This window comes from Oncorhynchus nerka, linkage group LG25, assembly GCF_034236695.1.
Source record: "Oncorhynchus nerka isolate Pitt River linkage group LG25, Oner_Uvic_2.0, whole genome shotgun sequence".
NCBI classification, from domain to species: domain Eukaryota; kingdom Metazoa; phylum Chordata; class Actinopteri; order Salmoniformes; family Salmonidae; genus Oncorhynchus; species Oncorhynchus nerka.
Window position 1 is genome coordinate 658,270 of NC_088420.1, and position 144,179 is coordinate 802,448.

The 144,179-nt window shown below is 47.1% G+C and overlaps 1 protein-coding gene across 1 annotated transcript; it reads right to left on the reverse strand.

Annotated features, from left to right (window-relative positions):
- Positions 1 to 2,744: 2,744 nt before the first annotated feature.
- LOC115124083 (actin remodeling regulator NHS-like) lies at positions 2,745 to 105,209 on the reverse strand. Its single transcript, XM_065009457.1, is given in 11 exon segments — positions 2,745 to 7,179; positions 7,398 to 7,512; positions 8,121 to 9,263; positions 9,266 to 11,215; positions 36,016 to 36,147; positions 42,119 to 42,296; positions 53,939 to 54,007; positions 54,352 to 54,396; positions 62,159 to 62,295; positions 68,923 to 69,075; positions 104,741 to 105,209. Coding segments are annotated over 11 exon segments (4,743 nt in total). The 5' UTR covers positions 105,021 to 105,209; the 3' UTR covers positions 2,745 to 6,638.
- Between the last annotated feature and the right edge of the window lie 38,970 nt (positions 105,210 to 144,179).

Genomic DNA, 144,179 nt, shown 5'->3' on the forward strand with positions numbered 1-144,179 from the left:
CTTCAAAAGTGCTTTCCTCACCATCTTAAATAAGCCCCATTCAAAAAATGTAGAACTAAGAACAGATATAGACCTTGGTTCACCCCAGACCTGACTGCCCTTGACCAGCACAAAAACATCCTGTGGCGTAGCATTGAATAGTCCCGGCAATATGCAACTTTTCAGGGAAGTCAGGAACCAATATACTCAGTCAGTTAGGAAAGCAAAGGCTAGCCTTTTCAAACATAAACTTGCATCTTGTAGCACTAATTCCAAAACGTTTTGGGACACTGTAAAGTCCATGGAGAACAAGAGCCCCTCCTCCCATCTGCCCACTGCACCGAGGCTAGGAAACACTGTCACTACCGATAAATCTATGATCGTTTCAGTAAGCATTTTTCTACAGCTGGCCATGCTTTCCACCTGGCTTCCTCTACCCCGGCCAACAGCTCAGCACCCCCTGCAGCAACTTGCCCAAATCCCCCCTCACTTCTCCTTCACCCAAATCCAGACAGCTGATGTTCTGAAAGAGAGGCAAAATCTGGATCCCTACAAATCAGCTGGACTAGACAATATGGACCCTCTCTTTCTAAAATGATCCAACGAAATTGTTGCAACCCCTATTACTAGCCTATTCTCAACCTCTCTTTCGTATCGTCTGAGATCCCCAAAGATTGGAAAGCTGCCGCGGTCATCCCCCTCTTAAAAGGGGGAGACACTCTAGACCCAAACTGTTATAGACCTATATCCATCCTGTGCTGCCTTTCTAAAATCTTCGAAAGTCAAGTTAAACAGATCACTGAACATTTCGAATCCCACAGTACCTTTTCCACTATGCAATCTGGTTTCCGAGCTGGTCATGGGTGCACCTCAGCCACGCTCAAGGTCCTAAACGATATCATAACCGCCATCGATAAGAGACATTACTGTGCAGCAGTCTTAATCGACCTGGCCAAGGCTTTCGACTCTGTCAATCACCGCATAGTTATCGGCAGACTCAATAGCCTTGGTTTCTCAAATGATTGCCTCGCCTGGTTCACCAACTACTTCTCAGATATTCAGTGTGTCAAATCGGAGGGCCTGTTGTCCGGACCTCTGGCAGTCTCTATGGGGATGCCACAGGGTTCAATTCTTGGGCTGACTCTCTTCTCTGTATACATCAATGATGTCGTTCTTGCTGCTGGTGATTCTCTGATCCACCTCTACACAGACGACACTATTCTGTATACTTCTGGCCCTTCTTTGTACACTGTGTTAACAAACCTCCAAACGAGCTTCAATGCCGTACAACTCTCCTTCTGTGGCCTCCAACTGCTCTTAAATGCTAGTAAAACTAAATGCATGCACTTCAAACGATCGTTGCCCGCACCTGTCCGACCGACTAGTATCACTACTCTGACTTAGAATATGTGGTTCTGACTTAGAATATGTGGACAACTACAAATACCTAGCTGTCTGGTTAGACTGTAAACTCTCCTTCCAGATTCACATTAAGCAATTCCAATCCAAAATTAAATCTAGAATTGGCTTCCTATTTTGCAACAAAGCCTCCTTCACTCATGCTGCCAAACATACCATTGTAAAACTGACCATCCTACAGATCCTTGACTTCGGCGATGTCATTTACTAAATAGCCCCCAACACTCTACTCAGATGCAGTCTATCACAGTGCCATCCGTTTTGTCACTAAAGCCCCGTATACTACTCACCACTGTGACCTGTATGCTCTAGTTGGCTGCCCCTCACTACATATTCATCGCCAAACCCACTGGCTCCAGGTCATCTATAAGTCTTTGCTAGGTAAAGCCCCGCCTTATCTCAGCTCACTGGTCACCATAGCCACATTCACCCGTAGCACGTGCTCCAGCAGGTATATTCCACTGGACATCCCCAAAGCCTTTGGCCGCCTTTTTCTTCCAGTTCTCTGCTCCCAATGACTGGAATGAACTGCAAAAATCGTTGAAGTTGGAGACTTGTATCTCCCTCTCTAACTTTAAGCCTCAGCTGTCAGAGCAGCTTACTGATCACTGTACAGCAGCTGATTGATTGATGGACCAGATGGATGGGTGCTGGCTGCATCAGTAATGGGCACAGGGCATCACTTCGAGTCAGGCGCCAGCATGGTGGAGGAGGGGTACTGGTATGGGGTGCCATCATTAAGGATGAGGTAGTTGGACCTTTTGGGGTTGAAGACAGACTGAAACTCAACTCCCAAACCTACTGCCAGTTTCTGGAAGACCCCTTCAAGCAGTGGTACAGGAAGAAGTCCTCAGCATTCAAGAAGGCCATGATCTTTATGCAGGACAATGCTCCATCACATGCATCCAAGTACTCCACTGCTTGGCTAGCCAGCAAGGGCCTCAAAGATGCCCGAAAAATGACATGGCCCCCTTCCTCACCTGACTTAAATCCTATTGAGAACTTGTGGGTCCTTCTCAAACGTGAGCTTTACAGTGAGGGAAGACACCTATTTGAACAGCATTTGGGAGGCTGTGGTTGCTGCTAAAGCGAAAGTTGATCGTGAACAGATCAATCAACTGACAGACTCCATGGATGAAACACTCATGGCAGTTATTGAAAAGAAGGGTGGCTATATTGGTCACTGAATAATTCTGAAAGGCCAAAAATGTTATTTGTCATTTTGTGTTACATATTTGTTACACTTACTCAAAACATTGACAAACCAAGTAATTTGGGAGACAATATTTTTGTAATTTAGTTGCCTAATAATTCGGCACACATATATTCCAGAGACAGACAAAACATTCAGGTTTGAGGTTTAATAACATTTTGTATTGACTGAGAGCATTGTGTTTGCTCAACAATAAAACTTTTCCCGAGGAATACAATTTGCCTAATAATTGTGCACTCAGTGTATATAAATTAGCAAATATTTCTTTGTCATTATGGAGTACTGTGTGTAGATTGAGAAAAAAAAACGATTTAATTTTAGAATAAGGCTGTAACCTAACAATTATGTGGAAAAAGTCAAGGAGTCTGAATACTTAAGGCACTGTAATGTAACTAAAATATAAACTGAGTGTACAAAACATTAGAAACACCTGCTCTTCCCATGACACTGACTAGCTGAATCCAGGTTAAAAAAAAACTTATTGATGTCACATTCACCTCAATGTAGATGAAGGGGAATCCTTCTTTAGCCTGAGACAATTGAGACGTGGATTGTGTGCCATTCAGATGGTGAATGGGCAAGACTAAATATTTAAGTGCCTTTGAACGAGGTTTGGCAGTTGGTACCAGGTTCACCAGTTTGAGTGTGTCAAGAACTGCAACGCTGCTGGGTTTTTCACACTCAACAGTCTCATGTGTGTATCAAGAATGGTCCAATGGACATCCAGTCAACTCAACTACGCGAAGGATTGTAGTCAACATGGACATGCATCCCTGTGGAACGCTTTCAACACCTTGTAGAGTCCATGCCCCGACAAATTGAGACTGTTCTGATGTGAATATATATATATATATATATATATACACACATACATACATACACACACACACATATATACATATACACATATATATATATATACACATATATATATACATATATATATATATATATACACACAAACACACACACATATATATATATACACACACACACACACACATATATATATACACACATATGTGTGTGATATATATAAATACACATATATATATATATATATATATATATATTGTACTACAGTAGTACTGTATTCTGCTGAACCAGAGGAAATGTGGACTAGGCTACTATTTATTAGATTTATAGTAGAGGAATAATATTTATTAAAAAGCAAGACATATGCCATAGACTTAGAGTCCCACAGTGGCAGTGTCATAATACCCATAAATCCTAGTGGTCAAACAGGAAAATGGTTCCAATCGTTTTTCTACCATACATTTTCCCCATAGGGGATTTTAGAAACCCTTAAAACAAGGGCTGTGTTTCGTGTAGACTTACCATGGCGTGACGTTTTGATTACCGTGTAAATCTCTCTAGGACAGGGTGACTTATCAATACTCATCAATACTTATCAATACTCATCAATATTCACATTTATTCACTCTCAGATTAGAAAATGCTAATCAGCATCAAAGTAGACGTCATGCAAAACTACAAATCCCTGCACATCACCGCTAGCTGACACCTTCGCTAACAGGTATTGTGTCAATGTAAAACTTGCACAAGACCGTTCAAATTTAGCCAATGTATTCATTACTACATTTAGCTAACATTAAATGGTTAATCCAGAGATTCTCTGCCTCGATTCGGTTGTCTCGTCCATATCATCAAGGCATTTGTTGTTCTTTATGATAGCCACATTAGCAGCTATTGTAATTAGCATTTCATTTTGGGGGAGTAAATACAAGCAAATATATTGACAAAAGTCACCTTGTCCTAAAGAGATTTAAACGGTTATCAAAACGTCACGACAGTACAGCCTTCAACCAGTGGAGGCTCCTCGGAGGAGGAAGGGGAGGACCATCCTCCTCAGTGAATTATATAAAAAATTGTAAAACATTGAAAAAGTTATCCTTTTTAGATAAAACTATTCTAAATATATTCCCATCAAGAAAAATTGATTAAAACACAGTTTTGCAATGAAGGTCTACAGTAGCCTCAATAGCACTCTGTAGGGTAGCACCATGGTGTAGCCGGAGGACAGCTAGCTTCCGTCCTCCTCTTGGTACATTGACTACAATAAAAAACCTAGGAGGCTCTTAGTTCTCACCCCCTTCCATAGACTTACAGTTATGACAACTTCCGGAGAACGTCCTTCAACCTATCAGAGCTCATGCAGCATGAACTGACAAGTTGTCCACCCAATCAAAGGATCAGAGAATGAATCTAGTACTGAAAGCATAAGCTACAGCTAGTTAGCGCTGCAGTGCATAAAATGTGGTGAGTAGTTGTCTCCGAGAGAGAGACAACAGTTTAACAAATACATTTGTTCTTAGTTTCACTTAGCTAGTAAATGTAGCTGGCTAGTTTAGTTACTCAAACAGAGGGATGCTATGTTGGCTAGCTGGCTATGAATATCCAACACAACACTGGAACTCAAGTCAAGGTAAGCTTTTGGTATTGGTAATGTATTGCCACCGGGGCCCCGACGGTCTAACTGCTTACTGACTAAACACTAACGTTACTGCATGATTGTAGCTGGTTTGCTAACACATTAGTTATATGAGCTAATATATGAGCTAAGTTGACTAGGATGTTACTTTAGTTAATATGGGGACAACGATGTAGGCTGTGTGTAGCGGTTATGACATGGTATGGCTTGGAAAGTTTTTTTTTGCTTTTGTCAAATACAACTGATGTGTTGTTCATTTGAAGTCCACAAGCGAAGGAAAAAGGTGAGAGGAGGAGAGTGCATAGAGGCTAGAATGAATACAACGTGGCTGCTATGAAAGTGAACTGTGTTTATGTGTGATCAGGGATGTATTCATTCTGACGATTCTGTTGAAAAATGTTTCTTTAAAACGGATGTAAACAAAACCGGGATAAAATACATTAATTTGTCCAATAGAAACTCTTGTTTGCAAATGTTGGACCAATGATTACACCCTAGAACAGCTAGATGTTGGACCAATGATTACACCCTAGAACAGCTAGATGTTGGACCAATGATTACACCCTAGAACAGCTAGATGCAGGCAGGAGTGTGCAAGGTGGTATTGAATGGGTCACTGTCTGTCCATGGGTCACTGTCTGCCCATGGGTCACTGTCTGCCCATGGGTCACTGTCTGCCCATGGGTCACTGTCTGTCCATGGGTCACTGTCTGCCCATGGATCACTGTCTGCCCATGGGTCACTGTCTGCCCATGGGTCACTGTCTGCCCATGGGTCACCATCATCTCAAAGTTCTCTCTCGGCCTGTGTACACCTACGTTGAAAACTTTAATTGATAGGCTAGGGTGTAGCAACCTCATAATGGGTATAGGGAAAATCAGAGTATCATGTAGTATCCTAAACCTATTGAAGTAACATTGAACTGGGTGAATGGAATATGAATGACAGTCATCCAACATGCTGCAATAGAAATAAGGCCACGAAACACAGCCCTTATTTCCCATGTTTCTATGGGAAAAATGAATGATGGAAAAACGAACCATTTTACCTGTTTGACTGCCATCCTTTATGGGTATTATGACTCATACTGTGTTATTCTAAGGTATTTCACAACTTTTACACCATTAGTGAAAAGTGAATATATTATACTGTAAATCTCATTATACCGATATATTCTATACATGTGGAATTTTCCAGCAATATCACAAAAAGGGTTACGGTTACAATGGAAGATACCCATGTATTTTCTGTAGAGCGACAACACAAGGTTTTGCCTTGATAGAAAAACAGCCTTCATATAGCACAGTACATATTCCGGTTTACTTTCCAAACAGTTTAAAAAGCATTTCTTTTTTTCAATAGAACATAGCTACAGAAGTTTCTCTCTCTCAATTCTGTTCTTAAGTCTCAGTTTTCCTTCAATACCAAAATCTAAAAGCAGAAATACATACCGTATTATAAATAGTTAGTTAAAATATTCTAAGTCATTCTGGTCCAGTTGTTCTCTACTATGTGTTCTAAAACCTTAAGATGTTCCTCTGTTTTACATTTCTGAAAGGTGGAAGGTGCTGTATGTTAGGAAGGGCTCCTGTCTGAGTTCTCCGTCTCGCCCTCTGAGATGGCCTGCATGGGGGCTGGGTGCTGCCTGCTGCGGATGCTGTAGCGGCTGCTGATGGGTGGAGGAGGGATGCGGGATCGGCTCTGTCTGGAACAGGCTGCAGTGGACAGGCCTTTAGGAGAGAAGCCCTCTGTGAAGGGGCTGGGGAGCTTCTCTGTGCCTGGCGGAGGGGAGAGGGGCTTCTCAGTAAGGGGGTCTCCAGGGGCATTGGGGCTGATGGGGCTCTTCAGGATTTCTGTGGCTGACATGCGATAGCTGGAATCTGATCGGCTGCCTTTCTTCAGGAGTAAAAGTTTAAACTCCTCGTGGGAGGTGCTGGACTTCTTCATGCTGCGGTAGATGGGCCCCGGGGCCTTCTGGGGGCCAGTGGGGGTGGTTGGGGTGCTGGAGTTCACCAGAGAAGTCATAGTGTTGCCAGGTGGGGTGACTGGGGCACACAGACTGCTCCGAGCACTTAACTCTCCAGAGTCCTTCCTACCTAGAACTTTTCTCCTGGATCTATGAAGGAGAGTGGAATAGTGGTTAGGACTGGGTGTAACGGAACAGTAGTTAGGACTGGGTGTAAACAGAACTTTGGGTTAGGGTTATGGTTAACAGAACAGAACAGGGGTTCTGGATAACAGAGTTACATTTGTAACAGTTAGAGCACCTGTGTTTCTTTCTGGCAAAACAAGGTTTTAGCTTAGTGACAAATCAAACTGTCACCAGAAACCCACCTGTGTATCATGGCAAACAGCTCCTCTGTAGTGCAAGCCTTGGTGGGCGACAGGAAGACGTCACCCTCAGCCTCCTCACTCAGAGAAAAGATAGAGTTGTCACTGGGTCTGGAATCTGGAAAACAGGGGTGGGCTGGATGAATGTACAAGACAAAGCTTGATTGGTTTAAAGGCATCTCACAATCCTTAATATAAGAGAGCGTCTGGACTATTTTTTAAAGATTTCCTTCTAGTCAATGACAGCAACAGTTGAACGGCTGTCTGATGTTTCAACTTTACTGCAGTCGCCCTGCATTGGGCAGGGGGTGTCTGGGGCAGGGGGTGTCTGGGGCAGGGGGTGTCTGGGGCAGTAGCCCTGCATTGTGTTTGGGGTGTCTGGGGCAGGGGCGTCTGGGGCAGGGGCGTCTGGGGCAGGGGGCGTCTGGGGCAGTAGCCCTGCATTGTGTTTGGGGTGTCTGGGGCAGGGGGCGTCTGGGGCAGGGGGCGTCTGGGGCAGTGGGTGCGTCGGGGGCAGTCTCTGCGTCGGGGGCAGTCTCTGCGTCGGGGGCAGTCTCTGCGTCGGGGGCAGTCTCTGCGTCGGGGGCAGTGGGTGTCTGGGGCAGTCTCTGCGTCTGGGGCAGTCTCGGTGTCTGGGGTGACCCTGGTGTGGAGGTAGATCCTTCCTCTACTCCTTCCTGCTGCTATCCTGAGAGGCACTAATGGTTGGAACTCCTGAAGACTTACACTCCTCTTGTCTGCCAGCCACATCGCTGATTGGATAAGCTTGCAATGTTTCCGACTGATAACTTTTAACAGGCACTTCGTCTCGACTCTCTGATGTTGTGGCTAAGCTGTGCTGACCAGGAAACACTGAAAGGTCTTCAGGTCTCTGTAGTTCAGATGGCTCAGGTGGTAGTGGTCGGTACTGTTCTGCCTCCAGACTGCTGCTACTCCCAGGGAATAGAGCTTTCTGTTCCTCTACCTCCTGACCTGGGGTCACCCCTGTGGACTGAGCCCCCCTCTGGCAGACCTCCTGGTCTAGCAGGGACTGTTGGTCTAGGAGGGGCTGGTCTAGGAGGGGCTGGTGTTGGTTTCTGATGGTATGGTCCTCTTCTGCCAGTCTCTCCTGGTCTGGCAGTCTCTCCTGGCCTGGCAGTCTCTCCTGGCCTGGCAGTCTCTCCTGGCCTGGCAGTCTCTCCTGGCCTGGCAGTCTCTCCTGGTCTGGTAGTCTCTCCTGGTCTGGTAGTCTCTCCTGGTCTGCCAATGTTTGGTCTACAGGCTGTCTGAAGGCGGTGGTACGCCACTGGGCTTCAGCAGGGTGTCTGTCCTGCCTGTACCTCACACTACTGCGACCTGCTGGGTCCCTAGGGACGGGGCCTTCACTGGGGGCCAACAGTGACTCACAGTACTGTTGAGAGGGGGGAACCTGGGAGTTGTAGGCTGGAGGCTTCCTGGTTGTAGACTCAGGGGACCTGCTGCTGGAAGGGGGGCTGATGTTCACAGTGGGACACTTGGGTCTGGTGGCAACATCTGGGCGGGGCCGGGCCGGGCTCCCCTCTCCTTGCTTCCCCACAGACCTCAGCTGGACTGAGTGCAGCACGGTGGGGGTAATGGTCATGGGAAGACTGCTGGAGGTCTCGGTTGCCACTCTGGCCTCAGCCCTGGCCGATGCCGCTGCCGTCTGCTTGCTTTGCTGCAGGAGGTAGAGCTGGTTCCTGTGGCCTGGGGGCTTGGTAGAGACTGGAGGAGGGCTGGTAGGGTTAGGACTGTAAAGGGCACTGAGGTTCTGGTGGCTGGGGGGGATGACTGGCAGCTCCAGATCTCTGGTGGAGGTGATGGACAGAGAGGACTTCCTCTCTGGAATCTTGGGCTTCCTCTTTGATTGGTGGGTGACAGGGGACTGGGGAAGAAGGCACAGGGAAAGGAAGAGGTGGGGGTCTCGGATTGGCTGGAGTAGCCACTAGATGGTGACACTAAGCCAGCCAGCCTCTCTGGAGAGGACATCTTGAAGTCCCCTTCTACTGAGGGCAGGGAGGACATCTTGAAGTCTTCTACTGATGGCAGTGAGGGGGTGGATCCTGACTGGGAGGTCTGGGACTCTGAACTCTCCTGAGACTTTATGCATTCTATAACAGTAGTACCGGTAGCAGTGGAGGAGTTAGACAGAGAGCGATAGGGATCAGTGTTTGACTTCAAGTCATTCACAAGCCAGAGATCTGCATAGTCTGACTGGACAGCTCCCTCATCTTTATAGGAGCCTCTGTCAGAGGAACCAAACAGGCCGGAGTCCGGCATCTCCTCGGTGTCCTCCCTCCGCCAGGTCTCGAGGGCCAATAGGGGCTCCAGAGGGTCTTGCTCCAAGCCCACCTCCCCTCCCAGAACAGGGTCCTCCAGGTGGCCCAGAGCAGGGTGGAGGTTAGGGTGGCCCAGGGAGCCCTCTAGGTCCAACTGTAACCTCCCCAAGCCCACCTCCCCTCCCAGAGCAGGGTGGAGGTTAGGGTGGCCCAGGGAGCCCTCTAGGTCCAGCTGTAACCTCCTCTCTCGGGAACATGACTTTCTTTGCTGTTCGCTGCGGTTCTTTGGTTCGGTGTCATCGGGAGAATTCCCCACCCCGCTGATCTTCCTTAGTGAGGAGCTGCGTCTGGGGGCAGAGGGCTTGGCCTTAGGTTTCCTCAATGTCAGACAGCGTCTCCCCAGAGTCATGTGCTCCTGTCCACAGTCAGAGTAGTTATACATGAAGCTCTTGCTCCCTTTCAGACCACAGTCAAAGTGCATGGAGGTGTAGTATCCTTCATTGTCTATGGAGTAGTATGATACAGTGTCAGCCTTCTCAGAAGGAGGCTTGTCTGTAATGAAGCTGTCACAGGTAGCCATGCTGGTAAAGCTGGGGTACCCCAGACTCCCCTCCCCCTCTCTGGAGCGCTCAGGGCTGAAGTCATGGAGCCTGGAGTCAGGGTGGGGGTAACTCCACTCCCCATCACTAGCCATGCTGACCCCTGCATCGTCCAGCTGCCGGTCTGTATGGTATGGGTCCAGGATGAGGGCGGGGGCGGGGTCATCTGTAGCGTGGGGGTCGGTGTTCAGCGACAGCTCCGAGTCACAGTGGGAGGAGCCAGTGAGCCGGGGGGAGGCAGCCGGGGGGAGGGTCTCAGAGGTGTGGGAAGGGCATGTTGAGCTGCTGCCGCTCCAGTTCCCACTAGAAGATTGGTGGTCGTCTTTATGGTCCATCTGACACCCAACAACCCGCCTGGTGGATGTAGAGTGGAGCGGACTGGAGAAGGTATCTGAGCTGGAGGACATCTCACAGCTCCCCATGTCAACCTTCCGGGGGAGGCGGGATTGGCCCCTCTCAAGCCAGGGGCTGCCAGTGCGCTGCTGGTGCTTCAGACTGGCCAGAGGGTGGTCCGGCTGGGACTGGTCATCTGCACCCTCCCCCCACTTCTCCTTCAGCTCCCCCAACCCAGACAGGAAGTCATCAGTCTCGGAAGGAGACAGCTCCTCTTCCTCACTGTGGTGGTGAACCTCAATCAGTCTCCTCCCCTCCCTTGGCTGGCTGCGTGACCGCAGGCGTACCCCCAGCGAAGAGGAGAACATGGCGTTGTTGTGCTCCGAAGTGTCAGGTAGTGAGGAGATGTTCCCAGTGGAGAGGGACAGCGGGACGAGGGTGGAGCTGACCCCCTGCTGACCACGCTGGTACTGGACCCTCCAGTGGGACGGCGCGCAGACCAGGAAATCTTCAGTCTGGCAGCCAGAGTCCTTCTTGGTGTTCAGACGACAGCACAGGTCCTCGCTACAGACAACCACTGTCCGCTCTCTGGCGCCCGGAGACTCATCAGAATCTGGAGGAGGAGAGGGTCAGAGTTAGACACAGGAGGAGGGGTCAGAGTTAGACACAGGAGGAGGGGTCAGGGTCCGACGCAGGAAACAACAAAACTGGGTCAGGGTCAGGCGCAGGAGGAGACACCAGGTCAGAGACACCGGAGGAGTGGGTCAGAGTTAGACACAGGAGGAGGGGTCAGAGTTAGACACAGGAGGAGGGGTCAGGACACAGGAGGAGGGGTCAGGGTCCGACACAGGAGGAGGGGTCAGGGTCCGACACAGGAGGAGGGGTCAGGGTCCGACACAGGAGGAGGGGTCAGGGTCCGACACAGGAGGAGGGGTCAGGGTCCGACACAGGAGGAGGGGTCAGGGTCCGACACAGGAGGAGGGGTCAGGGTCCGACACAGGAGGAGGGGTCAGGGTCCGACACAGGAGGAGGGGTCAGGGTCCGACACAGGAGGAGGGGTCAGGGTCCGACACAGGAGGAGGGGTCAGGGTCCGACGCAGGAAACAACAAAACTGGGTCAGGGACACAGGAGGAGGGGTCAGAGTTAGACACAGGAGGAGTGGGTCAGAGTTAGACACAGGAGGAGGGGTCAGGGTCCGACGCAGGAAACAACAAAACTGGGTCAGGGTCAGGCGCAGGAGGAGACACCAGGTCAGAGACACCGGAGGAGTGGGTCAGAGTTAGACACAGGAGGAGTGGGTCAGAGTTAGACACAGGAGGAGGGGTCAGGACACAGGAGGAGGGGTCAGGGTCCGACACAGGAGGAGGGGTCAGGGTCCGACACAGGAGGAGGGGTCAGGGTCCGACACAGGAGGAGGGGTCAGGGTCCGACACAGGAGGAGGGGTCAGGGTCCGACGCAGGAAACAACGAAACTGGGTCAGGGTCAGAGACACAGGAGGAGGGGTCAGAGTTAGACACAGGAGGAGTGGGTCAGAGTTAGACACAGGAGGAGTGGGTTAGGGTCAGAATTAGACAGGAGGAGAGGGTCGGAGTGAGACAGGAGGCCAGACTGAATTTACAAAACACACCCAAAATGGTTAGCTGCATAGTAGAGTCTTTTGTTAAGACATGTAGCTAGCTAAAAAGATTAACCATAATCCCAACTCATGACGTAGCAGGTAGCTAACCAATATCTGAAAATGTAGCTAGCTTGACTATCTTAACCGTATACATCATTCATGGAAGGGTGCATCTCCTGTCGGATGCCATGGTTGCCCTTAAGTTTGAAGATGTAATCCGGAGACAGGTGTTTTCTCCATCTTTAACCCTGCATTATAAAGTCAACAGCAAAATGTCAGATAAAGCAATTGGACAAATCCGGCTGTTAAACTTTTCTATAGTAAAGGCTTTACAATTTTGTTACAAGATTAGAACAGACTGGTATTACTTCTCATTTGTGTAGTGTTGTTTACACTGTTCCAAACAGGCAGATAAATGTAATCTAACAGCACCTGTTTGTCATGCAAACTTTGCACTTTCGACAAGGATTTTACATGAGGCCTAACATGAGGGTCACATGACACATTGCATTCAGAAAGTATTCAGACTCTACTTTTTCCACATTTTGTTAAGTTACAGCCTAACCTGTAAAAACAGGTTTAGACATTTTTGCTAAAATATAATGAAATATCACATTTACATAAGTATTCAGACCTTTTACTCAGTATTTTGTTGAAGCATCTCTGGGAGCGATTACAGCCATCAGTCTTCTTGGGTATGACACTACAAGGTTGGCACACCTGTATTTGGGGAGTTTCTCCCATTCTTCTCTGCAGATCCTCTCAAGCTCTGTTAGGATGGATGGAGAGTTTCTCCCATTCTTCTCTGCAGATCCTCTCAAGCTCTGTCAGGATGGATGGAGAGTTTCTCCCATTCTTCTCTGCAGGTCCTCTCAAGCTCTGTCAGGTTGGATGGGGAGCATTGCTGCACAGTGATTTTCAGTTGTGTCCAGATATGTTCGATCTGGTTCAGGTCCGGGCTCCGGCTGGGCCACTCAGGACATTCAGAGACTTGTCCCGAGATCACTCCTGCGTTGTCTTGGCTGTGTGCTTAGTGTTGTTGTCCTGTTGGAAGGTTAACCTTTGCCACAGTCTGAGGTCCTGAGCACTCTGGAGCAGGTTTTCATCAAAGATCTCTGTACTTTTACTGAGGAGTGGCTTCCTTCTGGCCACTCTACCATAAAGGCCTGATTGGTGGAGTGCTGCAGAGATGGTTGTCCTACTGGAAGGTTTTCCCATCTTCACAGAGGAACTCTGGAGATCTGTCAGAGTGACCATCAGGTTCTTGTTCACCTACCTGACCAAGGCCCTTCTCCTCACGATTGCTCAATTTGGCCGGACGGCCAGCTCTAGGAAGAGTCTTGGTGGTTCCAAACTTCTTCCATTTAAGAATGATGGAGGCCGCTGTGTTCTTGGGGACCTTCAATGCTGCCGAAATGTTTTGGTACCCTTCCCCAGATCTGTGCCTCGACACAATCCTGTCTCGGAACTCTACGGACAACTCCTTCAACCTCATGGCTTGGTTTTTGTCTGACATGTATTGTCAACTGTGGGGCCTTTATATAAACAGGTGTGTGCCTTTCCAAATCATGTCCAATCAATTGAATTTACCACAGGTGGGCTCCAAATACAAGTCTCATAGCAAAGGGTCTGAATACTGTAAATCAGCAAAAAGATTCTAAACACCTGTTTTCACTTTGTCATTATGGGGTATTGTGATGTCATTGTGGGGTATTGTGATGTCATTGTGGGATCACAGATATTGTGATGTCATTGTGGGGTATTGTGTGTTTGCTGAGTAAAAAAAAAATGTACATAATCAATTTTAGAATAAGGCTGTGACGAAACAAAATGTGGAAAAAGCCAAGGGTCTGAATACTTTCTGAAGGCACGGCGTGTCTAAAATACTTCTATCCACTAGACTAATAAATAAATCAACATTTTCCTTTCAATTATTTAATGAACCTATAGTGTTTCTTTAGGCTATCCCTTTGGAGCACAGAGTTGTTGAACAGAGGTGACAAAATGTATTATAATTTAATGATGAGGATGAAGAAGGTGATTGAATTTAGAACAATAGTGTAAGAATTGCTGTCCCGTGTGCACACTTTTTCAGAAGAACTGGTCCGTAGCTTATTACTTACTAGAACTGATGTTACACTAAGGTTGAACAGTTTTAGTAAGGTTTTTATTCTAAGAGAAACTAAAATGGTCTGTTATATTCCATTGTATTCTTAAAATACATGTCTGCTAAAATAACAAGTTAATGGCGCAGCTATATAACCTTGGCTACTAAGCACAGATAAATAAAAATGGTTTCACATATTTCCCAGACCAGAGCTATTTAATGTATGTGTTTATGTATTACATTTCCTTGTGGAATGTTACCGAATAGATAACAACAATAGAAAGAAGTATCTGGTGGCAGAGAGTCTGACAGAATGGAGTGGCAGAGAGTCAGGCAGAATGGAGTAACAGAATGGAGTGGCAGAGAGTCAGGCAGAATGGAGTAACAGAATGGAGTGGCAGAGAGTCTGACAGAATGGAGTGGCAGAGAGTCAGGCAGAATGGAGTAACAGAATGGAGTGGCAGAGAGTCTGACAGAATGGAGTAACAGAATGGAGTGGCAGAGAGTCTGACAGAATGGAGTGGCAGAGAGTCAGGCAGAATGGAGTAACAGAATGGAGTGGCAGAGAGTCAGGCAGAATGGAGTGGCAGAGAGTCAGGCAGAATGGAGTGGCAGAGAGTCAGGCAGAATGGAGTGGCAGAGAGTCAGGCAGAATGGAGTGGCAGAGAGTCAGGCAGAATGGAGTAACAGAATGGAGTGGCAGAGAGTCAGGCAGAATGGAGTAACAGAATGGAGTGGCAGAGAGTCAGGCAGAATGGAGTGGCAGAGAGTCAGGCAGAATGGAGTAACAGAATGGAGTAGCAGAGAGTCAGGCAGAATGGAGTAACAGAATGGAGTGGCAGAGAGTCAGGCAGAATGGAGTGGCAGAGAGTCAGGCAGAATGGAGTAACAGATTGGAGTGGCAGAGAGTCAGGCAGAATGGAGTAACAGAATGGAGTGGCAGAGAGTCAGGCAGAATGGAGTGGCAGAGAGTCAGGCAGAATGGAGTAACAGAATGGAGTGGCAGAGAGTCAGGCAGAATGGAGTGGCAGAGAGTCAGGCAGAATGGAGTGGCAGAGAGTCAGGCAGAATGGAGTGGCAGAGAGTCAGGCAGAATGGAGTAACAGATTGGAGTGGCAGAGAGTCAGGCAGAATGGAGTAACAGAATGGAGTGGCAGAGAGTCAGGCAGAATGGAGTAACAGAATGGAGTGGCAGAGAGTCAGGCAGAATGGAGTAACAGAATGGAGTGGCAGAGAGTCTGACAGAATGGAGTGGCAGAGAGTCAGGCAGAATGGAGTAACAGAATGGAGTGGCAGAGAGTCTGACATAATGGAGTGGGAGAGTCTGACAGAATGGAGTAACAGAATGGAGTAGCAGAGAGTCAGGCAGAATGGAGTAACAGAATGGAGTGGCAGAGAGTCAGGCAGAATGGAGTGGCAGAGAGTCAGGCAGAATGGAGTAACAGAATGGAGAATGGGTAACAGAATGGAGTCAGGCAGAATGGAGTAACAGAATGGAGTGGCAGAGATTCAGGCAGAATGGAGTGGCAGAGAGTCAGGCAGAATGGAGTAACAGAATGGAGTGGCAGAGAGTCAGGCAGAATGGAGTAACAGAATGGAGTGGCAGAGAGTCAGGCAGAATGGAGTAACAGAATGGAGTGGCAGAGAGTCTGACAGAATGGAGTGGCAGAGAGTCAGGCAGAATGGAGTAACAGAATGGAGTGGCAGAGAGTCTGACATAATGGAGTGGGAGAGTCTGACAGAATGGAGTAACAGAATGGAGTAGCAGAGAGTCAGGCAGAATGGAGTAACAGAATGGAGTGGCAGAGAGTCAGGCAGAATGGAGTGGCAGAGAGTCAGGCAGAATGGAGTGGCAGAGAGTCAGGCAGAATGGAGTAACAGAATGGAGTGGCAGAGAGTCAGGCAGAATGGAGTAACAGAATGGAGTGGCAGAGATTCAGGCAGAATGGAGTGGCAGAGAGTCAGGCAGAATGGAGTAACAGAATGGAGTGGCAGAGAGTCAGGCAGAATGGAGTAACAGAATGGAGTGGCAGAGAGTCAGGCAGAATGGAGTAACAGAATGGAGTGGCAGAGAGTCTGACAGAATGGAGTGGCAGAGAGTCAGGCAGAATGGAGTAACAGAATGGAGTGGCAGAGAGTCTGACATAATGGAGTGGGAGAGTCTGACAGAATGGAGTAACAGAATGGAGTAGCAGAGAGTCAGGCAGAATGGAGTAACAGAATGGAGTGGCAGAGAGTCAGGCAGAATGGAGTGGCAGAGAGTCAGGCAGAATGGAGTGGCAGAGAGTCAGGCAGAATGGAGTAACAGAATGGAGTGGCAGAGAGTCAGGCAGAATGGAGTAACAGAATGGAGTGGCAGAGATTCAGGCAGAATGGAGTGGCAGAGAGTCAGGTAGAATGGAGTGGCAGAGAGTCTGACAGAATGGAGTGGCAGAGAGTCTGACAGAATGGAGTAACAGAATGGAGTGGCAGAGAGTCAGGCAGAATGGAGTAACAGAATGGAGTGGCAGAGAGTCTGACAGAATGGAGTAACAGAATGGAGTGGCAGAGAGTCAGGCAGAATGGAGTGGCAGAGAGTCAGGCAGAATGGAGTGGCAGAGAGTCAGGCAGAATGGAGTGGCAGAGAGTCAGGCAGAATGGAGTGGCAGAGAGTCAGGCAGAATGGAGTAACAGAATGGAGTGGCAGAGAGTCAGGCAGAATGGAGTAACAGAATGGAGTGGCAGAGAGTCAGGCAGAATGGAGTGGCAGAGAGTCAGGCAGAATGGAGTAACAGATTGGAGTGGCAGAGAGTCAGGCAGAATGGAGTAACAGAATGGAGTGGCAGAGAGTCAGGCAGAATGGAGTAACAGAATGGAGTGGCAGAGAGTCTGACAGAATGGAGTGGCAGAGAGTCAGGCAGAATGGAGTAACAGAATGGAGTGGCAGAGAGTCTGACATAATGGAGTGGGAGAGTCTGACAGAATGGAGTAACAGAATGGAGTAGCAGAGAGTCAGGCAGAATGGAGTAACAGAATGGAGTGGCAGAGAGTCAGGCAGAATGGAGTGGCAGAGAGTCAGGCAGAATGGAGTGGCAGAGAGTCAGGCAGAATGGAGTAACAGAATGGAGTGGCAGAGAGTCAGGCAGAATGGAGTAACAGAATGGAGTGGCAGAGATTCAGGCAGAATGGAGTGGCAGAGAGTCAGGTAGAATGGAGTGGCAGAGAGTCTGACAGAATGGAGTGGGAGAGTCTGACAGAATGGAGTGGCAGAGAGTCTGACAGAATGGAGTGGCAGAGAGTCTGACAGAATGGAGTGGCAGAGAGTCAGGCAGAATGGAGTGGCAGAGAGTCAGGCAGAATGGAGTAACATAATGGAGTGGCAGAGAGTCTGACAGAATGGAGTAACAGAATGGAGTGGCAGAGAGTCAGGCAGAATGGAGTAACAGAATGGAGTGGCAGAGAGTCTGACAGAATGGAGTAACAGAATGGAGTGGCAGAGAGTCAGGCAGAATGGAGTGGCAGAGAGTCAGGCAGAATGGAGTGGCAGAGAGTCAGGCAGAATGGAGTGGCAGAGAGTCAGGCAGAACGGAGTGGCAGAGAGTCAGGCAGAATGGAGTAACAGAATGGAGTGGCAGAGAGTCAGGCAGAATGGAGTAACAGAATGGAGTGGCAGAGAGTCAGGCAGAATGGAGTGGCAGAGAGTCAGGCAGAATGGAGTAACAGATTGGAGTGGCAGAGAGTCAGGCAGAATGGAGTAACAGAATGGAGTGGCAGAGAGTCAGGCAGAATGGAGTAACAGAATGGAGTGGCAGAGAGTCTGACAGAATGGAGTGGCAGAGAGTCAGGCAGAATGGAGTAACAGAATGGAGTAGCAGAGAGTCAGGCAGAATGGAGTAACAGAATGGAGTGGCAGAGAGTCAGGCAGAATGGAGTGGCAGAGAGTCAGGCAGAATGGAGTAACAGATTGGAGTGGCAGAGAGTCAGGCAGAATGGAGTAACAGAATGGAGTGGCAGAGAGTCAGGCAGAATGGAGTAACAGAATGGAGTGGCAGAGAGTCTGACAGAATGGAGTGGCAGAGAGTCAGGCAGAATGGAGTAACAGAATGGAGTGGCAGAGAGTCTGACATAATGGAGTAACAGAATGGAGTGGCAGAGAGTCAGGCAGAATGGAGTGGGAGAGAGTCAGGCAGAATGGAGTAACAGAATGGAGTAGCAGAGAGTCAGGCAGAATGGAGTAACAGAATGGAGTGGCAGAGAGTCAGGCAGAATGGAGTAACAGAATGGAGTGGCAGAGAGTCAGGCAGAATGGAGTAACAGAATGGAGTGGCAGAGAGTCAGGCAGAATGGAGTAACAGAATGGAGTGGCAGAGAGTCAGGCAGAATGGAGTGGCAGAGAGTCAGGCAGAATGGAGTGGCAGAGAGTCAGGCAGAATGGAGTGGCAGAGAGTCAGGCAGAATGGAGTAACAGAATGGAGTGGCAGAGAGTCAGGCAGAATGGAGTGGCAGAGAGTCAGGCAGAATGGAGTGGCAGAGAGTCAGGCAGAATGGAGTGGCAGAGAGTCAGGCAGAATGGAGTAACAGAATGGAGTGGCAGAGAGTCAGGCAGAATGGAGTGGCAGAGAGTCAGGCAGAATGGAGTGGCAGAGAGTCAGGCAGAATGGAGTAACAGAATGGAGTGGCAGAGAGTCAGGCAGAATGGAGTGGCAGAGAGTCAGGCAGAATGGAGTGGCAGAGAGTCAGGCAGAATGGAGTAACAGAATGGAGTGGCAGAGAGTCAGGCAGAATGGAGTGGCAGAGAGTCTGGCAGAATGGAGTGGCAGAGAGTCAGGCAGAATAGAGTGGCAGAGAGTCAGGCAGAATGGAGTAACAGAATGGAGTGGCAGAGAGTCAGGCAGAATGGAGTAACAGAATGGAGTGGCAGAGAGTCAGGCAGAATGGAGTAACAGAATGGAGTGGCAGAGAGTCAGGCAGAATGGAGTAACAGAATGGAGTGGCAGAGAGTCAGGCAGAATGGAGTAACAGAATGGAGTGGCAGAGAGTCTGACAGAATGGAGTGGGAGAGAGTCAGGCAGAATGGAGTGGCAGAGAGTCAGGCAGAATGGAGTGGGAGAGAGTCAGGCAGAATAACAGGAGTAACAGAATGGAGAATGGAGCAGAGAGTCAGGCAGAATGGAGTAACAGAATGGAGTGGCAGAGAGTCAGGCAGAATGGAGTAACAGAATGGAGTGGCAGAGAGTCAGGCAGAATGGAGTGGCAGAGAGTCTGGCAGAATGGAGTGGCAGAGAGTCAGGCAGAATGGAGTGGCAGAGAGTCAGGCAGAATGGAGTAACAGAATGGAGTGGCAGAGAGTCAGGCAGAATGGAGTAACAGAATGGAGTGGCAGAGAGTCTGACATAATGGAGTGGGAGAGAGTCAGGCAGAATGGAGTAACAGAATGGAGTAGCAGAGAGTCAGGCAGAATGGAGTAACAGAATGGAGTGGCAGAGAGTCAGGCAGAATGGAGTAACAGAATGGAGTGGCAGAGAGTCAGGCAGAATGGAGTAACAGAATGGAGTGGCAGAGAGTCTGACAGAATGGAGTGGGAGAGAGTCAGGCAGAATGGAGTAACAGAATGGAGTAGCAGAGAGTCAGGCAGAATGGAGTAACAGAATGGAGTGGCAGAGAGTCAGGCAGAATGGAGTGGCAGAGAGTCAGGCAGAATGGAGTGGCAGAGAGTCAGGCAGAATGGAGTGGCAGAGAGTCAGGCAGAATGGAGTAACAGAATGGAGTGGCAGAGAGTCAGGCAGAATGGAGTGGCAGAGAGTCTGGCAGAATGGAGTGGCAGAGAGTCAGGCAGAATGGAGTGGCAGAGAGTCAGGCAGAATGGAGTGGCAGAGAGTCAGGCAGAATGGAGTAACAGAATGGAGTGGCAGAGAGTCAGGCAGAATGGAGTAACAGAATGGAGTGGCAGAGAGTCAGGCAGAATGGAGTAACAGAATGGAGTGGCAGAGAGTCAGGCAGAATGGAGTAACAGAATGGAGTGGCAGAGAGTCAGGCAGAATGGAGTAACAGAATGGAGTGGCAGAGAGTCTGACAGAATGGAGTGGGAGAGAGTCAGGCAGAATGGAGTGGCAGAGAGTCAGGCAGAATGGAGTGGGAGAGAGTCAGGCAGAATGGAGTAACAGAATGGAGTAGCAGAGAGTCAGGCAGAATGGAGTAACAGAATGGAGTGGCAGAGAGTCAGGCAGAATGGAGTAACAGAATGGAGTGGCAGAGAGTCAGGCAGAATGGAGTGGCAGAGAGTCTGGCAGAATGGAGTGGCAGAGAGTCAGGCAGAATGGAGTGGCAGAGAGTCAGGCAGAATGGAGTAACAGAATGGAGTGGCAGAGAGTCAGGCAGAATGGAGTAACAGAATGGAGTGGCAGAGAGTCAGGCAGAATGGAGTAACAGAATGGAGTGGCAGAGAGTCAGGCAGAATGGAGTAACAGAATGGAGTGGCAGAGAGTCAGGCAGAATGGAGTAACAGAATGGAGTGGCAGAGAGTCAGGCAGAATGGAGTGGCAGAGAGTCAGGCAGAATGGAGTAACAGAATGGAGTGGCAGAGAGTCTGACAGAATGGAGTGGCAGAGAGTCAGGCAGAATGGAGTAACAGAATGGAGTGGCAGAGAGTCAGGCAGAATGGAGTAACAGAATGGAGTGGCAGAGAGTCAGGCAGAATGGCGTGGCAGAGAGTCAGGCAGAATGGAGTGGCAGAGAGTCAGGCAGAATGGAGTAACAGAATGGAGTGGCAGAGAGTCAGGCAGAATGGAGTAACAGAATGGAGTGGCAGAGATTCAGGCAGAATGGAGTGGCAGAGAGTCTGACAGAATGGAGTGGCAGAGAGTCAGGCAGAATGGAGTGGCAGAGAGTCTGACAGAATGGAGTGGGAGAGTCTGACAGAATGGAGTGGCAGAGAGTCAGGCAGAATGGAGTAACAGAATGGAGTAGCAGAGAGTCAGGCAGAATGGAGTAACAGAATGGAGTGGCAGAGAGTCAGGCAGAATGGAGTAACAGAATGGAGTGGCAGAGAGTCAGGCAGAATGGAGTGCCAGAGAGTCAGGCAGAATGGAGTAACAGAATGGAGTGGCAGAGAGTCTGGCAGAATGGAGTGGCAGAGAGTCAGGCAGAATGGAGTAACAGAATGGAGTGGCAGAGAGTCAGGCAGAATGGAGTGGCAGAGAGTCAGGCAGAATGGAGTAACAGAATGGAGTGGCAGAGAGTCAGGCAGAATGGAGTAACAGAATGGAGTGGCAGAGAGTCAGGCAGAATGGAGTGCCAGAGAGTCAGGCAGAATGGAGTAACAGAATGGAGTGGCAGAGAGTCTGACAGAATGGAGTGGCAGAGAGTCAGGCAGAATGGAGTAACAGAATGGAGTGGCAGAGAGTCTGACAGAATGGAGTGGCAGAGAGTCAGGCAGAATGGAGTAACAGAATGGAGTGGCAGAGAGTCTGACAGAATGGAGTGGCAGAGAGTCAGGCAGAATGGAGTGGCAGAGAGTCAGGCAGAATGGAGTAACAGAATGGAGTGGCAGAGAGTCAGGCAGAATGGAGTAACAGAATGGAGTGGCAGAGAGTCAGGCAGAATGGAGTGGCAGAGAGTCAGGCAGAATGGAGTGGCAGAGAGTCAGGCAGAATGGAGTAACAGAATGGAGTGGCAGAGAGTCAGGCAGAATGGAGTAACAGAATGGAGTGGCAGAGATTCAGGCAGAATGGAGTGGCAGAGAGTCTGACAGAATGGAGTGGCAGAGAGTCAGGCAGAATGGAGTGGCAGAGAGTCTGACAGAATGGAGTGGGAGAGTCTGACAGAATGGAGTGGCAGAGAGTCAGGCAGAATGGAGTAACAGAATGGAGTAGCAGAGAGTCAGGCAGAATGGAGTAACAGAATGGAGTGGCAGAGAGTCAGGCAGAATGGAGTAACAGAATGGAGTGCCAGAGAGTCAGGCAGAATGGAGTAACAGAATGGAGTGGCAGAGAGTCTGGCAGAATGGAGTGGCAGAGAGTCAGGCAGAATGGAGTAACAGAATGGAGTGGCAGAGAGTCAGGCAGAATGGAGTGGCAGAGAGTCAGGCAGAATGGAGTAACAGAATGGAGTGGCAGAGAGTCAGGCAGAATGGAGTAACAGAATGGAGTGGCAGAGAGTCAGGCAGAATGGAGTGCCAGAGAGTCAGGCAGAATGGAGTAACAGAATGGAGTGGCAGAGAGTCTGACAGAATGGAGTGGCAGAGAGTCAGGCAGAATGGAGTAACAGAATGGAGTGGCAGAGAGTCTGACAGAATGGAGTGGCAGAGAGTCAGGCAGAATGGAGTAACAGAATGGAGTGGCAGAGAGTCTGACAGAATGGAGTGGCAGAGAGTCAGGCAGAATGGAGTGGCAGAGAGTCAGGCAGAATGGAGTGGCAGAGAGTCAGGCAGAATGGAGTGGCAGAGAGTCAGGCAGAATGGAGTGGCAGAGAGTCAGGCAGAATGGAGTAACAGAATGGAGTGGCAGAGAGTCAGGCAGAATGGAGTGGCAGAGAGTCAGGCAGAATGGAGTAACAGAATGGAGTGGCAGAGAGTCAGGCAGAATGGAGTGGCAGAGAGTCAGGCAGAATGGAGTGAAAGTGCATTGTTCTTTAAGTCGGTGCTTCAGCACCTGCATTGCTTGCTGTTTGAGGTTTTAGGCTGGGTATCTGTACAGCACTTTGAGATATCACCTGATGTAAGAAGGACTATATAAATACATTTGATTTGAGTAGGTAACAAGGCTTTGGGCCAGGTGGATTGTTTTAGCAGCCTTTCCAATAAATTGGAATAGAAAAAAGAAGCCATCCACCCTTGGTGGGCTCTCAGCAGGACAATAGACTTAGTTTATGGACTTTAAATGTATTAATGGGTGTTTGTCACTTCACCCATTGCTCCACATAGCCCACCACATGCACTGGTTTCTGACCACATCTGGATGGATCCATAACAAATTACTATTGGAATAAAGTAGGCTATAATGCAATTGAAGGCATCACATTGTTGTTTAATTAAAACACCCACAAGTATTGGTGAGCCAACTAGGCTGTAGAAAAGTTAGAATGATTATTTTGCTCTTCACTTGCAGTCGCCTAGGCCTGCAGGCATGACCGGGACGGGATCGGTGTCCCTCCACCAGGATGGTTGAGCGAAGGAGTTGTAACGGTTTTGAGGTTATTGTTTGTTAGGGGTGCCAGATAGGTCACTTCACCCATCTCTCCACATAGCCCACCACATGCACTGTGTGATGCCTTCAATTGCATTACCAGAGAAAATATTGATTCAGGGCTGGGCCGGGACTTTGTGGCACTTCCGCCCCTCAGCTGAGGGGTAACAGGCCTTAAGGCGTTAGACTTCTGGGTCTGGGAATCCGAGAAAACTCTAATCACTCCAAAGATATCCAGGACGTTGCGGCGCTCAATCTCCTCCAATTCCTCAGCTGGGGGGTAACAGGCCCCTGCTAGGGGGCAGTATTTTGAGGTTTGTATGACAAGCGTGCCCAAAGTAAACTGCCTGTTACTCAGGCCCAGAAGCTAGGATTTGAATACACTCTGAAGTTTCTAAAACTGTTAAAATAATGTCTGAGTATAACAGAACTGATATGGCAGGCAAAAGCCTGAGGAAAATCCATCCAGGAAATGGGATTATTTTGATGAGAGTGGTTTTCTATTGAAAGCCTATTGGCTATGTAATGGGTTAGGGCCCAGATTACAGTTCCTATGGCTTCCACTAGATGTCAACAGTCTTTAGGCATGGTTTCAGGCTTGTTTTCTAAAACAACGAAGAAAAATCCCTTTTGGTCAGGGGTCTATGGAATCATGCAGTACTGGTTTGCGAGCATGACTTTCATGTGACTGTCTATTTCCTTTCTATTGAATACGCAATTGTCAGGTTGAAATATCGATTATTTAGATAATTGACACCCTGAGGATTTGTCATAAACATCGTTTGACATGTTTCAACGAACTTTACCGGTACTATTAGGATGTATGTTTTGACCGCCTTTGAGCCAGTGGATTACTGAACCTAATGTGCCAACAAAACAGAGTTTTTGGGATATAAAGAATGACTTTATCGTACAAAAGGACCATTTGTTATGTAGCTGGGACCCTTGTGATTGCAACGAGGTGAAGATCTTCAAAGTTAAGTGAATTATTTTATTGCCATTTCTGACTTTCGTGACTCCTCTGCATGGTTGGAAAATGTTTGTATGCTTGTGTGTGGGGCGCTGTTATGCTTTCACCCTAAAGTATTTTTTTTAATCTGACAAAGCGGCTGGATTGACAAGTTAATCTTTTAACCAATGTATAACACTTGTATTTTCTTGAATGTTTATTATTACTATTTATCTCATTTGAATTTGGCGCTCTGCAATTTCACCGGATGTTGTCGGGGTGGGTCGCTAGCGGAACGCCTTGCCCAAACAGGTTTTAAGGCGTGAGACATGGACAACGTGCAGATCTTCACCTGTGTCCTCTTTCACCACTCGGTAGTTCAGAGGGCCCATCTGCTCCACAATCCTATATGGTCCTTGCCATTTAGGAGCGAGCTTGGCCGAGAAGAATTGTTCAGCTTTCGAGTAAGGATGAGAGCGAAACCACACCCGATCACGAAGCTGGAACTGCATGTCTCGTCTGTTCTCATCATAATTTCTCTTCTGCTTGAGTCGAGCCTGGATCATGTTCTTTGAGACGAGAGCTCTAAAGTCGTGGAAATGGACTACCTGGTCATAGCATGCCAAGTCTGGAGTAACCTGACGGTTTTGTAGCACCATATCCAAGGGTCCTCGGAGGGGCCGACTCAGGGCAAATCGGAATTTCAGGGCAAATCGAAACTCATGAAGGTGCTGGGTCCCTACATAGGAAGCAACCATTGTTCGATTAACCCTCTCGGTGAAGTTGGTCTGTAGGTGATAGGTCGTGATCAACTTCTGTCTCAGGTTCCATCTTTGGCAGGTCTCCTCAAAGAGATCAGAGACAAATTGGGAACCTCAGTCAGACAGGATGTAATCAGGCACTCCCAAGCGAGTCAGGATATCTTTCATGAGGATGTAAGAGACAGTCCTCGCTGTGGCCTGATGAAGCGCAAACGGCTCCACCCACTTGGAATAGTATTCAACAAAAACAAGCATGTACACATTCTGATTAGAGCTTCTAGGAAATGGACCCACAAAATCCACTCCTAACATTTCCCAGGGTCAGGTAACCACAGTTTGCTGCATCTTGCCAGCAGGCTTTCTGCCTTCTGGTTTGTACCTTTTGACAAACCTGACAGATTCGGATGTGTGACTTCACATCCATGCTCAGATGTGGCCAGTAAAGTAATACTTGCAACCGCTTGTAAGTTTTGAACCTGCCCAAATAACCAGTTAACTTCTTATGGCTGCAGGGGCAGTATTGAGTAGCTTGGATGAAAGGTGCCCAGAGGTGCCCAGAGTAAGCAGCCTGCTCCTCAGTCCCAGTTGCTAATATATGCATATTATTATTAGTATTGGATAGAAAACACTGAAGTTTCTAAAACAGTTTGAATGATGTCTGTGAGTATAACAGAACTCGTATGGCAGGCAAAAACCTGAGAAGAAATCCAAACAGGAAGTGAGAAATCTGAGGCTGGTCGATTTTCAACCCAGCCCCTGTTGAATTCACAGTGGGATATGGATGAAATTGCACTTCCCAAGGCTTCCACTAGATGTCAACCGTCTTTAGAAACTTGAATGAGGCTTCTGCTGTGTTGTGGGGCTGAATGAGAGGGGAATGAGTCAGGTTACTGTCAGAGAGCCATTTCCTGTTCACGCGCATTTCACATGATATCGACCTGAGTTCCATGGCTCCTCTACACACAAAGGAATTCTCCGGTTGGATCTTTATTGAAGATTTATGATAAAAACATCCTAAAGATTGATTCTATACTTAGTTTGAAATGTTTCTAAGACCTGTAATATAACTTTTTGAAGTTTTTGTCCGACGTTATGCCTGACCTACACAAGCGTTTGGATACGTGTACCTAACGCCCTAACAAAAATAGCTACTTTGTGGAATTGCGATTCCTGGGAGTACATTCTGATGAAGATCATCAAAGGTAAGGGAATATTTATAATGTGATTTCTGATTTCTGTTGACTCCAACATGGCAGAAAATTTGTTTTCTGAGCGCAGTCTCAGATTATTGCATGGTTTGCTTTTCCCATCGCCATCCCCTTCCTTACAGTCAATACTACACCAACTGGTGTTACCCCTGTCCATAGGCCCTTGGAAAGGAAGAACCATCCTGGGCACCGGGTCATCCTACACACTGCTCAATGAGAAACTATGGAAGGAGGTTAACAAAAGGCTAAGCTTGAGAGCTAGCATATTGATTTCATTTCATTTGCGATTTTCATGAATAGTTAACGTTGTGTTATGCTAATAAGCTTGCGGATAGATTTACACAATCCTGGATACAGGTTTTTTTTCTTAGCTAAACGTGACACACAAAATGGAGCGATTTCTCCTAAACAAATAATCTTTCAGGAAAAACTGAACATTTGCTATCTAACAGAGTCTCCTCATTGAAAATATCAGAAGTTCTTCAAAGGTAAATGATTTTATTTGAATGGTTTTCTGGTTTTTGTGAAAATGTTGCCTGCTGAATGCTAATGCTAACGCTAACGCAATGCTGTTACACAAATGCTTGTTTTGCTATGGTTGAGAAGCATATTTTTGAAAATCTAAGATGACAGTGTTGTTAACAAAAGGCTAAGCTTGAGAGCTAGCATATTTAATTCATTTCATTTGCGATTTTCATGAATAGTTAACGTTGCGTTATGGTAATGGGCTTGAGGCTGTAGTCACGGGATGGCTCGACGCAAGAAGTTAAAAGTCCACAATACAACTTGAAGACGTGGACAGAAGGTCCACTCTATCTGGCTGATGGGGAGGCTAAACGACCACTTGGATGGAGTGAGGTAGAGTTCCGCCTGTGTAACCGCTCCTACAGTGGGGCAAAAAAGTATTTAGTCAGCCACCAATTGTGCAAGTTCTCCCACTTTAAAAAGATGAGAGGCCTGTAATTTTCATCATAGGTACACTACAACTATGACAGACAAAACGAGAAGAAAAAAAATCCAGAAATTCACATTGTAGGATTTTTAATTTATTTATTTGCAAATTATGGTGGAAAATAAGTATTTGGTCAATAACAAAAGTTTCTCAATACTTTGCTACTGGTTTCCACACAATCAGAGCAAGAAGCATTTCTTCCAATCAGAAGCTACAAAGTTACATGATTGGGGTTCAAATGGGGCAGTCTCCTCTGCCGTTGCTCGGTACCACTAACCCTTGATAATCCTTCTGACTGTGGTTCAAATGGGGCAGTCTCCTCTGCCGTTGCTCCGGTACCACTAACCCTTGATAATCCTTCTGACTGTGGTTCAAATGGGGCAGTCTCCTCTGCCGTTGCTCCGGTACCACTAACCCTTGATAATCCTTCTGACTGTGGTTCAAATGTGGCACTCTCCTCTGCCGTTGCTCCGGTACCACTAACCCTTGATAATCCTTCTGACTGTGGTTCAAATGGGGCACTCTTCTCTGCCGTTGCTCCGGTACCACTAACCCTTGATAATCCTTCTGACTGTGGTTCAAATGGGGCAGTCTTTCTGCCGTTGCTCGGTACCACTAACCCTTGATAATCCTTCTGAGTACCACTAACCCTTGATAATCCTTCTGACTGTGGTTCAAATGGGGCAGTCTCCTCTGCCGTTGCTGTACCACTAACCCTTGATAATCCTTCTGACTGTGGTTCAAATGGGGCAGTCTCCTCACTCGTACCACTAACCCTTGATAATCCTTCTGATTGGGGTTCAAATGGGGCAGTCTTCTCTGCCGTTGCTCCGGTACCACTAACCCTTGATAATCCTTCTGACTGTGGTTCAAATGGGGCAGTCTTCTCTGCCGTTGCTCCGGTACCACTAACCCTTGATAATCCTTCTGACTGTGGTTCAAATGTGGCAGTCTTCTCTGCCGTTGCTCCGGTACCACTAACCCTTGATAATCCTTCTGACTGTGGTTCAAATGTGGCAGTCTTCTGCCGTTGCTCGGTACCACTAACCCTTGATAATCCTTCTGACTGTGGTTCAAATGTGGCAGTCTTCTCTGCCGTTGCTCCGGTACCACTAACCCTCGATAATCCTTCTGACTGTGGTTCAAATGGGGCAGTCTTCTCTGCCGTTGCTCCGGTACCACTAACCCTTGATAATCCTTCTGACTGTGGTTCAAATGGGGCACTCTTCTCTGCCGTTGCTCCGGTACCACTAACCCTTGATAATCCTTCTGACTGTGGTTCAAATGTGGCAGTCTTCTCTGCCGTTGCTCCGGTACCACTAACCCTTGATAATCCTTCTGACTGTGGTTCAAATGTGGCAGTCTTCTCTGCCGTTTTCGGTACCACTAACCCTTGATAATCCTTCTGACTGTGGTTCAAATGTGGCAGTCTTCTCTGCCGTTGCTCGGTACCACTAACCCTTGATAATCCTTCTGACTGTGGTTCAAATGTGGCAGTCTCCTTGCCGTTGCTCGGTACCACTAACCCTTGATAATCCTTCTGACTGTGGTTCAAATGTGGCAGTCTCCTCTGCCGTTGCTCCGGTACCACTAACCCTTGATAATCCTTCTGACTGTGGTTCAAATGGGGCACTCTTCTCTGCGTTGCTCCGGTACCACTAACCCTTGATAATCCTTCTGACTGTGGTTCAAATGTGGCAGTCTTCTCTGCCGTTGCTCCGGTACCACTAACCCTTGATAATCCTTCTGACTGTGGTTCAAATGTGGCAGTCTTCTCTGCCGTTGCTCCGGTACCACTAACCCTTGATAATCCTTCTGACTGTGGTTCAAATGTGGCAGTCTCCTCTGCCGTTGCTCCGGTACCACTAACCCTTGATAATCCTTCTGACTGTGGTTCAAATGTGGCAGTCTCCTCTGCCGTTGCTCCGGTACCACTAACCCTTGATAATCCTTCTGACTGTGGTTCAAATGTGGCAGTCTTCTCTGCCGTTGCTCCGGTACCACTAACCCTTGATAATCCTTCTGACTGTGGTTCAAATGTGGCAGTCTTCTCTGCCGTTGGTACCACTAACCCTTGATAATCCTTCTGACTGTGGTTCAAATGTGGCAGTCTCTCTGCCGTTGCTCGGTACCACTAACCCTCGATAATCCTTCTGACTGTGGTTCAAATGGGGCAGTCTTCTCTGCCGTTGCTCCGGTACCACTAACCCTTGATAATCCTTCTGACTGTGGTTCAAATGGGGCACTCTTCTCTGCCGTTGCTCCGGTACCACTAACCCTTGATAATCCTTCTGACTGTGGTTCAAATGTGGCAGTCTTCTCTGCCGTTGCTCGGTACCACTAACCCTTGATAATCCTTCTGATCAAATGGCAGTCTTCTGACTGTCGGTACCACTAACCCTTGGACTGTGGTTCAAATGTGGCAGTCTTCTCTGCCGTTGTCGGTACCACTAACCCTTGATAATCTTCTCTGCCGTTGCTCGGTACCACTAACCCTTGATAATCCTTCTGACTGTGGTTCAAATGTGGCAGTCTCTCTGCCGTTGCTCCGGTACCACTAACCCTTGATAATCCTTCTGACTGTGGTTCAAATGTGGAGTCTTCTCTGCCGTTGCTCGGTACCACTAACCCTTGATAATCCTTCTGACTGTGGTTCAAATGTGGCAGTCTTCTCTGCCGTTGCTCCGGTACCACTAACCCTTGATAATCCTTCTGACTGTGGTTCAAATGTGGCAGTCTTCTCTGCCGTTGCTCGGTACCACTAACCCTTGATAATCCTTCTGACTGTGGTTCAAATGTGGCAGTCTCCTCTGCCGTTGCTCCGGTACCACTAACCCTTGATAATCCTTCTGACTGTGGTTCAAATGTGGCAGTCTCCTCTGCCGTTGCTCCGGTACCACTAACCCTTGATAATCCTTCTGACTGTGGTTCAAATGTGGCAGTCTTCTCTGCCGTTGCTCCGGTACCACTAACCCTTGATAATCCTTCTGACTGTGGTTCAAATGGGGCAGTCTTCTCTGCCGTTGCTCCGGTACCACTAACCCTTGATAATCCTTCTGACTGTGGTTCAAATGTGGCAGTCTTCTCTGCCGTTGCTCGGTACCACTAACCCTTGATAATCCTTCTGACTGTGGTTCAAATGTGGCAGTCTTCTCTGCCGTTGCTCGGTACCACTAACCCTTGATAATCCTTCTGACTGTGGTTCAAATGTGGCAGTCTCCTCTGCCGTTGCTCGGTACCACTAACCCTTGATAATCCTTCTGACTGTGGTTCAAATGTGGCAGTCTCTCTGCCGTTGCTCCGGTACCACTAACCCTTGATAATCCTTCTGACTGTGGTTCAAATGTGGCAGTCTTCTCTGCCGTTGCTCGGTACCACTAACCCTTGATAATCCTTCTGACTGTGGTTCAAATGTGGCAGTCTCTCTGCCGTTGCTCCGGTACCACTAACCCTTGATAATCCTTCTGACTGTGGTTCAAATGTGGCAGTCTCCTCTGCCGTTGCTCGGTACCACTAACCCTTGATAATCCTTCTGACTGTGGTTCAAATGTGGCAGTCTCCTCTGCCGTTGCTCGGTACCACTAACCCTTGATAATCCTTCTGATTGGGGTTCAAATGGGGCAGTCTCTCTGCCGTTGCTGTACCACTAACCCTTGATAATCCTTCTGACTGTGGTTCAAATGGGGCAGTCTCCTCTGCCGTTGCTCCGTACCACTAACCCTTGATAATCCTTCTGACTGTGGTTCAAATGGGGCACGGTACCACTAACCCTTGATAATCCTTCTGATTGTGGTTCAAATGTGCAGTCTCCTCTGCCGTTGTTACCACTAACCCTTGATAATCCTTCTGAGTCTTCTCTGGGGTTCAAATGGGGCAGTCTTCTCTGCCGTTGCTCCGTACCACTAACCCTTGATAATCCTTCTGACTGTGGTTCAAATGTGGCAGTCTCCTCTGCGTTGTCTACCCTCTGATAATCCTTCTGATTGTGGTTTGCTCGGTACCACTAACCCTTGATAATCCTTCTGACTGTGGTTCAAATGTGGCAGTCTCCTCTGCCGTTGCTCGGTACCACTAACCCTTGATAATCCTTCTGATTGGGGTTCAAATGGGCAGTCTCTCTGCCGTTGCTCGGTACCACTAACCCTTGATAATCCTTCTGACTGTGGTTCAAATGGGGCAGTCTCTCTGCCGTTTCGGTACCACTAACCCTTGATAATCCTTCTGACTGTGGTTCAAAAGTCTCCTCTGCCGTTGCTCCGGTACCACTAACCCTTGATAATCCTTCTGATTGGGGTTCAAATGGGGCAGTCTCCTCTGCCGTTGCTCCGGTACCACTAACCCTTGATAATCCTTCTGACTGTGGTTCAAATGGGGCAGTCTCCTCTGCCGTTGCTCCGGTACCACTAACCCTTGATAATCCTTCTGACTGTGGTTCAAATGTGGCAGTCTCCTCTGCCGTTGCTCCGGTACCACTAACCCTTGATAATCCTTCTGACTGTGGTTCAAATGGGGCAGTCTCCTCTGCCGTTGCTCCGGTACCACTAACCCTTGATAATCCTTCTGATTGGGGTTCAAATGGGGCAGTCTCCTCTGCCGTTGCTCCGGTACCACTAACCCTTGATAATCCTTCTGACTGTGGTTCAAATGGGGCAGTCTCCTCTGCCGTTGCTCGGTACCACTAACCCTTGATAATCCTTCTGACTGTGGTTCAAATGTGGCAGTCTCCTCTGCCGTTGCTCCGGTACCACTAACCCTTGATAATCCTTCTGATTGGGGTTCAAATGTGGCAGTCTCCTCTGCCGTTGCTCCGGTACCACTAACCCTTGATAATCCTTCTGACTGTGGTTCAAATGGGGCAGTCTCCTCTGCCGTTGCTCCGGTACCACTAACCCTTGATAATCCTTCTGACTGTGGTTCAAATGTGGCAGTCTCCTCTGCCGTTGCTCCGGTACCACTAACCCTTGATAATCCTTCTGACTGTGGTTCAAATGTGGCAGTCTCCTCTGCCGTTGCTCCGGTACCACTAACCCTTGATAATCCTTCTGATTGGGGTTCTGTCTCCTCTGCCGTTGCTCCGGTACCACTAACCCTTGATAATCCTTCTGACTGTGGTTCAAATGGGGCATAATAACCTTGATAATCCTTCTGACTGTGGTTCAAATGGGGCAGTCTCCTCTGCGTTGCTCGGTACCACTAACCCTTGATAATCCTTCTGATTGGGGTTCAAATGTGGCAGTCTCCTCTGCCGTTCTCGGTACCACTAACCCTTGATAATCCTTCTGACTGTGGTTCAAATGGGTGGCAGTCTCCTCTGCCGTTGCTCCGGTACCACTAACCCTTGATAATCCTTCTGACTGGGGTTCAAATGTGGCAGTCTCCTCTGCCGTTGCTCGGTACCACTAACCCTTGATAATCCTTCTGACTGTGGTTCAAATGGGCAGTCTCCTCTGCCGTTGCTCCGGTACCACTAACCCTTGATAATCCTTCTGATTGGGGTTCAAATGGGCAGTCTCCTCTGCCGTTGCTCCGGTACCACTAACCCTTGATAATCCTTCTGACTGTGGTTCAAAATGCTCCGGTACCACTAACCCTTGATAATCCTTCTGATTGGGGTTCAAATGTGGCAGTCTCCTCTGCCGTTGCTCCGGTACCACTAACCCTTGATAATCCTTCTGACTGTGGTTCAAATGGGGCAGTCTCCTCTGCCGTTGCTCCGGTACCACTAACCCTTGATAATCCTTCTGATTGGGGTTCAAATGTGGCAGTCTCCTCTGCCGTTGCTCCGGTACCACTAACCCTTGATAATCCTTCTGACTGTGGTTCAAATGTGGCAGTCTCCTCTGCCGTTGCTCCGGTACCACTAACCCTTGATAATCCTTCTGACTGTGGTTCAAATGTGGCAGTCTCCTCTGCCGTTGCTCGGTACCACTAACCCTTGATAATCCTTCTGACTGTGGTTCAAATGGGGCAGTCTCCTCTGCCGTTGCTCCGGTACCACTAACCCTTGATAATCCTTCTGACTGTGGTTCAAATGGGGCAGTCTTCTCTGCCGTTGCTCCGGTACCACTAACCCTTGATAATCCTTCTGACTGTGGTTCAAATGGGGCAGTACCACTAACCCTTGATAATCCTTCTGACTGTGGTTCAAATGTGGCAGTCTTCTCTGCCGTTGCTCGGTACCACTAACCCTTGATAATCCTTCTGATCTGCAAAGGCTGTGAGCAGAGCTCAGCTGGAACAGCCAGGGGAGTTAAGAGCTGCTGGAACAGCCAGAGGAGTTAATGGAACAGCCAGAGGAGTTAAGGCTGCTGGAACAGCCAGAGGAGTTAAGGCTGTTGGAACAGCCAGAGGGAGTTAAGGCTGTTGGAACAGCCAGAGGAGTTAAGGCTGTTGGAACAGCCAGAGGAGTTAAGGCTGTTGGAACAGCCAGAGGAGTTAAGGCTGTTGGAACAGCCAGAGGAGTTAAGGCTGTTGGAACAGCCAGAGGAGTTAAGGCTGTTGGAACAGCCAGAGGAGTTAAGGCTGTTGGAACAGCCAGGGGAGTTAAGGCTGTTGGAACAGCCAGAGGACTTAAGGCTGTTGGAACAGCCAGAGGACTTAAGGCTGTTGGAACAGCCAGGGGAGTTAAGGCTGTTGGAACAGCCAGGGGAGTTAAGGCTGTTGGAACAGCCAGAGGACTTAAGGCTGTTGGAACAGCCAGAGGACTTAAGGCTGTTGGAACAGCCAGGGGAGTTAAGGCTGTTGGAACAGCCAGAGGACTTAAGGCTGTTGGAACAGCCAGAGGACTTAAGGCTGTTGGAACAGCCAGAGGACTTAAGGCTGTTGGAACAGCTGCAGAATAATGCTGATGTATGTACTTCACTTTCCTCCTCTCCCTGGGCTGCTCCTGTTGTCCTCGTCCCAAAAACGACTGGTAGTCTTAGATTGTGTGTGGACTATAGGAAGACCAACAATGTTTCTCAGACTGTTGTCTATCCTCTTCACACACTCAAGAGATCCTAGAGACATTGTCTGGCGCTGTTGTGTTCACTGCCCTTGACCTCAATAGTGGCTATTGGCAGGTTGAGATGGACCAGGAAAGCAAGGACACTGCTTTTGTCTGTGCTGAGGGCTTGTTTTCCTTTAAGGTGATGCCTTTTGGATTAAAGAATGCCCCTGCCACTTTCCAAAGACTCATGGAGATTGCGTTAGGTGAGCTCAAAGGGAAGCTCTGTTTCGTCTACCTGGACGATATAATTATCTACTCCCAGACCAGAGAACAACACTAAAGATCTTCAAGCAGTGTTGGACAAGCTAAGAGAAGCTTGTCTGACCTTGAATATGAAGAAGAGCAAATTCTACCAAACCTCCCTGAAGTTCCTCGGCCATATTGTCTTTTGACAGCATTCATGTGGATCCTGAAAAGACCAAGGATGTACAAGACTTCCCTGTGCCAATCATCCTCAAGGCCCTGTGTGTAAGCTAAGGAACTTCAACTTTCCACCTTCTCCACTGCTGTCCCTTCAATGTGGATAGAGGGGTGCTCCCTGAAGTCCACGATTATCTCCTTTGTTTTGTTGACATTGAGTGAGAGGTTGTTTTCCTGATGCCACACTCCGAGTGCCCTCACCTCCTCCTTGTAGGCGGTTTTGTCGTTGTTGGTGATCAAGCCCACTACTGTGTCGTCTGCAAACTTGATGATTGAGTTGGAGGTGTGCATGGCCACGCAATCATGGGTGAACAGGGAATGCAGGAGGGGGCTGAGCACACACCCTTGGGGGGGGGACCCCAGTGTTGTGGGTCAGCGAAGTGGAGAAGTTGTTTCCTACCTTCACCACCTGGGGGCAGCCAGTTAACAAGTTTAAATGTTTTACTCACGCGAGCCACGCAGTCCTTGTTAGCGGGCCGCAAAGGTGGCACTGTATTATCCTCAAAGCGGGCAAAGAAGGTGTTTAGTTTGTCTGGAAGTGTGGCGGTGTCCGTAACGTGGCTGAATTTCTTTTTGTACTACTACTTTTCTCCTTCTGACATCCAGGTGACGGCACGGATCTCTGTGTGCCTGGCAGGTATCTCCGCTCTGATGTCGGCCCACCACCTCAAGCTCAACAAGACGGAACTGCTCTTCCTCCCGGGGAAGGCCTGCCCTTCCCTACCTTCAGGCTATGCTCAAACCCAACACCCCAACCCGAGCACTTCGTTCTGCCACCTCTGGCCTCTTGGCAGCTCCCGCTCAGTCCAGTCCAAGCTCTTCTCTGTCCTGGAACCCCAATGATGGAACCAGTTTCCCCCTGAAGCTAGGACAGCAGAGTCCCTGCCCATCTTCTTAAAGAACCTGAAACCCTAGCTCTTCAAACAGTATCTGAAATAATTCCCCCTCACCTCGACCCCCCCAAATAAAAATAATAATAATCCTGAACCAACACTCGCACCTGACACCCCCCCGCCCTTCTAGCTCTGACTTTGCTGATAACTACTTTGAGGAAAAATTTACTTACTATGACTGTGATATGTAGCTTACTTAAGACGAATGTACTAAGTCATTCTGGAAAACAGCATCTGCTAAATGACTGAAATGTCAAATGTTTGGGTTTAAGGTTAGGACTACAATTAGTCATATCTAGGTCTATAAATAGTACAGGTCATTGGGTTCAAGGTTAGGTCTAAGGTTAAACATACCTAGGTCCTGCTGAACACTTCTAGGAATCCCGATGACAGTCTTCCGTCTCCTCAGCTTCCTCCTCCTCTGAAGTACGGACTGAGAGTGGATCAGCGAGCAGTGCACACTAGAGTCTCTGTGGAACTGAACCCCTGCAGAACAGTGCAGACACAAAACGTGTGAGAAACCTTTGGTTGTTAGTGACAGCAGCAAAACCCTCTCCTCTCTTTCTCACACTGAAGCAAGCAGAGATCAACAGCTGTAGTTCTAGCTAGAAGCTATAGTAGTTATAGCTTAACTAATGTTTCCACAGTGAACAAGAGGGAAGGTCAGACAAGCAGAGGATACAAGCTGTATCTATCAACAGAAAAATATAGATTCACGCTACTGCCACCTACAGATTCACGCTACTGCCACCTACAGATTCACGCTACTGCCACCTACAGATTCACGCTACTGCCACCTACAGATTCACGCTACTGCCACCTACAGATTCACGCTACTGCCACCTACAGATTCACGCTACTGCCACCTACAGATTCACGCTACTGCCACCTACAGATTCACGCTACTGCCACCTACAGATTCACGCTACTGCCACCTACAGATTCACGCTACTGCCACCTACAGATTCACGCTACTGCCACCTACAGATTCACGCTACTGCCACCTACAGATTCACGCTACTGCCACCTACAGATTCACACTACTGCCACCTACAGATTCACACTACTGCCACCTACAGATTCACACTACTGCCACCTACAGATTCACACTACTGCCATCTATAGATTAAGGATACTGCCATCTACAGTGCCTTGCAAAAGTATTCATCCCCCTTACAATATAGCAAGTAAAACACTGGAATGGTAGATTTGCAGTGGAAGAATGTGCAAAGTAGAAATACAAATAATGGGGTGCAAAGGAGCAAAATAAATAAATTAATAAATAAATAAAATAAAATAAATACAGTAGGGAAAGAGGTAGTTGTTTGGGCTAAATTACATGTGGGCTATGTACAGGTGCAGTAATCTGTGAGCTGCTCTGACAGTTGGTGCTTAAAGCTAGTGAGGGAGATAAGTGTTTCCAGTTTCAGAGATTTTTGTAGTTCGTTCCAGTCATTGGCAGCAGAGAACTGGAAGGAGAGGCGGCCAAAGAAAGAATTGGTTTTGGGGGTGACCAGAGAGATATACCTGCTGGAGCGCGTGCTACAGGTGAGTGATGCTATGGTGACCAGAGAGATATACCTGCTGGTGCTATATTTTGTTGAATTACAACTTGTAATTTAAATTGATTTTTATTTGGATCTCATGTAAAGGACAAACACAAAATAGTCCAAATTGGTGAAGTGAAATTTAAAAAAATGTAAAACGGTGCGTACACACCCTTCACTATGAACCCCCTAAATAAGATCTGGTGCAACCAATTACCTTCAGAAGTCACATAATTAGTTAAATAAAGTCCACCTGTGTGCATGATCTGTCACATGATTTCACTATATATACACATACCTGTTCTGAAAGGCCACAGAGTCTGCAACACCACTAAGCAAGGGGAACCACCAAGCAAGTGGCACCATGAAGACCAAGGAGCTCTCCAAACAGGTCAGGGACAAAGTTGTGGAGAAGTACAGATCAGGGTTGGGTTATAAAAAAATATCTGAAACTTTCAACATCCCACAGAGCAGCATTAAATCCATTATTAAAAAATGGAAAGAATATGGGGCCACAACAAACCTGCCAAGAGAGTGTCACCCACCAAAACTCACAGACCAGGCAAGGAGGGCATTAATCAGAGAGGCAACAAAGAGACCAAAGATAACCCTGAAGGAGCTGCAAAGCTCCACAGCAGAGATTGGAGTATGTCGTGGAAATTTCCTCTTTTTACCAAATCATGAGCGCAAACACAAGTCAGAGTTAGTTATCAAAGTCCATCTTTAATTATATGAGCTCTATCACAATCCTGTGACTCTCAGGTAATTCAGTGTCTATCAATGAATTCTCTGAGAGCCCCCTCTGCATTGCAACTGAGATCCTTTAATAGCAAAGAACACACATAGTCAGACAGCATAGACATGATAAATTGTTCAGCTTTGTCTCCTTACTCAAACCCCAGAACCATAAACCAATCCTCCATATCAACAGGCATATATCAAATTGTCATTTAGATACAACCAATTCTAAATACAACCAATTCTAAATACAACCAATTCTAAATACAACCAATTCTAAATACAACCAATTCTAAATACAACCAATTCTAAATACAACCAATCCTAAATACAACCAATTCTAAATACAACCAATTCTAAATACAACCAATTCTAAATACAACCAATTCTAAATACAACCAATTCTAAATACAACCAATTCTAAATACAACCAATTCTAAATACAACCAATTCTAAATACAACCAATTCTAAATACAACCAATTCTAAATACAACCAATCCTAAATACAACCAATTCTAAATACAACCAATTCTAAATACAACCAATTCTAAATACAACCAATCCTGGACAAGCTCACGGAGAGGAGAATGATTGCTATATGTTAAGATAGGGACAACATGAGAGGGAGCATAGAATGATTCCAGACACTGCCATCCTCCTCTCCCCGCTGGGAAAAGTAGGGTGTGACTCCACACAGACACAGTGGAGCAAAAGATATGTTTACACATGATGACACTTTGACCTCTCCCCTCTCTGCGGCCCAAGCAACTTAGTCTTGACATAGAACAGATAACTGCAACCCTGCCACAGTATTATACAAACATACCATTCTGATGAGAAGTAACTTACAAACATATGATGAATATAAAACATCTTACCTATGTTACCAACTAATTCTGATTATTTCCACAACAAGTATCTGTCCATAGGACCACTTTAAGCCGTACACTCCACAGAGCTGGGCTTTATGGAAGAGTGGCCAGAAAAAAAGCCATTGCTTAAAGAAAAAATAAGCAAACACATTTGGTGTTCGCCAAAAGGCATGTGGGTGACTCCCCAAATATATGGAAGAAGGTACTCTGGTCAGATTAGACAAAAATTTAGCTTTTTGGCCATTAAGGAAAACGCTATGTCTGGTGCAAACTCAACACCTCTCATCACCCGAGAGCACCATCCACAAAGTTTCACGCTCCTGCCATCTCCAGATTCACGCTCCTGCCATCTCCAGATTCACGCTCCTGCCACCTACAGATTGGCGCAAACCCAACAACTCTCATCACCCCGAGAACATCATCCCCAAAGTTTCACACTCCTGCCATCTACAGATTCACCCCCCCTGCCATCTATAGTTTCACACTCCTGCCATCTATATTTTCAGGACCTCAGACTGGGGCGAAGGTTCACCTTCCAACAGGACAACGACCCTAAGCACACAGCTAAGACACGCAGGAGTGGCTTCGGGACAAGTCTCTGAATGTCCTTGAGTGGACCAGCCAGAGCCCAGACTTAAACCCGATCGAACACCTCTGGAGAAAATAGCTGTGCAGCAACCATCCAACCTGACAGAGCTTGAGAAGATCTGCTGAGAAGAACGGAAGAAACTCCCCTAATACAGGTGGGCCAAGCTTGTAGCGTCATACCCAAGAAGACTCGAGGCTGTAATCACTGCCAAAGGTGCTTCAACAGAGTAAAGGGTCTGAACTACTTAGGTCATTTCTTACATTTGCAAAAATGTACAATACCTGTTTTCGCTTTGTCATTATGGGGAATTGTGTGTAGATTGATGAAAAAAAACTTTAAAACAATTCAATCAATTTTAGAATAAGCCTGTAACGTAACAACATTGGGAAAAAAGTCAAGTGGTCTGAATACTGTAGATCTTCAACACAAGAATCACTACAAAACGTATTGTATGACCTCTTATACACTATATTAGTTCCAGCCTTTGGAACTTAGGTTTTCCTGGTTATGGCTACTATATTGTGATCACTACATCTGATGGATCTGGATACTGCTTTAGAGCAGAGTTCTGCAGCTTTAGTAAAGATGTGATCAATACATGTTGATGATTTAATTCCTGTGCTGTTTTTTAACTACCCTTGTAGGTTAACCTGAACCAGGTTGCAGGTAGTGGTCACAGTTTGAATATTTAGGTCACCCTGAAAAAAGATTCACGTTACTGCCATCTATAGCAAAGCTGCCATCCACATTTTACAGTATCATGCAGGTTTACAAACTGAGGACACAAACTGATGTAGAGAATTCCAGAACAGAATGCAGTAGTTCTGGAATAGAATGCAGTAGTTCTGGAATAGAATGCAGTACCTAGTGATCCTATCTGTGATCCTAACTGATGGCAGCCTGACTGACTATGCTGCCGCTCTCTGCGCATCTTGGTCTCTCTCAGTGTCTTCCCGTCTCCCCCCGTGTCTCCCAGTCTACCTCCGTGTCTCTCTCCGTGTCTCCCAGTCTACCTCCGTGTCTCTCTCCGTGTCTCTCTCCGTGTCTCCCAGTCTACCTCCGTGTCTCCCAGTCTACCTCCGTGTCTCCCAGTCTACCTCCGTGTCTCTCTCCGTGTCTCCCAGTCTACCTCCGGGTCTCTCTCCGTGTCTCCCAGTCTACCTCCGTGTCTCCCAGTCTACCTCCGTGTCTCTCTCCGTGTCTCTCTCCGTGTCTCCCAGTCTACCTCCGTGTCTCCCAGTCTACCTCCGTGTCTCCCAGTCTACCTCCGTGTCTCTCTCCGTGTCTCTCTCCGTGTCTCCCAGTCTACCTCCGTGTCTCTCTCCGTGTCTCTCTCCGTGTCTCCCAGTCTACCTCCGTGTCTCTCTCCGTGTCTCCCAGTCTACCTCCGTGTCTCCCAGTCTACCTCAGTGTCTCCCAGTCTACCTCAGTGTCTCTCTCCGTGTCTCCCAGTCTACCTCAGTGTCTCTCTCCGTGTCTCCCAGTCTACCTCCGTGTCTCTCTCCGTGTCTCCCAGTCTACCTCAGTGTCTCTCTCCGTGTCTCCCAGTCTACCTCCGTGTCTCTCTCCGTGTCTCTCTCCGTGTCTCCCAGTCTACCTCCGTGTCTCTCTCCGTGTCTCCCAGTCTACCTCCGGGTGTCTCTGTGTCTCCCTCCGTGTCTCTAGTTGTGGTGCTTCTCTCTCTACTTCATGACTATCATGTGACTAGAGACTTCTTTCAGCTCCACATTAGTACAGCTCTTTTCTCACAATGTTCAGTTTCTGACTCAGCCACTGTTGGCTCCAGATCTTTGAGACTCTATGCAACTCACAGTAAATACATCTCAACAGGCCTTTTAACTATTCTAATGGGACTAATTGGCATTCATGAAGCAGTATCTTCCCCTCACTGGCACAAACAGACCAGCTTTTAACCATAACTTAAACAGACAGCCAGGAGGCCCTGCCATGTGCTAAATTTTCAGGACTCTGACATGCGGTATAAATAAAAGCGGGGTACATAGCCTACAGATTTCTTTACATTTTTGTTTTAATTATCGTGATAGGCTCATGTTTTACTGGTACGGCATACCCCCACTATTTATTTTAAATAAGCACGCCCCATTCAAAAAATGTGGGAACTATAAACAGATAGACCTTGGTTCACTCCAGACCCGACTGCTCTTGACCAGCACAAAAACATCCTGTGGCGTTCTGCATTAGCATCGAATAGCCCTCACGACATGCAACTTTTCAGGGAAGTCAGGAACCAATACACTCAGTCAGTCAGGAAAGCAAAGGCCAGCTTTTTCAAATAAATTTGCATCCTGTAGCTCTAACTCCAAAAAGTTTTGGGACAGTAAAGTCCATGGAGAATAAGAGCACCTCCTCCCAGCCGTCCACTGCACTGAGGCTAGGAAACACCATCACCACCGATAAGAATTTCAATAAGCATTTCTCTACGGCCATGCCTTCCTCCTGGCTACCCCAACCCCGGCCAACAGCTCAGCACCCCACCCAACAAAGGTGGAATAAATAAATAAATAAAATCTTTCACCCGAGTATAAGGGACAGGTGGGGACGGACAGTTAGAATAATGAGGGCTGCTGTGGTACAGCGACAGAGCAGACCTCTGAAAACGCACTGGTGAAGTGGGCCATGGTCAAAAGTAGTGTATAAGCAATAGAGTGTTGGATGCATTCAAAGGGTTAAGAAGCTGCATGGTATTTACCAGTGACGTTAATTGGGATGACGCAGGATGTGATGACTTGTGAGTCGCTCTTCATCCTCTCCTGAGGTGTGGGCAGTGGGAGAACTCTGGACCAGTTAGTCTGCTTGTCCAGCGTGGAGGGAACGTTAGGGACAGGGTGCCGAGGTCGTTGGCCGAGACCGTCAGAGGGAGGAGCAGTCTGGAACAGTAAGTGGTGGTAAAGGTTAGGGGTCGGGTTAAGGTTAAGGTTATGGTTAAGGTTAAGGTCAGGTTAATGGAGCTGGGTTACAGCAGAGTTACATGCAGATGGTTAGGGTTATTGATCCATAAGTGATGTAATAAAAAACCTCACAACAAAGATAATATTTAAACTATCTATAAAAAAAATAAAAAGTGAACAAAACCTGAGACAGAACTATCACACACAAACACATTGATCACAACACATTGGAAGACAGTTCTTCCACAGTCAGAACACTACAGACCAAGAATCAATAGGATAGAAGATATAGAGAGACAGATGTACTGTATGTAACTGATATACCAGTCAAAGGTTTGGACACCTACTCGTTCAAGGGTTTTTATTTTTTACTATTTTCTACATTGTAAAATAATAGTTTAGACATCAAAACTATGAAATTACACATATGGAATCATGTAGTAACCAAAAAAAGTGTTAAATCAAAATATATTTTAGATATTTCAAAGTAGCCACCTTTTGCCTTGATGACAGCTTTGCTTACTCTTGGCATTCTCTCAACTAGCTTCATGAGGTAGTCACCTGGAATGCATTTCAATAAACAGGTGTGCTTTGTTAAGTGTATATTTGTGGAATTTCTCTCCTTTTAATGCATTCAGTTGTGTTGTGACAAAGGTAGGGGTGGTATGGCAAGTTAGGGGTGGTATACAGAGATAGACCTATTTGGGAAAAGACCAAGTTCATATTATGGCAAGAACAGCTCAAATAAGCAAAAGAGAAACAACAGTCCATCATCACTTTAAGACATGAAGGTCAGTCAATCTGGAAAATGTAAAAGAACTTTGAACATTTCTTCAAGTGCAGTCACAAAAACCATCAAGCTCAAGGATGAAACTCGCTCTCATGAGGACCACCACAGGAAATGAAGACCCAGAGTTACCTCTGCTGCAGAGGATTATTTCATTAGAGTTACCAGCCTCAGGAACTGCAGCCCAAATAAATGCTTCACAGAGTTCAAGTAACAGACCCATCTCAACAACTGTTCAGAGAATGAAATCAGGCCTTCATGGTCGAATTGCTGCAAAGAAACCACTACTAAAGGACACCAATAAGAAGAAGAGACTTGCTTGGGCCAAGAAACACGAGCAATGGACATTAGACCGGTGGAAATCTGTCCTTTGGTCTGATGAGTCCAAATGTGAGATGTTTGGTTCCAACCGCCATGTCTTTGTGAGAAGCAGAGTAGCTGAATGGATGATCTCCGCATGTGTAGTTCCCACCGTGAAGCATGGAGGAGGTGGCGTGATGGTGCTTTGCTGTGATTTATTTAGAATTCAAGGCACACTTAACCAGCATTGCTTCCACATCATTCTGCAGCGATACTCCATCCCATCTGGTTTGCGCTTAGAGGAACTTTCTATTTTTTTCAACAGGACAATGACCCCAACATACCTCCAGGCTGTGTAAGGGCTATTTGACCAAGAAGGAGAGTGATGGAGTGCTGCATCAGATGACCTGGTCTCCCCAATCACCTGACCTCAACCCAAATGAGATGGTTTGTATGAGTTGGACCGCAGAGTGAAGGAAAAGCAGCCAACAAGTGCTTAGCATATGTGGGAACTACTTCAAGATTGTTGGAAAAGCATTCCAGGTGAAGCTGGTTGAGAGAATGCCAAGCCTATGCAAAACTGTCATCAAGGCAAAGGGCAAACTTTGTAGATTCTTCAATCTGAAATATATTTTGATTTCTTTAACCATTTTTTGGTTACTATGTGTTATTTCAGTTTTGTATTCTACAATATATATACACTTAAATAAACAGGTGTCCAAACGAGGAAGTACAATCACCACCTTCCGGAGACACCTGAAACCCCACCTCTTTAAGGAATACCTAGGATAGGATAAAGTAATCCTTCTCCCCCCTTAAAAGACCTAGATGCACTATTGTAAAGTGGCTGTTCCACTGGATGTCATAAGGTGAAAGCACCAATTTGTAAGTCGCTCTGGATAAGAGCGTCTGCTAAATGACTTAAATGTAAAATGTAATATATATACACTTAAATAAACAGGTGTCCAAATGTTTGATTGGTACTGTATATACAGTGCACTCGGAAAGTATTCAGACCTAGACTTTTTCCACATTTTGTTACGTTACAGCATTATTCAAATTCTTTATTTTTATTTTTAATTCTCAACAATCCACACACAATACCCCATAATGAGAAAGAAAAAAAGTTTTAAAATGACTGGCGCATTTTGCCTCACCCGCGATAACATCTGCTAAATGTGTATGCGACAAATACAATTTTATTTTGATTTGAAGTACAAGTACAGTACCATGGTCGAAGAGAGAGAGGAGACATGAATGAGTAGTGCTGAGGGTAGGTGGGTCACCAGAGGAATCCCAGACATACATGTTTATATGTGATCATGTAATAGTGGAACAGAGTTAAGAACGTGTTGTAAGGTCACGCCACAGCTAGCTTCAAATGTTGCGGATGGAGACATCCAATTGGTACCACTACTCCCTACTCCGTCCCGCTCTGCTCCACTCCCCGTAACGTGCCGCTCCCTACTCCATACTATACCACTCTCCTCCCCCCTCTCCATACTATACCACTCTCCTCCCCCCTCTCCATACTATACCACTCTCCTCCCCCTCTCCATACTATACCACTCTCCTCCCCCTCTCCATACTATACCACTCTCCTCCCCCTCTCCATACTATACCACTCTCCTCCCCCCTCTCCATACTATACCACTCTCCTCCCCCTCTCCATACTATACCACTCTCCTCCCCCTCTCCGTACTATACCACTCTCCTCCCCTCTCCGTACTATACCACTCTCCTCCCCTCTCCGTACTATACCACTCTCCTCCTCCCTCTCCATACTATACCACTCTCCTCCCCCTCTCCATACTATACCACTCTCCTCCCCCTCCATACTATACCACTCTCCTCCCCTCTCCATACTATACCACTCTCCTCCCCTCCATACTATACCACTCTCCTCCCCCCTCCATACTATACCACTCTCCTCCCCCTCTCCATACTATACCACTCTCCTCCCCCTCTCCATACTATACCACTCTCCTCCCCCTCTCCGTACTATACCACTCTCCTCCCCTCTCCATACTATACCGCTCTCCTCCCCTCTCTCCATACTATACCACTCTCCTCCCCCTCTCCATACTATACCACTCTCCATATTATACCCTCTCTCTCCATACTATACCACTCTCCTCCCTCTCTCCATACTATACCACTCTCCTCCCCCTCTCCATACTATACCACTCTCCTCCCTCTCTCCATACTATACCACTCTCCCTCCCCTCTCCATACTATACCACTCTCCTCCCCCTCTCCATACTATACCACTCTCCTCCCCCCTCTCCATACTATACCACTCTCCTCCCCTCTCCATACTATACCGCTCCCTCCTCCCCTCTCTCCATACTATACCACTCTCCTCCCCCTCTCCATACTATACCACTCTCCTCCCCCTCCGTACTATACCACTCTCCTCCCCCTCCATACTATACCACTCTCCTCCCCCCTCCATACTATACCACTCTCCTCCCCCTCTCCATACTATACCACTCTCCTCCCCCTCTCCATACTATACCACTCTCCTCCCCCTCCATACTATACCACTCTCCTCCCCCCTCTCCATACTATACCACTCTCCCTCCCCCTCTCCATACTATACCACTCTCCTCCCCCTCCATACTATACCACTCTCCATATTATACCACTCCCTCCATACTATACCACTCTCCTCCCCCCTCTCCATACTATACCACTCTCCTCCCCCTCTCCATACTATACCACTCTCCTCCCCTCCATACTATACCACTCTCCTCCCCCTCTCCATACTATACCACTCTCCTCCCCTCCATACTATACCACTCTCCTCCCCTCCATACTATACCACTCTCCTCCCCCTCTCCATACTATACCACTCTCCTCCTCCATACTATACCCCTCTCCATACTATACCACTCTCCTCCCCCTCTCCGTACTATACCACTCTCCTCCCCCTCTCCGTACTATACCACTCTCCTCCCTCTCCATACTATACCACTCTCCTCCCTCTCCGTACTATACCACTCTCCTCCCCCCCTCTCCATACTAACACTCCTCCCCCCTCCGTACTATCACTCTCCCCCCTCTCCATACTATACCACTCTCCTCCCCCTCTCCGTACTATACCACTCTCCTCCCCCCTCTCCGTACTATACCACTCTCCTCCCCTCTCCGTACTATACCACTCTCCTCCCCCTCTCCGTACTATACCACTCTCCTCCCCCCTCTCCGTACTATACCACTCTCCTCCCCTCTCCATACTATACCACTCCTCTCCATACTATACCACTCTCCTCCCCCTCTCCATACTATACCACTCTCCTCCCCCTCTCCATACTATACCACTCTCCTCCCCCTCTCCGTACTATACCACTCTCCTCCCCTCTCCGTACTATACCACTCTCCTCCCCCTCTCCGTACTATACCACTCTCCTCCCCCTCTCCGTACTATACCACTCTCCTCCCCCCTCTCCATACTATACCACTCTCCTCCCTCTCTCCATACTATACCACTCTCCTCCCCTCTCCGTACTATACCACTCTCCTCCCCCTCTCCGTACTATACCACTCTCCTCCCCTCTCCGTACTATACCACTCTCCTCCCCTCTCCGTACTATACCACTCTCCTCCCCCTCTCCGTACTATACCACTCTCCTCCCCCTCTCTATACTATACCACTCTCCTCCCCTCTCCATACTATACCACTCTCCTCCCCCTCCCATGCTATACCACTCTCCTCCTCCTCTCCATACTATACCACTCTCCATACTATACCACTCTCCTCCCCCCTCCACTCTCCTCCCTTCCTACTATACCACTCTCCTCCCCCTCTCCGTACTATACCACTCTCCTCCCCCTCTCCGTACTATACCACTCTCCTCCCCCTCTCCGTACTATACCACTCTCCTCTCCCTCTCCGTACTATACCACTCTCCTCCCCCTCTCCGTACTATACCACTCTCCTCCCTCTCCGTACTATACCACTCTCCCTCTCCATACCACTCTCCTCCCCCTCTCCATACTATACCACTCTCCTCCCCCTCCATACTATACCACTCTCCTCCCCCTCTCCAAACTATACCACTCTCCTCCCCCTCTCCATACTATACCACTCTCCTCCCCTCTCCATACTATACCACTCTCCTCCCTCTCCATACTATACCACTCTCCTCCCCCTCTCCATACTATACCACTCTCCTCCCCCTCTCCATACTATACCACTCTCCTCCCCCTCTCCATACTATACCACTCTCCTCTCCCCTACTCCATACTATACCACTCTCCTCCCCCCTCTCCATACTATACCACTCTCCTCCCCCTCTCCATACTATACCACTCTCCTCCCCCTCTCCATACTATACCACTCTCCTCCCCCTCCATACTATACCACTCTCCTCCCCCCTCTCCATACTATACCACTCCTATCTCTCCCCCCTCTCCATACTATACCACTCTCCTCCCCCTCTCCATACTATACCACTCTCCTCCCCCTCTCCATACTATACCACTCTCCTCCCCCTCTCCATACTATACCACTCTCCTCCCCCTCTCCATACTATACCACTCTCCTCCCCTCTCCATACTATACCACTCTCCTCCCCTCTCTCCATACTATACCACTCTCCTCCCCCTCTCCATACTATACCACTCTCCTCCCCCTCTCCATACTATACCACTCTCCTCCCCCTCTCCATACTATACCACTCTCCTCCCCCTCTCCATACTATACCACTCTCCTCCCCTCTCCATACTATACCACTCTCCTCCCCTCTCCATACTATACCACTCTCCTCCCCTCCATACTATACCACTCTCCATACTATACCACTCTCCTCCCCCTCTCCATACTATACCACTCTCCTCCCCCTCTCCATACTATACCACTCTCCTCCCCCTCTCCATACTATACCACTCTCCTCCCCTCCCTCTCCATACTATACCCCTCTCCATACTATCCTCCCCTCTCCATACTATACCACTCTCCTCCCTCTCCATACTATACCACTCTCCTCCCCCCTCTCCATACTATACCACTCTCCTCCCCCTCTCCATACTATACCACTCTCCTCCCCCTCTCCATACTATACCACTCTCCCTCCCCCCTCTCCGTACTATACCACTCTCCTCCCCTCTCCGTACTATACCACTCTCTCCTCCCCCCTCCCTCCATACTATACCACTCTCTCCCCCTCCATACTATACCACTCTCCTCCCCCTCTCCGTACTATACCACTCTCCACTCCTCTCCATACTATACCACCCCCTCTCCATACTATACCACTCTCCTCCCCTCTCCATACTATACCACTCTCCATCCCCCTCTCCATACTATACCACTCTCCTCCCTCTCCGTACTATACCACTCTCCTCCCCCCTCTCCGTACTATACCACTCTCTCCCCCCTCTCCATACTATACCACCTCCCCTCTCCATACTATACCACTCCTCCCCCTCTCCATACTATACCACTCTCCTCTCCCCTCTCCATACTATACCACTCCCTCCCCCCTCTCCATACTATACCACTCTCCTCCCCCCTCTCCATACTATACCACTCTCCCCTCTCCATACTATACCCCTCCTCTCCATACTATACCACTCTCCTCCCCTCTCCATACTATACCACTCTCCTCCTCCCCTCTCCATACTATACCACTCTCCCTCCCCTCTCCATACTATACCACTCTCCTCCCCCTCTCCATACTATACCACTTCTCCTCCCCCTCTCCATACTATACCACTCTCCTCCCCTCTCCATACTATACCACTCTCCTCCCCCTCTCCATACTATACCACTCTCCATACTATACCCCTCCTTCTCCATACTATACCACTCTCCCCTCTCCATACTATACCACTCTCCTCCCCCCTCCATACTATACCACTCTCCTCCCCTCTCCATACTATACCACTCTCTCCCCCCTCCATACTATACCACTTCTCCCCTCTCCATACTATACCACTCTCCTCCCCCTCTCCATACTATACCACTCTCCTCCCCCCTCTCCATACTATACCACTCTCCTCCCCCTCTCCATACTATACCACTCTCCTCCCTCCATACTATCCATACTATACCACTCTCCTCCCCCTCTCCATACTATACCACTCTCCTCCCCTCTCCATACTATACCACTCTCCTCCCCCTCTCCATACTATACCACTCCTCCCCTCTCCATACTATACCACTCTCCTCCCCCTCTCCATACTATACCACTCTCCTCCCCCTCTCCATACTATACCACTCTCCTCCCCCTCTCCATACTATACCACTCTCCTCCCCTCTCCATACTATACCACTCTCCTCCCCTCTCCATACTATACCACTCTCCTCCCCCTCTCCATACTATACCACATACTATCCTCCCCCTCTCCATACTATACCACTCTCCTCCCCCTCTCCATACTATACCACTCTCTCCTCCCCCTCTCCATACTATACCACTCCTCCCCCTCTCCATACTATACCACTCTCCTCCTCCCCTCTCCATACTATACCACTCTCCTCCCCCTCTCCATACTATACCACTCTCCTCCCCTCTCCATACTATACCACTCTCCTCCCCTCTCCATACTATACCACTCTCCCCCCTCTCCGTACTATACCACTCTCCTCCCCTCTCCATACTATACCACTCTCCTCCCCCTCTCCATACTATACCACTCTCCTCCCCTCTCCATACTATACCACTCTCCTCCCCCCTCTCCATACTATACCACTCTCCTCCCCCTCTCCATACTATACCACTCCTCCTCCCCTCTCCGTACTATACCACTCTCCTCCCCCTCTCCGTACTATACCACTCTCCTCCCCCTCTCCGTACTATACCACTCTCCTCCCCCTCCGTACTATACCACTCTATACCACCCCTCCCCTCTCCGTACTATACCACTCTCCTCCCCCCTCTCCATACTATACCACTCTCCTCCCCTCTCCATACTATACCACTCTCCTCCCCCTCTCCATACTATACCACTCTCCTCCCCTCTCCATACTATACCACTCTCCTCCCCCTCTCCATACTATACCACTCTCCATCTATCCTCCCCCTCTCCCCTACTATACCACTCTCTCCCCCTCTCCATACTATACCACTCTCTCCCCCTCTCCATACTATACCACTCTCCTCCATACCCCTCTCCATACTATACCACTCTCCTCCCCCTCCATACTATACCACTCTCCTCCCCTCTCCATACTATACCACTCTCCTCCCTCTCCATACTATACCACTCTCCTCCCCCTCTCCATACTATACCACTCTCCTCCCCTCTCCTCCTACTATACCACTCTCTCCCCCTCTCCATACTATACCACTCTCCTCCCCCTCTCCATACTATACCACTCTCCATACTATACCCCTCTCCATACTATACCACTCTCCTCCCCCTCTCCATACTATACCACTCTCCTCCCCCTCTCCATACCACTATACCACTACTATACCTCTCCCCCTCTCCATACTATACCACTCTCCTCCCCCCTCTCCATACTATACCACTCTCCTCCTCCCTCCATACTATACCACTCTCTCCCCCCTCTCCGTACTATACCACTCTCCTCCCCCTCTCCATACTATACCACTCTCCTCCCCCTCTCCATACTATACCACTCTCCTCCCCCTCTCCATACTATACCACTCTCCTCCCCTCTCCATACTATACCACTCTCCTCCCCCTCTCCATACTATACCACTCTCCTCCCCCTCTCCATACTATACCACTCTCCTCCCCCTCTCCATACTATACCACTCTCTCCCCTCTCCATACTATACCACTCTCCTCCCCCCTCTCCATACTATACCACTCTCCTCCCCTCTCCATACTATACCACTCTCCTCCCCTCTCCATACTATACCACTCTCCTCCCCTCTCCATACTATACCACTCTCCTCCCCTCTCCATACTATACCACTCTCCTCCCCTCTCCATACTATTCTTTTCCCCTCTTTCTGGCTGCCCTCACCTTCCCTTCTAAGTTCTAGTTTGTTAATTTGTCATGTACACAGTGCAATGAAATGCTGACTGGCAGATTAACATCTTGACAATGCAACAACAATAGAACTCCCTACTCCCTACTTTTTTTTTAATGACAAATAGTTGCATAGCCTATGAAAATAACAGCCAAGCATATTTACCTGTAGAACGGGTTATAAGACCTCTATGACTCAATTCATTTAGTCAGTTCTACCACCTCAACACTGCCCATTTTAAACGGGTTAAATATCAAGTTGTTGAAAAGTTCAGCTTCCGTCCATAGGAAGCTTTGTAGTTCAGCTTCCGTCCATAGGAAGCTTTGTAGTTCAGCTTCCGTCCATAGGAAGCTTTGTAGTCCATAGGAAGCTTTGTAGTTCAGCTTCCGTCCATAGGAAGCTTTGTAGTCCATAGGAAGCTTTGTAGTCCAGCTTCCGTCCATAGGAAGCTTTGTAGTCCAGCTTCCGTCCATAGGAAGCTTTGTAGTCCAGCTTCCGTCCATAGGAAGCTTTGTAGTCCAGCTTCCGTCCATAGGAAGCTTTGTAGTCCAGCTTCCGTCCATAGGAAGCTTTGTAGTCCAGCTTCCGTCCATAGGAAGCTTTGTAGTCCAGCTTCCGTCCATAGGAAGCTTTGTAGTCCAGCTTCCGTCCATAGGAAGCTTTGTAGTCCAGCTTCCGTCCATAGGAAGCTTTGTAGTCCAGCTTCCGTCCATAGGAAGCTTTGTAGTCCAGCTTCCGTCCATAGGAAGCTTTGTAGTCCAGCTTCCGTCCATAGGAAGCTTTGTAGTCCAGCTTCCGTCCATAGGAAGCTTTGTAGTCCAGCTTCCGTCCATAGGAAGCTTTGTAGTCCAGCTTCCGTCCATAGGAAGCTTTGTAGTCCATAGGAAGCTTTGTAGTCCATAGGAAGCTTTGTAGTTCAGAGGAAGCTTTGTAGTTCAGCTTCCGTCCATAGGAAGCTTTGTAGTCCAGCTTCCATCCATAGGAAGCTTTGTAGTCCATAGGAAGCTTTGTAGTCCATAGGAAGCTTTGTAGTTCAGAGGAAGCTTTGTAGTTCAGCTTCCGTCCATAGGAAGCTTTGTAGTTCAGCTTCCGTCCATAGGAAGCTTTGTAGTCCAGCTTCCGTCCATAGGAAGCTTTGTAGTCCAGCTTCCGTCCATAGGGGGCACCGTGCTGATGTCAGAAGAGAGGCGCTTCAGTCAAAAGCTTTCTGGGACGTGAGAGGTCCACAACGTCTCCTCCAATCACATCAGGTACCATGTCACTCCAGGGGCATTTTGCAGTGTGCCTGCTACTGCCTAGCACGGTTTATTGGATTGTTTATTTTAGTCATACAAATGTGTCAGTAAAACATTTGTTTTAAAATAGTGCATAGTGTGGTTATGGAAACTCAAAATAGACTTTACATTTTTGTAAATGAATAAAAAATGTTTACCATCAAAAGGTTTGGGGCTGGACCAAAAACACTGGGTCAGACTACTCTCTGGGTCAGACTACTCTCTGGGTCAGACTACTCTCTGGGTCAGACTACTCTCTGGGTCAGACTACTCTCTGACTTTCTGCTTCCCCAAACTTCAATATGGTAACTAAACTAAACGTCAGAAATGTTTTCTTTGCTTCTCTCCGTGGAGCTTGGCAATGCTGAAAACAAACCCTTTTCTTCTGGCATCCAAGCTGAAAGAAACACATTCTGAATGAATTAATCTGGTTAAAGAGCGCTTACCTTCAGGTCCTAACAGAGAGGTCCACATGGGTTCAACTGGTTCCCATCCTCCTCTACCCTCCTCTCATTCTTACCCTCCACTACCCCCATGTCCAAGTTAAAGCAGCTCTCTCCTCTGGGTGTCAGTTCCCAGCAGATTTAAGAGGCAACAAAATGCCACAAAAGGAACTGTCTCCTTGGAAACATTCCCCAAATAGGAAAACAAATCTAAGAGAACATTTACAGTGGATTTGTTTTTTACAACAATAAGGACAGAGAGACACAGCGAGACAGAGAGAGAGCGAGTGAGACACAGCGAGACAGAGAGAGAGCGAGTGAGACACAGCGAGACAGAGAGAGCGGGAGACAGCGAGAGACAGGCAGACAAAAAGTTTTGTTTTCTTTGGTACCCTTTGGTGGGGGGGGGGTTTCTGGGTAACCGCAGTACTGAGGCATGATGGGTAATCACAGGGAGAACGCAGTCATTATGGAACCCAGTCATTATGTAACCCCAGGCTGCTGGGACTCTTAACAGGTTGGAACCCTCGTATGCGACACACACATTCCAAACATACTGCAGCTCAGATGTCAAATGACTATTATTCTACAACCTGTATCTGACTCTACAGGAACTAGGAAAACAATATGCTTTGTGAACATTAAATTGGTCCAACTGTGTAAAAGAGAAGGATTACTCAGCAGAGATTGATTTTTTACAGACGGCAGTTTATGATTCTGACCAGGTTAGAGTCGGAGGAAACAAACAGTATAGAAAAGGAATGTTGAAAGAATGTTTGAGAAGCATTCTAGAGTTAGAACATCACAACAGGCACAGAGAAGAGAGGAAGAGCCAGGAGAGGAGAGAGGAGACATGGACCAATACCTTTCTGCTCCAGGGAGAGAAGTGGCAACATTCGGTGAGGGAGGAGGAGCGGGGGGCGGGGCTGTCAAACTACAACATGAGGATGACAAAATGAATGAATGATGAAGAAATATAAATGGATTCAGACTCAGACACTTTAAGGGTTATTGAACCACTGGGGACAAAGGAAATCTCAGGAAGGAGAGGAGCGGATATGTAGACAGAGGGTGAGACAGTCACCAGGTGTTTATGTCCTGAAAGAGAGCTAAATAAACCAGTTACATTACAGAACCGCCCAGGTACCCAGAACCTCTGATCAACTGCAGGATGAAGGATTGTGACATTTCCCAGACCCATGAATGACTGAGGAGCAACTGAACAGGATGCAGAGTTCAAACCCTTGGAACAAATGAGTAACCGGTCTTTCCTGTTACCTTGGTCTGTTCTAGCTGCTGATCGTGGTATGGTTTCCCCTGCCGCTGGAGAGGAGAAACATGCATGGCACAGACATACATTCATATGTTGTCATTCACATGCATCCACTCAACAGAACTGAACAAAGAAAGGCTGCATTTCAGGATGAAATAGTATACATTGGGACTTCACACATGCTGCTGACCACTGCATCTGGAAAGGAAAAATGAAACTGATTCACAACCTTTTTTTGTGTTTTGTTAAACATATATTTTCTTGATGAAAGTGGAACGCATATGTACAGTGCAGTCGGAAGATTTTGACGTTTTGTTAAAATGGATTAAATCAAACATTTCCCTCAATCTAACTACAACACAGAAACTGGGGAACGTAACACTGGGCCACTCAAGGACATTCAATTACTTGTCCCGAAGCCACTCCTCCATTATGACAATGCAAAAATACATTTTTTTGAAATGTTGGCAAATTTATTTAAAATAAAAAACAGATCCCTTATTTATTATTTATTTATTTATTATTATTATTCAGACCCTTTGCTATGAGACTCGAAATGGAGCTCAGGTGCATCATGTCTGTAAGGGTTTTCTTTAGGTGAAGTAGAGGCGCACCAAAATGCAGCGTGGTGGTTATTCATTTTCTTTAATTTATAAAGAAACTACACATGAGATAACTAACAAAACAACAAACGTGAGAAAACCTAAAACAGTCCCATCTGGTGCAAACACAGAGACAGGAACAATCACCCACCAACACACAGTGAAACCTAAAACAGTCCTATCTGGTGCAAAACAGAGACAGGAACAATCACCCACAAAACAGGCTACCTAAATATGGTTCCCAATCAGAGACAATGACAAACACCTGCCTCTGATTGAGAACCATATCAGGCCAAACATAGAAATATACAAACCAGACACACAACATAGTATGCCCACCCAGCTCACGTCCTGACCAACACTAAAACAAGGAAAACACATACGAACGATGGTCAGAACGTGACAGAACCCCCCCCAAGGTGCGGACTCCGAACGCACCACCTAAACCTATAGGGGAGGGTCTGGGTGGGCATCTGTCCGCGGTGGCGGCTCTGGCGCTGGACGTGGACCCCACTCCATAATTGTCTTAGTCCACCTCCTTAGTGTCCCTTGAGTGGCGACCCTCGCCACTAACCTTAGCCCACCCATTTTTACCTACCTCATCCCCATACTGTTTTTAATTATTTACTTTTCTGCTCTTTTGCACACCAATACCTGTACATGACCATCTGATCATTTATCACTCCAGTGTTAATCTGCAAAATTGTAATTATTCGCCTACCTCCTCATGCCTTTTGCACACAATGTATATAGACCCCCCTTTTTTTCTACTGTGTTATTGACTTGTTAATTGTTTACTCCATGTGTAACTCTGTGTTGTCTGTTCACACTGCTATGCTTTATCTTGGCCAGGTCGCAGTTGTAAATGAGAACTTGTTCTCAACTAGCCTACCTGGTTAAATAAAGGTGTTCTCAACTAGCCGACCTGGTTAAATAAAGGTGTTCTCAACTAGCCTACCTGGTTAAATAAAGGTGAAATAAAATAAATAAAAAAAGGTCCCCAAGAGCACAGTGGCCTCCACCACCGAGACTCTTCCTAGAGCTGGCCGCCCGGCCAAATTGAGCAATCCGGGGAGAAGGGCCTTGGTCAAGGAGGTGAAGAACTTGATGGTAACTCTTGACTGAGCTCCAGAGTTCTCCTGTGGAGATGGGAGAACCTTCCCGAAGAAAAAACATCTCTGCAGCACTCCACCAATCAGGCCTTTATGGTAGAGCGGTCAGACGGAAGTCACTCCTCAGTAAAAGGCACATGACAGTCCGCTTGGAGTTTGACAAAAGGCACCTAAAGGACTCTCAGACCATGACAAACAAGATTCTCTGGTCTGATGAAACCAAGATTGAACTCTTTGGCCTGAAAGCCAAGCATCACGTCTGGAGGAAAGCTAGCACCATCCCTACAGTGAAGCATGGTGGTGGCAGCATCACGTCTGGAGGAAAGCTAGCACCATCCCTACGGTGAAGCATGGTGGTGGCAGCATCACGTCTGGAGGAAAGCTAGCACCATCCTTACAGTGAAGCATGGTGGTGGCAGCGTCACGTCTGGAGGAAAGCTAGCACCATCCCTACAGTGAAGCATGGTGGCAGCATCACGTCTGGAGGAAAGCTAGCACCATCCCTACAGTGAAGCATGGTGGTGGCAGCATCATGCTGTTTTTCAGCGGCAGGGACTGGGAGACTAGTCAGGATCGAGGCAAAGACGAATGGAGAAAAGTACAGAGATCCTTGATTTTTATTTTATTTTTATAACTTGGTTCCAGAGCACTCAGGACCTCAGACTGGGGTGAAGGTATACCTTCCAACAGGACAACAATCCTAAGTACACAGCCAAGACAACACAGGAGTGGCTTCGGGACAAGTAATTGAATGTCCTTGAGTGGCCCAGTGTTACGTTCCCCAGTTTGTGTATTTGAGTGTGTGTTTCAGGAGATGGCTTCCTGACATCCCCCAAGCAGCTGATTGGTCGACTCCACAGCTAATTGGAGCTGACCCTGCCCACTCGTCAAGTTCCAGCTGTATCCCATTAGACTCCTTCTCCAGTTATAAAAGCCAGTGTTCTGTTGTTCAGGAGAGGGATCACTGCTGGGAGGTCATTGCAGAAAGATGTATGGAGGATGGTTATAGCATATGGAGGATGGTTATAGCATATGGAGGCTGCTATGGAGGCTGGTTATAGCATATGGAGGCTGGTTATAGCATATGGAGGCTGGTTATGGCATATGGAGGATGGTTATAGCATATGGAGGATGGTTATAGCATATGGAGGCTGGTTATAGCATATGGAGGCTGGTTATAGCATATGGAGGCTGGTTATAGCATATGGAGGCTGGTTATGGCATATGGAGGATGGTTATGGCATATGGAGGATGGTTATAGCATATGTTGGTTGTTTCTCAGGCAGTTGGTATGTACTATGTTAGTTGTAGATGGGAGCAGCTTTGGTATGTTCTGTGTGAGTTTGTTGCTCAGTCAGAGCCTATTTGATGTCCTGTGTTTCTCTGTTTGTCAAATTGTTAATAATATTGTTTAATTTGTTCCCAGGGGGAGAGAAGGGGAAGGCACCTAGGGAGTGCTTAGGCAAGAGGCCCGCGGGCATATTGTTTAATTTGTTCCCAGGGGAGAGAAGGGGAAGGCACCTAGGGAGTGCTTAGGCAAGAGGCCCGCGGGCATATTGTTTAATTTGTTCCCAGGGGGAGAAGGGGAAGGCACCTAGGGAGTGCTTAGGCAAGAGGCCCGCGGGCATATTGTTTAATTTGTTCCCAGGGGGGAGAGAAGGGGAAGGCACCTAGGGAGTGCTTAGGCAAGAGGCCCGCGGGCATATTGTTTAATTTGTTCCCAGGGGAGAGAGAAGGGGAAGGCACCTAGGGAGTGCTTATACCCGTGTTTCATTTGTTCTAGGCAGACTAGGTAAGCACCTGGGTGATTGTTTAATTTGTCCCAGGGGGAGAGAAGGGGAAGGCACCTAGGAGTGCTTAGGCACCCTAGTATTTTGTTAGGGTACCAGAGAAGTGGTGTTAAATTAGGTAAGGGGGAAGTGGGTAGGCAGGCACCGCAAGAGGGGCATATTGTTTAATTTGTTCCCAGGGAGGAGACCTAGGGGGCTTAGGCAAGGTATAGGTATTCACTGTCTAGGCACACTAGGTAAGACCTGGGTGGACCACCCCCTGTATTTTGGTTAGGGTACCAGGTGGTGCTAAATTAGGTAAGTAGTGGGTAGGCAGGTAAGGTAGGAGAGGGTAGGTTAGGTAAGTAGTGGGTAGGCAGGTTAGGTAGGAGAGGGTAGGTGAGGTGAGTAGTGGTTAGGCAGGTTAGATAGGAGAGGGTAGGTTAGCTAAGTAGTGGGTAGGCAGGTAAGGTAGGAGAGGGTAGGTGAGGTGAGTAGTGGTTAGGCAGGTTAGATAGGAGAGGGTAGGTGAGGTAAGTAGTGGGTAGGCAGGTAAGGTAGGAGAGGGGGCTTTGAAATGTACTTTCTTTGCTTTGGTTCCGTCCAGCCCCTTTTCCCCATATTACCGTGTAACGGAATAAATTCCTAGTAAACGGTAAATTCTCTGCCTTTTGTCATCCTTACTCACACCTACAGTCCCATACCACTTTCACTCCACGGGGAGTTGAGTTGTAGCAGGGTGTTGCGTTCCCTCTTCCTAGAGGCGTGCGTAACACCCAGCCAAAGCCTGACTTGAACCTGATCGAACATCTCTGGAGAGACCTGAAAGTAGCTGTGCAACGATGCTCTCCATCCAACCTGACAGAGCTTGAGAGGATCTACAGGTGTGCCAAGCCTGTAGAGTCAGACCCAAAAAGACTTGAGGCTGTCATCGCTGCCAAAGGTGCTTCAACATAGTACTGAGTAAAGGGTGTGAATACTTAAGTAATACCCAGACACCAAGACTGGCAGGTTCTTACCACAGACACCAGGACTGGCAGGTTCTTACCACAGACACCAGGACTGGCAGGTTCTTACCACAGACACCAGGACTGACAGGTTCTTACCACAGACACCAGGACTGACAGGTTCTTACCACAGACACCAGGACTGGCAGGTTCTTACCACAGACACCAGGACTGGCAGGTTCTTACCACAGACACCAGGACTGGCAGGTTCTTACCACAGACACCAGGACTGGCAGGTTCTTACCACAGACACCAGGACTGGCAGGTTCTTACCACAGACACCAGGACTGACCGGTTCTTACCACAGACACCAGGACTGACAGGTTCTTACCACAGACACCAGGACTGACAGGTTCTTACCACAGACACCAGGACTGGCAGGTTCTTACCACAGACACCAGGACTGGCAGGTTCTTACCACAGACACCAGGACTGGCAGGTTCTTACCACAGACACCAGGACTGGCAGGTTCTTACCACAGACACCAGGACTGGCAGGTTCTTACCACAGACACCAGGACTGGCAGGTTCTTACCACAGACACCAGGACTGGCAGGTTCTTACCACAGACACCAGGACTGACAGGTTCTTACCACAGACACCAGGACTGTCAAGGTTCTTACCACAGACACCAGGACAGGTTCTTACCACAGACACCAGGACTGACAGGTTCTTACCACAGACACCAGGACTGACAGGTTCTTACCACAGACACCAGGACTGACAGGTTCTTACCACAGACACCAGGACTGACAGGTTCTTACCACAGACACCAGGACTGACAGGTTCTTACCACAGACACGTCGATGGAGAACCAAAGAAAGGAGAGAACTTCAAGTGACGTACATATTACCTTGACTGACCTGCACATTGACTCACCTGTACCCCTGCACATTGATTGACCTGTACTCCTGCACATTGACTGACCTGTACCCCTGCACATTGACTGACCTGTACCCCTGCACATTGACTGACCTGCACATTGACTGACCTGTACCCCTGCACATTGACTGACCTGTACATTGACTGACCTGCACATTGACTGACCTGTACCCCTGCACATTGACTGACCTGTACATTGACTGACCTGCACATTGACTGACCTGCACATTGACTGACCTGTACTCCTGCACATTGATTGACCTGTACTCCTGCACATTGACTGACCTGTACCCCTGCACATTGACTGACCTGTGACCTGTACCCCTGCACATTGACTGACCTGTACATTGACTGACCTGCACATTGACTGACCTGTACCCCTGCACATTGACTGACCTGTACATTGACTGACCTGCACATTGACTGACCTGTACTCCTGCACATTGACTGACCTGCACCCCTGCACATTGACTGACCTGCACATTGACTGACCTGTACCCCTGCACATTGACTGACCTGTACCCCTGCACATTGACTGACCTGTACCCCTGCACATTGACTGACCTGTACTCCTGCACATTGACTGACCTGCACATTGACTGACCTGCACATTGACTGACCTGCACATTGACTGACCTGCACATTGACTGACCTGCACATTGACTGGGTACCGACACCCCCTGTATATAGCGTTGTTATTACTTTTATTGTGTTACTACATAAAACGTATATATTTTAAAAAAGTACCTATTTTCTTAACTCTTATTTTTCCTAGAACTGCATCTCAGCGGCCTCCCAAGTGGCTCAGAGGTCTAAGGCACTGCGGCTCAGAGGTCTAAGGCACTGCGGCTCAGAGGTCTAAGGCACTGCGGCTCAGAGGTCTAAGGCACTGCATCTCAGCGGCCTCCCAAGTGGCTCAGAGGTCTAAGGCACTGCATCTCAGCGGCCTCCCAAGTGGCTCAGAGGTCTAAGGCACTGCGGCTCAGAGGTCTAAGGCACTGCATCTCAGCGGCCTCCCAAGTGGCTCAGAGGTCTAAGGCACTGCATCTCAGCACAATATAATGTTACTACAGACCCGGGTTCATTCCCAGGCTGTTCCCAGGGAGTCCCATAATTGGCCCAGGAGGAAGGAATGACTCCACCTTTGCCTCTCCTGAGCCCGTTGGGGAGTTGCAGCAATGAGACGTGATCAAACATTTTGGGAGAAAAAGGGGGTACAATGTGCACACACACAAACACCTTCATTGTTGGTTATGGGCTTATAAGTAGGTATTTCACTGTATGGTGAAATTTAGCATTTGGCACATTATGACAAATACAATTTGATTTGACAGCAGTCCCTGTGAGGATGGAACCTGATCATCAGAATAGGAAACAGATGACTCAAAATGATGTGGCACATAGAGGCGTTATCATAGATATGGTCTGTAAGTATATGTCCGTTATCATAGATATGGTCTGTAAGTATATGTCCGTTATCATAGATATGGTCTAAGTATGTCCGTTATCATAGATACGGTCTAAGCATGTCTGTTATCATAGATACGGTCTGTAAGTAGATGTCTGTTATCATAGATACGGTCTAAGTATGTCTGTTATCATAGATACGGTCTGTAAGTATATGTCTGTTATCATAGATATGGTCTAAGTATATGTCCGTTATCATAGATATGGTCTGTAAGTATATGTCTGTTATCATAGATACGGTCTAAGTATGTCCGTTATCATAGATACGGTCTAAGTATGTCTGTTATCATAGATATGGTCTGTAAGTATATGTCCGTTATCATAGATACGGTCTGTAAGTATAGGTCTGTTATCATAGATACGGTCTAAGTATGTCTGTTATCATAGATACGGTCTGTAAGTATATGTCCGTTATCATAGATACGGTCTGTAAGTATATGTCCGTTATCATAGATACGGTCTGTAAGTATATGTCCGTTATCATAGATATGGTCTAAGTATATGTCCGTTATCATAGATATGGTCTAAGTATATGTCTGTTATCATAGATATGGTCTGTAAGTATATGTCTGTTATCATAGATATGGTCTGTAAGTATATGTCTGTTATCATAGATATGGTCTGTAAGTAGATGTCTGTTATCATAGATACGGTCTGTAAGTAGATGTCCGTTATCATAGATACGGTCTGTAAGTATATGTCCGTTATCATAGATACGGTCTGTAAGTATATGTCTGTTATCATAGATATGGTCTAAGTATATGTCCGTTATCATAGATATGGTCTAAGTATATGTCTGTTATCATAGATATGGTCTGTAAGTATATGTCTGTTATCATAGATATGGTCTGTAAGTAGATGTCTGTTATCATAGATATGGTCTGTAAGTAGATGTCTGTTATCATAGATACGGTCTGTAAGTATATGTCTGTTATCCATAAGTTGGTAGTTGATATGAGTGGAAGTTGTGTTACCGCAGTCAGGCTCCAGCCCCTCTGCGGTCTCCTCCTGGCAGAGTGTGGTGAGGGGTACGTGGGCATAGGGGGTGCCACAGAGACAGCGATGGTCACTTTGCGTCTTCTGCTGCTCGCTTGCTGGCTCAGCTGGTAAACTGACACACACACACACACACACACACACACACACACACACACGCACACAAAATGAAAACAGGTAAACACGTGGAGAGAATTTCCAAAATGCTATATCCACCCATTTTTTCCCCATTTGTTTTTTTCCCATCAGAAATTATTATAGGTACCTTCATGTGTAAGTAAAATAGCACTATATCTACTGTAGTATATCTGTCACCATACCTACTGTACTATATATATTGTACTATATCTACTGTACTATAACTGTACTATATCTACTGTACTATTCTATATATACTATCTACTGTACTATATCTACTGTACTATAACTATAGTACATCTACTGTACTATAACTATAGTACATCTACTGTACTATATCTACTGTACTATTCTATATATACTATATCTACTGTACTATAACTATAGTACATCTACTGTAGCACATCTACTGTACTATATCTGTCACCATACCTACTGTACTATATCTACTATATCAACTGCACTATTCTATATATACTATCTACTATACTATATCTACTATACTATATCTACTGTACTATAACTACAGTATATCTACTGTACTATATCTACTATATCTCCTGTACTATAACTATAGTATATCTACTGTACTATATCTACTGTCACCATGCTACTGTACTATATCTACTGTCACCATACTACTATACTATATCTACTGTCACCATACTACTATATCTACTGTCACCATACTACTGTACTATATCTACTGCCACCATACTACTGTACTATATCTACTGTCACCATACTACTGTACTATATCTACTGTACTATATCTACTGTACTATACTGTCACCATACTACTGTACTATATCTACTGTCACCATACTACTGTACTATATATACTGTCACCACACTACTATACCTGTCACCATAATACTGTCGCCATACTACTGTACTACATCTGTCACCATACTACTGTACTATATCTACTGTCACCATACTACTATATATACTGTCACCATACTACTATACTATATCTACTGTCACCATACTACTGTACTATATCTACTGTCACCATACTACTATATATACTGTCACCATACTACTGTACTATATCTACTGTCACCATACTACTGTACTATATCTACTGTCACCATGCTACTGTACTATATCTACTGTCACCATGCTACTGTACTATATCTACTGTCACCATGCTACTGTACTATATCTACTGTCACCATACTACTATACTATATCTACTGTCACCATACTACTATACTATATCTGTCACCATACTACTGTACTATATCTACTGTCACCATGCTACTGTACTATATCTACTATCACCATGCTACTGTACTATATCTACTGTCACCATACTACTGCACTATATCTGCTATCACCATGCTACTGTACTATATCTACTGTCACCATACTACTATACTATATCTGTCACCACACTACTGTACTATATCTGTCACCATACTACTGTACTATATATACTGTCACCACACTACTATACCTGTCACCATAATACTGTCGCCATACTACTGTACTACAACTGTCACCATACTACTGTACTATATCTACTGTCACCATACTACTGTACTATATCTACTGTCACCATACTACTATACTATATCTACTGTCACCATACTACTGTACTATATCTACTGTCACCATACTACTATATATACTGTCACCATACTACTGTACTACAACTGTCACCATACTACTGTACTATATCTACTGTCACCATACTACTATATATACTGTCACCATACTACTATACCTGTCATCATACTACTATACCTGTCACCATACTACTGTACCTGTCACCATACTACTGTACTATATCTACTGTCACCATACTACTATACCTGTCACCATACTACTGTACTATATCTGTCACCATACTACTGTACTATATCTACTGTCACCATACTACTATATATACTGTCACCATACTACTGTACTATATCTACTGTCACCATACTACTGCACTATATCTACTGTCACCATACTACTGTACTATATCTACTGTCACCATACTACTGTACTATATCTACTGTCACCATACTACTGTACTATATCTACTGTCACCATACTACTGTACTATATCTACTGTCACCATACTACTATACTAAATCTACTGTCACCATACTACTGTACTATATCTACTGTCACCATACTACTGTACTATATCTACTGTCACCATACTACTATATCTACTGTCACCATACTACTGTACTATATCTACTATCACCATGCTACTGTACTATATCTACTGTCACCATACTACTGTACTATATCTACTGTCACCATACTACTGCACTATATCTGCTGTCACCATGCTACTATACTATATCTACTGTCACCATACTACTATACTATATCTGTCACCATACTACTATACTATATCTGTCACCATACTACTATACAATATCTGTCACCGTACTATTGTACTATATCTGTCACCGTACTACTGTACTATATCTGTCACCATACTACTGTACTATATATACTGTCACCACACTACTATACCTGTCACCATAATACTGTCACCATACTACTGTACTATATCTACTGTCACCACACTACTATACCTGTCACCATAATACTGTCACCATACTACTGTACTATATCTACTGTCACCATACTACTGTACTACATCTGTCACCATACTACTGTACTATATCTACTGTCACCATACTACTATATATACTGTCACCATACTACTATACTATATCTACTGTCACCATACTACTATACTATATCTACTGTCACCATACTACTGTACTATATCTACTGTCACCATACTACTATACTAAATCTACTGTCACCATACTACTATACTATATCTACGGTCACCATACTACTGTACTATATCTACTGTCACCATACTACTATACTATATCTACTGTCACCATACTACTATACTATATCTACTGTCACCATACTACTGTACTATATCTACTGTCACCATACCCTACTATATCTGTCACCTTACTACATCTACTGTACCTACTGTCACCATACTGCTGTACTATATCTACTGTACCTACTGTCACCACACTACTGTACTACATCTACTGTACCTACTGTCACCATACTACATCTACTGTACCTACTGTCACCATACTACTGTACTATATCTACTGTCACCATACTACTGTACTATATCTACTGTCACCATACTACTGTACTATATCTACTGTCACCATACTACTGTACTATATCTACTGTCACCATACTACTGTACTATATCTACTGTCACCATACTACTGTACTATATCTACTGTACTATATCTACTGTACTATATCTACTGTCACCATACTACTATACTATATCTGTCACCATACTACTATACTATATCTGTCACCATACTACTATACAATATCTGTCACCATACTACTATACAATATCTGTCACCGTACTATTGTACTATATCTGTCACCATACTACTGCACTATATCTACTGTCACCATACTACTGCACTATATCTACTGTCACCATACTACTGCACTATATCTACTGTCACCATACTACTGCACTATATCTACTGTCACCATACTACTGCACTATATCTACTGTCACCATACTACTGCACTATATCTGTCACCATACTACTGCACTATATCTACTGTCACCATACTACTGCACTATATCTGTCACCATACTACTGCACTATATCTGTCACCATACTACTGTACTATATCTACTGTCACCATACTACTGCACTATCTACTGTCACAATACTACTATATATACTGTCACCATACTACTATACTATATCTACTGTCACCATACTGTACTATATCTGTCACCATACTACATCTACTGTACCTACTGTCACCATACTGCTGTACTATATCTGTCACCATACTGTACTATATCTGTCACCATACTGCTGTACTATATCTGTCACCATACTGCTGTACTATATCTGTCACCATACTGTACTATATCTGTCACCATACTACTGTACTACATCTACTGTACCTACTGTACTATATCTGTCACCATACTACTGTACTATATCTACTGTACCTACTGTCACTGCTGTACTATATCTACTGTCACCATACTGCTGCACTATATCTGTCACCATACTACTGTACTATATCTGTCACCATACTGTACTATATCTGTCACCATACTGTACTATATCTGTCACCATACTACTGTACTATATCTACTGTACCTACTGTCACTACTGTACTATATCTGTCACCATACTACTATATCTACTGTCACCATACTACTATATCTACTGTCACCATACTGCTGTACTATATCTACTGTCACCATACTGCTGTACTATATCTGTCACCATACTACTGTACTATATCTACTGTACCTACTGTCACTGCTGTACTATATCTGAGTGAGGTGTTTCTATTGATCCACTAGATGGCACTTGTATGTTACTTCCTACAAACAGAAGGTTCAGACCTTTACTGCCTGACGCAAAACGACAGGCACGAAAACACTGAAAATAAAATACACTTCACAGACAAAAGTAGAGTGGAGGAGCGTAGAGAGATATGTAATATTAGATGATTGGTTAATTGCTACTGACTGAACGATGTTTGCTGCTTAAGACCTAACTTCTGTGCAATGTGTGCGTTTGTCCAGGTGCGTGCTAGTGCTGTTATCGTGTGTCCGGGTGCGTGCTAGTGCTGTTATCGTGTGTCCGGGTGCGTGCTAGTGCTGTTATCGTGTGTCCGGGTGCGTGCTAGTGCTGTTATCGTGTGTGCGTGCTAGTGCTGTTATCGTGTGTGCGGTTGCGTGCTAGTGCTGTTATCGTGTGTCCGGGTGCGTGCTAGTGCTGTTATCGTGTGTCCGGGTGCGTGCTAGTGCTGTTATCGTGTGTGCGTGCTAGTGCTGTTATCGTGTGTGCGGTTGCGTGCTAGTGCTGTTATCGTGTGTCCGGGTGCGTGCTAGTGCTGTTATCGTGTGTCCGGGTGCGTGCTAGTGCTGTTATCGTGTGTGCGTGCTAGTGCTGTTATCGTGTGTGCGTGCTAGTGCTGTTATCGTGGTGTGCGGTTGCGTGCTAGTGCTGTTATCGTGTGTCCGGTTGCGTGCTAGTGCTGTTATCGTGTGTCCGGGTGCGTGCTAGTGCTGTTATCGTGTGTGCGTGCTAGTGCTGTTATCGTGTGTGCGTGCTAGTGCTGTTATCGTGTGTCCGGGTGCGTGCTAGTGCTGTTATCGTGTGTGCGGTTGCGTGCTAGTGCTGTTATCGTGTGTGCGGGTGCCGGCTAGTGCTGTTATCGTGTGTCCGGGTGCGTGCTAGTGCTGTTATCGTGTGTCCGGGTGCGTGCTAGTGCGGTTATCGTGTGTCCGGGTGCGTGCTAGTGCTGTTATCGTGTGTCCGGGTGCGTGCTAGTGCTGTTATCGTGTGTCCGGGTGCGTGCTAGTGCGGTTATCGTGTGTCCGGGTGCGTGCTAGTGCGGTTATCGTGTGTGCGGGTGCGTGCTAGTGCTGTTATCGTGTGTCTGGGTGCGTGCTAGTGCTGTTATCGTGTGTGCGTGCTAGTGATGTTATCGTGTGTCCGGTTGCGTGCTAATGCTGTTATCGTGTGTGCGTGCTAGTGCTGTTATCGTGTGTGCGTGCTAGTGCTGTTATCGTGTGTCCGGTTGCGTGCTAGTGCTGTTATCGTGTGTCCGGTTGCGTGCTAGTGCTGTTATCGTGTAGTGCTGTTATCGGGTGCGTGCTAGTGCTGTTATCGTGTGTCGGGTGCGTGCTAGTGCTGTTATCGTGTGTGCTGTTATCGTGTGTCCGGGTGCGTGCTAGTGCTGTTATCGTGTGTCCGGGTGCGTGCTAGTGCTGTTATCGTGTGTCCGGGTGCGTGCTAGTGCTGTTATCGTGTGTCCGGGTGCGTGCTAGTGCTGTTATCGTGTGTCCGGGTGCGTGCTAGTGCTGTTATCGTGTGTCCGGGTGCGTGCTAGTGCTGTTATCGTGTGTGCGGGTGCGTGCAAGTGCTGTTATCGTGTGTGCGTGCTAGTGCTGTTATCGTGTGTGCGTGCTAGTGCTGTTATCGTGTGTGCGTGCTAGTGCTGTTATCGTGTGTCCGGGTGCGTGCTAGTGCTGTTATCGTGTGTCCGGGTGCGTGCTAGTGCTGTTATCGTGTGTCCGGGTGCGTGCTAGTGCTGTTATCGTGTGTCCGGGTGCGTGCTAGTGCTGTTATCGTGTGTCCGGGTGCGTGCTAGTGCTGTTATCGTGTGTCCGGGTGCGTGCTAGTGCTGTTATCGTGTGTCCGTGTGCGTGCTAGTGCTGTTATCGTGTGTGCGTGCTAGTGCTGTTATCGTGTGTGCGTGCTAGTGCTGTTATCGTGTGTGCGTGCTAGTGCTGTTATCGTGTGTGCGTGCTAGTGCTGTTATCGTGTGTGCGGGTGCGTGCTAGTGCTGTTATCGTGTGTGCGGGTGCGTGCTAGTGCGGTTATCGTGTGTGCGTGCTAGTGCTGTTATCGTGTGTGCGGTTATCGTGTGTGCGGGTGCGTGCTAGTGCTGTTATCGTGTGTGCGGGTGCGTGCTAGTGCTGTTATCGTGTGTGCGGGTGCGTGCTAGTGCTGTTATCGTGTGTCCGGGTGCGTGCTAGTGCTGTTATCGTGTGTCCGGGTGCGTGCTAGTGCTGTTATTGTGTGTGGGTGCGTGCATGTACCTCTATGGCTGGCCCTGAGGCCCTGCTGTGCGGTGCGGTGCAGCTCCTGGAGACATGGTGGTCTGGTGGAGGGCAGGAACACATTCCTCTGGAGGAGCCATGGAGACACGTAGTGGTCTGATAACTTACACTCTACATCCAGGTCTGATACCGCTGTGGAGTGGGGGGGGAGTGGAGGGGCAGAGTGGGGGGAGTGGAGGGGAGTGGAGAGGGGGGGCAGAGAGATGCATGAGAACAGGAGAATGGGTGGTGTTTAGGCAGAGCAGGGTTCCGAATGATCTGTGTGAAACCAATGAGGTGAAACGCTCCATGAGTTCTGTGAACATAAGGACTACCAGAGAAAAATAATAATTCTGTGTGGCACGACCTGGTCTACCAGCTAACCCGCACGACCTGGTCTACCAGCTAACCCGCACGACCTGGTCTACCAGCTAACCCGCACGACCTGGTCTACCAGCTAACCCGCACGACCTGGTCTACCAGCTAACCCGCACGACCTGGTCTACCAGCTAACCCGCACGACCTGGTCTACCAGCTAACCCTCACCCACACGACCTAGTCTACCAGCTAACCCGCACCCACACGACCTAGTCTACCAGCTAACCCGCACCCACACGACCTGGTCTACCAGCTAACCCGCACCCACACGACCTGGTCTACCAGCTAACCCGCACCCACACGACCTAGTCTACCAGCTAACCCGCACGACCTGGTCTACCAGCTAACCCGCACGACCTGGTCTACCAGCTAACCCGCACGACCTGGTCTACCAGCTAACCCGCACGACCTGGTCTACCAGCTAACCCGCACGACCTGGTCTACCAGCTAACCCGCACGACCTGGTCTACCAGCTAACCCGCACCCACACGACCTGGTCTACCAGCTAACCCACACGACCTGGTCTACCAGCTAACCCACACGACCTGGTCTACCAGCTAACCCGCACCCACACGACCTAGTCTACCAGCTAACCCGCACCCACACGACCTGGTCTACCAGCTAACCCGCACGACCTGGTCTACCAGCTAACCCGCACGACCTGGTCTACCAGCTAACCCGCACGACCTGGTCTACCAGCTATCCCGCACGACCTGGTCTACCAGCTAACCCGCACGACCTGGTCTACCAGCTAACCCGCACCCACACGACCTAGTCTACCAGCTAACCCGCACCCACACGACCTAGTCTACCAGCTAACCCGCACGACCTGGTCTACCAGCTAACCCGCACCCACACGACCTAGTCTACCAGCTAACCCGCACGACCTGGTCTACCAGCTAACCCGCACGACCTGGTCTACCAGCTAACCCGCACGACCTGGTCTACCAGCTAACCCGCACGACCTGGTCTACCAGCTAACCCGCACGACCTGGTCTACCAGCTAACCCGCACCCACACGACCTAGTCTACCAGCTAACCCGCACCCACACGACCTAGTCTACCAGCTAACCCGCACCCACACCCACACGACCTAGTCTACCAGCTAACCCGCACGACCTGGTCTACCAGCTAACCCACACGACCTGGTCTACCAGCTAACCCGCACCCACACGACCTAGTCTACCAGCTAACCCGCACCCACACGACCTGGTCTACCAGCTAACCCGCACGACCTGGTCTACCAGCTAACCCGCACGACCTGGTCTACCAGCTAACCCGCACGACCTGGTCTACCAGCTATCCCGCACGACCTGGTCTACCAGCTAACCCGCACGACCTGGTCTACCAGCTAACCCGCACCCACACGACCTAGTCTACCAGCTAACCCGCACGACCTGGTCTACCAGCTAACCCGCACCCACACGACCTAGTCTACCAGCTAACCCGCACCCAGCTAACCCGCACGACCTGGTCTACCAGCTAACCCGCACGACCTGGTCTACCAGCTAACCCGCACGACCTGGTCTACCAGCTAACCCGCACGACCTGGTCTACCAGCTAACCCACACGACCTGGTCTACCAGCTAACCCGCACCTGGTCTACCAGCACCCACACGACCTAGTCTACCAGCTAACCCGCAACCTGGTCTACCAGCTAACCCGCACGACCTGGTCTACCAGCTAACCCGCACGACCTGGTCTACCAGCTAACCCGCACGACCTGGTCTACCAGCTAACCCGCACGACCTGGTCTACCAGCTAACCCGCACGACCTGGTCTACCAGCTAACCCAGCACGACCTGGTCTACCAGCTAACCTCACCCACACGACCTAGTCTACCAGCTAACCCGCACCCACACGACCTAGTCTACCAGCTAACCCGCACGACCTGGTCTACCAGCTAACCCTCACCCACACGACCTGGTCTACCAGCTAACCCGCACCCACACGACCTAGTCTACCAGCTAACCCGCACGACCTGGTCTACCAGCTAACCCGCACGACCTGGTCTACCAGCTAACCCGCACGACCTGGTCTACCAGCTAACCCGCACGACCTGGTCTACCAGCTAACCCGCACGACCTGGTCTACCAGCTAACCCGCACGACCTGGTCTACCAGCTAACCCTGGTCTACCAGCTAACACGACCTGGTCTACCAGCTAACCCACACGACCTGGTCTACCAGCTAACCCACACGACCTGGTCTACCAGCTAACCCGCACCCACACGACCTGGTCTACCAGCTAACCTAACCTACCAGCTAACCGACCTGGTCTACCAGCTAACCCGCACGACCTGGTCTACCAGCTAACCCGCACGACCTGGTCTACCAGCTAACCCGCACGACCTGGTCTACCAGCTATCCCGCACGACCTGGTCTACCAGCTAACCCGCACGACCTGGTCTACCAGCTAACCCGCACCCACACGACAGTCTACCAGCCAACCCGCACCCACAGTCTACCAGCTAACCCGCACGACCTGGTCTACCAGCTAACCGACCTGGTCACCAGCTAACACCCACGACCTAGTCTACCAGCTAACCCGCACGACCTGGTCTACCAGCTAACCCGCACGACCTGGTCTACCAGCTAACCCGCACGACCTGGTCTACCAGCTAACCCGCACGACCTGGTCTACCAGCTAACCCGCACGACCTGGTCTACCAGCTAACCCGCACCCACACGACCAGACCTGCACCCACACGACCTAGTCTACCAGCTAACCCGCACCCACACCCACACGACCTAGTCTACCAGCTAACCCGCACGACCTGGTCTACCAGCTAACCCACACACCTGGACCAGCTAGTCTACCAGCTAACCCGCACCCACACGACCTGGTCTACCAGCTAACCCGCACGACCTGGTCTACCAGCTAACCCGCACGACCTGGTCTACCAGCTAACCCGCACGACCTGGTCTACCAGCTATCCCGCACGACCTGGTCTACCAGCTAACCCGCACGACCTGGTCTACCAGCTAACCCGCACCCCACGACCTAGTCTACCAGCTAACCCGCACGACCTACCAGGTCCCGCACCCACACGACCAGTCTACCAGCTAACCCGCACGACCTGGTCTACCAGCTAACCCACACGACCTGGTCTACCAGCTAACCCCACCACGACCTGGTCTACCAGCTAACCCGCACGACCTGGTCTACCAGCTAACCCGCACGACCTGGTCTACCAGCTAACCCGCAACTACCAGCTAACCCGCACGACCTGGTCTACCAGCTAACCCGCACGACCTGGTCTACCAGCTAACCCGCACGACCTGGTCTACCAGCTAACCCGCACGACCTGGTCTACCAGCTAACCCGCACGACCTGGTCTACCAGCTAACCCGCACCCACACCCACCAGCTAACCCGCACGACCTGGTCTACCAGCTAACCCGCACGACCTGGTCTACCAGCTAACCCACACGACCTGGTCTACCAGCTAACCCACGCCCACACGACCTGGTCTACCAGCTAACCCGCACGACCTGGTCTACCAGCTAACCCGCACCCACACCCACACGACCTAGTCTACCAGCTAACCCGCACGACCTGGTCTACCAGCTAACCCGCACGACCTGGTCTACCAGCTAACCCGCACGACCTGGTCTACCAGCTAACCCGCACGACCTGGTCTACCAGCTAACCCGCACGACCTGGTCTACCAGCTAACCCGCACGACCTGGTCTACCAGCTAACCCGCACGACCTGGTCTACCAGCTAACCCGCACGACCTGGTCTACCAGCTAACCCGCACGACCTGGTCTACCAGCTAACCCGCACGACCTGGTCTACCACTGGTTTCCAACAGTAACTCGAATCAATCTCAACCTACATACAATAGTGGAGTGGTCATTCTCTCTTTCTCCCCTTACCCATCTGTCTATCGCCTCCTTTGAATTCCATGCTGTCACAGTTACCAGCCCTTTCAAGCTTAACATCCTTATCATTTATCGCCCTCCAGGTTCCCTCGGAGAGTTCATCAATGAGCTTGATGCCTTGATAAGCTCCTTTCCTGAGGACGGCTCACCTCTCACAGTTCTGGGCGACTTTAACCTCCCCACGTCTACCTTTGACTCATTCCTCTCTGCCTCCTTCTTTCCACTCCTCTCCTCTTTTGACCTCACCCTCTCACCTTCCCCCTCTACTCACAAGGCAGGCAATACGCTCGACCTCATCTTTACTAGATGCTGTTCTTCCACTAACCTCACTGCAACTCCCTCCAAGTCTCCGACCACTACCTTGTATCCTTTTCCCTCTCGCTCTCATCCAACACTTCCCACACTGCCCCTACTCGGATGGTATCGCGCCGTCCCAATCTTCGCTCTCTCTCCCCCGCTACTCTCTCCTCTTCCATCCTATCATCTCTTCCCTCTGCTCAAACCTTCTCCAACCTATCTCCTGATTCTGCCTCCTCAACCCTCCTCTCCTCCCTTTCTGCATCCCTTAATTCTCTATGTCCCCTATCCTCCAGGCCGGCTCGGTCCTCCCCTCCTGCTCCGTGGCTCGACGAATCATTGCGAGCTCACAGAACAGGGCTCCGGGCAGCCGAGCGGAAATGGAGGAAAACTCGCCTCCCTGCGGACCTGGCATCCTTTCACTCCCTCCTCTCTACATTTTCCTCTTCTGTCTCTGCTGCTAAAGCCACTTTCTACCACTCTAAATTCCAAGCATCTGCCTCTAACCCTAGGAAGCTCTTTGCCACCTTCTCCTCCCTCCTGAATCCTCCTCCCCTCCCCCTCCTCCCTCTCTGCAGATGACTTCGTCAACCATTTTGAAAAGAAGGTCGACGACATCCGATCCTCGTTTGCTAAGTCAAACGACACCGCTGGTTCTGCTCACACTGCCCTACCCTGTGCTCTGACCTCTTTCTCCCTCTCTCTCCAGATGAAATCTCGCGTCTTGTGACGGCCGGCCGCCCAACAACCTGCCCGCTTGACCCTATTCCCTCCTCTCTTCTCCAGACCATTTCCGGAGACCTTCTCCCTTACCTCACCTCGCTCATCAACTCATCCCTGACCGCTGGCTACGTCCCTTCTGTCTTCAAGAGAGCGAGAGTTGCACCCTTCTGAAAAACCTACACTCGATCCCTCCGATGTCAACAACTACAGACCAGTATCCCTTCTTTCTTTTCTCTCCAAAACTCTCGAACGTGCCGTCCTTGGCCAGCTCTCCCGCTATCTCTCTCAGAATGACCTTCTTGATCCAAATCAGTCAGGTTTCAAGACTAGTCATTCAACTGAGACTGCTCTTCTCTGTATCACGGAGGCCCTCCGCACTGCTAAAGCTAACTCTCTCTCCTCTGCTCTCATCCTTCTAGACCTATCGGCTGCCTTCGATACTGTGAACCATCAGATCCTCCTCTCCACCCTCTCCGAGTTGGGCATCTCCGGCGCGGCCCACGCTTGGATTGCGTCCTACCTGACAGGTCGCTCCTACCAGGTGGCGTGGCGAGAATCTGTCTCCTCACCACGCGCTCTCACCACTGGCGTCCCCAGGGCTCTGTTCTAGGCCCTCTCCTATTCTCGCTATACACCAAGTCACTTGGCTCTGTCATAACCTCACATGGTCTCTCCTATCATTGCTATGCAGACGACACACAATTAATCTTCTCCTTTCCCCTTCTGATGACCAGGTGGCGACCGCATCTCTGCATGTCTGGCAGACATATCAGTGTGGATGACGGATCACCACCTCAAGCTGAACCTCGGCAAGACCGAGCTGCTCTTCCTCCCGGGAAGGACTGCCCATTCCATGATCTCGCCATCACGGTTGACAACTCCATTGTGTCCTCCTCCCAGAGCGCTAAGAACCTTGGCGTGATCCTGGACAACACCCTGTCGTTCTCAACTAACATCAAGGCGGTGGCCCGTTCTTGTAGGTTCATGCTCTACAACATCCGCAGAGTACGACCCTGCCTCACACAGGAAGCGGCGCAGGTCCTAATCCAGGCACTTGTCATCTCCCGTCTGGATTACTGCAACTCGCTGTTGGCTGGGCTCCCTGCCTTGCCATTAAACCCCTACAACTCATCCAGAACGCCGCAGCCCGTCTGGTGTTCAACCTTCCCAAGTTCTCTCACGTCACCCCGCTCCTCCGCTCTCTCCACTGGCTTCCAGTTGAAGCTCGCATCCGCTACAAGACCATGGTGCTTGCCTCACGGAGCTGTGAGGGGAACGGCACCTCAGTACCTCCAGGCTCTGATCAGGCCCTACACCCAAACAAGGGCACTGCGTTCATCCACCTCTGGCCTGCTCGCCTCCCTACCACTGAGGAAGTACAGTTCCCGCGCAGCCCAGTCAAAACTGTTCGCTGCTCTGGCCCCCCAATGGTGGAACAAACTCCCTCACGACGCCAGGACAGCGGAGTCAATCACCACCTTCCGGAGACACCTGAAACCCCACCTCTTTCAGGAATACCTAGGATAGGATAAAGTAATCCTTCTCACCCCCCTTAAAAGATTTAGATGCACTATTGTAAAGTGGCTGTTCCACTGGATGTCTTAAGGTGAACGCACCAATTTGTAAGTCGCTCTGGATAAGAGCGTCTGCTAAATGACTTAAATGTAATGTAATGAGTTATTAGGCTTTAGAACCATGCTACTGCTACAGAGCTGTATATAACCAGGCTAGCCTGACGCTACTGCTACAGAGCGGTATATAACCAGGCTAGCCTGACGCTACTGCTACAGAGCAGTATATAACCAGGCTAGCCTGACGCTACTGCTACAGAGCAGTATATAACCAGGCTAGCCTGACGCTACTGCTACAGAGCAGTATATAACCAGGCTAGCCTGACGCTACTGCTACAGAGCAGTATATAACCAGGCTAGCCTGACGCTACTGCTACAGAGCAGTATATAACCAGGCTAGCCTGACGCTACTGCTACAGAGCAGTATATAACCAGGCTAGCCTGACGCTACTGCTACAGAGCGGTATATAACCAGGCTAGCCTGACGCTACTGCTACAGAGCGGTATATAACCAGGCTAGCCTGACGCTACAGCTACAGAGCGGTATATAACCAGGCTAGCCTGACGCTACTGCTACAGAGCTGTATATAACCAGGCTAGCCTGACGCTACAGCTACAGAGCAGTATATAACCAGGCTAGCCTGACGCTACAGCTACAGAGCGGTATATAACCAGGCTAGCCTGACGCTACTGCTACAGAGCTGTATATAACCAGGCTAGCCTGACGCTACAGCTACAGAGCGGTATATAACCAGGCTAGCCTGACGCTACTGCTACAGAGATTTGGAAGTACAGCAATATAAAATGAAAAGTGTCATGCACGCACTTAAGCAAGCAAGAAAAGCCCAGAAGAATAATGTATGCTTACTCAGTGCTGTTACTGAGCTTCCTGTAATAATTCTGGTCATGCTATGGTATTGATGATACAGTAGGTTACATTATACACCTACAGGAGTATGAAGTTCAGGTACAAGACTTTCAAAACATAGGATCTGTAGAAAGTCATGGTATTAAGATGCCATGAAATCAACCACATATTGTAACTGGTCCAAGGTATTGTCTATGGTGTTATTGTTTTATTGTATACACAGCCAGATTAAAGCCAGGCAGGGATTTCAGTTTGAATTCAATCCCCTCTGATTCCAGGGATTTGACCCAGAATGGGACCATGTAGATTATGACTGGCCCTTATGTCTAGAACATGCCGTTTGCTTTGTTTCTCTGAATCATTGACGTTTCCCCACAGTCTGCATTTCACAGAATTAGAAAGAGGTTCTCCTTCAATTTAGATGACCTATATTTCTTATTAAGTGTAGCCGGGCGTGACAAGGCAGATATTTGAATAACAACAAATATGACAGGTGGCCAGGGTCAGTTTACTGTCCTGGAATACAAAAGATGTAGAAGCACTGGGGGTGGTGCTAACACTGAATAATACCATATACACCCCCCCTGCCTGGGAAGAGCCAAGGGGCACCATAGACAGAAGTATGTCACCAGCAGCAGATCCCTAAAGCAGTAGATTAGTAGTAGAGGGAACGGGGTGGGCTACGGGACAAACAGGGTGGGCTACGGGACAAACAGGGTGGGCTACGGGACAAACAGGGTGGGCTACGGGACAAACAGGGTGGGGGACAAACACACGGGACAGGTGGGCTACGGGACAAACAGGGTGGGCTACGGGACAAACAGGGTGGGCTACGGGACAAACAGGGTGGGCTACGGGACAAACAGGGTGGGCTACGGGACAAACAGGGTGGGCTACGGGACAAACAGGGTGGGCTACGGGACAAACAGGGTGGGCAGTGGAGCGGGCAGGTTGGGCTTTTAGCAGAGAAGCATATTTATTTTATTTAAAACAAATAACCAACCAGTCACAATGATACAGACAAGAGTCCTGCTTAGATATGCAGAACAATATTACAATGTAACCCTAACCATTGGTTTAAATGTAATCTGACACCTTATGATAATATCAGGAGATTTGTGATGACGCTATTATTTAGGTAACTGCCAAAATAAAGGAAACACTTGAGTAAATGAGGGATACAAATCATATTGAAAGCCGGTGATTCCACACAGGTTTGGTTCCTAAGTTAATTTAGCAATTAACATCCCATCATGCTCAGGTTCATGTACTGTATAAAAATGCCCAGTTGCCTATTATTTAGGCTTCCATGGCTAGAACAGATCTCAACCCAATTGAATAACTTATGAGAGATTCTGGACTGGTGCCTGAGACAGCGTTTTCCACCACCTTCATCAAAACACCAAATGATGGAATTTCGTGTTGAAGAATCGTGTCGCATCCCTCCAATAGAGTTCCAGACCCTTGTAGAATTTATGCCAAGGCGCATTGAAGGAGTCCTGGCTCGTGGTGGTCCTGGCTCGTGGTGGTCCTGGCTCGTGGTGGTCCTGGCTCGTGGTGGTCCTGGCTCGTGGTGGTCCTGGCTCGTGGTGGTCCTGGCTCGTGGTGGTCCTGGCTCGTGGTGGTCCTGGCTCGTGGTGGTCCTGGCTCGTGGTGATCCTGGCTCGTGGTGGTCCTGGCTCGTGGTGGTCCTGGCTCGTGGTGGTCCTGGCTCGTGGTGGTCCTGGCTCGTGGTGGTTCTGGCTCGTGGTGGTCCTGGCTCGTGGTGGTCCTGGCTCGTGGTGGTCCAACACTTTATTAAAGACACTTTATATTGGAATGTCCTTTATTTTGGCAGTTACCTGCAATGATGTACATCCTTGGATCATAACGCACGACTAGAAACCCAGGATTGCCGATACCATATTCTACCCATGGAGGCCACCGGTCAGCCATAATGGCACTCCTCAGAAAAGCAGTCCTACATTTCATTTGATCTAGTGTGTATATAAAACATTGGTTATGAGCCCATGTGCTGTGTTGTAATTTGGATGTATTGTCCTAAGCATGTTAGTGCAGTATAATATAATAATAGAATAATAGAATAATAATATAAGAAGTGTGATTTACAAGTCAGAATGACACCCTCATTAAAATGACAATAGAACAGGAAAGGTACAGTGTGCTTGGATAACCTAACCTTTTTTAAATGTACATCTGTATAATGATTATGGCTCTACATTGCAGGAAAAGCAGTTTGTTTTTCTGAACACTGAATTCGCCATCCACCCTCACATATTTTGTTCCACTAAAATAATGGGTGCATGACTCCCCTGGTTGAGAGGACAGAGTGGGCTACAGGGTGAGCTGGCCCAGCTGGAGAGAGATCCATCTGAGCTAGACTCCATTCCGGTGTTGTAGTAATCGAGTCCGGTCTCGAGCCTATAAATTGAGCGTCTCGGACTTGACTGTGTCGGACAGTGAGGACTTGGTCTTGCCTAGGTGTAATTTCATCCCTAGACCAGCGAAGTAAAAAAATAAAAAATGATCCGCATTCAGTCAGTGCATTAAACCCTAACATATATACACTCCTTTCATGAAACATGAATACAGTATCTTAACAGCTTTTAGATCTATTATAGACATGTTAGTACAGTGGAGAACCTACAGGCCTTCGGGGGTGAACCTACAGGCCTTCGGGGGTGAACCTACAGGCCTTCGGGGGTGAACCTACAGGCCTTCGGGGGTGAACCTACAGGCCTTCGGGGGTGAACCTACAGGCCTTCGGGGGTGAGCCTACAGGCCTTCAGTGGGAGGGAAGGGAAGGGGAAGACAGTAAGGAACTTGTCTGTCGGCATTAAAGACCGATTGGTTAAAGAAAATTGTGATCGGTTAAATCTTTTTATTTTATTTGAGCCAACTCTGCAAATAGCAATACTGTGTGATTTGAAGTCAAATTGATCAATAATAAAATGAACTTTTTGGCTAAAAGTATTACATTTACAAAACTGTAGAAACAAATGAGAATATAAAAAGTTCATAACTTCTGTGAAACATCACAGCACAGTTGAAAAATATATGGCAAATAGAAATCCAATATGGACGGTGTTATGCCCTCAGACGAACCATCAAACAAGCAAAGCGTCAATACAGGATTAAGATTTAATCCTACTACACCGGCTCTGACGCTCGTCGGATGTGGCAGGGCTTAAAAACAATCACGGACTAGAAAGGGAAACCCAGACTCTAGACGCGAGCCTACAGTGGTCCCTCCTTAAGTTGTGTCACACCTTGCGTGCTGCCTGATTAATATTATGGTGTTTCTATTCAGAGAAAAACGAAAAACCCTCACGATATGACGTCGGGAGGCTACAGGATCGGAGGATTCTGAATTGTTTGCCTTCAGACAACTTTGTTCCAATATTTCTGTAAATCAGTGATATTTATTCCCATATTAATTCGTTATGGATCCAAATCAACATCTATTTTTGATATTTTTAATCATTATTTTATTAATACATGTGTTTGTTTATTAGGCTACAATAAATACTGTAGTAGTCTGCAATAAATACTGTGTAGTCTGCAATAAATACTGTGTAGTCTGCAATAAATACTGTGTAGTCTGCAATAAATACTGTGTAGTCTGCAATAAATACTGTGTAGTCTGCAATAAATACTGTGTAGTCTGCAGTAAAATACTGTGTAGTCTGCAATAAATACTGTGTAGTCTGCAATAAATACTGTGTAGTCTGCAATAAATACTGTGTAGTCTGCAATAAATACTGTGTAGTCTGCAATAAATACTGTGTAGTCTGCAATAAATACTGTGTAGTCTGCAATAAATACTGTGTAGTCTGCAATAAATACTGTGTAGTCTACAATAAATACTGTGTAGTCTGCAATAAATACTGTGTAGTCTGCAATAAATACTGTAGTAGTCTGCAATAAATACTGTGTAGTCTGCAATAAATACTGTAGTAGTCTGCAATAAATACTGTAGTAGTCTGCAATAAATACTGTGTAGTCTGCAATAAATACTGTGTAGTCTGCAATAAATACTGTGTAGTCTGCAATAAATACTGTGTAGTCTGCAATAAATACTGTGTAGTCTGCAATAAATACTGTGTAGTCTGCAATAAATACTGTGTAGTCTGCAATAAATACTGTGTAGTCTGCAATAAATACTGTGTAGTCTGCAAATAAATACTGTGTAGTCTGCAATAAATACTGTGTAGTCTACAATAAATACTGTGTAGTCTGCAATAAATACTGTGTAGTCTGCAATAAATAGTCTGCAATAAATACTGTGTAGTCTGCAATAAATACTGTGTAGTCTGCAATAAATACTGTGTAGTCTGCAATAAATACTGTGTAGTCTACAATAAATACTGTAGTAGTCTGCAATAAAACTGTGTAGTCTGCAATAAATACTGTAGTAGTCTGCAATAAATACTGTAGTAGTCTGCAATAAATACTGTAGTAGTCTGCAATAAATACTGTGTAGTCTGCAATAAATACTGTGTAGTCTGCAATAAATACTGTGTAGTCTGCAATAAATACTGTAGTAGTCTGCAATAAATACTGTGTAGTCTGCAATAAATACTGTGTAGTCTACAATAAATACTGTAGTAGTCTGCAATAAATACTGTGTAGTCTGCAATAAATACTGTGTAGTCTGCAATAAATACTGTGTAGTCTGCAATAAATACTGTGTAGTCTGCAATAAATACTGTAGTAGTCTGCAATAAATACTGTAGTAGTCTGCAATAAATACTGTGTAGTCTGCAATAAATACTGTGTAGTCTGCAATAAATACTGTGTAGTCTGCAATAAATACTGTGTAGTCTGCAATAAATACTGTAGTAGTCTGCAATAAATACTGTGTAGTCTGCAATAAATACTGTAGTAGTCTGCAATAAATACTGTGTAGTCTGCAATAAATACTGTGTAGTCTGCAATAAATACTGTGTAGTCTGCAATAAATACTGTGTAGTCTGCAATAAATACTGTGTAGTCTGCAATAAATACTGTAGTAGTCTGCAATAAATACTGTAGTAGTCTGCAATAAATAGTCTGCAATAAATACTGTAGTAGTCTGCAATAAATACTGTGTAGTCTGCAATAAATACTGTAGTACTGTAGTAGTGCAATAAATAAGTCTAAATACTGTGTAGTCTGCAATAAATACTGTGTAGTCTGCAATAAATACTGTGTAGTAGTCTGCAATAAATACTGTAGTAGTCTGCAATAAATACTGTGTAGTCTGCAATAAATACTGTGTAGTCTGCAATAAATACTGTGTAGTCTGCAGTAGTCTGCAATAAATACTGTGTAGTCTGCAATAAATACTGTAGTAGTCTGCAATAAATACTGTAGTAGTCTGCAATAAATACTGTAGTAGTCTGCAATAAATACTGTGTAGTCTGCAATAAATACTGTGTAGTCTGCAATAAATACTGTGTAGTCTGCAATAAATACTGTGTAGTCTGCAATAAATACTGTGTAGTCTGCAATAAATACTGTAGTAGTCTGCAATAAATACTGTGTAGTCTGCAATAAATACTGTGTAGTCTGCAATAAATACTGTAGTAGTCTGCAATAAATACTGTAGTAGTCTGCAATAAATACTGTGTAGTCTGCAATAAATACTGTGTAGTCTGCAATAAATACTGTAGTAGTCTGCAATAAATACTGTAGTAGTCTGCAATAAATACTGTGTAGTCTGCAATAAATACTGTAGTAGTCTGCAATAAATACTGTAGTAGTCTGCAATAAATACTGTAGTAGTCTGCAATAAATACTGTGTAGTCTGCTGTAGTAGTCTGCAATAAATACTGTAGTAGTCTGCAATAAATACTGTAGTAGTCTGCAATAAATACTGTAGTAGTCTGCAATAAATACTGTGTAGTCTGCAATAAATACTGTGTAGTCTGCAATAAATACTGTGTAGTCTGCAATAAATACTGTGTAGTCTGCAATAAATACTGTGTAGTCTGCAATAAATACTGTGTAGTCTGCAATAAATACTGTGTAGTCTGCAATAAATACTGTAGTAGTCTGCAATAAATACTGTGTAGTCTGCAATAAATACTGTGTAGTCTGCAATAAATACTGTGTAGTCTGCAATAAATACTGTGTAGTCTGCAATAAATACTGTGTAGTCTGCAATAAATACTGTGTAGTCTGCAATAAATACTGTGTAGTCTGCAATAAATACTGTGTAGTCTGCAATAAATACTGTGTAGTCTGCAATAAATACTGTGTAGTCTGCAATAAATACTGTGTAGTCTGCAATAAATACTGTGTAGTCTGCAATAAATACTGTGTAGTCTGCAATAAATACTGTGTAGTCTGCAATAAATACTGTGTAGTCTGCAATAAATACTGTGTAGTCTGCAATAAATACTGTGTAGTCTGCAATAAATACTGTGTAGTCTGCAATAAATACTGTGTAGTCTGCAATAAATACTGTGTAGTCTGCAATAAATACTGTGTAGTCTGCAATAAATACTGTGTAGTCTGCAATAAATACTGTAGTAGCAATAAATACTGTGTAGTCTGCAATAAATACTGTGTAGTCTGCAATAAATACTGTGTAGTCTGCAATAAATACTGTAGTAGTCTGCAATAAATACTGTGTAGTCTGCAATAAATACTGTAGTAGTCTGCAATAAATACTGTGTAGTCTGCAATAAATACTGTGTAGTCTACAATAAATACTGTGTAGTCTACAATAAATACTGTAGTAGTCTGCAATAAATACTGTGTAGTCTGCAATAAATACTGTGTAGTCTACAATAAATACTGTAGTAGTCTGCAATAAATACTGTGTAGTCTGCAATAAATACTGTGTAGTCTAAATACTGTGTAGTCTGCAATAAATACTGTGTAGTCTGCAATAAATACTGTGTAGTCTGCAATAAATACTGTAGTAGTCTGCAATAAATACTGTAGTAGTCTGCAATAAATACTGTGTAGTCTGCAATAAATACTGTGTAGTCTGCAATAAATACTGTGTAGTCTGCAATAAATACTGTAGTAGTCTGCAATAAATACTGTAGTAGTCTGCAATAAATACTGTAGTAGTCTGCAATAAATACTGTAGTAGTCTGCAATAAATACTGTAGTAGTCTGCAATAAATACTGTGTAGTCTGCAATAAATACTGTGTAGTCTGCAATAAATACTGTGTAGTCTGCAATAAATACTGTGTAGTCTGCAATAAGTAGTCTGCAATAAATAGTAGTCTGCAATAAATACTGTAGTAGTCTGCAATAAATACTGTAGTAGTCTGCAATAAATACTGTGTAGTCTGCAATAAATACTGTAGTCTGCAATAAATACTGTAGTAGTCTGCAATAAATACTGTAGTAGTCTGCAATAAATACTGTAGTAGTCTGCAATAAATACTGTGTAGTCTGCAATAAATACTGTAGTAGTCTGCAATAAATACTGTGTAGTCTGCAATAAATACTGTGTAGTCTGCAAAATACTGTAGTAGTCTGCAATAAATACTGTAGTAGTCTGCAATAAATACTGTAGTAGTCTGCAATAAATACTGTGTAGTCTGCAATAAAAAGTAGTCTGCAATAAATACTGTAGTAGTCTGCAATAAATACTGTGTAGTCTGCAATAAATACTGTAGTAGTCTGCAATAAATACTGTAGTAGTCTGCAATAAATACTGTGTAGTCTGCAATAAATACTGTAGTAGTCTGCAATAAATACTGTAGTAGTCTGCAATAAATACTGTAGTAGTCTGCAATAAATACTGTGTAGTCTGCAATAAATACTGTAGTAGTCTGCAATAAATACTGTAGTAGTCTGCAATAAATACTGTGTAGTCTGCAATAAATACTGTAGTAGTCTGCAATAAATACTGTAGTAGTCTGCAATAAATACTGTGTAGTCTGCAATAAATACTGTAGTAGTCTGCAATAAATACTGTAGTAGTCTGCAATAAATACTGTAGTAGTCTGCAATAAATACTGTAGTAGTCTGCAATAAATACTGTAGTAGTCTGCAATAAATACTGTAGTAGTCTGCAATAAATACTGTAGTAGTCTGCAATAAATACTGTGTAGTCTGCAATAAATACTGTGTAGTCTGCAATAAATACTGTAGTAGTCTGCAATAAATACTGTAGTAGTCTGCAATAAATACTGTGTAGTCTGCAATAAATACTGTAGTAGTCTGCAATAAATACTGTGTAGTCTGCAATAAATACTGTAGTAGTCTGCAATAAATACTGTAGTAGTCTGCAATAAATACTGTAGTAGTCTGCAATAAATACTGTAGTAGTCTGCAATAAATACTGTAGTAGTCTGCAATAAATACTGTAGTAGTCTGCAATAAATACTGTGTAGTCTGCAATAAATACTGTAGTAGTCTGCAATAAATACTGTAGTAGTCTGCAATAAATACTGTAGTAGTCTGCAATAAATACTGTAGTAGTCTGCAATAAATACTGTAGTAGTCTGCAATAAATACTGTAGTAGTCTGCAATAAATACTGTAGTAGTCTGCAATAAATACTGTGTAGTCTGCAATAAATACTGTAGTAGTCTGCAATAAATACTGTAGTAGTCTGCAATAAATACTGTAGTAGTCTGCAATAAATACTGTAGTAGTCTGCAATAAATACTGTAGTAGTCTGCAATAAATACTGTGTAGTCTGCAATAAATACTGTAGTAGTCTGCAATAAATACTGTGTAGTCTGCAATAAATACTGTGTAGTCTGCAATAAATACTGTGTAGTCTGCAATAAATACTGTGTAGTCTGCAATAAATACTGTGTAGTCTGCAATAAATACTGTGTAGTCTGCAATAAATACTGTGTAGTCTGCAATAAATACTGTGTAGTCTGCAATAAATACTGTGTAGTCTGCAATAAATACTGTAGTAGTCTGCAATAAATACTGTAGTAGTCTGCAATAAATACTGTAGTAGTCTGCAATAAATACTGTAGTAGTCTGCAATAAATACTGTGTAGTCTGCAATAAATAGTCTGCAATAAATACTGTAGTCTGCAATAAATACTGTAGTAGTCTGCAATAAATACTGTAGTAGTCTGCAATAAATACTGTGTAGTCTGCAATAAATACTGTAGTAGTCTGCAATAAATACTGTAGTAGTCTGCAATAAATACTGTAGTAGTCTGCAATAAATACTGTAGTAGTCTGCAATAAATACAGTAGTAGTCTGCAATAAATACTGTGTAGTCTGCAATAAATACTGTAGTAGTCTGCAATAAATACTGTGTAGTCTGCAATAAATACTGTAGTAGTCTGCAATAAATACTGTGTAGTCTGCAATAAATACTGTGTAGTCTGCAATAAATACTGTAGTAGTCTGCAATAAATACTGTAGTAGTCTGCAATAAATACTGTGTAGTCTGCAATAAATAGTCTGCAATAAATAGTAGTCTGCAATAAATACTGTAGTAGTCTGCAATAAATACTGTAGTAGTCTGCAATAAATACTGTGTAGTCTGCAATAAATACTGTGTAGTCTGCAATAAATACTGTAGTAGTCTGCAATAAATACTGTAGTAGTCTGCAATAAATACTGTGTAGTCTGCAATAAATACTGTAGTAGTCTGCAATAAATACTGTAGTAGTCTGCAATAAATACTGTAGTAGTCTGCAATAAATACTGTAGTAGTCTGCAATAAATACTGTGTAGTCTGCAATAAATACTGTGTAGTCTGCAATAAATACTGTGTAGTCTGCAATAAATACTGTGTAGTCTGCAATAAATACTGTGTAGTCTGCAATAAATACTGTGTAGTCTGCAATAAATACTGTGTAGTCTAGCAATAAATACTGTAGTAGTCTGCAATAAATACTGTGTAGTCTGCAAGTCTAAATACTGTGTAGTCTGCAATAAATACTGTGTAGTCTGCAATAAATACTGTGTAGTCTGCAATAAATACTGTGTAGTCTGCAATAAATACTGTGTAGTCTGCAATAAATACTGTGTAGTCTGCAATAAATACTGTGTAGTCTGCAGTAAATACTGTGTAGTCTGCAATAAATACTGTAGTAGTCTGCAATAAATACTGTGTAGTCTGCAATAAATACTGTAGTAGTCTGCAATAAATACTGTGTAGTCTGCAATAAATACTGTGTAGTCTGCAATAAATACTGTGTAGTCTGCAATAAATACTGTGTAGTCTGCAATAAATACTGTGTAGTCTGCAATAAATACTGTGTAGTCTGCAATAAATACTGTGTAGTCTGCAATAAATACTGTGTAGTCTGCAATAAATACTGTAGTAGTCTGCAATAAATACTGTAGTAGTCTGCAATAAATACTGTGTAGTCTGCAATAAATACTGTGTAGTCTGCAATAAATACTGTGTAGTCTGCAATAAATACTGTAGTAGTCTGCAATAAATACTGTGTAGTCTGCAATAAATACTGTAGTAAAACATGGGAAAGTGACCAATTCCTTTAAAAAAAAAATTTAACCTTTATTTCACTAGGTAAATCAGTTAAGAACAAATTGTTATTTCCAATGACTGCCTAGGAACAACTGCCTTGTTCAGGGGCAGAACGACGATTTGTACCTTGTCAGGCCATGTCTGCACTACAGAATGCGGGGCAAGTGGGAGACCAAGGTTCAAATCCCCGTTGGGGAGGAAGGAGTAGGCTGTCCTTGTAAATAAGAATTTGTTCTTAACCTCGAAGCTAGGGGGCAGAATTTTCACTGTTGACATCCAGTGGAAGCGATAGGAACTGCAAGAAGGTCCCTTAGAAATCTGGATTCCCAATGAAATTGAAGAGTGTTTTTGTTGTTGACGTCAATCTCAATGGTTTGTCCTCAGTTTCACCTGCTAAATAAGTTGTTATACTCACAGGCATAATTCAAACAGTTTTAGAAACTTCTGAGTGTTTTCTATACAAATCTACTAATAAATATGCTTATCTTCTGGGGATGAGTAGCAGGAAGTTGAATTTGGGCATGCATTTCATCCGGACGTGAAAATACTGCCCAGTCACTAAGACGTTAAGGACAACAAAGTCAAGGTATTGGAGTGGCCATCACAAAGCCCTGACCTCAGTCCTATAGAATATTTGTGGGCAGAACTGTAAAAGCGTGTGCGAGCAAAGAGGCCTACAAACCTAACTCAGTCACACCAGCTCTGTCAGGAGGAATGGGCCAAAATTCACCCAATTTATTGTGGGAAGCTTGTGGAAGGCTACCCGAAACGTTTGACCCAAGTTAAACCATTTGAAGGCAATGCTACCAAATACTAATTGAGTGTATGTAAACTTCTGACCCACTAGGTATGTGATGAAAGAAATAAAAGTTGAAATACATCATTCTCTACTATTATTCTGACATTTCACATCCTTAAAATAAAGTGTTGATCCTAACTAACCTAAAACAGGGGATTCTTACTAGGATTAAATGTCAGGAATAGTGAAAAACTGAGTTTAAAAGTATTTGGGGAAGGTGTATGGAAAACTTCCGACCTCAACTGTATACATGCTAAATGGGTTGAGGAGGTTGAGGCTGCTGACTAAATGAGTCTGTAACTAAAGGGCTTGATAGTGGGGTGAACAGGCAGTGGCTCGGGTGGTTGTTGTCCTTGATGATCTTTTTGGCCATCCTGTGACATCAGGTGCTGCAGGTGTCCTGGAGGGCAGGTAGTTGAAGCATTGTGCAGACCTCACTACCCTCTGGAGAACCTTACTGTTGTGGTCGGAGCAGTTGCCGTACCAGCCGACAGGATGCTCACCATTGTGCAGCTGTAAAAGTTTTAAGTGCCAAGCCAAATTTCTTCAGCCTCCTGAGGTTGAAGAGGGGCTGTTGCGCCTTCTTCGCCATACCGTCTGTGTGGGTGGACTATTTGTGTTTGTCAGTGATGTGTACACTGAGGAACTTCAACTTTCCACCTTCTCCACTGGGGTCCCGTCTGTGGATTGGGGGGGTGCTCCCTCTGCTGTTTCCTGAAGTCCATGATCAGCTCCTTTGTTTTGTTGACATTGAGTGAGAGATTATTTTCCTGGCACCACACTCCGAGCCCTCACCTCCTCCCTGTAGGCCGTCTCGTCATTGTTGGTAATTAGGCCTACTACTATTGTGTAGTCAGCAAACTTGATGATTGAGTTGGAGGCGTGCTTGGCCACTCAGTCATTGGTGAACAGGGAGGACAGGAGAGGGCTCAGAACACACCCTTGTGGGGCCCTTGTGTTGAGGATCACTAAAGGTGTTGTTTCCTACCTTCACCACCGGGGGCGGCTCGTCAAGAAGTCCAGGACCCAGTTACACAGAGCGGGGTTCACACCCAGGGCCTCCCGCTTGATGAGCTTGGAGGGTACTATGGTGTTGAATGCTGAGCTGTAGTCAATGAACAGCATTCTAACATATGTATTCCTCTTGTTCAGATGTGATAGGGTAGTGTGCAGTGCGATGGCACAGTCTGTGGATCTATTGGAATGGTAAGCAAATTGAAGTGGGTCTAGGGTGACAGGTAGGGTGGAGGTTATATGATTGTTGACTGGTCTCTCAAAGCACTTTATGACAGAAGTGAGTGCTACGGGGATATAGTCATTTAGTTCAGTTACCTTTGCTTTCTTGGGTACTGGAACAATGGTAGACATCTTGAAACAAGTGGGGACAGCAGACTGGGACAGGGAGAGATTGAATATATCCGTACACACTCCAGCCAGGTGGTCTGTGCATGCTCTGAGGATGTGGCTAGGGATTCTGTCTGGGTGGGCAGCCTTGCGAGGGTTAACACATTTAAAATGTCTTACTCACGTCGGCCACAGATAAGGAGAGCCCACAGTCCTTTGTAGTTGGCCGTGTCGGGGGTATTGTGTCATCCTCAAAGCAGGCAAAAAGTGGTTTAGCTTATCCGGAAGCAAGACTGCCTGCAACGTGGCTGGTTTTCCCTTTGTAGTTGTGATTAACTGAAGTCCCTGGCACATACGTCTCGTGTTGAATTGCGACTCCACCTTGTCCTGACGTTTTGCCCCTGTACGGAGGGAATAACTATACCATTTGTATTCGGCCATATTCCCAGTCACCTTAGCCATGGTTAAATGCGGTGGTTCGTGCTTTCAGTTTTGTGAATGCTGCCATCAATCCATGGTTTCTGGTTTGGGTTTAATAGTCGGTGGGCACAAAATCTCCTATACATTTCCTGATAAACTCAGTCACCGTATTCATCGATATTATTCCCAGTGGCTACTCAGAACATATCCCCGTCTGCGGAATCAAAACAATCTTGAAGCATTGATTCTGATTGGTCAGACCAGCTTCGAATAGTCCATAGCTCGGGTACTTCCGGTTTGAATTTCTGCCTATAAGGAAGGGAGGAGCAAAATGGAGTCAATCAGATTTTCTGAAGGGAGGGCAGGGGAGGGCCTTGTAGGCATTTCAATAAGATGAGTAGCAGTGGACCCATGCTCTCAGAGCGAGTGCTAAAGTCAATGTGTTTGTAGAACTTCAGTAGCGTTTTGCTCAGATTAGCTTTGTTAAAATCCCCAGCTACAATAAATGCTGCCTCAGGATGTGTGGTTTGCATAGTCAAGTGTAATTCCTTGAGGGCCCTCGGCTTGAGGGGGGAATATACACGGCTGTGACTATAACCGAAGATAATTCTCTTGGGAGGTAATACGGTCAGCATTTGATTGCGAGGTATTCTAGGTCAGGTGAACAAAATGACTTAAGTTCCTGTATGTTACACCATGAGTAGTTAAATCATGAAACATACACCCCGGCCCTTCTTCCCAGAGAGATCTTTATTCCTGTCTGCGCGATGAACTGAGAACCCAACTGGCTGTACGGACAGTATACCCCGAGAGAGCCATGTTTCCGTGAAACAGAGCATGTTATAATCCCTGATGTCTCTCTGGAAGGAGATCCTCGCCCTGAGTTCATCAACTTTATTTTCCATAGACTGAACATTAGCGAGTAATATACTCTGAAGCGGTGGGTGAAGTGAGCGCCTCATGAGTCGGAATAGGAGTCCACTCCGAATACCTCTTCTCCTCCAGCAGTGTTTTGGATCAGCCACTGGTTGTAATTCTGGTGAGTTACTGCTGCTCTGATATCCAAAAGATATTTCCAGTTGTATGAAATAACACAACTCATTTCTGGGCTAATAATGTAAGAAATAAAAATTAAATAAAAACACTGCAAAGTTGCTTAAGAGCTAGAAGCAGAGCTGCCCCATCTGTCGGCTCCATCTTTCCCTGGTGAAGCTAAATGGGTTGAGGCTGGTGACTAAATAGGTTGAAGATGCTTTTGAGTAAATGGGTTGAGGCTGGTGAATAAATAGATATGTTTTCCCAGTCGTGAGAATCCATAGATTAGGACCTAATGATTTTCTTTCAATTGACTGATGTCCTTATATGAACTGTAAATCTTAGAAATGTTTGCATGTTGTGTTTTTGTTCAGTCTATTTAACACGCGTTTGCTACAGTATGTATGGAGAAAGACGAAAAACATCTGAGTCAGTGAGCAGATTTTGGAACCGTTGTCATCTCCTCGACACAACCTCTATAGCTGAAACATCCAGGCCTTTTCCCCAGTATGACATCATAAAGATGTCTGGCCAGTCAAAGGATAAGGACCATAATAACAAAGACACAGGGCTGGTCTTGTTCTTCTTCAGTGGTATTGTGGAGATAATAAGGAGGGCTGGAACAAAATGAAAGTCCTGCTAATAACGAAAGAACCCGTCCCAGTGTTTTAGAATTTCAGTGCTCTGTTTTGGTGGAACACAGCACCATATTGGGAAATCTGCCAGGTTTATCTGTTTCTCCACAGAGGCCCACGTGGGGAACTAACATGTTGCTCTAACTACACAACACCACACCCCCAGGTACTTTCCAAGGCAGCCTGTGTCCAACTATCCTCTTTTTCAGAGGTTGACTGCAGGAGTTCTCTGGAATAAGAGTAAAGCCGACCTGGCCCGGCCCCTCTGTCAGCCCTGTGACGCAACAGGTCAACAGTACCACAGTTCCCAGAAATGAGTCAACATCAGGAAACAAACGTTTCCAATAACATATTCTCCTGGGTGACTCTGAAACCCCAATAAAGCTCCAGAGAACACTAAATCTCACAACATGAAATGAATAGTAGAAAGCTTTCTATAAAAGCACTGAGAGAAGACTGTGGTTCAAAAAGACTATCAGGGCTGTTCTTTAACTCTTACACCTCACAGATGGTCCTGGTTAGAAGGCAAATACAGTCTCCATTCAGTTTTATATTTCATGCTTCTCTGATGTGCAATAAACCTAAAACACACTAACTCAATATGAACTGCTGTTAGAAATTATATAGCAACACATTCAGGAAATCAGTTGTTATAAAACTAGTCACTCATTGGTTCATATCATTTTTTCCCGAAGTATATAAAAACAATCTCAAGGTCCGTCTTAGGTCCAGCTCATCTTAACAATACAGCTCTGTTCTCCACCGAGGACAGAGCCATCACAGGCTATTAAACCCACCTCTGTTCTTCTCTGTTCTCCACCGAGGACAGAGCCATCACAGGCTATTAAACCCACCTCTGTTCTTCTCTGTTCTCCACCGAGGACAGAGCCATCACAGGCTATTAAACCCCACCTCTGTTCTTCTCTGTTCTCCACCGAGGACAGAGCCATCACAGGCTATTAAACCCACCTCTGTTCTTCTCTGTTCTCCACCGAGGACAGAGCCATCACAGGCTATTAAACCCCACCTCTGTTCTTCTCTGTTCTCCACCGAGGACAGAGCCATCACAGGCTATTAAACCCACCTCTGTTCTTCTCTGTTCTCCACCGAGGACAGAGCCATCACAGGCTATTAAACCCACCTCTGTTCTTCTCTGTTCTCCACCGAGGACAGAGCCATCTGAGCTATTAAACCCACCTCTGTTCTTCTCTGTTCTCCACCGAGGACAGAGCCATCACAGGCTATTAAACCCCACCTCTGTTCTTCTCTGTTCTCCACCGAGGACAGAGCCATCACAGGCTATTAAACCCACCTCTGTTCTTCTCTGTTCTCCACCGAGGACAGAGCCATCACAGGCTATTAAACCCACCTCTGTTCTTCTCTGTTCTCCACCGAGGACAGAGCCATCACAGGCTATTAAACCCACCTCTGTTCTTCTCTGTTCTCCACCGAGGACAGAGCCATCACAGGCTATTAAACCCACCTCTGTTCTTCTCTGTTCTCCACCGAGGACAGAGCCATCACAGGCTATTAAACCCACCTCTGTTCTTCTCTGTTCTCTTAGATCCAGGCTGAGTAGCGGAGTTATTTCACCATTCTTCCCTGATACTCACTGGTGCACAAAGTCTGTCTGTTTGCAAACATAACTCTGGAGAATAAGCTGTACAATACTGGCATAATTTCAAGCGCTAAGTTCTCAGACTATCGCCACTCCATCTTGAAACAGTCCCTCCAACAGAGGAATCAGGTAACAGAAGAATCACTGAGGTACTGTTCACGCAGGTAGAATATCCTGTAGTCAAACTGTTCTTAGTCCCACTGTGTCTCTACTAAACAGTACTAGCAACATAATGTTAAGTGATGTAAACTCAACCACTGTGTCTCTACTAAACAGTACTAGCAACATAATGTTAAGTGATGTAAACTCAACCACTGTGTCTCTACTAAACAGTACTAGCAACATAATGTTAAGTGATGTAAACTCAACCACTGTGTCTCTACTAAACAGTACTAGCAACATAATGTTAAGTGATGTAAACTCAACCACTGTCTTAGGCAATGCTGTTTTGGCTCTTAAGTTATTTGCTCATTGGAGAAAAAAAAAAAAAAAGTTGTACTAATGTGATATTAATGACTGAAAACTTAGTATGTATTTTAAAAATGGTCTTTCTCTCTAAGATGTCAGGTTGGCTGAACAACCTATTGTCTGGGCTCATGGCCCCAGGCCTAACAGTCTAGGGCACAGCGTTGGGACTGGGGGGCTAGGGCACAGCGTTGGGACTGGGGGGCTAGGGCACAGCGTTGGGACTGGGGGGCTAGGGCACAGCGTTGGCACGGGGGGCTAGGGCACAGCGTTGGGACTGGGGGGCTAGGGCACAGCGTTGGGACTGGGGGCTAGGGCACAGCGTTGGGACTGGGGGCTAGGGCACAGCGTTGGGACTGGTATAGGCTGGGCACAGCGTTGGGACTGGGGGGCTAGGGCACAGCGTTGGGACTGGGGGCTAGGGCACAGCGTTGGGACTGGGGGGCTAGGGCACAGCGTTGGGACTGGGGGGCTAGGGCACAGCGTTGGGACTGGCGCTGGTGTATAGTGCTGGGACATCAAATCAATGTTTATTTGTCACGTGCGCCGAATACAACAGGTGTAGTAGACCTTACAGTGAAATGCTGAATACAACAGGTGTAGACCTCACAGTGAAATGCTGAATACAACAGGTGTAGACCTTACAGTGAAATGCTGAATACAACAGGTGTAGTAGACCTTACAGTGAAATGCTGAATACAACAGGTGTAGTAGACCTTACAGTGAAATGCTTCCTTACAGGCTCTAACCAACAGTGCAAAAAAGGTATTAGGTGAACAGTAGGTAGGTAAAGAAATAAAAAACAACAGTAAAAAGACTGAAAAATAACAGTAGTGAGGCTACATAAAGTATGGGCACCAGTTATTCAGGCTGATTGGGGTAGTATGCATCTGATTACCTGTTCAGGAGTCTTATGGCTTGGAGGTAAAAACAGGTCAGGATCTGTGTTGCAGCTGTAGAACCTTTTGAGTATCTGAGGACCCTTGCCAAAACGTTAGTTTCCTGAGGGGTAATAGGCTTTGTCGTGCCCTCTTCCCATAGAGCTGGGTCAGGGGGCATAGCGCCGGGACAGGGGGCATAGCGCCGGGACAGGGGGCATAGCGCCGGGACAGGGGGCATAGAGCCGGGACAGGGGGCATAGAGCCGGGACAGGGGGCATAGCGCCGGGACAGGGGGCATAGCGCCGGGACAGGGGGCATAGAGCTGGGGCAGGGGGCATAGCGCTGGGACAGGGGGCATAGCGCTGGGACAGGGGGCATAGCGCTGGGACAGGGGGCATAGCGCTGGGACAGGGGGCATAGAGCTGGGACAAGATTCTGTAGCAGTCGGACGTGCGTTCTCTTGTCCCGTGAAATTGGTAAATAATCATTTCTCTTTTTTTTCCAAATACATTGTAAACTCACTTTCCATCTACTCTCCTGCAACCCGCCTCACCCAATGTGGTACGGATCTGCTATTTCTAGACTTTAGAACCGGAACCCCCATCAGAACCTAGCCAGCTAACTAGCTACTAGTCAGTAAGCCACTGCTTGCGGTCTTCACCGTTAACTCTGACACCAGCCAGCCTCAGCTTGGTCAATAGCTGCCAGTCTGCACAGCGCAACATCAACCCAAATCCATAACCATGGGCACCCTCAGATATCCTCCTGAACAACTTGCCTTCTAAATACACCTCTGCTGTCTTCAACCAGGATCTCATGATCACTGCCTCATTGCCTGCGTCCGTGGTCAAACGACCGCCCCTCATCACTGTCAAACGACCGCCCCTCATCACTGTCAAACGACCGCCCCTAATCACTGTCAAACGACCGCCCCTAATCACTGTCAAACGACCGCCCCTAATCACTGTCAAACGACCGCCCCTCATCACTGTCAAACGACCGCCCCTCATCACTGTCAAACGCTCCCTAAAACACTTCAGCGAGCAGGCCTTTCTAATCGACCTGGCCCGCATATTCTGGAAGGATATTGACCTCTTCCCGTAAGTAGAGGATGCCTGGTTGCTCTTCAAAAGTGCTTTCCTCGCCATCTTAAATATGCATGCCCCATTCAAAAAATGTAGAACTAAGAACAGATATAGCCCTTGGTTCACCCCAGGCTTGACTGCCCTTGACCAGCACAAAAATATCCTGTGGCGTTCTGCATTAGCATCGAATAGCCCTCGCGACATGCAACTTTTCAGGGAAGGCAGGAACCAATATACACAGTTAGTTAGGAAAGGCAAGCTTTTTCAAACAGAAATTTGCCTCCTGTAGCACTAATTCCACAAAGTATTGGGACACTGTAAAGTCCATGGAGAATAAGAGCACCTCCTCTCAGCTGCCCACTGCACTGAGGCTAGGAAACACTGTCACCACAGATAAATCTACAATAATCAAGCATTTCAATAAGCATTTCTCTACGGCTGGCCATGCTTTCCACCTGGCTACCCCAACCCCAGCTCTGCATCCCCCACAGCAACTGGCCCAGGCCCCCCCACCCCCCCAAACCCAGACAGCTGATGTTCTAAAAGAGATGCAAAATCTGGATCCCTACAAATCAGCTGGGCTCGACAATCTGGACCCTCTCTTTCTAAAATTATCAGCCGAAATTGTTGCAACCCCTATTAATAGCCTGTTCAACCTCTTTTGTATTGTCTGAGATCCCCAAAGATTGGAAAGCTGCCGCGGTCATCCCCCTCTTCAAAGGGGTAGACACATTAGACCCAAACTGTTACAGACCTACAGTTGAAGTGGGAAGTTTACATACACTTGGGTTGGCGTTATTAAAACTAGTTTACATACACTTGGGTTGGCCTTATTAAAACTAGTATACATACACTTGGGTTGGAGTCATTAAAACTAGTTTACATACACTTGGGTTAGTCATTAAAACTAGTTTACATACACTTGGGTTGGAGTCATTAAAACTAGTTTACATACACTTGGGTTGGCCTTATTAAAACTTGTTTATCAACCACTCCACACATTTCTTGTTTAACAAACTATAGTTGTGGCAAGTCGGTTAGGACATCTACTTTGTGCATGACAAGTAATTTTCCAGCAATTGTTTACAGACAGATTATTTCACATACAGTGAATTATATCACAATTCCAGTGGGTCAGAAGTTTACATACACTAAATTGACTGTGCCTTTAAAACAGCTTGGAAAATGCCAGAAAATTATGTCATGGCTTTAGCAGCTTCTGATAGGCTAATTTACATGATTTGAGTCAATTGGAGGTGTACCTGTGGATGTATTTCAAGGCCTACCTTCAAACTCAATGCCTCATGGGAAAGTCAAAAGAAAATCAGCCAAGTCCTCAGAAAAAATATTGTTGCCTACAAACGCCTGAAGGTACCACGTTCATTTGAACAAACAATAGCACGCAAGTATAAACACCATGGGACCATGCAGCCGTCATACCGCTCAGGAAGGAGACGACTTCTGTCTCCTAGAGATTAACGTATTTTGGTGCGAAAAGTGCAAATCAATCCCAGAACACAGCAAAGGACCCTGTGAAGATGCTGGAGGAAACAGGTACAAAAAAGTATCTAGATCCACAGTAAAAACAAGTCCTATAGCGACAGAACCTGAAAGGCCGCTCAGCAAGGAAGAAGCCACTGCTCCAAAACCGCCATAAAAAAGCCCGACTACGGTTTGCAACTGCACATGGGGACAAAGATCATACTTTTTTGGAGAAATGTCCTCTGGTCTGATGAAACAAAAATAGAACCTTTTGGCCATAATGACCATCGTTATGTTTGGAGGAAAAAGAGGGAGGCTTGCTAGCCGAATAACACCATCCAAACCGTGAAGCACGAGGGTGGCAGCATCATGTTGTGGGGGGTGCTTTGCGGCAGGAGGGACTGGTGCACTTCACAAAATAGATGGCATCGTGAGGAAGGGAAAATGATGTGGATATATTGAAGCAACAACTGAAGACATCAGTCAGGAAGTTCAAGCTTGGTCGCAAATGGTTCTTCCAAATGGACAATGACCCAAAGCATACTTCCAAAATTGTGGCAAAATGGCTTAAGGACAACATAGCCAAGGTATTGGAGTGGCCATCACAAAGCCCTGGGCAAAACTGAAAAAGCGTGTGCGAGCAAGGAGGCCTACAAACCTGACTCAGTTACACCAGCTTAGTCAGGAGGAATGGGCCAAAATTCACCCAACTTATTGTGGGAAGCTTGTGGAAGGCTACCTGAAACGTTTGACCCAAGTTAAACAGTTTAAAGGCAATGCTACCAAATACTAATTGAGTGTATGTAAACTTCTGACCCACTGGGAATGTGTTGAAAGAAATAAAAGCTGAAATAAATCATTATAATATTATTCTGACATTTCACATTCTTAAAATGAAGTGGTGATCCGAACTGACCTAAAGATGGAAATTTTAGTAGGCTTAAATGTCATGAATTGTGAAACACTGAGTTTAAATGTATTTGGCTAAGGTGTATGTAAACGTCCGACTTCAACTGTCTATCCATCCTGCCCTGCCTAAAGTCTTCGAAAGCCAAGTTAACAAACAGATCACTGACCATTTGGAATCCCACCGTACCTAAACGATATCATAACCGCCATCGATCAACGACAGTACTGTGCAGCCATTTTCATTGACCTGGCCGAGGCATTTGACTGTCCATCACCGCATTCTTATTGGCAGACTCAATAGCATTGGTTTCTCAAATCACTGCCTCGCCTGGTTCACTAACTATTTCTCAGATAGAGTTCAGTGTGTCAAATCGGAGGGCATGCTTTCCGGACCTCTGGCAGTCTCTATGGGGGTGCCACAGGGTTCAATTCTCGGGCCAACTCTCTTCTATGTAAATATATCAATGATGTTGCTCTTGCTGCTGGTGATTCTCTGATCCACCTCTACACAGACGACACCATTCTGTATACTTCTGGCCCGTCCTTGGACACGGTGTTAACTAACCTCCAGACGAGCTTCAATGCCATACAACTCTCCTTCCGTGGCCTCCATGTGCTCTTAAAATGCTAGTACAGCCAAATGCATGCTCTTCAACTGATCGCTGCCAGCATCTCTACTTGCACATCATGTGCACATCTATCACTCCAGTGTTAATGCTAAATGTAATTATTTCACCTCTATGGCCTATGTATTGCCTTACCTCCCTAATCTTACTACATTTGCACACACTTTATTTAGACCTTTTCTATCGTGTTATTGACTATACTTTTGTTTATCCCAAGTGTAACTCTGTTGTTTTTGTCAGTGCTTTCCATTCTTGGCCAGGTCGCAGTTGTAAATGAGAACTTGTTCAACTGGCCTACCTGGTTAAATAAAAGTGTAACAAAAAATGTAGTGGTGTGTGTCAATGTGTGTGTGTGTGTAAAAATATATTTTTTCCACACACAAAAGTTTAGGGTCACTTAAAAATGTCAGCGTTTTAGTCCAGAAGCTCTTTTCAGTCATAGGAAACGATGGGTGAAACATTATGGACAAACAAGTTAAAATCAGCTCAAACAGCCCCCCCTCCCCAACTAACAATCAACAACAAAATAGGTGTTCCAGTCCCCATGGAGACAGAACAAACAGAGCTGAAGTAATAGTTTGGAAGGTCTTCAACATGCATTAGGAACAGTCATGTCTGTTATATACACATGAGGTGTACCATAACCTGCTGGACAAAACATTTTCATTTGCCAATTTATTTGCTACAGATTGTGTCCTGAAAATATACACCAGGTTCTAGGAGGAGAGGACCATGCAGTGGCACGTGCTCTTGCTCTGCTCACCCGTCTGCCAGGAGCCTCAGGAATGTAGCAGTAATGACTAACATGTCCTCCAGCTAAACCCTTACACATATCAAATAAAGACTTTCATAAACAAGCCCTGCCACCTCGCCAAACTCTCTACTCTTCCCCTCCCATGTGGGGAGTATTTTTTTTACCTTTATTTTACTAGGCAAGTCAGTTAAGAACAAATTCTTATTTTCAATGACGGCCTGGGAACAGTGGGTTAACTGCCTGTTAACTTCCTGTTCAGGGGCAGAACGACAGCTCGGGATTTGAACTTCCGGTTACTAGTCCAACGCTCTAACCACTAGGCTACCCTGGGGTACCGCATCATCCCAGAGGAGCAGGCAGTGTCAGGGTTAGGGAGGCAGGGGAACGGTTAGGGTTAGGGAGGCAGGGGAACGGGATGGGTCAGGGAGGCAGGGGAACGGTTAGGGTCAGGGAGGCAGGGGAACGGTTAGGGTCAGGGAGGCAGGGGAACGGTTAGGGTCAGGGAGGCAGGGGAACGGTTAGGGTCAGGGAGGCAGGGGAACGGTTAGGGTCAGGGAGGCAGGGGAACGGGATGGGTCAGGGAGGCAGGGGAACGGTTAGGGTCAGGGAGGCAGGGCAACGGTTAGGGTTAGGGAGGCAGGGGAACGGTTAGGGTTAGGGAGGCAGGGGAACGGTTAGGGTCAGGGAGGCAGGATGGGTCAGGGTTAGGGAGGCAGGGGAACGGTTAGGGTCAGGGAGGCAGGGGAACGGGATGGGTCAGGGAGGCAGGGGAACGGTTAGGGTTAGGGAGGCAGGGGAACGGTTAGGGTCAGGGAGGCAGGATGGGTCAGGGTTAGGCAGGCAGGGTGGGTGGGTGGGTCAGGGTTAGGGAGGCAGGGGAACAGTTAGGGTCAGGGTTAGGGAGGCAGGATGGGTCAGGGTTAGGGAGGCAGGGACGGTTAGGGTCAGGGAGGCAGGGGAACGGGATGGGTCAGGGGAACAGGATGGGTCAGGGTTAGGCAGGCAGGGTGGGTGGGTGGGTGGGTCAGGGAGGCAGGGGAACAGGTTGGGTCAGGGTTAGGGAGGCAGGATGGGTCAGGGTTAGGCAGGCAGGATGAGTCAGGGTTAGGCAGGCAGGATGAGTCAGGGTTAGGCAGGCAGGATGGGTCAGGGTTAGGCAGGCAGGGGAACAGTTAGGGTCAGGGAGGCAGGATGGGTCAGGAGGCAGGGATGGGAGGCAGGATGGGTCAGGGCCCAGGGGCCGGTTGCTGCAGGGGAACAGGATGGGTCAGGGTTAGGGAGGCAGGGATCAGGGAGGCAGGATGGGTCAGGGAGGCACTGTTAACGGTTGAGGCAGGGGAACAGGATAGGTCAGGAGGCAGTCCACTGTTAGAGGCAGGGGAACAGGATGGGTCAGGGTTAGGGAGGAGGGACCAGGGAGGCAGGATGGGTCAGGAGGAAGAACGGTTAGAGTCAGGGAGGCAGGGGAACAGGATGGGTCAGGGTTAGGGAGGCAGGGACCAGGGAGGCAGGATGGGTCAGGGTTAGGCAGGCAGGGTGGGTCAGGGTTAGGCAGGCAGGGTGGGTCAGGGTTAGGCAGGCAGGGTGGGTCAGGGTTAGACAGGCAGGGGAACAGGATGGAGCAGGTAGGCTGCTCCCCTACCCCCTAGCTGGAAGACCACTGCCCCTGCCCCCGCCCACCTGCTGTGGCCCTAGTAGGAAGACCACTGTTAGCCCTGAATTCCTCTGTTGATCCTAGGAAGACCACTGTATGCAGTAATCATGTGCCTATGAACCAGAGTTACACTGTTAACACTGAGGAGGTGTGCACTAGTAGGAAGTCCACTGTTAACACTGAGGAGGTGTGCACTAGTAGGAAGTCCACTGTTAACACTGAGGAGGTGTGCACTAGTAGGAAGTCCACTGTTAACACTGAGGTGGTGTGTCCTAATAGGAAGACCACTGAGGAGGTGTGTCCTAGTAGGAAGACCACTGTTAGCACTGAGGAGGTGTGTCCTAGTAGGAAGACCACTGAGGAGGTGTGTCCTAGTAGGAAGACCACTGTTAGCACTGAGGAGGTGTGTCCTAGTAGGAAGACCACTGAGGAGGTGTGTCCTATAGGAAGACCACTGAGGAGGTGTGTCCTAGTAGGAAGACCACTGAGGAGGTGTGTCCTATAGGAAGACCACTGAGGAGGTGTGTCCTAGTAGGAAGACCACTGAGGAGGTGTGTCCTAGTAGGAAGACCACTGAGGAGGTGTGTCCTAGTAGGAAGACCACTGAGGAGGTGTGTCCTAGTAGGAAGACCTTGTGTGCAGCTCACAATATATCTAAAACAGCTCACCGTGCACTAACAGCTTTGTGCAATTAACAGCTCAAATACACTGCACTAACAGCTATGTAAACAACAGCATAAAGTAGACACTATACAGCTCACCGTGCACTAACAGCTCACCGTGCACTAACAGCTCACCGTGCACTAACAGCTCACCGTGCACTAACAGCTCACCGTGCACTAACAGCTCACCGTGCACTAACAGCTCAAACATAAAAATCACTTTCACATGTATACCTCTAATAAGCCTCCCAGTACAGCTGGGTGATCTGGTCTAAAATCAGATCTCCATTTGTTTTTTTTTGTTTTACTTGTGGGCGATTCACAATATATCTAAAAAAATGTTTATGTTTATGTTTATGTTCATAACATATGTTATGTTATGTTTGTTAAAATTTCTAAAAAGCTTGGGCCCTGACAGACCTGGGCCCTGACAGACCTTGGCCCTGACAGTAAATCTCTAAGACAAAAATAATGGTGTTCCAAAAAAGGGTAGCTGCCAAGACAACAAATACAAATTCCACCTGGACACCGTTGCCCTAGAGCACACAACAAACTATACATACCTGGGCCTAAACATCAGCCCCACAGGTAACTATACATACCTGGGCCTAAACAAGCGCCACAGGTAACGGAACATACATAAACCTGGATCTGGCTGATAAAAAACATCAGCTTGAACAGGTAACTATACATACCTGGGCCTAAACATCAGCGCCACAGGTAACTTCCACAAAGCTGTGAACCATCTGAGAAACAAGGCAAGAAGGGCATTCTATGCCATCAAAAGAATGACATTTACTCATATATATATATATATACCGGTAGAGTCAATGAGCAGGGCACCGGTTAGTTGAGGTAATATGTACATGTAGGTAGAGTTATTAAAGGGACTATGCAAATTGTCTGGGTAGCCATTTTAAAAGCTGTTCAGGTCTGGGACCTGGAATTAGCACTCCGGTACTGCTTGCCGTGCAGTAGCAGAGAGAACAGTCTATGACTAGGGTGGCTGGAGTCTTCGACCATTTTTAGGGCCTTCCTCTGACATCGCCTGGTATAGAGGTCCTGGATGGCAGGAAGCTTGGCCCCAGTGATGTACTGGGCCGCACACACTACCCTCTGTAGCGCCTTGCGGTCGGAGGCCAAGCAGTTGCCATACCAGGCAGTGATGCAACCATGCTCTCGATGGTGCAGCTGTAGAACTTTGAGGATCTGAGGACCCATGCCGAATCTTTTCAGTCTCCCGAGGGGGGATAGGCTTTGTTGTGCCCTCTTCACCACTATCTTGGTGTGCAAGGAAAATGTTAGTTTGTTGGTGATGTGGACGCCAAGGAACATGAAGCTCTCAACCTGCTCCACTACAGCCCCATCTGATGAGAATGGGGGCGTGCTCGGTCCTCCTTTTCCTGCAGTCCACAATAATCTTGTCTTGATCACGTTGAGGGATAGGTTGTTATTCTGGCACCACATGGCCAGGTCTCCGACCTCCTCCCTATAGGCTGTCTCGTAGTCGTCTGTGATCAGGCCTACCACTGTTGTGTCATCTGCAGACGTAATGGTGTTGGAGTCGTCATAGCTGAACAACCCAGCATTAAAAACACCCCAACCTTGATCTTTTTAATGAAAGCATGACCCTACTACAACCCAGCAGTTGGGTCATCCAAACAACCCAGATTTTTTTGAGTGTAGAAATTAAACTAGCAAGCCAACAGCATCATGCTGTGCCAGTATCAGGGAAATGATCAGTTACTCCCTCACACCCCTTATTTTCCATCCTGCATTGAAATGTTGATGAGGTCTGAAAAAAATGCAATAGATTGGGAATGAAATTACTGACAAAACAGTGTAATGTACATTTAATCCAATCTTTAATTAAACTGAAAAATACATCTGACACAACAAACAAAAAGACCCATCTGCTGCTACAGCCCTCTTACCCTCATTATGTTACGATGGACCTAACCCTAATTCAGCACTCTTAACCCTCCACATGGCCTCATTATGTTACCATGGACCTAACCCTAATTCAGCACATTATGTTACCATCTAACACCTAATTCCACTCCACATGGCCTCATTATGTTATCATGGACCTAACCCTAATTGTGTCACTCTAACCCTCCACATGGGCTGATGGACAACCCCTACACCCTAATTCAGCACTCTAACCCTCCACATGGCCTCATTATGTTACCATGGACCTAACCCTAATTCAGCACTCTAACCCTCCACATGGCCTCATTATGTTACCATGGACCTAAAATTCAGCACTCTAACCCTCCCATGGCCTCATTATGTTACCATGGACCTAACCCTAATTTCCATGGCCTCATTGAAATGTTACCATGGTCTAACCTAATTCAGCACTCTAACAAAACATGGCCTCATTATTTAATGGACCTAACTTTAATTAAACTAAACCTACATGGCCTCATTACCATGGACCTAACCTAATTCAGCACTCTAACCCTCCACATGGCCTCATTATGTTACCATGGACCTAACCCTAATTCAGCACTCTAACCCTCCACATGGCCTCATTATGTTACCATGGACCTAACCCTAATTCAGCACTCTAACCCTCCACATGGCCTCATTATGTTACCATGGACCTAACCCTAATTCAGCACTCTAACCCTCCACATGGCCTCATTATGTTACCATGGCCTCATATGTTACCATGGACCTAACCCTAATTCAGCACTCTAACCCTTATGTTACCATGGACCTAACCCTAATTCAGCACTCTAACCCTCCACATGGCCTCATTATGTTACCATGGACCTAACCCTAAATTCAGCACTCTAACCCTCCACATGGCCTCATTATGTTACCATGGACCTAACCCTAATTCAGGACAGCAAACGAACCTCATTGTCGCATTTAGATTAAAAGCATAGTATGATAGAGCCTGGTTATGAAATCATTGAAATGGCGAGTACACCACGCCAGTTATCAATAAACTGGTGCCATTGCCTAAAATGATGATCACCGCGAAACAGTCAACATGCCAATCTAGCGATCAATTGCCTCAGAATAGAATTGAAAACGCATAAAAACAGACCATATCGTAGACCCAAGCTTTTAATAAACCACTCCAGTCGCAACATGAACATGATGGAACCCACTGTGTCATATTGATTACTATTCCGTATCAATGTTTCAGATTCAATATTTGGAGCACCAATCGGTTTCCCACTGAGTTGTAGTTTTTATTAGAAGACCATGTGCTGAACCGCAGAGAACACATGGCACGCTGTGGCTAAAAGGAGAAAAGGTTGAGCTGTAGTAGAAAGTGGTGTACTCACGTACTGCCTCCTGCTTGGCGTCTAACCCGGAGATAGACTGCTGAAGTTTACCGACTTTACTCTGCAGTCCCCGGACCCGTTGGTTGGTAAACACGATATCGCTCTCCAGCTCCTGGAAGAGAGAGCAGGCGTGTCGGGCCAGGTCGGAAAGCTGTCGTAGGGTCCGGGACAGAGCCACATTGTTGACCGTACACAGATCCTCGAAAACCAAACTCTCTTCTTTTGGGACTGAATGCCTGCACAGTAACTGGGGTTCCACGATCCGTTTGGCAAATGGCATTTTGACATGGACCCGATTAGAAATCCACAAAAAAATCTGAACCAATAAATTATTTTCCAAACAATAGTTGCCCCCATTAATCCAACTGTCCCTGATTGAGCGGTTCTTCAGGCATCATTTCACTCTCTACAGACTGAGTGGTCGCCTCCCGCTGCTCCTCTGGTCATCAGCTGCCTATCTATCCATAGGTACTAGCCTATGTTTTTCAGAGCTTTAAAAGTGAGGCGCTTTTAAAAAAGATCACCCAAAAACCTGGCGCGGATCACTCTAATTTCCCGGATCTGGACTCGGACCGAAGCGCGAAGCTGTCTGTGTCCATGGAGCCTCCAAGCGCGCTTCCGAGACTGAGCGCGTGCACTGTTACCACAACAGAGGATTCTTGGTGTGGAACAGTTGCTCGATGATAATAATCACTTTGAACGGCTGTATAAGAGACTGATATATAGAGAGTTGTAGTGTCATAAGATGACTGTAGCCTATGTGTTAGAGTGTATTAAACTGCTCTCTGTGTGTAAAAGCATCAGTTACTCTTCCAGGGGCCGACATGAAACAATATATTTATTTAACTAGGCAAGTCAGTTAATGAGGCCTACCCCGGCCAAACAATAACGGTGCTGGGTCAGTTGTGCGACACCCTATGTGACCCCAATCACGGCCAGTTGTGATACATCCTGGATTCGAATCAGGGTCTGTAATGACACCTCTAGCACTGAGATGCAGCCCAGCTAGTAATGAGGAATCGGCCCAGAAGCGGGGGGCTGGAACTAATTGAATCGGCCCGGAATCAAAATGAATGACTGCCCAGAGTCGGCCCAAGTACATCGGCCCTAGCATCGGGCCGTTTCAGTCTACCAGAATTTAGCCGACTTTGCCGGCATCTTACCAGAATCCCACCAGAAGCGACCCGATGCTAATTTATATAAATGTATACAGAATTACCTGATTTAGTCATTTTAAATATTACTATTATACATTTTATACATATAAATTATACCCATCCACAAAAAAAGCATTTTGTGTCGGAGGAAACATATACCTGGTCAGTGTTCATGTGCCTGGCACACCCCAGGAGTCGCTACAGCATGATGGGACAAGGACATCCCGGTCAGCCAAACCCTCCCCTAACTCAAACTACGCTGAGCAAATTGTGCGTCACCTCATAGGTCTCCCGGGCACGGCTGGCATGGGTCTCGAAAAGGAATCTGTAGCAACGCAGTTTGCACTGCGATGCAGCGTCTTAGACCGCTGCACTACTCAGGAGGTTCCAGCCATAAAGTTGTTAATGCTAATCAAATGTATTGCAACAAGTATCAAAATAATAGAATACTGCACAGGACTGCACAGGACTCTAAAATTTCATTTAAATGTTAATTGTATGTTAATTTGATCATAGAAACAATGAGAAAATATGATTAAAATAAATAATGGAATGTTAATTATATAAAGCAGCCTGTGTAATCATCTGCCAGAGTAGCCCCAAGTAATACATTTGGGCCAGATAATTCACACCAGAATCAGATCTAGCTCAATCCCCACGTTTTAGCCATAAGTAATACTGCCGAAGGCGGCCCAGACTCAGGCTACATGACATCGGCCAAGTCTGACTCTCAGCCGGAATCGGCCCAGATCCACTGTGCTAGCTGGGAGTGCCTTAGACCGCTGGGCCCAGATCGATCCACTGTGCTAGCTGGGAGTGCCTTAGACCGCTGCACCCCAGATCCACTGTGCTAGCTGGGAGTCCCTTAGACCGCTGCGCCCCAGATCCACTGTGCTAGCTGGGAGTGCCTTAGACCGCTGCACCCCAGATCCACTGTGCTAGCTGGGAGTCCCTTAGACCGCTGCGCCCCAGATCCACTGTGCTAGCTGGGAGTGCCTTAGACCGCTGCACCCCAGATCCACTGTGCTAGCTGGGAGTGCCTTAGACCGCTGCACCCCAGATCCACTGTGCTAGCTGGGAGTGCCTTAGACCGCTGCACCCCAGATCCACTGTGCTAGCTGGGAGTGCCTTAGACCGCTGCACCCCAGATCCACTGTGGTAGCTGGGAGTGCCTTAGACCGCTGCACCCCAGATCCACTGTGCTAGCTGGGAGTGCCTTAGACCGCTGCACCTCTTGGGAGCCCAAAATAATATAATACATAGTGCAGAACATTATTATTCAAGGACTGATATACATACATTTAAAACGTCACACATAGCCTCCATTTCTCTGTTTTTTTTAACTGATTTTATTGCTACCTTGAGTTACCTGGAGTGGCAGAGAGTTCCATGTAGTCAAGGCTCTATTTAATACTGTGTTTCCCAGCCTCGGTTCTTGACCTGGGGACTGTGACGAGACCTCTGGTTCCATGTCTTGTCTTGTACCGATGAGTGTATGGACTGTGTGCCAACTGCTTGAACAGACAGTTCAGTATCTTCAACAAATCAACACCTCACACAAAGACCAATAGTGATGCAGTAAATCTCTCCTCAACCTTGAGCCAGGAGAGACTGACACTTTACCTCCGTGTACATCGGTGTCGGTCAGTGCCGTTTATGATGAGGATTCACAAAAAAAATAATGTTTGAGCTGGGTTTATGAGTAGGCTAAACTAGCTTGCATATTGGTTGCTCCCCAGGAAGTCAAAATAGTCACAAAAAGGAGACATTCCTGTCTTTGCAGAGTTTCTTCAGGAACTGGTTTAGGATGGCAGCAGCCCTGTCGATGAGAATGGGGGCGTGCTCGATCCTCCTTTTCCTGTAGTCCACGATCATCTCTTTTGTCTTGATCACTTTGAGGGAGAGGTTGTTGACCTGGCACCACATGGCCAGGTCTCTGACCTCCTCCCTATAGCCAGTCTCGTCGTTGATCAGGCCTACCACCGTTCTGTCATCTGCAAACTTAATGATGGGGTTGGAGTCATGCCTGGCCGTGCAGTCATGAGTGAACAGGGAGTACAGGAGGGGACTAAGCACGCACCTCTGAGGATCATGTGTTGTTACCTACCCTTACCACCTGGGGGCGGCCCGTCAGGAAGTCCAGGATCCAGTTGCAGAGGGAGGTGTTTAGTCCCAGGGTCTTTAGCTTGGTGATGAGCTTTGAGGGCACTACGGTGTTGAATGCTGAGCTGCAGTCAATGAATAGCATTCTCACATAGGTGTTCCTTTTGTCCAGGTGTCTCCTGTCTCAGCCTCCAGTATTTATGCTGCAGTAGTTTATGTGTCGGGGGCTAGGGTCAGTCTGTTATATCTGGAGTACTTCTTCTGTCTTATCCGGTGTCCTGTGTGAATTTAAGTATGCTCTCTCTAATTCTCTCTTTCTTTCTCTCTCTCAGAGGACCTGAGCCCTAGGACCATACCTCAGGACTACCTGGCATGATGACTCCTTGCTGTCCCCAGTCCACCTGGCCGTGCTGCTGCTCCAGTTTCAACTGTTCTGCCTGCCGCTATGTTACCCTAACCTGTTCCCAGACCTGCTGTTTTCAACTCTCTAGAGACAGCAGGAGCGGTAGAGATACTCTTAATGATCGGCTATGAAAAGCCAACTGACATTTACTCCTGAGGTGCTGACTTGCTGCACCCTCGACAACTACTGTGATTATTATTATTTGACCATGCTGGTCATTTATGAACATTTGAACATCTTGGCCATGTTCTGTTATCATCTCCACCCGGCACAGCAAGAAGAGTACTGGCCACCCCTCATAGCCTGGTTCCTCTCTAGGTTTCTTCCTAGGTTTTGGCCTTTCTATGGAGTTTTTCCTAGCCACCGTGCTTCTACACCTGCATTGCTTGCTGTTTGGGGTTTAGGCTGGGTTTCTGTACAGCACTTTGAGATATCAGCTGATGTAAGAAGGGCTATATAAATACATTTGATTTGTGTAAAAGGGCAGTGTGGAGTGCAATAGAGATTGCATGATCTGTGGATCTGTTTGAGGAGGTATGCAAATTGGTGTGGGTCTAGGGTTTCTGGGATAATGGTGTTGATGTGAGCCATGACAGCCCTTTCAAAGCACTTCATAGCCACAGACGTAAGTGCTACGGGTCGGTAGCCATTTAGGCAGGATACCTTAGTGTTATTGGGCAGAGGGACTATGGTGGTCTGCTTGAAACATGTTGGTATTAAAGACTCAGTCAGGGACAGGTTGAAAATGTCAGTGAAGACACTTGCCAGTTGGTCTGCGCATGCTCCATGTACACGTCCAGGTAATCCGTCTGGCCCTGCTGCCTTGAAAATGTTGATCTGTTTAAAGGCTACGGAGAGCGTGATCACATAGTCATCCGGAACAGTTGATGCAATCATGTATGTTTCAGTGTTACTTGCCTTGTCTAGTAGGCTCATGTCACTGGGCAGCTCATGGCTGTGCTTCCCTTTGTACTCTGTAACAGCTGCAAGCCCTGCCACATCTGACGAGCGTTGGAGCCGGTGTAGTATGATTCCATCTTAGTCCTGTATTGACGCTTTGCCTGCTTGATGGTTCGTCGGAGGGCATATAGGGATTTCTTATAAGCTTCTGGGTTAGAGTCCCGCTCCTTGAAAACTGCAGCTCTACCCTTTAGCTCAGTGCGGATGTAGCTCAGTGCGTATGCACATACAGTCACTGTGGGGACGACGTCATCAATGCACTTATTGATGAAGCCAGTGTCGTGTCTTTAGCTATGCCGGATTAAGTGATATGACATGCTATTCTATAAAATCCTTTCTCCGTAATTAATATTACCTGATTGAGTTTATCATGTAAATGTAATTAACTAGAGAGTCGGGGCACCACAAAATAATATTTATAGAGCTGTTATCTTCCGAATAAACTCTTAACTTCTCATGACTCTCAAACCCGTATCCAGGAGCGTAACCATAGCCTCAAACTAATTAGCATAACGCAGCGGACATACATCTTCCTAGAAAATCTTCCTATTCATGAAAATTACAAATGAAATATATTGAGACACAGCTTAGCCTTTTGTTAATCACACTGTCATCTCAGATTTTCAAAATATGCTTTACAGCCAACGCTAGACAAGCATTTGTGTAAGTTTATCATGGCATAATGCTATGCTAGGCTCTGCTACCAGCAGGCAACATTTTCATGAAAATAAGAAAAGCAATCAAATTAAATCATTTACCTTTGAAGAACTTTGGATGTTTTCACTCAGGAGACTCCCAGTTAGATAGCAAATGTTCCTTTTTTCCAAAAAGATAATTTTTGTAGGCGAAATAGCTCCGTTTGTTCTTCAAGTTTGGCTGAGAAATCGACTGGAAAATGCAGTCACTACAACGCCAAACTTTTTTCCAAATTAGCTCCATAATATTGACAGAAACATGGCAAACGTTGTTTAGAATCAATCCTCAAGGTGTTTTTCACATATCTATTTGATAAAATATCCACCGAGACAATTGGTTTCTCATAATAAGCGATTGGAAAAATGGCTACTTGTGTACTTTACGCAAGATTTTCTGCGGGAGCCATCATGTGACCACTTGCTCAATGTGGTCCCTTACGGCTATTCTTCAACATAAATGCGTAAAAAGACCTCGCAATGCTGTAGACACCTTGGGGAATACGTAGAAAATGTATGCTCATTCGTAGCCCATCCACAGCCATATAAGGAGTCATTGGCATGAAGCGGTTTCAAAAAATGCGGAACTTCCTGATTGGATTTTTATCTGGGTTTCACCTGTAACATCAGTTCTGTTGCACTCACAGACAATATCTTTGCAGTTTTGGAAACGTCAGAGTGTTTTCTATCCAAAGCTGTCAATTATATGCATAGTCGAGCATCTTTTCATGACAAAATATCTTGTCTAAAACGGGAACATTTTTATCCAAAAATGAAAATACTGCCCCTAGAGTTGCAACAGACCTAGTAATATCTTACATCAATAGCAGTCAATATTAATCGTCACCTTAATTCAGTCTCATCTGAAAGTTGTAAATTCTTGGTTATCTTCGCGAACCCTGGCTAACAAGTTGAATCAGCAATACAATATTGGGTTTAATTATTTATTTACTAAATGCCTAACTAATCACACAGAATTACACATACACATAATTAAATCATAACTTGATTACAAATTACATCATAAAGGAAAATGTCCCTAGCGGGCGGAACAGATATGACAGCTTGTTACACAAAAGAAAAGTGAAAGAGCGGGAAGACTGAGTAACAAAGGAAGGAGCTGTGCTATCATAAATACAGTATCTTATGCATTCTAAATTACCCCCCATTTGGAAAAGGAAATTGCAATAAATATTTACTCTGAGCTGCGCTTCGGTAGGTTGGTGGTAGATGGAAGGCCGTGTTGCCAAACCGAGTCCTTTGTCCTTTGAAGAATGTCTCTGCTGGTAAATTGAATACGTTGTAGTAACGTCATTGTGTGGTAGACGGGATACTCTGTCTGTTCCTTCCTAACCCTCGTTTGCATCTGCTGTTGCTAACTCAACGGCTAGGAGGTATCACTTCTGTAGTGAATAAGAGTTCAAAGTTCATACCATTCACAACCAAAGCTCACGCGGATGTTGGCTTCGTTCTGTAGTTATTATCTGAACCATTCTGACATCGGACCGTCGTCCTCACATCCTCGGAACAGGAGGTTATATTGTCGTCAATGCTTTAAATAGGAAGGGAGAGGAGGGCGTGTTTGAAAAGTCCCTTCACAGGGGTGGGCCACTGATTGAGCAGAACCCTACCTTATGAAAACCCAAATCTCACATCTTAGAAGCTAAAATCACATTTCATCCCATCACGAATAATTTCATATTCAAACATTTAAATTGAACAACAATTCCATGTGAATCCGATAACTCTGATGTGTAGACTTTCCACTGTAGAGTTTATGTCATCTTATCATTGATGAGAATGTCTCAGATGACAACCGAACTGACATCATATTCATTAAGTACCACCTCATATGTTCAATTGGTCAGATTTCCAGAATATAGTTCATTTCCCCCCACCTTCTGATGTTCCCAGAATCTCTATGTTAACCAGGGGGTTTTCAAATGTAACATCAAATCAAATCAAATTTTATTTGTCACATACACATGGTTAGCAGATGTTAATGCAAGTGTAGCGAAATGCTTGTGCTTCTAGTTCCGACAATGCAGTGATAACCAACAAGTAATCTAACTAACAATTCTAAAACTACTGTCTTATACACAGTGTAAGGGGATAAAGAATATGTACATAAGGATATATGAGTGAGTGATGGTACAGAGCAGCATACAGTAGATGGTATCGAGTACAGTATATACATATGAGATGAGTATGTAGACAAAGTAAACAAAGTGGCATAGTTAAAGTGGCTAGTGATACATGTATTACATAAGGATGCAGTCGATGATGTAGAGTACAGTATATACGTATGCATATGAGATGAATAATGTAGGGTAAGTAACATTATATAAGGTAGCATTGTTTAAAGTGGCTAGTGATATATTTACATCATTTCCCATCAATTCCCATTATTAAAGTGGCTGGAGTTGGGTCAGTGTCAATGACAGTGTGTTGGCAGCAGCCACTCAATGGTGGCTGTTTAACAGTCTGATAGCCTTGAGATAGAAGCTGTTTTTCAGTCTCTCAGTCCCAGCTTTGATGCACCTGTACTGACCTCGCCTTCTGGATGATAGCGGGGTGAACAGGCAGTGGTTCGGGTGGTTGATGTCCTTGATGATCTTTATGGCCTTCCTGTAACATCGGGTGGTGTAGGTGTCCTGGAGGGCAGGTAGTTTGCCCCCGGTGATGCGTTGTGCAGACCTCACTACCCTCTGGAGAGCCTTACGGTTGAGGGCGGAGCAGTTGCCGTACCAGGCGGTGATACAGCCCGCCAGGATGCTCTCGATTGTGCATCTGTAGAAGTTTGTGAGTGCTTTTGGTGACAAGCCGAATTTCTTCAGCCTCCTGAGGTTGAAGAGGCGCTGCTGCGCCTTCTTCACGACGCTGTCAGTGTGAGTGGACCAATTCAGTTTGTCTGTGATGTGTATGCCGAGGAACTTAAAACTTGCTACCCTCTCCACTACTGTTCCATCGATGTGGATAGGGGTGTTCCTCTGCTGTTTCCTGAAGTCCACAATCATCTCCTTAGTTTTGTTGACGTTGAGTGTGAGGTTATTTTCCTGACACCACACCCCGAGGGCCCTCACCTCCTCCCTGTAGGCCGTCTCGTCGTTGTTGGTAATCAAGCCTACCACTGTTGTGTCGTCCGCAAACTTGATGATTGAGTTGGAGGCGTGCGTGGCCACGCAGTCGTGGGTGAACAGGGAGTACAGGAGAGGGCTCAGAACGCACCCTTGTGGGGCCCCGTGTTGAGGATCAGCGGGGAGGAGATGTTGTTGCCTACCCTCACCACCTGGGGCGGCCCGTCAGGAAGTCCAGTACCCAGTTGCACAGGGCGGGGTCGAGACCCAGGGTCTCGAGCTTGATGACGAGCTTGGAGGGTACTATGGTGTTGAATGCCGAGCTGTAGTCGATGAACAGCATTCTCACATAGGTATTCCTCTTGTCCAGGTGGGTTAGGGCAGTGTGCAGTGTGGTTGAGATTGCATCGTCTGTGGACCTATTTGGGCGGTAAGCAAATTGGAGTGGGTCTAGGGTGTCAGGTAGGGTGGAGGTGATATGGTCCTTGACTAGTCTCTCAAAGCACTTCATGATGACGGAAGTGAGTGCTACGGGGCGGTAGTCGTTTAGCTCAGTTACCTTAGCTTTCTTGGGAACAGGAACAATGGTGGCCCTCTTGAAGCATGTGGGAACAGCAGACTGGTATAGGGATTGATTGAATATGTCCGTAAACACACCGGCCAGCTGGTCTGCGCATGCTCTGAGGGCGCGGCTGGGGATGCTGTCTGGGCCTGCAGCCTTGCGAGGGTTAACACGTTTAAATGTCTTACTCACCTCGGCTGCAGTGAAGGAGAGACCGCATGTTTTCGTTGCAGGCCGTGTCAGTGGCACTGTATTGTCCTCAAAGCGGGCAAAAAAGTTATTTAGTCTGCCTGGGAGCAAGACATCCTGGTCCGTGACTGGGCTGGGTTTCTTCTTGTAGTCCGTGATTGACTGTAGACCCTGCCACATGCCTCTTGTGTCTGAGCCATTGAATTGAGATTCCACTTTGTCTCTGTACTGACGCTTAGCTTGTTTAATAGCCTTGCGGAGGGAATAGCTGCATTGTTTATATTCGGACATGTTACCAGACACCTTGCCCTGATTAAAAGCAGTGGTTCGCGCTTTCAGTTTCACGCGAATGCTGCCATCAATCCACGGTTTCTGGTTTGGGAATGTTTTTATCGTTGCTATGGGAACGACATCTTCGACGCACGTTCTAATGAACTCGCACACCGAATCAGCGTATTCGTCAATATTTTCATCTGACGCAATACGAAACATGTCCCAGTCCACGTGATGGAAGCAGTCTTGGAGTGTGGAGTCAGCTTGGTCTGACCAGCGTTGGACAGACCTCAGCGTGGGAGCCTCTTGTTTAAGTTTCTGCCTGTAGGCAGGGATCAACAAAATGGAGTCGTGGTCAGGGGTAGGTTAGAGAGAGGAAAAAGGGGGGAAGAGGTATTTATGACTGTCATAAACCTACCCCCAGGCCAACGTCATGACACCAGTGACTGATGTGGTGTACTCCTCAATCCCGGAACACACATGCGGTGACATCACCTGGTTTAAATGATATTTCTAGGGACAATATCTCTCTCATCATCACTCTATGCCGTTTTACCCTCACTTTATCCACATCCTACCATACCTTTGTCTGTACATTATGCCTTGAATTTATTCTACCGTGCCCAGAAATCTGCTCCTTTTACTCTGTTCTGAACGTACTAGACGACCAGTTCTTTGATCCTTTAGCCGTACCCTTATCCTACTCCTCCTCTGTTCCTCTGGTGACGTGGAGGTTAATCCAGGCCCTGCAGTGCCTAGCTCCACTCCCATTCCCCAGGCGCTCTCATTTGTTGACTTCTGTAACTGTAAAAGCATTGGTTTCATACATGTTAAGAGAAGCCTCCTTCTCCCTAAGTTTGTTTTATTCACTGCACTAGCACACTGCCAACCAGGTCTTAGCCGTGTCTGCCGTGTCTGAATCCTGGCTCAGGAAGACCACCAAAAACCCTGTAATTTCCATCCCTATAACATTTTCAGACAAGATAGAACTGCCAAAGGGGGCGGTGTTGCAATCTACTGCAGAGATAGCCTGCAGAGTTCTGTCGTACTATCCAGGTCTGTACCCAAACAATTCAAGCTTCCACTTTTAAAAATCAACCTTTCCAGAAACAAGTCTCTCACCATTGCCGCTTGCTATAGACCACCCTCTGCCCCCAGCTGTGCCCTGGACATCATATGTGAGCTGATTGCCCCCCATCTATCTTCAGAGCTCGTGCTGCTATGTGATCTAAACTGGGACGTGCTTAACACCCCGGCCATCCTACAATCTTAGCTTGATGCCCTCGATCTCTCACAAATGATCAATGAACCCACCAGGTACAATCCCAAATCCGTAAACACGGGCGCCCTCATAGATATCATCCTAACCAACTTGCCCTCCAAATATACCTCTCCTATTTTCAACCAAGATCTCAGCGATCACTGCCTCCTTGCCTGCATCCGTAACAGGTCTGCAGTCAAACAACCACCCCTCATCACTATTAAACGCTCCCTAAAACACTTAAGCAAGCAGGCCCTCCTAATCAACCTGGCCCGGGTATCCTGAAAGGATATTGACCTCATCCCGTCAGTCAAAGATGACTGGCAATTCTTTAAAAGTGCCTTCCTGACCATCTTTAATAAACATGCCCCTTTCAAAAGATTCAGAACCAGGAACAGATATAGCCCTTGGTTCTCTCCAGACCTGGCTACCTTTAACCTGCACAAAAACATCCTGTGGCGTTCTGCATTTGCATCTAATAGCCCCCATGATATGCAACTTTTCAGGAAGTTATGAACGAATATACACTGGCAGTTAGGAAAGCTAAGTCTAGCTTTTTCAAGCAGAAATGTGCATCCTGTAGCACAAACTCAAAAAGGTTTTGGGACACTGTAAAGTCCATGGAGAATAAGAGCACCTCCTCCCAGCTGCCCACTGCACTGAGGCTAGGAAACACCGATAAATCCACTATCCACTATAATTGAGAATCTCAAAAAGCATTTTTCTACGGCTGGCCATGCTTTCCACCTGGCTACCCCTACCCCGGTCAACAGCCCTGCACTCCCCACAGTAACTCACACAAACCTCCCCCATTTCTCCTTCACCCAAATCCAGATAGCTGATGTTCTTAAAGAGCTGCAAAAGCAGGACCCCTACAAATCAGCCGGGCTAGACAATCTGGACCCTCTCTTTCTAAAACTATCTGCTGAAATTGTTGCAACCCATATTACTAGCCTGTTCAACCTTTCTTTCGTGTCGTCTGAGATTCACAAAGATTGCTGCCGCGATCATCCCCCTCTTCAAAGGGGGAGACACTCAAGACCCATATTGCTGCAGACCTATACTTATCCTACCCTGCCTTTCTAAGGTCTTCAAAGTCAACAAAGAGATTACCGACCATTTCGAATCCCACCGTACCTTCTCCATTATGCAATCTGGTTTCAGAGCTCGTCATGGGTGCACCTCAGCCACGCTCAAGGTCCTAAACAATATCATAACCGCCATCGATAAGAGACAATACTGTGCAGCCGTATTCATCAACCTGGCCAAGGCTTTCGACTCTGTCAATCACCACATTCTTATTGGCAGACTCAACAGCCTTGTTTTCTCAAATGATTGCCTCGCCTGGTTCACCAACTACTTCTCAGATAGAGTTCAGTGTGTCAAATCGGAGGGCCTGTTGTCCTGACCTCTTGTAGTCTCTATGGGGGTGCCACAGGGTTCAATTCTCGGGCCGACTCTCTTCTCTGTATACATCAATAATGTCGCTCTCGCTGCTGGTGAGTCTCTGATACACCTCTACGCAGACGACACCATTCTGTATACTTCTGGCCCTTCTTTGGACACTGTGTTAACTAACCTCCAGACGAGCTTCAATGCCATACAACTCTCCTTCCATGGCCTCCAACTGCTCGTAAAGGCAAGTAAAACTAAATGCATGCTCTTCAACCGATTGCTGCCCGCACCTGCCCGCCTGTCCAGCATCACTACTCTGGACGGTTCTGACTTAGAATATGTGGACAACTGCAAATACCTAGGTGTCTGGCTAGACTGTAAACTCTCCTTCCAGACTCACATTAAGTATCTCCAATCCAAAATTAAATCTAGAATTGGCTTCCTATATCGCAACAAAGCATCCTTCACTCATGCTGCCAAACATACAATCGTAAAACTGACCATCCTACCGATCCTTGACTTCGTCTATGTCATCCATAAAATAGCCTCCAACACTCTACTCAAAATATTGTGTGCAGTCTATCACAGTGCCATCCATCTTGTCACCAAAGCCCCATGTATTACCCACCACTGCGACCTGTATGCTCTCGTTGGCTGGCCATCGCTTCATACTCCTCGCCAAACCCACTGGCTCCAGGTCATCTATAAGTCTCTGCTAGGTAAAGCTCCGCCTTATCTCAGCTCACTGGTCACGATAACAACACCCTCCCGTAGCACTCGCTCCAGCAGGTATATCTCGCTGGTCACCCCCAAAGCCAATTCCTACTTTGGCTGCCTTTCCTTCCAGTTCTCTGCTGTCAATGACTGGAACAAACGGCAAAAATCACTGAAGCTGGAGACCCATATCTCCCGCACTAGCTTTAAGCACCAGCTGTCAGAACATGTCACAGATCACTGCACCTGTACATAGCCCATCTCTAAACAGCCCATCCAACTACCTCATCCCCACTTTTTTATTGACAGAGTCACTGGTGCTTCCTGCTTTAGTTTCTGCTTGTAAGCAGGAATCAGGAGGATATAATGTTGGTCAGATTTTTCAAATGGAGGTGTGCCAATATTAGAGTAGTTGGCTAGAATTGGGGTCAGGAGAGAGTTCATGTCTTATACAATGGTGTTTGGGTAACAGTGGACCATGGTCTGCCCACAGGCTGTAGACAGGTCAAAATATCTCACCATCGAGCTGCCCACAACGATCGTGATCGTGTTGGAATCTTATGGGGAAGGAAGAGGGGGAACGGAACAGGCTGCCTTGGACAGGGGGGAGGAGGTGTGCTTCAACTCACTGCACCAGTACCAGAAGCAGCGGATGGCGTTGGATTCCTCGGAAGATGGAGGAAGGCCCAAGACCTTGTTTCCTTTGGTCAATGACCAGCTCAGCTGTAGAGGGTGCCCCTTAATCTGATCTTCTAGGATATCTGGAGGCCGACCAGCCTGCCTCCCGCCTGACCTAGTTCGCCTGGCCAGTGTCCATTCTCCCACTGGCCGAGGAGTTGAGCTAACCATCTGTCCAGTAGATTGGAGCAGGTCAGTACCGCCCGACATATCGACTGAAATTCTGTGTGCCTGGGCTTCATCATAGTACTTAGAAACCACATCAACCACAAATTCTCTTTGCAAACTGGAAACCATTTATCCGGAGGCTGCATTCATTGTAGCTGGGGATTTTAACAAGGCTAATCTGAAAACAAGACTCCCTAAATTTTATCAGCATATCGATTGCGCAACCAGGGCTGGAAAAACCTTGGATCATTGCTATTCCAACTTCCGTTAAATAAAGTTCGTTCAGAGCCATCGATGTGTCTGCTTGGGGGGGGATATATACGGCTGTGATTATAATCGAAGAGAATTCTCTCAAATTGGAAACCATTGACGAATACACTGATTCGGTGTGCGAGTTCATTAGAACGTGCGTTGAAGATGTCGTTCCCATAGCAACGATTAAAACATTCCCAAACCAGAAACCGTGGATTGATGGCAGCATTCGCGTGAAACTGAAAGCGCGAACCACTGCTTTTAATCAGGGCAAAGTGACTGGAAACATGACCGAATACAAACAGTGTAACTATTCCCTCCGCAAGGCAATCAAATAAGCTAAGCGTCAGTATAGAGACAATTTAGAAGCTTTGGACAGAGGGGCAGAAGCTCGGGACAGAGGGGCAGGGGCTCTGGCGCCTCTGGGCTGAGGGGCTCTGGCGCCTCAGACTCCGGCAGCAGCGCCGGACAGGCGGGAGACTCCGGCAGCAGCGCTGGACAGGCGGGAGACTCCGGCAGCAGCGCCGGACAGGCGGGAGACTCTGCTGCTGCCTTTGCTGCTGCTGTTGCTCCTGCTGCACCTGTCGCTTCTCCTGCTGTTGCTGTTGCTGCTGCCTCTGTTTACCACGCCGCTTGGTCCTTGGTTGGGGGTGATTCTGTAAGGGTTTTCTTTAGGTGAAGTAGAGGCGCACCAAAATGCAGCGTGGTTGTTATTCATTTTCTTTAATTTATAAAGAAACTACACATGAGATAACTAACAAAACAACAAACGTGAGAAAACCTAAAACAGTCCCATCTGGTGCAAACACAAAGATAGGAACAATCACCCACCAACACACAGTGAAACCCAGGCTACCTAAGTATGATTCTCAATCAGAGACAACTAATGACACCTGCCTCTGATTGAGAACCATACTAGACATAGAAATACCCAAAACCTAGAAAAACAAACATAGACTGCCCACCCAACTCACGCCCTGACCATACTAAATAAATACAAAACAAAGGAAATAAAGGTCAGAACGTGACAGTAGGCTTGATTACCAACAACGACGAGACGGCCTACAGGGAGGAGGTGAGGGCCCTCGGAGTGTGGTGTCAGGAAATAACCTCACACTCAACGTCAACAAAACTAAGGAGATGATTGTGGACTTCAGGAAACAGCAGAGGGAACACCCCCCTATCCACATCGATGGAACAGTAGTGGAGAGGGTAGTAAGTTGCTCGGCGTACACATCACAGACAAACTGAATTGGTCCACCCACACAGACAGCATCGTGAAGAAGGCGCAGCAGCGCCTCTTTAACCTCAGGAGGCTGAAGAAATTTGGCTTGTTGCCAAAAGCACTCACGGGCTGTATCACCGCCTGGTACGGCAACTGCTCCGCCCACAACCGTAAGGCTCTCCAGAGGGTAGTGAGGAATGCACAACGCATCACCGGGGGCAAACTACCTGCCCTCCAGGACACCTACACCACCCGATGTCACAGGAAGGCCATAAAGATCATCAAGGACAAAAACCACCCGAGCCACTGCCTGTTCACCCCGCTATCATCCAGAAGGCGAGGTCAGTACAGGTGCATCAAAGCAGGGACCGAGAGTCTGAAAAACAGCTTCTATCTCAAGGCCATCAGACTGTTAAACAGCCACCACTAACATTGAGTGGCTGCTGCCAACACACTGACACAACTCCAGCCACTTTAATAATGGGAATTGATGGGAAATTATGTAAAATATATCACTAGCCACTTTAAACAATGCTACCTAATATAATGTTTACATACCCTACATTATTCATCTCATATGTATACGTATATACTGTACTCTATATCATCTACTGCATCCTTATGTAATACATGTATCACTAGCCACTTTAACTATGCCACTTTGTTTACATACTCATCTCATATGTATATACTGTACTCGATACCATCTACTGTATCTTGCCTATGCCGCTCTGTACCATCACTCATTCATATATCTTTATGTACATATTCTTTATCCCCTTACACTTGTGTCTATAAGGTAGTAGTTTTGGAATTGTTAGCTAGATTACTTGTTGGTTATCACTGCATTGTCGGAACTAGAAGCACAAGCATTTCGCAACACTCGCACTAACATCTGCTAACCATGTGTATGTGACAAATAAAATTTGATTTGATATGATTTGATGAGTCACACAGTATGATCTAACAGGGTTCTAAGCAGATACAGCCTACAGATACATGAGACATTTACAGCAGCCAGTTCTTTATGAATGACGGAGTTGCAGATTCCTGTGATGCTGCGTCATACGGCTGTACTTTAATCTGCTGTCACCTCCACACCAAGTTGGACTGGGTTAGGGCTGACCTGTCCAGAGCCCAGACCCAACCAGCTGAATGAGTGTTTAGTTTATATCCAGCTGACTGGGAAAGAAGAGCTGACACTCTAAGCTCTTCCTGTGTTATAGCTAGTATCCACAGCAGAACTGCAACCACTGCAAAGCCCGGCTGTGACAAAGGAGAGGAGAGAGATGCTGTCTGTATGGCGGCACCCTGGAGTACTGGTGGTGCCACGAAGAGACAACTTGCTTGTCTTCTGTTGTGCTACAGCCCCAGCCCCAACCCCTGCGGTAATGTCTTTTACTGGGAGACGGCACTACAATGTACCTACATTATACAGTATATTTCAATAGCAATTCCAAAACGCACAACTAAAACAATGAAACTGTCCATGAATAAGTGTTTAATCTGGTTTAATCCTTCTGAATGTTTAGTCACACGCTCTGAGCACCCTGGTTAAACTCTAACCTCACTGCTGGCAGATGCACTTATTAGCATTGGTGGAAAAAATACACCATTTTCATACTTGAGTAAAAGTGAAAGTCCCACAGTAAAATGCCACTTGAGTAAAAGTGAAAGTCCCACAGTAAAATGCCACTTGAGTAAAAGTGAAAGTCCCACAGTAAAATGCCACTTGAGTAAAAGTGAAAGTCCCACAGTAAAATGCCACTTGAGTAAAAGTGAAAGTCCCACAGTAAAATGCCACTTGAGTAAAAGTGAAAAGTCCCACAGTAAAATGCCACTTGAGTAAAAGTGAAAGTCCCACAGTAAAATGCCACTTGAGTAAAAGTGAAAGTCCCACAGTAAAATGCCACTTGAGTAAAAGTGAAAGTCCCACAGTAAAATGCCACTTGAGTAAAAGTGAAAGTCCCACAGTAAAATGCCACTTGAGTAAAAGTGAAAGTCCCACAGTAAAATGCCACTTGAGTAAAAGTCTAAAAGTATATGGTTTTAAATGTATTTAAGTATCAAAAGTAAAAGCATAAATCATTTAAAATTCCTTATATTAAGCAAACCAGTCAACACGATTTTCTTGTTTTTAAAATTTACGGAAAGCCAGGGGCACATTTCAACACTCAGACATAATTTACAAATGAAGCATTTCTGTTTAGTGAGTCTGCCAGATCAGAGGCAGTAGGGATGACCAGGGAAGTTCTCTTGATAAGTGTGTGAATTAGACCATTTTATGGTCCTACTAAGCATTTAAAATGTAACGAGTACTTTTGGGTGTCAGGGAAAATGTAAGGAGTAAAGAGTACTGTCACGCCCTGACCTGAGATATCTCTGTTTTCTTTATATTTTGGTTAGGTCAGGGCGTGACTAGGGTGGTCACGCTAGTTTTTGTATTGTCTAGGGGTTTTGTATTGTCTAGGGTTTTTGTATGTCTAGGTGATTTTTATGTTTATGGTGGCCTGATATGGTTCCCAATCAGAGGCAGCTGTTTTATCGTTGTCTCGGATTGGGGATCATATTTAGGCAGCCATTTCCCTTTGGTGTTTGTGGGATCTTATTCTATGTTTAGTTGCCTGTCTGCACCATTCGTACAGCTTCACGTTTCGTTCATTTTGTTGTTTTGTTAGTTTGTTCAGTGTTCTTTCTTTAATAAAAGAGGAATGTACGTCTACCACGCTGCACCTTGGTCTCCTTCGTATAATGAACAGAAGATCCCACCAAAAATGGACCAAGCAGCGTGTTCAGGAGGAATGGACCTGGGAGGAGATCCTGGATGGAGGAGGACCCTGGACGCAGGCTGGGGATTATCGCCTTCCAAAGGAGGAAATAGAGGCAGTGGAAGCAGAACGCAGTTACGAGGCATTATACCAACGAGGTAGGCCACAGAAACGGCAATATTTGGGGGGGGCGCACATGGAGCAGTTGGTGGAGCCGAGGAGCGAACCAGATCCAGTCAGGGAGTCGGATGAGGAGTTTGACGCAAGATTCCGGAGAGAGGTGCTAGCATTGAGAGCGCTGCAGAGCGGGTGTGCTGAGGTGTGTCATCAGCCCGGAGTCGGTCCCACGCATCAGGTCTCCAGTGCGCCTCCACAGTCCGAAGCTTCCGGTGACAGTTCCCAGTCCGGAACTTCCGGCAACAGTTCACAGTCCGGAGCTTCCGGCGACATTTCACAGTCCGGAACCTCAGGCGACGTTTCACAGTCCGGGAACCTCCAACGACGGGCCACAGTCCGGAACCTCCAACGAAGGGCCACAGTCCGGAACCTCCAACGACGGGCCACAGTCCGGAACCTCCAACGAAGGGCCACAGTCCGGAACCTCCAGCGACGGTCCCCAGTCCGGGCCTCCAGCGACGGTCCCCAGTCTGGGGCCTCCAGCGACGGTCCCCAGTCCGGGGTCTCCAGCGACGGTCCCCAGTCTGGGGTCTCCAGCGACGGTCCCCAGTCCGGGGTCTCCAGCGACGGTCCCCAGTCCGGGGTCTCCAACGACGGTCCCCAGTCCGGGGTCTACAGAGACAGTCCCCAGTCCGGGTCTCCAACGATGGTCCCCAGCCCGGGGTCTCCAGCGACGGTCCCCAGTCCGGGCCTCCAGCGACGGTCCCCAGTCCGGGGCCTCCAGCGACAGTCCCCAGTCCGGGGCCTCCAGCGACGGTCCCCAGTCCGGAACCTCCAGCGACGGTCCCCAGTCCGGGCCTCCAGCGACGGTCCCCAGTCCGGGGTCTCCAGCGACGGTCCCCAGTCCGGGGTCTCCAGTGACGGTCCCCAGTCCGGGGTCTCCAGCGACGGTCCCCAGTCCGGGGTCTCCAGAGACGGTCCCCAGTCCGGGGTCTCCAGCGACGGTCCCCAGTCCGGGGCGATGATGATCCGATGATGATAATCCGCAGTCCAGAGCCTCCGGCAATGATCCACGGGCCGGCTCTACAAAGGCGGAGGGATCAGCATAAAGAGGGGGGCGGCTTCCAGAACCAGAGCCGCCACTGAGGGTAGATGCCCACCCAGACCCTCCCCTAACCCTCTCATAGTCCCTGTCCTCCTAACCCTAACCCTCTCATAGTCCCTGTCCTCCTAACTCTCTCATAGTCCCTGTCCTCCTAACCCTAACTCTCTCATAGTCATTGCCCTCCTAACCCTCTCATAGTCTCTGTCCTCCTAACTCTCTCATAGTCCCTGTCATCCTAACCCTCTCATAGTCCCTGTCCTCCTAACTCTCTCGAAGTCCCTGTCCTCCTAACTCTCTCATACTCCCTGTCCTCCTAACCCTAACTCTCTCATAGTCCCTGTCCTCCTAACCCTCTCATAGTCTCTGTCCTCATAACTCACTCATAGTCCCTGTCCTCCTAACTCTCTCATAGTCCCTGTCCTCCTAACCCTAATCCTCTCATATTCCCTGTCCTCCTAACCCTCTCATAGTCCCTGCCCTCCTAACCCTCTCATAGTCCTTGTCCTCCTAACCCTAGGTATCTCATAGTCCCTGTCCTCCTAACCCTCTCATAGTCCCTGTCCTCCTAACCCTAGCTCTCTCATAGTTAATGCCCTCCTAACCCTCTCATAGTCCCTGCCCTCCTAAACCTCTCATAGTCCCAGTCCTCCTAACCCTAGCTCTCTCATAGTCCCTGTCCTCCTAACTCTCTCATAATCCCTGTCCTCCTAACCCTAACTCTCTCATAGTCCCTGTCCTCCTAACCCTAGCTCTCTCATAGTCCCTGTCCTCCTAACCCTAGCTCTCTCATAGTCCCTGTCCTCCCAAACCCTCTCATAGTCCCTGTCCTCCTAACCCTAACCCTCTCATAGTCCCTGCCCTCCTAACACTAACCCTCTCTTCCTGTAGTATTGCCATCTGTCCCATTCTAATGTAATGCCATGTTTGTGATATTACCGTGACATGAAGCTTTGGAGATTGACTATCAGCTAGACAAATCACTTTATAATAATATGATAGATTATAATAATAGCATGTCTCAAGGTAGAACGTGATAATAACTAGCAATATGGCAGTTACCTCAAACTGCTGTGTATTTAGAGGAGACCGACACATATAGTTTCCTCATCACGTGCTCCTGCCACGTTGAAATGCAGGAAATACCAAACTGAGTTATGTGGTATTTATAGTTCAATGAAATACAACTCCCTGTCTGTCATCTGTCAGTCTTTCAGTCTGTCAGTCTGTCTATAGTTTACACTGTATGGGCTGTCTGACTGTCTGTCTGTCTGTCTTTCAGTCTGTCTATAGTTTACACTGTATGGGCTGTCTGTGTGTCTGTCTGTGTGTCTGTCTGTCTGTCTGTCTGTCTGTCTGTCTGTCTGTCTGTCTGTCTGTCTGTCTGTCTATAGTTTACACTGTATGTGCTGTCTGTGTGTCTGTCTGTGTGTCTGTCTGTCTCTCTGTCTGTGTGTCTGTGTGTCTGTCTGTCTGTCTGTCTGTCTGTCTGTCTGTCTGTCTGTCTGTCTGTCTATAGTTTACACTGTATTGGCTGTCTGTGTGTCTGACTGTCTGTCTGTCAGTCTGTCTATAGTTTACACTGTATGGGCTGTCTGTGTGTCTGACTGTCTGTCTGTCTGTCTGTCTGTCTTTCAGTCTGTCAGTCTGTCTATAGTTTACACTGTATTGGCTGTCTGTGTGTCTGACTGTCTGTCTGTCTGTCTGTCTGTCTGTCTGTCTGTCTGTCTGTCTATAGTTTACACTGTATGGGCTGTCTGTGTGTCTGACTGTCTGTCTGTCTTTCAGTCTGTCTATAGTTTACACTGTATGGGCTGTCTGTGTGTCTGACTGTCTGTCTGTCTGTGTGTCTGTCTGTCTGTCTGTCTGTCTGTCTGTCTGTCTGTCTGTCTGTCTGTCTGTCTGTCTGTCTGTCTGTCTGTCTGTCTATAGTTTACACTGTATTGGCTGTCTGTGTGTCTGACTGTCTGTCTGTCAGTCTGTCTATAGTTTACACTGTATGGGCTGTCTGTGTGTCTGACTGTCTGTCTGTCTGTCTGTCTGTCTGTCTTTCAGTCTGTCAGTCTGTCTATAGTTTACACTGTATTGGCTGTCTGTGTGCTGTCTGTCTGTCTGTCTGTCTGTCTGTCTGTCTGTCTGTCTGTCTGTCTGTCTGTCTGTCTGTCTGTCTGTCTGTCTGTCTATAGTTTACACTGTATGGGCTGTCTGTGTGTCTGACTGTCTGTCTGTCTTTCAGTCTGTCTATAGTTTACACTGTATGGGCTGTCTGTGTGTCTGACTGTCTGTCTGTCTTTCAGTCTGTCTATAGTTTACACTGTATGGGCTGTCTGTGTGTCTGACTGTCTGTCTGTCTGTCTGTCTGTCTGTCTGTCTGTTTTGGTTAGGTCAGGGTGTGACGAGGGTGGTATGTGTTTTTAGTCTTGTCTAGGGCTTTTGTACATTCATGGGTTTTATGTATGTCTAGGTAAATGTAGGTCTATGGTGGCCTGAATTGGTTCCCAATCAGAGGCAGCTGTTTATCGTTGTCTCTGATATGGCAGTGACTGTGACTGTGGCAGTGAGTAGGTCCGGAGACATGTTGGACAAAACCCACTGAGTCGATGATGGCTCCAAAAGCCTTTTGGAGTGGGTCTGTGGAATTTTCTGTGTGAATATTAAAGTCACCAAAAATTACAATATTATCTGCCATGACTACAAGGTCCGATAGGAATTCAGGGAATTCGGTGAGGAACACTGTATATGGCCCAGGAGGTCTGTAAACAGTAGCTATAAAAAGTGATTGAGTAGGCTGCATAGATTTCATGACTAGAAGCTCAAAAGACGAAAACGTCATTTATTTTTTTTGTAAATTTAAATTTGCTATCGTAAATGTTAGCAACACCTCCGCCTTTGCGGGATGCACGGGGGATATGGTCACTAGTGTAGCCAGGAGGTGAGGCCTTATTTAACACAGTAAATTCATCAGGCTTGAGCCATGTTTCAGTCAGGCCAATCACATCAAGATTATGATCAGTGATTAGTTCATTGACTATAACTGCCTTTGAAGTGAGGGATCTAACATTAAGTAGCCCTATTTTGAGATGTGAGTTATCAATATCTCTTTCAATAATGACAGGAATGAAGGAGGCCTTTATTCCAGTGAGATGGCTAAAGCGAACACCGCCATGTTTAGTTTTGTCCGACGAGGCACAGACACAGTTACAATGGGGATAGCTGAGCTGACTACACTGACTGTGCTAGTGGCAGACTCCACTAAGCTGGCAGGCTGGCTAACAGCCTGCTGCCTGGCCTGCACCCTATCTCATTGAGGAGCTAGGGGAGTTAGAGCCCTGTCTATGGAGTCCATCACTCTTCAACAGGCCAGGCTTGGTCCTGTTTGTGGGTGAGTCCCAGAAAGAGGGCCAATTATCTACAAATTCTATTTTTTGGGGAGGGGCAGAAACAGTTTTCAACCAGCGATTGAGTTGTGAGACTTTGCTGTAGAGCTCATCACTCCCCCTAACTGGGAGGGGGCCAGAGACAATTAGTTGATGCCAACACATCTTTCTAGCTGATTTACAGGCTGAAGCTATGTTGCGCTTGGTGATCTCTGACTGTTTCATCCTAACATCGTTGGTGCCGACGTGGATAACAATATCTCTATACTCTCTACACTCGCCAGTTTTAGTCTTAACCAGCACATCTTCAGATTAGCCTTAACGTCGGTAGCCCTGCCCCCTGGTAAACAGATTAGCCTTAACGTCGGTAGCCCTGCCCCCGGGTAAACAGATTAGCCTTAACGTCGGTAGCCCTGCCCCCTGGTAAACAGATTAGCCTTAACGCCCTGCCCTGGTAAACAGAGCCCTGCCCCCGGGTAAACAGATTAGCCTTAACGTCGGTAGCCCTGCCCCTGGTAAACAGATTAGCCTTAACGTCGGTAGCCCTGCCCCTGGTAAACAGATTAGCCTTAACGATTAGCCGGGTAGCCCTGCCCCCTGGTAAACAGATTAGCCTCAACGTCGGTAGCCCTGCCCCCTGGTAAACAGATTAGCCTTAACGCCGGTAGCCCTGCCCCTGGTAAACAGATTAGCCCCCTAGCCCTGTAAACAGATTAGCCTTAACGTCGGTAGCCCTGCCCCTGGTAAACAGATTAGCCTTAACGTCGGTAGCCCTGCCCCCTGGTAAACAGTGTATGATCGCTGGATGATTCGTTTTAAGTCTAATACTGCGGTTAATGGAGTCGCCAATGACTAGGGTTTTCAATTTATCAGAGCTAATGGTGGGGAGCCTTTGGCAGCTCAGACTCCATAACGGGTGGAGAGACCTGAGAAGGCTCAGCCTTTGACTCCGACTCGTTGATTAATGGGGAGAACCGGTTGAAAGTTGACACCGGTTGAGTATGCCGACAGCATTTCTTTCCAGAAGCCTGAGAAAATTGTCCAGCTGCTGGGACTGTGCGGGTAGGGGGGAGGGGGTTATACTGCTATCTGTACTTACTGGTGGCACAGACGCTGTTTCATCCTTTCCTACACTGAAATTACCCTTGCCTAACGATTGCGTCTGAAGCTGGGCTTGTAGCACAGCTATCCTCGCCGTAAACGATCGTTCTCCTGTATATTATGAGGACAACGACTGCAATTAGAAGGCATCATGTTAATGTTACTACTTATCTTCGGCTGGTGGAGGTCCTGACGAACCACGTCCAGATAAAGTATCATGTTAATGTTACTACTTAGCTTCGGCTGGTGGAGGTCCTGACGAACCATGGCCAGATAAAGCATCATGTTAATGTTACTACTGGTTGGCTGGTGGAGGTCCTGACGAACCATGGCCAGATAAAGCATCATGTTAATGTTACTACATATCTTCGGCTGGTGGAGGTCCTGTAGAACCACGTCCAGATAAAGCATCATGTTAATGTTACTACTGGTTGGCTGGTGGAGGTCCTGTAATGTTAACTGGTTGGCTGGTGGAGGTCCAGATAAAGCATCATGTTAATGTTACTACTGGTTGGCTGGTGGAGGTCCTGTAGAACCACGTCCAGATAAAGCATCATGTTAATCCAGATAAAGCACTACTGGTTGGCTGGTGGAGGTCCTGTAGAACCACGTCCAGATAAAGCATCATGTTAATGTTACTACTGGTTGGCTGGTGGAGGTCCTGTAGAACCACGTCCAGATAAAGCATCATGTTAATGTTACTACTGGTTGGCTGGTGGAGGTCCTGGAGAACCACGTCCAGATAAAGCATCATGTTAATGTTACTACAAAACCCACTGAGTCGATGATGTCTCCAAAAGCCTTTTGGAGTGGGTCTGTGGACTTTTCCATGTGAATATTAAAGTCACCAAAAATTACAATATTATCTGCCATGACTACAAGGTCCGATAGGAATTCAGGGAATTCGGTGAGGAACACTGTATATGGCCCAGGAGGTCTGTAAACAGTAGCTATAAAAAGTGATTGAGTAGGCTGCATAGATTTCATGACTAGAAGCTCAAAAGACGAAAACGTCATTTATTTTTTTTGTAAATTTAAATTTGCTATCGTAAATGTTAGCAACACCTCCGCCTTTGCGGGATGCACGGGGGATATGGTCACTAGTGTAGCCAGGAGGTGAGGCCTCATTTAACACAGTAAATTCATCAGGCTTAAGCCATGTTTCAGTCAGGCCAATCACATCAAGATTATGATCAGTGATTAGTTCATTGACTATAACTGCCTTTGAAGTGAGGGATCTAACATTAAGTAGCCCTATTTTGAGATGTGAGTTATCAATATCTCTTTCAATAATGACAGGAATGAAGGAGGCCTTTATTCCAGTGAGATGGCTAAAGCGAACACCGCCATGTTTAGTTTTGTCCGACGAGGCACAGACACAGTTACAATGGGGATAGCTGAGCTGACTACACTGACTGTGCTAGTGGCAGACTCCACTAAGCTGGCAGGCTGGCTAACAGCCTGCTGCCTGGCCTGCACCCTATCTCATTGAGGAGCTAGGGGAGTTAGAGCCCTGTCTATGGAGTCCATCACTCTTCAACAGGCCAGGCTTGGTCCTGTTTGTGGGTGAGTCCCAGAAAGAGGGCCAATTATCTACAAATTCTATTTTTTGGGGAGGGGCAGAAACAGTTTTCAACCAGCGATTGAGTTGTGAGACTTTGCTGTAGAGCTCATCACTCCCCCTAACTGGGAGGGGGCCAGAGACAATTAGTTGATGCCAACACATCTTTCTAGCTGATTTACAGGCTGAAGCTATGTTGCGCTTGGTGATCTCTGACTGTTTCATCCTAACATCGTTGGTGCCGACGTGGATAACAATATCTCTATACTCTCTACACTTGCCAGTTTTAGTCTTAACCAGCACATCTTCAGATTAGCCTTAACGTCGGTAGCCCTGCCCCCTGGTAAACAGATTAGCCTTAACGTCGGTAGCCCTGCCCCCATGGTAAACAGATTAGCCTTAACGTCGGTAGCCCTGCCCCCTGGTAAACAGATTAGCCTTAACGTCGGTAGCCCTGCCCCCTGGTAAACAGATTAGCCTTAACGTCGGTAGCCCTGCCCCCTGGTAAACAGATTAGCCTTAACGCCGGTAGTCCTGCCCCCTGGTAAACAGATTAGCCTTAACGTCGGTAGCCCTGCCCCCTGGTAAACAGATTAGCCTTAACGTCGGTAGCCCTGCCCCCTGGTAAACAGATTAGCCTTAACGTCGGTAGCCCTGCCCCCTGGTAAACAGATTAGCCTTAACGTCGGTAGCCCTGCCCCCTGGTAAACAGATTAGCCTTAACGTCGGTAGCCCTGCCCCCTGGTAAACAGTGTATGATCGCTGGATGATTCGTTTTAAGTCTAATACTGCGGTTAATGGAGTAGCCAATGACTAGAGTTTTCAATTTGTCAGAGCTAATGGTGGGGAGCCTTTGGCAGCTCAGACTCCATAACGGGTGGAGAGACCTGAGAAGGCTCAGCCTTTGACTCCGACTCGTTGATTAATGGGGAGAACCGGTTGAAAGTTGACACCGGTTGAGTATGCCGACAGCATTTCTTTCCAGAAGCCTGAGAAAATTGTCCAGCTGCTGGGACTGTGCGGGTAGGGGGAGGGGGGGGGGGTTATACTGCTATCTGTACTTACTGGTGGCACAGACGCTGTTTCATCCTTTCCTACACTGAAATTACCCTTGCCTAACGATTGCGTCTGAAGCTGGGCTTGTAGCACAGCTATCCTCGCCGTAAACGATCGTTCTCCTGTATATTATGAGGACAACGACTGCAATTAGAAGGCATCATGTTAATGTTACTACTTATCTTCGGCTGGTGGAGGTCCTGACGAACCACGTCCAGATAAAGTATCATGTTAATGTTACTACTTAGCTTCGGCTGGTGGAGGTCCTGACGAACCACGGCCAGATAAAGTATCATGTTAATGTTACTACTGGTTGGCTGGTGGAGGTCCTGTAGAACCATGTCCAGATAAAGCATCATGTTAATGTTACTACATATCTTCGGCTGGTGGAGGTCCTGTAGAACCACGTCCAGATAAAGCATCATGTTAATGTTACTACTTATCTTCGGCTGGTGGAGGTCCTGTAGAACCACGTCCAGATAAAGCATCATGTTAATGTTACTACTGGTTGGCTGGTGGAGGTCCTGTAGAACCACGTCCAGATAAAGCATCATGTTAATGTTACTACTGGTTGGCTGGTGGAGGTCCTGTAGAACCACGTCCAGATAAAGCATCATGTTAATGTTACTACTGGTTGTCTGGTGGAGGTCCTGTAGAACCACGTCCAGATAAAGCATCATGTTAATGTTACTACTTATCTTCGGCTGGTGGAGGTCCTGGAGAACCACGTCCAGATAAAGCATCATGTTAATGTTACTACTTAGCTTCGGCTGGTGGAGGTCCTGTATAACCACGTCCAGATAAAGCATCATGTTAATGTTACTACTGGTTGGCTGGTGGAGGTCCTGTAGAACCACGTCCAGATAAAGCATCATGTTAATGTTACTACTGGTTGGCTGTTGGAGGTCCTGATGAACCACGTCCAGATAAAGCATCATGTTAATGTTACTACTGGTTGGCTGTTGGAGGTCCTGATGAACCACGTCCAGATAAAGCATCATGTTAATGTTACTACTGGTTGGCTGGTGGAGGTCCTGTAGAACCACGTCCAGATAAAGCATCATGTTAATGTTACTACTGGTTGGCTGGTGGAGGTCCTGATGAACCACGTCCAGATAAAGCATCATGTTAATGTTACTACTGGTTGGCTGGTGGAGGTCCTGATGAACCACGTCCAGATAAAGCATCATGTTAATGTTACTACTGGTTGGCTGGTGGAGGTCCTGATGAACCACATCCAGATAAAGCATCATGTTAATGTTACTACTGGTTGGATGGTGGAGGTCCTGATGAACCACGTCCAGATAAAGCATCATGTTAATGTTACTACTGGTTGGCTGTTGGAGGTCCTGACGAACCACGTCCAGATAAAGTATCATGTTAATGTTACTACTGGTTGGCTGGTGGAGGTCCTGTAGAACCACGTCCAGATAAAGCATCATGTTAATGTTACTACTGGTTGGCTGGTGGAGGTTAAACCCGCGTCCAGATAAAGCATCATGTTAATGTGTTCTACTGGTTGGCTGGTGGAGGTCCTGGCGAACCACGTCCAGATAAAGCATCATGTTAATGTGTTACTGGTTGGCTGGTGTTAAGGTCCTGTAGAACCACGTCCAGATAAAGCATCATGTTAATGTTACTACTGGTTGGTTGGTGGAGGTCCTGATGAACCATCCAGATAAAGCATCATGTTAATGTTACTACTGGTTGGCTGGTGAAGGTCCTGTAGAACCATGTCCAGATAAAGCATCATGTTAATGTTACTACTGGTTGGCCGGTGGAGGTCCTGATGAACACGCCAGATAAAGCATCATGTTAATGTTACTACTGGTTATGCTGGTGGAATCCTGACGAACCATCTAGATAAAGCATTGGTTAATGTGTACTACTTAATTGGCTGGTGGAGGTCCTCGAACCACGCCCAGATAAAGGTCATGTTAATGTTACTACTTAGCTTGGCTGGTGGATGTGTTCACCACGTCCAGATAAAGTGTCCGAGGTGAAAAAGTTTAATGAAAAAAGTCCAGCAAGGACAAAATTAAGATGTTGGTAAATGTGTTAAATTGGTTATGTGTTAAATTGGTTATGTGTTCAATTGGTTATGTGTTCAATTGGTTATGTGTTGAATTGGTTATGTGTTAAATTGGTTATGTGTTAAATTGGCTATGTGTTAAATTGGTTATGTGTTAAATTGGTTATGTGTTAAATTGGTTATGTGTTAAATTGGTTATGTGTTCAATTGGTTATGTGTTAAATGCAGATTTATTAAACGGTTATTAAAAGTAAAAAACTAAAAGTTTGGCAGATAACCAAGTTGTCTGTCTGTCTGTCTGTCTGTCTGTCTGTCTGTCTGTCTGTCTGTCTGTCTGTCTGTCTGTCTGTCTGTCTGTCTGTCTGTCTGTCTAACCCTGCCTGTCTGTCTGTCTAACCTTAACCCTGCCTGTCTGTCTGTCTGTCTAACCCTAACCCTGTCTGTCTGTTTGTCTTGCCCTAACCCTGTATGTCTGTCTGTCTGTCTAACCCTGTCTGTCTGTCTAACCCTGCCTGTCTGTCTGTCTTTCCCTAACCCTGCCTGTCTGTCTGTTTGTCTTGCTCTAACCCTGTCACGCCTTGGTCTTAGTATTTTGTGTTTTCGTTATTATTTTGTTCAGGCCAGGGTGTGACATGGGTTTATTTTGTGGTTTGTTTTTGTATTGGGGTTTAGTAGGTATTGGGATTGCGGCATAGTAGGGGTGTCTAGCATAGGCTTGGCTGCCTGAGGCGGTTCTCAATCAGAGTCAGGTGATTCTCGTTGTCTCTGATTGGGAACCATATTTATGTAGCCTGGGTTTCACTGTGTATTTTGTGGGTGATTGTTCCTGTCTCTGTGTTAGTTGTCACCAGACAGGCTGTATAGGTTTTCTCGTTCCGTTTGTTGTTTTGTATATAATTAGTTATTTCATGTATCGTCTATTTCTTCATTAAAGAACATGAGTAACCACCACGCTGCATTTTGGTCCGCTTCTCCTTCAACAGATGAACGCCGTTACAGAATCACCCACCACACACGGACCGAGCGGCGTGGTAACAGGCAGCGACAACAGGAGCAGCGAAAGGAGGAATGGACATGGGAAGACGTGTTGGATGGCAAAGGTTGTTACACTTGGGAGGAGATACTGGCCGGAAGAGATCGCCTCCCATGGGAACAGGTGGAGGCACTTAGAAGAGCAGAGGCAGCCGGAGAGAGGAGCCGACGATACGAGGGAACACGGTTGGCAAGGAAGCCCGAAAAGCAGCCCCAAAAATGTATTGGGGAGGGCTCAGGAGGATGGCAGAGTCAGGAGACAGACCTGAGCCAACTCCCCCTGTTAATCGTGAGGAGCAGCGATCAAAGGACGCGGAGAGGAAAGCGGAGAGGCGATGGTATGAAGAGGCAGCACGGTGACACGGATGGAAGCCTGAGAGTCAGCCCCAAAAATTTATTGGGGGGGCTCACAGGGAGTATGGCGATGCCAGGTAGGAGACCTGCGCAAACTCCCTGTGCTTACCGGGGGGCTAAAGAGACCGGGCAGGCACCGTGTTATGCTATGGAGCGCACGGTGTCTCCAGTGCGGGTGCATAGCCTGGTGCGGTACATACCAGCTCTTCGTATTGGCCGGGCTAGAGTGGGCATCGAGCCAGGTAAGGTTGGGCAGGCTCGGTGCTCAAGAGCTCCAGTGCGCCTGCACGGTCCGGTCTATCCAGAGCCACTTCCACACACCAGTCCTCCGGTGGCAGCTCCCCGCACCAGGCTTCCTGTGCGTGTCCTCGATCCAGTACCACCAGTTCCAGCACCACGCACCAGGCCTTCAGTGCGCCTCGCCTGTTCAGCACAGCCAGAGCCTTCCTTCTCTCCTGCGCTGCCGGAGTCTCCCGCGCTGCCGGAGTCTCCCGCCAGTTTAGCGCAGCCAGAGCCTGTCTCCTCTCCTGCGCTGCCGGAGTCTCCCGCCTGTTTAGCGCAGCCAGAGCCTGTCTCCTCTCCTGCGCTGCCGGAGTCTCCCGCCTGTTCAGCGCAGCCAGCGCTGTCCTCTCCTGCGCTGCCGGAGTCTCCCGCCTGTTTAGCGCAGCCAGAGCATTCCTCCTCTCATGCGCTGCTGGAGTCTCCTGCCTGCATGGAGCAGCCAGAGCTGCCAGTCTGCATGGAGCAGCCAGAGCTGCCAGTCTACATGGAGCAGCCAGAGCTGCCAGTCTGCATGGAGCAGCCAGAGCTGCCAGTCTGCATGGAGCATCCAGAGCTGCCAGTCTGCATGGAGCATCCAGAGCTGCCAGTCTGCATGGAGCATCCAGAGCAGCCAGATCCGCCAGCCAGCCAGGATCTGCCGGAGCCAACTACCTGCCTGAGCTTCCTCTCAGTACTGGGCTTCCTCTCAGTACTGGGCTTCCTCTCAGTACTGGGCTTCCCCTCAGTCCCGGGCTTCCCCTCAGTCCCGGCTTCCCCTCAGTCCCGGGCTTCCCCTCAGTCCCGAAGCTTCCCTCAGTCCCGAGCCTCCCTCAGTCCCGAGCTTCCACCTCAGTCCCGAGCTGCCCTCAGTCCAGTGGGGTCCTTGGTGAGGGTTATTAGTCCCAGGTCGGCGGCGAGGATCGCCAATCAAAGGACGCGTTACAGGGGGACTAAGACTTGGTTGGAGTGGGGTCCACGTCCCGAGCCGGAGCCGCTACCGTGAACAGACGCCCACCCGGACCCCCCTATGGGTTTAGGTGTGCGGCCGGGAGTCCGCAGCTTGGGGGTTCTGTCACACCTGGTCTTAGTATTTTGTGTTTTCGTTATTATTTTGGTCAGGCCAGGGTGTGACATGGGTTTATTTTGTACCCCAGACTGTAGAGGTATTAGCTAACGTTCACCACCCCAGACTGTAGAGGTGTTAGCTAACGTTCACCACCCCAGACTGTAGAGGTGTTAGCTAACGTTCACCACCCCAGACTGTAGAGGTGTTAGCTAACGTTCCCACCCCAGACTGTAGAGGTGTTAGCTAACGTTCACCACCCCCGGACTGTAGAGGTGTTAGCTAACGTTCACCACCCCAGACTGTAGAGGTGTTAGCTAACGTTCACCACCCAGACTGTAGAGGTGTTAGCTAACGTTCACCACCCCAGACTGTAGAGGTGTTAGCTAACGTTCACCACCCCAGACTGTAGAGGTGTTAGGTAACGTTCACCACCCCAGACTGTAGAGGTGTTAGCTAACGCTCACCACCCCAGACTGTAGAGGTGTTAGCTAACGCTCACCACCCCAGACTGTAGAGGTGTTAGCTAACGTTCACCACCCCAGACTGTAGAGGTGTTAGCTAACGTTCACCACCCCAGACTGTAGAGGTGTTAGCTAACGTTCACCACCCCAGACTGTAGAGGTGTTAGCTAACGTTCACCACCCCAGACTGTAGAGGTGTTAGCTAACGTTCACCACCCCAGACTGTAGAGGTGTTAGCTAACGTTCACCACCCCAGACTGTAGAGGTGTTAGCTAACGTTCACCACCCCAGACTGCAGAGGTGTTAGCTAACGTTCACCACCCCAGACTGTAGAGGTGTTAGCTAACGTTCACCACCCCAGACTGTAGAGGTGTTAGCTAACGTTCACCACCCCAGACTGTAGAGGTGTTAGCTAACGTTCACCACCCCAGACTGTAGAGGTGCTAGCTAACGTCACCACCCCAGACTGTAGAGGTGTTAGCCTAACGTTCACCACCCCAGACTCTAGAGGTGTTAGCTAACGTTCACCACCCCAGACTGTAGAGGTGTTAGCTAACGTTCACCACCCCAGACTCTAGAGGTGTTAGCTAACGCTCACCATCCCAGACCCAGAGGTGTTAACGCTCACCACCCCCAGACTCTAGAGGTGTTAGCTAACGTTCACCACCCCAGACTGTAGAGGTGTTAGCTAACGTTCACCATCCCAGACTGTAGAGGTGTTAGCTAACGTTCACCACCCCAGACTGTAGAGGTGTTAGCTAACGTTCACCATCCCAGACTGTAGAGGTGTTAGCTAACGTTCACCACCCCAGACTGTAGAGGTGTTAGCTAACGTTCACCACCCCAGACTGTAGAGGTGTTAGCTAACGTTCACCACCCCAGACTGTAGAGGTGTTAGCTAACGTTCACCACCCCCCAGACTGTAGAGGTGTTAGCTAACGTTCACCACCCCCAGACTGTAGTTCACCATCCCAGAGGTGTTAGCTAACGTTCACCACCCCAGACTGTAGAGGTGTTAGCTAACGTTCACCACCCCAGACTGTAGAGGTGTTAGCTAACGTTCACCACCCCAGACTGTAGAGGTGTTAGCTAACGTTCACCACCCCAGACTGTAGAGGTGTTAGCTAACGTTCACCACCCCAGACTGTAGAGGTGTTAGCTAACGTTCACCACCCCAGACTGTAGAGGTGTTAGGTAACGTTCACCACCCCAGACTGTAGAGGTGTTAGCTAACGTCACCACCCCAGACTGTAGAGGTGTTAGGTAACGTTCACCACCCCAGACTGTAGAGGTGTTAGCTAACGTTCACCACCCCAGACTGTAGAGGTGTTAGGTAACGTTCACCACCCCAGACTGTAGAGGTGTTAGCTAACGTTCACCACCCCAGACTGTAGAGGTGTTAGCTAACGTTCACCACCCCAGACTGTAGAGGTGTTAGCTAACGTTCACCACCCCAGACTGTAGAGGTGTTAGCTAACGTTCACCACCCCAGACTGTAGAGGTGTTAGCTAACGTTCACCACCCCAGACTGTAGAGGTGTTAGCTAACGTTCACCACCCCAGACTGTAGAGGTGTTAGCTAACGTTCACCACCCCAGACTGTAGAGGTGTTAGCTAACGTTCACCACCCCAGACTGTAGAGGTGTTTAGCTAACGTTCACCACCCCAGACTGTAGAGGTGTTAGCTAACGTTCACCACCCCAGACTGTAGAGGTGTTAGCTAACGTTCACCACCCCAGACTGTAGAGGTGTTAGCTAACGTTCACCACCCCAGACTGTAGAGGTGTTAGCTAACGTTCACCATCCCAGACTGTAGAGGTGTTAGCTAACGTTCACCATCCCAGACAGGTGTTAGCCACCCCAGACTCTAGAGGTGTTAGCTAACGTTCACCACCCCAGACTCTAGAGGTGTTAGCTAACGTTCACCATCCCAGACTGTAGAGGTGTTAGCTAACGTTCACCACCCCAGACTGTAGAGGTGTTAGCTAACGCTCACCACCCCAGACTGTAGAGGTGTTAGCTAACGTTCACCACCCCAGACTGTAGAGGTGTTAGCTAACGTTCACCATCCCAGACTGTAGAGGTGTTAGCTAACGTTCACCACCCCAGACTGTAGAAGTGTTAGCTAACGTTCACCACCCCAGACTGTAGAGGTGTTAGCTAACGTTCACCACCCCAGACTGTAGAGGTGTTAGCTAACGTTCACCACCCCAGACTATAGAGGTGTTAGCTAACGTTCACCACCCCAGACTGTAGAGGTGTTAGCTAACGTTCACCACCCCCCAGACTGTAGAGGTGTTAGCTAACGTTCACCACCCCAGACTGTAGAGGTGTTAGCTAACGTTCACCACCCCAGACTATAGAGGTGTTAGCTAACGTTCACCACCCCAGACTGTAGAGGTGTTAGGTAACGTTCACCACCCCAGACTGTAGAGGTGTTAGCTAACGTTCACCACCCCAGACTGTAGAGGTGTTAGCTAACGTTCACCACCCCAGACTGTAGAGGTGTTAGCTAACGTTCACCACCCCAGACTGTAGAGGTGTTAGCTAACGTTCACCACCCCAGACTGTAGAGGTGTTAGCTAACGTTCACCACCCCAGACTGTAGAGTGTTAGCTAACGTTCACCACCCCAGACTGTAAAGGTGTTAGCTAACGTTCACCACCCCAGACTGTAGAGGTGTTAGCTAACGTTCACCATCCCAGACTGTAGAGGTGTTAGCTAACGTTCACCACCCCAGACTGTAGAGGTGTTAGCTAACGCTCACCACCCCAGACTGTAGAGGTGTTAGCTAACGTTCACCACCCCAGACTGTAGAGGTGTTAGCTAACGTTCACCACCCCAGACTGTAGAGGTGTTAGCTAACGTTCACCACCCCAGACTGTAGAGGTGTTAGCTAACGTTCACCATCCCAGACTGTAGAGGTGTTAGCTAACGTTCACCACCCCAGACTCTAGAGGTGTTAGCTAACGTTCACCACCCCAGACTCTAGAGGTGTTAGCTAACGTTCACCATCCCAGACTGTAGAGGTGTTAGCTAACGTTCACCACCCCAGACTGTAGAGGTGTTAGCTAACGTTCACCATCCCAGACTGTAGAGGTGTTAGCTAACGTTCACCACCCCAGACTGTAGAGGTGTTAGCTAACGTTCACCACCCCAGACTGTAGAGGTGTTAGCTAACGTTCACCACCCCAGACTGTAGAGGTGTTAGCTAACGTTCACCACCCCAGACTGTAGAGGTGTTAGCTAACGTTCACCACCCCAGACTGTAGAGGTGTTAGCTAACGTTCACCATCCCAGACTGTAGAGGTGTTAGCTAACGTTCACCACCCCAGACTCTAGAGGTGTTAGCTAACGTTCACCACCCCAGACTCTAGAGGTGTTAGCTAACGTTCACCATCCCAGACTGTAGAGGTGTTAGCTAACGTTCACCACCCCAGACTGTAGAGGTGTTAGCTAACGCTCACCACCCCAGACTGTAGAGGTGTTAGCTAACGTTCACCACCCCAGACTGTAGAGGTGTTAGCTAACGTTCACCATCCCAGACTGTAGAGGTGTTAGCTAACGTTCACCACCCCAGACTGTAGAAGTGTTAGCTAACGTTCACCACCCCAGACTGTAGAGGTGTTAGCTAACGTTCACCACCCCAGACTGTAGAGGTGTTAGCTAACGCTCACCACCCCAGACTGTAGAGGTGTTAGCTAACGTTCACCACCCCAGACTGTAGAGGTGTTAGCTAACGTTCACCCACCCCCAGACTGTAGAGGTGTTAGCTAACGTTCACCACCCCAGACTGTAGAGGTGTTAGCTAACGCTCACCACCCCAGACTGTAAAGGTGTTAGCTAACGTTCACCACCCCAGACTGTAGAGGTGTTAGCTAACGTTCACCACCCCAGACTGTAGAGGTGTTAGCTAACGTTCACCACCCCAGACTGTAGAGGTGTTAGCTAACGCTCACCACCCCAGACTGTAGAGGTGTTAGCTAACGTTCACCACCCCAGACTGTAGAGGTGTTAGCTAACGTTCACCATCCCAGACTGTAGAGGTGTTAGCTAACGTTCACCACCCCAGACTGTAGAGGTGTTAGACGTTCACCACCCCAGACTGTAGAGGTGTTAGCTAACGTTCACCACCCCAGACTGTAGAGGTGTTAGCTAACGTTCACCACCCCAGACTATAGAGGTGTTAGCTAACGTTCACCACCCCAGACTGTAGAGGTGTTAGCTAACGTTCACCACCCCAGACTGTAGAGGTGTTAGCTAACGTTCACCACCCCAGACTGTAGAGGTGTTAGCTAACGTTCACCACCCCAGACTGTAGAGGTGTTAGCTAACGTTCACCACCCCAGACTGTAGAGGTGTTAGCTAACGTTCACCACCCCCAGACTGTAGAGGTGTTAGCTAACGTTCACCACCCCAGACTGTAAAGGTGTTAGCTAACGTTCACCACCCCAGACTGTAGAGGTGTTAGCTAACGTTCACCACCCCAGACTGTAGAGGTGTTAGCTAACGTTCACCACCCCAGACTGTAGAGGTGTTAGCTAACGTTCACCACCCCAGACTGTAGAGGTGTTAGCTAACGTTCACCACCCCAGACTGTAGAGGTGTTAGCTAACGCGTTCACCACCCCAGACTGTAGAGGTGTTAGCTAACGCTCACCACCCCAGACTGTAGAGGTGTTAGCTAACGTTCACCACCCCAGACTGTAGAGGTGTTAGCTAGACGTTCACCACCCCAGACTGTAGAGGTGTTAGCTAACGTTCACCACCCCAGACTGTAGAGGTGTTAGCTAACGTTCACCATCCCAGACTGTAGAGGTGTTAGCTAACGTTCACCACCCCAGACTGTAGAGGATGTTGGCTAACGTTCACCACAACAGACTATAGAGGTGTTAGCTAACGTTCACCACCCCAGATTGTAGAGGTGTTAGCTAACGTTCACCACCCCAGACTGTAGAGGTGTTAGCTAACGTTCACCACCCCAGACTGTAGAGGTGTTAGCTAACGTTCACCACCCCAGACTGTAGAGGTGTTAGACAATCTGGACCCTCTATCTGGACCCTCTATCCGCCGCCATTGTCGCAACCCCTATTACCAGCCTGTTCAACCTCTCTTTCATATCGTCTGAGATCCCCAAGGATTGGAAAGCTGCCGCAGTCATCCCCCTCTTCAAAGGGGGAGACACCCTGGACCCAAACTGTTACAGACCTATATCCATTCTGCCCTGCCTATCTAAGGTCTTCGAAAGCCAAGTCAACAAACAGGTCACTGACCATCTCAATCCCACCGTACCCTCTCCGCTATGCAATCTGGTTTCGAGCCGGTCACGGGTGCACCTCAGCCACACTCAAGGTACTAAACGACATCATAACCGCCATCGATAAAAGACAGTACTGTGCAGCCGTCTTCATCGACCTTGCCAAGGCTTTCGACTCTGTCAATCACCATATTCTTATCGGCAGACTCAGTAGCCTCGGATTTTCGGATGACTGCCTTGCCTGGTTCACCAATTACTTTGCAGACAGAGTTCAGTGTGTCAAATCGGAGGGCATGTTGTCCGGTCCTCTGGCAGTCTCTATGGGGGTGCCACAGGGTTCAATTCTCGGGCCGACTCTTTTCTCTGTGTATATCAATGATGTTGCTCTTGCTGCGGGCTATTCCCTGATCCACCTCTACGCAGACGACACCATTCTATACACTTTCGGCCCGTCATTGGACACTGTGCTATCTAACCTCCAATCGAGCTTCAATGCCATACAACACTCCTTCTGTGGCCTCCAACTGCTCTTAAACGCTAGTAAAACCAAATGCATGCTTTTCAACCGATCGCTGCCTGCACCTGTTTGCCCGACTAGCATCACCACACTGGATGGTTCCGACCTTGAATATGTGGACACCTATAAGTACCTAGGTGTCTGGCTAGACTGCAAACTCTCCTTCCAGACCCATATCAAACATCTCCAATCGAAAATCAAATCAAGAGTCGGCTTTCTATTCCGCAACAAAGCCTCCTTCACTCACGCTGCCAAGCTTACCCTAGTAAAACTGACTATCCTACCGATCCTCGACTTCGGCGATGTCATCTACAAAATTGCTTCCAACACTCTTCTCAGCAAACTGGATGCAGTTTATCACAGTGCCATCCGTTTTGTCACTAAAGCACCTTATACTACCCACCACTGTGACTTGTATGCTCTAGTCGGCTGGCCCTCGCTACATATTCGTCGCCAGATCCACTGGCTCCAGGTCATCTACAAGGCCATGCTAGGCAAAGCTCGGCCTTATCTCAGCTCACTGGTCACGATGGCAACACCCATCCGTAGCACGCGCTCCAGCAGGTGTATCTCATTGATCATCCCTAAAGCCAGAGGTGTTAGCTAACGTTCACCACCCCAGACTATAGAGGTGTTAGCTAACGTTCACCACCCCAGATTGTAGAGGTGTTAGCTAACGTTCACCACCCCCCAGACTATAGAGGTGTTAGCTAACGTTCACCACCCCAGACTGTAGAGGTGTTAGCTAACGTTCACCACCCCAGACTGTAGAGGTGTTAGCTAACGCTCACCACCCCAGACTGTAGAGGTGTTAGCTAACGTTCACCACCCCAGACTGTAGAGGTGTTAGCTAACGTTCACCACCCCAGACTGTAGAGGTGTTAGCTAACGTTCACCACCCCAGACTGTAGAGGTGTTAGCTAACGTTCACCATCCCAGACTGTAGAGGTGTTAGCTAACGTTCACCATCCCAGACTGTAGAGGTGTTAGCTAACGTTCACCACCCCAGACTGTAGAGGTGTTAGGCTAACGCTCACCACCCCAGACTGTAGAGGTGTTAGCTAACGTTCACCACCCCAGACTGTAGAGGTGTTAGCTAACGCTCACCATCCCAGACTGTAGAGGTGTTAGCTAACGCTCACCACCCCAGACTGTAGAGGTGTTAGCTAACGTCACCACCCCACTGTAGAGGTGTTAGCTAACGCTCACCACCCCAGACTGTAGAGGTGTTAGCTAACGTTCACCACCCCAGACTGTAGAGTGTTAGCTAACGTTCACCACCCCAGACTGTAGAGGTGTTAGCTAACGTTCACCACCCCAGACTGTAGAGGTGTTAGCTAACGTTCACCACCCCCCAGACTGTAGAGGTGTTAGCTAACGTTCACCACCCCAGACTGTAGAGGTGTTAGCTAACGTTCACCACCCCAGACTGTAAAGGTGTTAGCTAACGTTCACCACCCCAGACTGTAGAGGTGTTAGCTAACGTTCACCACCCCAGACTGTAGAGGTGTTAGCTAACGCTCACCACCCCAGACTGTAGAGGTGTTAGCTAACGTTCACCACCCCAGACTGTAGAGGTGTTAGTTTGTGAATCCTTTTAAAAGTGTTAATTTAACATTATTTCTGGGGGTCACAATTAATTTGTAAGTGTTAAATTTAACACTGTGGTTGTTAAAATTCTCAAATTTGCTGTGTGGACAAAGCATTCCTCAGAGCTGAAAGAAGATGGAAGATGGCCATTCTGAATGACAAACAAGTGTTTTACTGACAGCACCTGACTGAAAGACTGTATGACATGACTGACTGACAACCAGTTCCAGTCACTAACCAGTCTTACCTACATTTGTTACAGTCACTAACCAGTCTTTACTTATTTAGTTATCAGCCCAAGGCCTCTTAAGATATTGACTCAGAAACCGGCCAAGGCCCGCTCAGGTAATACCTCCCATCGTTTCTAAGCATTATCGTCGTACTGGTGTCTATACTGCCAGTCTATACTGTTATCGTCGTACTGGTGTCTATACTGCCAGTCTATACTGTTATCGTTGTACTGGTGTCTATACTGCCAGTCTATACTGTTTTAATCTTGTACCTATTTGTTTGAACTCCACTTATATCTGCTATTGTTAGCTCAAAAGAGAAGCCCTCTGTGGTCTGCTCACCCGGTGCATTTAGTTCAAAGGTGAATTCCATAAACTTGAATAGCTCCTTGGTTTTCAAGACATGTAGAGGGCTTGGGCTGTTGCACAATAAAATCCAAAGCCCATGTG